The sequence below is a fragment of the Rhipicephalus sanguineus genome, chromosome 4, assembly GCF_013339695.2.
Source record: "Rhipicephalus sanguineus isolate Rsan-2018 chromosome 4, BIME_Rsan_1.4, whole genome shotgun sequence".
Lineage (NCBI taxonomy): Eukaryota > Metazoa > Arthropoda > Arachnida > Ixodida > Ixodidae > Rhipicephalus > Rhipicephalus sanguineus.
Window position 1 is genome coordinate 136,577,664 of NC_051179.1, and position 144,179 is coordinate 136,721,842.

At 48.3% G+C, this 144,179-nt stretch overlaps 3 protein-coding genes across 3 annotated transcripts in view; all 3 read right to left on the bottom strand.

Annotated features, from left to right (window-relative positions):
* Positions 1 to 28,215: 28,215 nt before the first annotated feature.
* LOC119389016 (monocarboxylate transporter 12-like) lies at positions 28,216 to 39,450 on the bottom strand. The gene is made up of 2 exons (XM_037656311.2): positions 38,735 to 39,450; positions 28,216 to 28,353 (listed from the first exon to the last, which is right to left on the bottom strand). Exons 1-2 carry the CDS (start codon positions 39,312 to 39,314, stop codon positions 28,223 to 28,225), a joined length of 711 nt encoding a protein of 236 aa, XP_037512239.1. The 5' UTR covers positions 39,315 to 39,450; the 3' UTR covers positions 28,216 to 28,222.
* Positions 39,451 to 54,434: 14,984 nt separating this feature from the next.
* LOC119389017 (monocarboxylate transporter 2-like) lies at positions 54,435 to 72,923 on the bottom strand. The gene is made up of 2 exons (XM_037656312.2): positions 72,458 to 72,923; positions 54,435 to 54,620 (listed from the first exon to the last, which is right to left on the bottom strand). Exons 1-2 carry the CDS (start codon positions 72,918 to 72,920, stop codon positions 54,487 to 54,489), a joined length of 597 nt encoding a protein of 198 aa, XP_037512240.1. The 5' UTR covers positions 72,921 to 72,923; the 3' UTR covers positions 54,435 to 54,486.
* Positions 72,924 to 136,600: 63,677 nt separating this feature from the next.
* Positions 136,601 to 144,179, bottom strand: part of LOC119390733 (chymotrypsinogen A) — a 19,203-nt gene continuing 11,624 nt past the window's right edge. Inside the window, exons 5-6 of the mRNA XM_037658422.2 lie at positions 143,962 to 144,101; positions 136,601 to 136,993 (exon numbers count right to left, since the gene is read on the bottom strand). Coding sequence (XP_037514350.1) covers positions 136,790 to 136,993; positions 143,962 to 144,101 — 344 coding nt within the window. The 3' untranslated portion in view covers positions 136,601 to 136,789. The remainder of the gene's footprint in view (positions 136,994 to 143,961; positions 144,102 to 144,179) is intronic.

Genomic DNA, 144,179 nt, shown 5'->3' on the forward strand with positions numbered 1-144,179 from the left:
CGCAGATGTGGTAGCCCCTACTCACGTGACCGAAAACGTCCCGGTGTGACAGGGCTTTAAGACAGATTAGCTGTAAAAAGAAAGCGGCTTTCCAAGTGGCGATCTTACAAATGAGTTTGATGATTTGTTAATGTCAAGTAAAGCTTTTCATGGTCGGTCAACACTCGAGAACAGCTCTTGGTTGCTGTCCAGGCTGGCTGGGACAAAAAAAAAAACAAAAACAGATGGCTGATGCCTCTGGCATAGGAATCGGTATAACACGAAAGTGAATCGGTGTAACACGAAAGTTAAGCGCTGTTGTGCATTCTTTCGCCTCAAGTGCGAAGGATTGAATGCTACAGCAACAAATTGTAATGTCATACGAAAAACGGCAAGCAGCTCGAAACTTTCAACGCGCTCCTCAAGCAGAAAGGGCGCACGGAACGAACATACACATGATGAGCGCGAACCAACTCTCACAGTTGTAACTTATTTCTGTGTGAGCAGCGCGCGCCTTTCGCAAAAGCAGCCGCTGCAGTGAGGGAAGTGACATTTCTGCTCTCACGCAAACTTGCGATGAGCGCAAGGCGTACAAACCACCGCGGTCACGAGATAAGCGCGCGCACGAGCGACAACGCCCTGCGGAGGCGCGCGCTCCTCCGCGTGGGGCGACGACATTTAAAGCGCGCTCTTCGAGCCCTTCGCGCCATCTCGCTAGTGGTAACGAAAACACGCTGATGTACCACCGATTTCCGAGTACCGCCACCGGCAAATGGTGTACGTAAATAGCTCGCCGTTAGCATGGCAAAGAACGTGCCGTCTGTGGCGGAGCCGCGCGCTGCGGAGTGAGGGGTCGTAAGTTCGACTCCCGGTTACGGAAGCATCTCTTCTAGTTGTTTTCTTTGCCATATGTTAGTCTTTATATCTTACGTCATATCTGTGACGGAAATACGTCAGTGGTGCCGTGGTGGACCCCGGCATAAAACACTTTCGTCTTAAAAATGAAGCTGACCCTGCCGCCCTGATCGGCTTTGGCGCCGTGCCCTTCTTTGCAGCCCTGGCAAGCGCCTTGAAGAGAAAGCCAGGATGCAGCATAGTCACGTGACAGGCGAGCGGCAGTATTTTGCACATCACGCGGTTGCTTGTGCGCCCTGCTCTGCACGATGTGCTGCGTGCACGCGTCTGTTCAAAGCCGTGGAACGTACACAGAAGGAACGTCGTTCCCTCTGCCGTTCCTTAGTAAACGTAACGGGTTATCGTTACAGTTCCACCTATCTCTAACGGAACGGTCCCGTTCTTGCGTTCCTCCCACAAAGAACTAGTTCTTAGAACGTTGTTCCTTGAAACGCCATTCGGTATAACACTGCTGCCGTGGCGTGGCTGTCGCACAGGACTATAGATTGAGGAACTAGCTCCCGTCGCCCGCTGCACGTATCCGGCATGTCCAACCTCGCCGCGCGGCCTGGTGCGCCGAACACGACGGACTATACCTCGGTTTTATTGCGATAGCAATTATATGGACTGTCTCGGCTGGATTTTGCCGTCGCCGTCGCCGTCATGCACCGTATATGTATAAGTATGTATATATATATAAAAGCCCCAAAGAAAAATAATTCAGAAAAATGCTTCCGAAGCGCGGAATCGAACCAGGGACCTCTAATTCCGCAGCGAGTGCCGCTATCCACTACGCCACGAAACGCAGATCCTACACGTAGCTAACGGCGAGCGTTATATACATACCCTTTACCGCTGGACGGACTCACAGACGGCAGGCGATAATAAGCTTTCTTCATTACCAGCGAGATGGCACTAGCAGCGCGACGGGCGCATTTAAAAGTCGTCGTCGAGCTCGCTCGCTTGTTATATTTGCGCAGCGAGAACATTGCCCTTCCGTTGTCTGCTCGCGCGGTTTTCTCGTGGTGAGGGGAAGAGGAATGTTTCACGCTTTCACCGTGACGTCCGCGCTCATGTTACCGAGCGTACGAAAGTCACTCGAGCTGAAGGGACGCCGCTAAACGAACAAACAGAAGATGAGCGCGAACTATCAAGTGTCACAGCTCGACAGTTGAAGCACGCTAGTTTCCTTCGCTGCTTCGGCCGCCTTTGCAACAGGAACGCTGTTCAAACTGAGAGTATCCATTGGCGAGCCTCACTTCGTATAGCATTAATTTCTTGCTATCGCATTCATTGCTTCGCCCTTGCGGCGAAACTGTGACTTTTTTTAAGTATGTGATGGTTGCGCTCTACGAGATACTGTTTGAGTGAGGGAAAGTTATTATTGGCCACGCATATTTATACCTTTATGTTGATGTATTCATGTTTCACACACAAAAAAAATTTGCAGTGGCTTAGCTCGGCTATGTAGAAGGCCAGTCAGAGGCGGCGGCTCTAGCGCACTTTCAGATGGCGACTGCACAGCGAAGGCGAATAGCTGCGCGCGTGCCGGCGCCAGTTTGTCTGCTATGGCTACGACGTCACTCCCCTCGAATGCGCAGACCAGCAGCGGCGAGTCGCGCGCGTCGGTGGCAGAGTCTGCGCACACGCCGGCGCCAATGTGTCTGCCGCCGCTACAACGCCACTCTTCCCGAACGCGCAGACCAGCAGCGGCGAGTCGCGCACGGCGGCGGCGGAGAGCGCGTGAGATGCCGGCTCCGGTGAGCCAGCTGTGTCACATCACTGATCCTCACGCAAGCGCAGCACGGTTCATGAGGATCCACGCGAAAGCGGCTCCGGCTAGGCCAGTGTAGCTAACGCTACAAAATTTTCAGCACTGTTTGGCGTAGACCACGTCGCAATGTTCTGGAAGCTTCGCAATTGCTTGAGATCACTCTGTTAAGATTGCTCGAAGTACGCGAATAGTCAAGTATATCAGAGCAACGAAGTTGTTGGCAATCAACCACGACAACGCGTGCTACCTGATACTATTGATGCACAAACTCTAGATAACTTTAATCAGTATTTCACTAAAATTGGTCCGACCTTAGCAATGCAGTTTTCTTCCTACACTGCTCAATGTTTTTCGCCGTCATTGCCGAATACGTTTGCGGTACACAACATTAGCCTCGAAGAAATTCAAAGCACTACTACTAATTTAGCCACCAATAAAGCCAGCGGGACAGATGGGATTACAGCGCGGTTAGTAAAAGACAATATTGACGTCTTGGGCCCTATCTTATGCCATATATATAACCACTCCTTGCGTACGTCAACATACCCATCCTGTCTGAAAAATGCTAAAGTAGTACCGGTGTACAAGGATGGTGATCGCTCTGACCCTTCCAGTTATAGGCCTATATCTGTTTTAAGCATAATAAATAACATCTTTGAAAGAATTCTAGCAAAACGGATGCGCGTCTTTCTAGAAAAATATCATGCAATATGCGCCGAGCAACATGGATTCAGGTCGCACCACTCCACCTCCACTGCTGTACTATCTTTATCACAAAAGATTAACGAAGCACTAAATAATAATCTCCTTGTAGCAGTAGTTTTTCTTGATTTAAAGAAAGCATTTGATACGGTTGACCATGATATATTACTAATGAAATTACAACACTACGGTTTCCGCGGCAAAATTTTTGACTTGTTTTCTAGTTACATGAGCGGACGTCAACAAATGGTCATTATGCGTGATCTCACCTCCACCCTGTTAAATATACACACAGGGGTACCGCAAGGCTCCGTTCTGGGACCCTTACTCTTTTCACTCTACGTAAACGATCTACCAAGCATATTGACATCGGCGGAGATGCTAATGTACGCTGATGATACAGCCGTTATTGTTACTGCCGACAATATGAGGGATCTAGAGCATAAAAGTAATTCAGAACTAAAAAATATTTGTCAGTGGTTTTCAGCGAACAAACTGACACTTAATGCTAAAAAAAACTAAATACACTATTTTCCACTCCCGTTATCGGGATATAAGCAATGAGTCTATTTACATTACAATAAACAACTGCGTGCTTGAGCAAACGAAAGATTTCAAATATCTGGGTGTAATTTTCGATAGCCATTTAAACTGGCAAAGCCATATTAACTCTTTATGCGCTAAACTAGGATCTGGATGCAGTACGTTATTAACCGCTAGAAATTATTTTAAAACTAGTATCCTCCGAATTCTCTATTTCGCTTTTTTTCATTGTCACCTATCATATTGCATAGATTCATGGGGATGGACTTTTAAAACGTACCTAGAACCCTTACGTATACTACAAAAGCGAGCACTTCGAATAATAAACAATGCTAGATATGATGAACACACCGCGCCATTGTTTTATAACATGGAAATCATACCATTTGATAATTTACGACAGCAAAAAATTGCGCTTACCGTCCATAATGTCATTTCTTATAATCTGCCCTTTCATATATCAGTATTTTCATCCCCTTCCCGCCTTACCAGACGTGCCACACTACATAATTTCAATCTTCCGCCTACTAATAATGTTTATGGAAAACGATTGCTACAATTTTCTGGGGTTAAGATCTGGAATGATATACCGTGTGAAATAAAAGAAAGCAAAAGATTTTCCTGTGCGCTTAAAAAATACTTTCTGCAGAAAAATGAACAGGAACACTAACACACACTTTGTTGTAATCTGTGCTGCGTTATATATTGGTTATATGTAAACCAAAATCATACTTGACATGCTTTACATACTTCTCTGTATTTATATTTGTTGTTTTGCACATACAATCTCTTACACGCATGCAACTTATTGCACGATACTGCAATCTACCTATCACAAATATGTTCCCGTTTTATATTTTGCTCCATTTTTTCTTTTTTTTTCTTATGATTGAAGTGTACCTATAAAATATCTGCTTTGTAACACAATCTGTTCCTTTAAATACATATTTATTTAGACCCCCTACTAGCCAGTGGCTATGGGTCTAATCAGTGTTGTGTACTTTCATGTAATAAGAACTTGAAATAAAAAACGATTGATTGATTGAATTACGCGAGCACCAGCGATAACGCTGGAAGGTTGGATGCCTGATGTATAACAGACGACGCGTTCCACCGATGACCAGATTACCGACGGCCGACGCTCTGTTCGCCGCTATGAGTGGACAGCAGGTATGACTTGAAGTTTAGCTTTTCATTTGCAAATAAAATATTTGTGGCGCAACTGAGATAACCAAGAAAACAAGAGAGGACAGGATAGGGCACCCTGTCGTCTCTTGTTTTCTTGCTTGTCTCAGTTAAGCCACGAATATTTTATTAAGCTAGGCAAACAATTTGCCCACCGTCACACTCTCCTATAGCTTTTCATTCGCTGGGCACAAGTTCGGCCGAATAAAAAGTTTCGCCTTGAAAATGCTGACTGCTGCCTTCTTCAACGTCACGACCACGTGAACATATCAACAAAAGCGGCCGATATACCAACGGCTGTTTAGCAAATGGTCCTCAAAAACGAACAGAACAGGGTACATTGGTCGTTAAAATCGGAGTTTATCGGATAAATTCGAATTGTCAAAAATTGTCAAAAAAAGGAGGAGGAAAGAGTACAAGGAAGAGCATAGCCCTGTATAGTATTGCGTAGCAAGAGGTGGAAAAGGGAAGTGAGGGTGAGAAAGAGTGGTTAGAGGGTGAGGAGGAGGGAACTGAGGAGCAAAGAGGGCAAGGCATGCCATAGCCATGTATAGTGTTGTGTAGCAAGGTGTGAAAAAGGGAAGTGAAGGTGGGTAAGAGTCATGTGAGGGTCAGTAGGAGGGAAGATGACAAGGCATAGCATAACCGTTGTAAGGAAGACAGCGGCGTTCGGGCACGGGCGCGAGATCGGCTGGGGGAAAGAGGAGAACGACGAAGAACAGATTAGAACAGCCGGCCTAGTGAACAGGCGTTGTGTCTATTTCTCTCGTCACTACAATGGCGCAGTCGTCGAAAACGAAGTCTTAAGCCAGACATCACTTGTGCTCGTGCGTCATGGAACCTGCCTACCTGCCGCCGCAACAAGTGCCGTTCCGGGACGGCGTCCATGCCTTCCCGTTACCTGTCAACCTGCCGGCGCTGAAAGCACCGTCTGGGGACGGCGTCCAGGCCTCCTCGGCGGCTTTACTTCAGTTTACAGACGCCTCGCTACCGGTTCACGACCTCTTGGCGCACGCGCTGTGTTCTGGGAAAGTAGTTCACGCTTCCAAAGGCGTGGATGGAGTACCAAAGACTCTACCAACATCTGAGCCGCCAAGAGACGCCGTTCATGCTCCCTTGGCCGTGGATCTCGCCGGCGTGAGTACTGCGACAGCCGCATACTCCGCGGACGTGATTTCCTGCACATCAGGCGCCTCACCCGACAGAGTCGCGGAGGTCTTCCATGCCCTCACGCAACTGTCGAAGCAGCTCGACGTCTTGGCATCGACCAACTCCGTATCTCATCCACCGCTCTATCATCGGCTGTTTCGGCAGTGTCGGAGTTCCGAGGCTTCCAGGATGACGCTGCCCTGTGGATTGAGGCCATCAATTCTTTCGGCTCTCGCCATGCCTGGCACGACAACCAAAAATGGCTGCTGGCTATAGACCGCCTTCGTGGTGGTGCCGAGGCATGGCATAAATATGAAGGCGTCAAGCAGCACTCCTGGCTGCAATGGAGTGCGAGGCTCATTGCTGTTTTCGGACGGATTTCCCATGAAAACTGTGACGATCTGGCACCACCACCACATGCACTACGTCGCGCCACCCAATACCGAACACAGCCGCTTCCAACGGTACAGGTTCGCGTCGACGGAATCGGTGAGCGTACTGCTGTTGTTCAAACGGGAGCTCCACGTACTGCGCTGCATCGACGCCACGCGCCAGTCGCCCTCCAGCCTTGGTCCGAGGCACCCCTGCGCGGCCTCGGCGGGAGCGCATTGCCAGTCGGTGCGCTGGATTTGAAGATACAAACCGAAGCCGGGAGCAAGTTCCTTGCCGCTGTTCCCGTCTTCGAGGACTTGCACGCTGACATGGTTTTGGGAGCTGACTACCTCTTGTCTGGTGAAGTTCAGCTCATTATAGATGGCGGCCGAGTAAAGCTCCGCTGTTTCACTCCGAACACTTTCTCGGCCCCAAATTTCCAAGTTAAAAGACCGCAGCCACAGATGTCCAGCAGCGAGAGCATCCTCATTGACCAGCCGCAGGCACATCTGCCGACTTCACGGCAGTCATTGGCCGAGTGTGTCACGAGTGCTTCGCGCAAGAAATCTATGGCTGCCGAGTACACATTTATCGAGGTTTTGCCTGTTTTGTCGGGATCTGCAAGCCGGGGCTTGGCCGAGGTTATCGATGCGCCGCCGGAAGTTGGAGCCACCATCGGCCCTTCCGGTCGCCTGGCGTGCGATTCTGCAGACGACGACGGGCAGTTCATTCTGACCGCCAGCGTACAGCATGAATGCCGTACGGGTCACCACAAGGCGGTCTCTGTCTACGGGGAACCTGACGCTCATCGGTCGGATGGCCGCGCGCGGAGTGGCCCACCAAAGATCTCGAGTTCCGCGACGTTACCAGAGACAATGACCACCCTTACGCAGGTGCCAGTACCTGTCGTGTATGACCCGCCTTTCGCGAAGGTACCGGAAGAGCCCATGGCGCACATCACTGTGCTTCCAGAGCCACTGGAGCCGCTTCTGCTACTTCAAGGGCATTCGGTGACCGAATGCGCACCCGATCAACTCACGCTGAGCGACAAGGTTCTCGGGGACAAGCGCAAGAAACTTGCCCTGTCGTTCATCAGAGAGCCCGTTGACGTACCATCTTCTTTCTCGAAGAAGCGTCAACCTTGTTCGAGCGTGCTGCGTCCGCCGCTTACTCCACGACACAGCCGAAGTCGGCTGCCGGATGTATGGTTGGCAGCGGCCGACAAAAAGTGGCTTCGTGGCCGAGACCAGCCTCCGCGATGCAGCCAGTCTCGCCCTCCAGATACCCTTCTGGCAGATCCCAAAACCGAATCGCAGCGTGGCCGAGAACTGCGGCCACAACGAGACAGCCAAAGTCGACCGCCTGAGTATTCGGCATTTCTGCAAGACACGTCGTGGTGTGCAAAAGAACGCCCACCCAGGCACAGCCAGTACCGCCCGCCAGAGACGTTTTCACTTCAGCGTCTAGGGCCTGTGGGCCTGCGGCTACCAGCGCCGCACAGCCAATCTCGTCCACCCGAAAACATTTCTGCAGCTCGCCATGTAATTTCGCAGCGTGGCCGAGTGTGAGGAAGACAGCGACGTTCGGGCACGGGCGCGAGATCGGCAGAGAGAAAGAGGAGAACGACGAAGAACAGAATAGAGCAGCCGGCCTAGCGAACAGGCGTTGTGTCTATTTCTCTCGTCACTACACCGTGTATAGTATAGTAATTGCAAGAGGGTTGGAAAGAGAAGTGAGCTTGAAGAAGAGTGATGTGACGGTGATGAGGAGAGTAAAGAGAGGGGGATGCCACCAGCTCCTCCGTTTTCACAGTTTTTGCACTCATAGGTTGTACTACTTGATAATACTCACTCATGGTCATACCCCCTAATGTTTTCAGGCTCCGCAGTCACGCTCATACTCGGGTGTATTCACACTCATACACACTTACGTTCATACTCACATATACTCACACTACTCCACACATCCCAAGAGACGGCAAACGCGCGAGGGGGACACAAAGTTAGGTGGGCAGATGATACTAAAGGGGTCGTGAAGCACCCCTCGGGCCTCTTGAAAAACAGATCCTCCGGAAAGCAGAGACGGCTATGAACTGCTGTCAACTATTGCAGTCGCGCACACCACTTAAAGGTTACAAGCGGACCGCGAAGTTTCTGCTTTCTCAGGCGCCTATCTTTAAACACTCTCGTAGGGGGGCGGGCGCCTCTCAGCTGACGTCACGTATCTGTTTCTCCGCGTCGCAAAAGACACAGCATATTAATTGGCCAATAGCCGAGAGTGGTGTTTGAATCAGATGCGCTTGTTCTCGTTAACAGGGTGTATAGTAATTGTTGTTAGGTAAACAGGCCTAAATATAAACAGGAGACAGGCTGAAGCACAATCTGTGGCAAGTTTTCAAGAAGATGACTCACTTCCGGTAGAGGCCAACTGTCGTCTGCTGAACTCAGCGTGCCCGCGCACGTTCGAGCGTAACCTTAATTTGGGCACACTGCCATTTGGGTACCGCAGCCTCTTTCGCCTTGCTTGTTTCGATTAGTTTTGAATGTCATAACTGGACTCACATCTTACAAAACGTGTGTTTGGCGCTGTGTTCTAAGGCCACAGAGCTGGTGCTGACTTTATAAGCGTGTGCACAGATCGAGTTGCAAGCTGGTTCCTAAATAACAGGCCGGAGAGTGGCCCCTCGTGAACCTTTGAACCATGAGGGTTGGATTATAGCTGAGGGTATTAACATTTTTATTCTTTTAATAGAGAATGCACACGATAACTTAACCTTGGATAATACACTTTACGTCGAAGACATCCCGAATATATGCGGCTACCTAATTGCAGATTCAGCGGTAAGGTCAAAATAATACAACCTCAATTCCACTGTCAGCTCACTGAGAGTACGTTTGCGTCCATTCGTCTCCAAAGAACAACCACTGGCCTGTGTTTACGCTAACGTAAACACAGGCCGATGGGCGAACCGCGAGCGTGCCTGTGTCCATCGTTCGCTTCTACGGTCGGTGCGCTCGCCACTCCCGCTCCTATAGCATATAAAAGTTACACACGTAGACGCCAGAGTTACAAGGACATTGTAACGCCCCTACATTAAGTGGATTTAAAGCTCGCGTACTATCGCTAGTTGCACGCAGGGGTAGCAGCGGAGCAGCAGAGCGATCATCTACTTCCGCAATTAGCACTTATTTGCAAGTCGCTCTTTAGCATGGCATAGTGGTTCTCCATAACTGATATTCAGTATTTAGTTGCTTTCGTATTCAGAGACCATCTACTATCTTACTAATTAACCGTTTTGTTATGCATCACTCCACCGCGTAAAAGCGAGTCCCAAAGGCGTGCCCCGATATCAAGCTAATCTAGTAACGTTGGTCAAGCACAACATTCAGAAGTTCACGTGGGCATGTCTCCCGCAAAATAGAAAAAAATTATTACACTTGCACTTCTACCTCGTGAACGTCCATGTGTACTTGGCACTCCTCTTGCACAGATGACAAAGTACGAATTAAAAAAAAAAGCAAGCAGATCCCACGCATTGTGGGAATCGATGTAATGCGAAGCAGCCAGCAAAGAGCTGCATACATCGCCTTGTATGTCATTGAGGAAAATGTGTGTCATGGTTTTCATGTTAACTCCTATTATTTATGTTCGTCACACAGTAACGTCGCGTAATACCAACTTGGGGGTAGATCAACCTAGAGAAACGGCCGCCAGGGCACCATGAGCGTGGCACGTAAGTCATGCTGTACATGACATGCGTGCCATGACTTTCATGTTAACTCGTGTTATTTATGTTCGTCACACAGTCACGTCGCAAGATACCACTTTTGGTGTATATCAAGCTAGCGAAACGGCCGCCAGCGCACCATGAGCGTGGCACGTAAGTCATGCTGTACATGACATGCGTGTCATGATTTTCATGTTAACTCGTGTTATTTATGTTCCTCACACGGTCACGTCGCAAGATACCAATTTTGGTGTATATCAATCTAGCGAAACGGCCGCCAGCGCACCATGAGCGTGGCACGTAAGTCATGCTGTACATAACATGCGTGCCATGATTTTCATGATAACGCGTGTAATTTATGTTCGTCACACGGTCACGTCGCAAGATACCAATTCCGGTGCATATCAATCTAGCGAAACGGCCGCCAGCGCCCCACGAGCGTGGCACGTAAGTCATGCTGTACATGACATGCGTGTCATGATTTTCATGATAACTCGTGTTATTTATGTTCGTCACACGGTCACGTCGGAAGAGACCAATATTGGTGTATATCAAGCTAACGAAACGGCTGCCAGCGCACCATGAGCGTGGCACGTAAGTCATGCTGTACATGACATGCGTGTCATGATTTTCATGATAACTCGTGTTATTTATGTTACTCACACGGTCACGTCGCAAGATACCAATTTTGGTGCATATCAATCTAGCGAAACGGCCGCCAGCGCCCCATGAGTGTGGCACGTAAGTCATGCTGTACATGACATGCCTGTCATGATTTTCATGATAATTCGTGTTACGTTCGTCACACGGTCACGTCGGAAGAGACCAATATTGGTGTATATCAAGCTAGCGAAACGGCTGCCAGCGCACGATGAGCGTGGCACGTAAGTCATGCTGTACATGACATGCGTGTCATGATTTTCATAATAACTCGTGTTATTTATGTTCGTCACACGGTCACGTCGCAAGATACCAATTTCGGTGCATATCAATATAGCGAAACGGCCGCCAGCGCCCCATGAGCGTGGCACGTAAGTCATGCTGTACATGACATGCGTGTCATGATTTTCATGATAACTTGTCTTATGTTCGCCACACGGTCACGTCGCAAGATACCAATTTCGGTGCATATCAATCTAGCGAAACGGCCGCCAGCGCCCCATGAGCGTGGCACGTAAGTCATGCTGTACATGACATGCGTGTCATGATTTTCATGTTAACTCGTGTTATTTATGTTCGTCACACAGTCACGTCACAAGATACCAATTTTGGAGTATATCAAGCTAGCGAAACGGCCGCCAGCGCACCATGAGCGTAGCATGTAAATCATGCTGTACATGACATTCGTGTCATGATTTTCATGTTATGACTTGTCATTTATGTTCTTGATACAGTCATGTTACGCCATACCAATTTTGGTGCACATTCGATTAACCAAGCGACCAGGAGAGCACGAAGTCGTAGGCGGCTAGATAGATAGATAGATAGATAGATAGATAGATAGATAGATACGGTCAAAGTCGTAGAAGTTCGCTAAGAAATGCTTCGCATTTAAAAAAATGTATTACAGTCTTCCTCAATGAAGCAGCTGCTTATCAGAAAATAATGGTTCTCGTGAATTGCTTGTATGCTCTATGTACAGAAGTAATAATAATATGTGGGGTTTAACGTCCCAAAACCAAGATATGATTATGAGAGACGCCGTAGTGGAGGGCTCCGGAAATTTCGACCACCTGGGGTTCTTTAACGTGCACCTAAATCTAAGTACACGGGCCTCAAACATTTTCGCCTCCATCGAAAATGCAGCCGCCGCGGCCGGGATTCGATCCCGCGACCTTCGGGTCAGCAGTCGAGCGCCATAACCACTAGACCACCGTGGCGGGGCTATGTACAGAAGTAGAAAGGTTGACTTGTTCGCAATTCAGAATTTCACACACATAACACATAAACACGAGGACTGTAGCAAATAGGCACAGAACTGGAAAAACTCGGTCATATATGCACTGCCTCGTCCACCTGCACATTATGTTGAAGTTCATTTATACAACAGCCACCTTCAGGGTGCAACGATTGATGAAATATCGCCCAATCTATGTTAGAAAACAGGGATGACTTGCATGCCTAATTGCCTGTCGCCGATTTCTCTCCCACGATGTGCTCTAATGTGTAAATAACCTGTTTCACTTGTTTGGAAACAAAACGCAAGCCGTTATATGGAGAAACATGGATTCACCAGTTTGTATTCCATGCAGAAGAGAATTTCTTCCAGTTGCATGCACGACAAATAGTCATAGCTCAATTGATACACAAAACAGTGTTTGCACTACGTTATTGGAATCAAAAGGGTCGCAGTTCTCATGTCAGTGTAAGCATATGTATATTAACACGAAAATGTTTTATGCCGGGGTCAACTACGGCTCCACTGACGTATTTCCGCCACGAAAACCAGAAGAAAAGTTCCGTCACTGGGAGTCGCACTTACGACCCCTCGCTCCGCAGTGCGGGGCGAAACGATTTGGCCACAGACGGCACGTTCTTATTCGTGCTAACGGCGAGCTATTTATACACACCATTTGCCGGTGGCGGTACTCGGAGATCAGTGGTACACCAGCGTGCTTTTGTTATCACTAGAGAGAGGGCACGAAGGGCTCAAACAGCGCGCTTTAAGGGTCGTGGCCCCACGCGGATGAGCGCGCGCCTCTACAGGGTGTGGTCGCTCGTGCGCGGGCTTATCTCATGATGGCGGTGGTTTGTACGTCTTGTGCTCTCACCGCAAGTTTGCGTCGAGAGCGCGAAGGTCACTTCTCTCACTGCGACCGATCTTGCGAAAGCGACCGATCTTGCGAAAGGAGCGCGCTGCTCACACAGAAATAAGTTACAACTGTGAGAGATAGTTCGCGCTCATCCTGTGTATGTTCGTTTCGTGCGCCCTTTCTGCTTCAGCAGCGCGTTGCAACTTTCGAGCTGCTTGCCGTTCTTCCCGTCACATTACAATTTGTTGCTGTAGCATTCATTCCTTCGCGCTTGGGACAAAAGAATGCACAACAAACACTCAACTACGCCTGTGAAGACACGTTTTACTATCCTGTTATACTGATTCCTATGACAGAGGGATCAGCCATGCTTTTTTTCATCTTTGCGCACAGGACCTACACCCAGTACTGAACACGTCGAACAACATAGGCAATACAGCCCAAGCACTATATATAATTCACAGCAATAAAGGAGCATGAAAGTAGTGCGCACAATCTCATCATAATGCACATTAACATGTGCACTTCACAGTGCCAGTATCTAAGCAAAATCCAAAGAAATAGGATGCACAAAAAACTTGGTGTGAGCCTACACATGAAGGCATCTAAATTAGTACAATCAGGCTAGCATTACTTTTCATGAATATGCAACAATGCATATAGGCATGTTATATTTTTTATTGATTTAGTTTGCACTATGGTTTTAAAACATATCGCACATGATGATACAGTTGACTTTCCTGCAGAAAAGTCTAAAATTGACTGTAGATCCACTTACCAAGGTTTATAAAAACATTCAACAATGTCGAAAAAATGGAAACGCTGCCTTCATACTGTATAATGTGGCACATATTTACTCACAGATATCTGAAAACTAATGTAAATTTCTGGAATTATGCTTGGGAACTTGTCGGCGTTATCACATGACTGCAATGTACCAATCCTTCTATTATGCACAATTAGTACATCTATGTTTACACTATTGCTACCCCAGCCAGTGCCACAACCAACTTAAAGTTGTTCGTCTTCAATTCCTCACTTCACGGCCTATGCATAGTTACCATATTCAAAATTAAGCCTAGCATTATGGCTGCAAAGTCAACTTGAAATTAGGCAATGCCACGCTTAAAATTAGTATTTTCCTCTATATACTGGCTCATGGCTTGGCACATTGGATCGTAGGTCTTGATATGCCATGAGGTTAAATAAAGTTTGACCACGGACGTATAGAGTCTGTAAAGCAGTCAGGTATTAAGTTCATAGTTAAAGAAAGCGGGAAACCACAACACACACAAAAATGAAGGGGACAGGACGACGCGGTACTAGCAGATGAAGTTTAACACGTGTTTGGCTTTATTAAACATGGTTGTACTTTTTGTAGCTTTTTCATTCTGTGTGTGTATATCTTTCTGCGGTTTGCATTAAATTTCAGTTACTAGAAGCGCATCGTCCTGTGCCTTTCAGCCTCATTTCTCTGAGTGTGGGTTTTTTCCCCGCACTTTGTTTAACTATGAATAAACATCAACTCGCCCAACTGTCTATTTTAGGATTAAGTTTGCTAAATAAACGCGAGTCCACTTTGTGTCGTTATGAACAATGCGGCATTTTCAAATGCACACGCTACTGGAAAGGTCGCACGCAGTATCGCGCATACCACTCAGTGTCAATCCCAGTGTTTGCCCAAATGCAGCAAGATGTACAAAGTGTTCGAGATAGTGTATAGTGAGGCACAGTGGAGTGTTCCCACAATACACTGTTTCTTACACAAGCAGTGGGAGAGTAAATCTTGCTGCTTTGCCAGAAATGTCGTCCTGAAGATAACAAAAAAAAGTTCATTAAGCTTTCTGTGTCCATAAAAATGAATTTCTTGCCAACGACTTACACATGACTACTTATTGCAGAAGTTTTAACAAAACATGTAAAAAATGCAAAAAATTTAGAGGCTGCTAAGTAGTTTCTTGTGAACTTTTCGCTTGAAGTACACAGGGCAAAAAATACACGAATGTAAACAAATGCAAAACAACACCAGAGCTGTTACTCTTGTCCTGTGTACCGCCATTCGTGTAGATTTCGATGTCAGTCAAGTTAGCATTATAATGTAAAGGGTTGTGAATGTTAGTGAGGTTTACTTTGTATTTAAACACGTTGGACACTAGCTTCTTGATCAACCACAGCTGCTATGTTTAGGACTGAAGGTTGGACGACTTGGTATTGATTTATAGTAAAAATTAACAACGTACTTGCAATGAGGACAAACGAAGACTTGGACACAATACCGGCGCTTTTACTTTGTTAGAAATTGTGTGAACAGTGAGAATACTGTGTAGAGATCATAAACACTATGGCAACATAATGCAAAACAAAATAACGAGTGCGAAGATACAAGGTGATTCAACGACCTGGTTGAACTGGTTCAACTGACATATCAATGTGATTAAAATAGCCTTGCACAACTAACACATCTCCTAAAGGCGATAGATATGCACATGCAAACCTCGCAAGTTTCAGTGATGATATGGGGCTAATGAATATGCAATACCATAAAATGCATGTTCTTCAAAACACGTCACTTCGCGGATGTCTCTAACATAATATGGCCATAATTACGCTTCATATTATTGCCATAAATATGCGACGATTATGCCACATGTCAACGCGCACAAATTGACATCGAGACGGAGGCACCAAAAGAAGCAAATCAAGCATGAAAACAGAGATGTAACTTAGCAACGTTGCTTGTTGGGCGAGTTGGAACGAGTCAGTCATAACGTAGTTCAGCGCGAAAAACAGGCAACAGACGAGTAAGAGGACAAGGACACAGCGCATGCGCATGCGCTGTGTCCTTGTCCTCTTACTCGTCTGTTGCCTGTTTTTTGCGCTGAACTACGTTATGAATGAAAACAGAATAAACGGAAAACGAATTTGGCATCAATGCACATTTCATCAAATAACAGCGTGAAAACAGCGGCCTTTCCTTTCTTGCTTTAGTGTATATTCCTGGAAAGCACTCTGCATCATTTATGCTTTATCGCAAGGCAGGCAATTTTGTCGTAAAAACGTCTTTTGCAAGCCGAACTCGCCCATTGGTTGGCTGACCGGGCGAAGCATATGTGCTATATTCACAGGAGTTTCTAAACGGTCATCCCACATCGACGCTATGTGAGTTTAATGAATTTTATTAAATGCCAAGCATTTCTTAGCAAACTTCTGCGAGTTTGAGCGTATCTATCTATCTAGCCGCCTACGACTTAGTGCTCTCCTGGCCGTTTCGTTAATCGGATGTATACCAAAATTGTTATGGAATAACCTGACCGTATTACGAACATAAATGACAGGTCATGACATGAAAATCATGACAAGCATGTCATGAACAGCATGATTTACATTCCATAGCCTTGGGGCTCTTGCGGCCATTCCGTTAATTTCATATATACCAAAACTGGTATGACGTGGCAAGAATTCATGGCGAACATAATGACAGGTCCTAACGCGCAAATCATGACATGCATGTCATGTGCGGCGTGATTTACATGCCATGGTCTCGGGGCGCTCGCGGCCGTTTAAATGAATGGATATATACGAAAACTGGTATGACGAGACATTTCGACATGACAAGCATAACTGACACGTGGTAACATGAAAATCACAACATGCGTGTCATGCACGTCATGATTTACATGCCACGCACATGACGCACTCGCGGCCGTTTCGCTCGGTTGATATACACCAAAATTGGTATTGCGCGATGAGACTGTATGAAGAACATGAATAACAGGTGGTAACACGAAAATCATGACATGCATGTCATGTATGTCATGATTTACATGCCACGCTCTTGGTGCATTGGCGGCCCTTTCGCGGGCTTGATATACACCAAAATTGGTATTGCGCGACGTGACTGTACGACAAACGTAAATTAGAGGTGGTAACATGAAAATCATGATACGCGTGTCATGCACGACATAATTTACATGCCACGCTCATGACGCACTCGTGGCCGTTTCGCTAGGCTGATATACACCAAAATTGGTACTGCGCGATGTGACTGTATGGAGAACATGAATAACAGGTGGTAACATGAAAACCTTGACATGCATGTCATGTGTGTCATGATTTACATGCCACGCTCATGGTGCATTCGCGGCCGTTTCGCGGGCTTGATATACACCAAAATTGGTATTGCACGAGGCGACTGTATAACGAACGTAAATTAGAGGTGGTAACATGGAAATCATGACATGCGTGTCATGTAGAACATGATTTACATGGCACGCTCATGGTGCGCTCGCGGCCATTTCGCTAGATTGATATGCACCAAAATTGGTATTGCGCGATGTGACTGTATCAAGAACATGAATGACAGGTGGTAACATGAAAACCATGACATGCATGTCATGATTTACATGCCATGGTCATGGTGCATTCGCGGACGTTTCACTAGCTTGATGTACGCCAAAATTGGTACTGCGCGACGCGACTGTATGACGAACGTAAATGAGAGGTGGTAGCATGAAAATCGTGAGAGGCAAGTCATGTGCGATTTGATTTACATGCCACGCTCATGATGCGCTCGCGGCCGTTTCGCTCGCTTCATATACACCAAAATCGGTATTGCGCAACGTGACTGTATGACAAACATATATGACAGGTGGTAACTTGAAAATTATGATATGCATATCATTTACGGCATGATTTACATGCCACGCTCATTGTCCGATCGTGGCCGTTTCGCTAGCCTTATATACACAAAAATCGGCATTGCGTGACGCGAATGTATGCCGAACATAAATGACAGGTGGTAGCATGAAAACCATGGCATGCATGTCATGTATGGCATGATTTACATGCCACGCTCATGGTGGACTCACGGCCATTTCGCTCGTTTGATATACCCCAAAATTGGTATTGTGCGATATGACTGTATGACGAACATAAATGACAGGTCCTTACATGCGAATTATGTTACACGTGTCATGCACGGTATGATTTATATGACACTGTTATGGTGCGCTTCCGGCCGTTTAGATAACTGGATATATACCAAAATTGGTATGGCATGAGAGGAGTGCGTGATGAACATAAATGATCGGTCATGCAGTGTATACACCAGAATATACGTTTCATTGGCATGGTATATACCACGTTGTGCATGCACGCGTGCATGGCAAACATGCGATATATGGTGAACTATATGCCATGGCATGAATGGTTTCATTTGCTCAAAAATAAACAAAGCGATGTATGCAGCTCTTTGCTGGCTGCTTCGCATTACATTGATTCCCACAGTGCGTGGGATCTGCCGGATTTTTTTTTCGATTGTCATTGCACTTTTCATGTGACGGAATGAGCAGAACGACACCTACAGCTGCCCGAGCGACGATAAGGACGCGCAAACGGAGGAAACATAAGTATTACTTACCATTTGTGTTCCTGATGGTGCCGCGAACGCAGCGTGCCCATCATCTGCTTGGTAATTTAAACAGCGGCAGGCTCGCTTCAGTCGCCGGGCCATTGTCATAACTCGCAGTGCGGCATCTTGCACTGTCGTCAAAGCATGCAATTCACGTACAGCTGCCAGAGTAGGCACAAAACGCGCGCACTCAGCCGACACAGCTGGGCAGTTAGGCGGTGTTCTCAAGGCCAAGGTAATCCCATGGGGGCTTCGCTTCGGGATCTGGCACGGTACTGGGGCCAGCCTACGGTAGTCTCTACTCACGTTTCTTTCTTTCTTTTTTTGCTTTTTTTTCTTCGCGCGCGTGCGTCGCGACGACGCTTTCTCCCATCTCGCTTGTATTCTGACGCCTCGGTCAGATGTCCGAGTTTCTGCCGACGAGCAGGCGGGTCGCAGCCACCCGAAGGTCGAAGGGCATTTTTCATCGCTTCCTCCCGTTCACAGAGGCTGCTAGACAAGAATCGCGTTTTTTTTTTTTTTTGCGTCAGGTTTTCTTCGCACGAGATTTCATTCCGTGCGCTGACGCACGCCACTTCTGGCCAGTTCGTTATCTAAAAGCGTATACTGAGTATGCATACCGTGCCAATCAGTCACATCGAGGGCCTGAAGGCTGTTCTTTTAAGTTTAATTTTGAAATGATGCAAAAACGGCATAAGCGAAATCATTCTGCGGTTGCATGAACCCCAGGCCAACGGTCCAAAGTGTGCCCCCTGCAGTATTCCATACGGCAATGTATATCAGTCGAGGAGACGAAGAAACCATTGATTGGCGCGTTCATGTATTCATTAGGCATTCTGAAAAAATATGTTTTCTTATGACAACACACTTCTTCTCCCTGCACAGCTGCATGCATGCCCGTCAGCACTGAAGGCATTGTAGAAAGCAGGGCTGGGCAAAGATACTTTGAAATTGTATCGCGATACGATACAAGGTACTCAGGCAAGAAGTATTTGAGATACAGATACAAGATACGGGTGCAATAATTGTATCCGATACGATACTTGGCAATTGTATCTTAAGATACTTCGATACATTCTGAAATTTGTTATTATAGATTCACATGATGTAGCACCAAACGCCTATGCACGAAAGTGTCTGCTTGAAAACTTCTTAACTGCGACCTATTTTGCCTCATTTAAATGAAATGTCTGTTAGTATCTCAAAAGTTTTGTCCTTCTTGCTCAAAGTACATTAGTTTCATTCCAAAACAACCTATTTGGTTTGTTTTAGCGTCTTCACAAGACAACACTTTGTACACTTCGCTGACAGCAGTTCTTGCTTGTCATTTTCGCAATTGATGAGAGTCGCCGCTCAGCTTGCCGACCAGCTAGCGGGTTGCCATATAATCACAATACCATCAATCAGAACCCTTCGCACGACGGCGCAACCACCAGTTTTGACGTTTGTCCGTAAATGACCATTTGCGCAATACCGGGCGTCCGGACCGGTGTACAGCAGTAACAACGCTGGTAGTCACATCTGTTTTTGTTGGAGGGGGGGGGGGTTTGGGGGCGACGCATGGTGTATACAAGGGGTTTGATGCATTTCGCTATCGGCCCGGCCCACTCATAAGGCAGTCTTCGTCCCATTTGTTTTTATTTTCTTAATAAGTGTGTGTACCAGCTACATAGACATAACTTATCTCAAGCATTCCTTTCGTGAGGACATGTGGTCACCATGTGCTGAAACATAACCGTGGAACAAAAACTATATTTCAGAATCCGCATCCAGGTTTCACTCGTTGTGTATATCGGTATTGATGTTCCTCGAATGCTGACTCAAAATCCCCTTCAGGAATGACCAATACGCGTATGAGACATGGGAAAGGCGTCCTTTCAAATGGCAACGTCATTTTGTTCATACTCTCTCCGACCCCTTCTCCCACCATCTTCACTGTCTCGGCCCTTGGAACTAAATTTCGTGACTGCGGCTCCCTGGCTATAACATGAGCTTGTGACCCCTGGTGTATACGTAGAGGACGTAAAACTGCAATGAGTTTTCATATTCTACTTATCTGCTGGCGTAAATGATTCTTTGTTGATATACTCAGTAGCGTGCAATCTTTTAGCAATTTTTCTTCAACAAGAGATCATGTGCGACACAGAAACGTCTCAGATGTATAGTTGCTCAAAGCACTGCAGGACAACGCCGCTATTCGCGCTGTTGTCCCCTATAGGTCCGATTACGCGGCGATTGGTAATAGAACAAAAATTTAGAAAGGCCTAAAACAGGAAAACAAATATAAGTAAAATAGAGAGGTGGTTCTGTACCAAACATTAAAATTGAATCAGTACAGAAACACAATACAGACGGCGCCCTTAATAGCTATGACAATTAAGCATCAAGTATCGTCAACTTACCTGTTGAGACCAGAGAAAATTCAGTGCCTATGGACATTTGCCTGAAACGGCTCGTTCGGACGCTCATGAGTAAAACGGAGCATTCGGTATAATAACGTTTCTCAAGTCCCCTTCCTAACATCTTTAGGGTGGCTCCTCATAATTTCCACTATTATAACTCAAACTCTATTTCCCTATTTTCTTAAGCGGTAAACAGAATGTTTTGTATTTTATACTCAAGACACGCCCACATAATTATATTTTTCTTTTCAATATTGCCTTGGCAACGTTTAAATGTGTGAACAAAAGTAGAAATGAAGCGGACAGTTAAAAGAATAAAGCAGAGATCTTATTTGGGGAGTGCGTTACAAAATATATACTGCAGTGACCAGACCGAAAAACCTGTACAGAGACCTAGGTAATGTATGGGATGCAAAATGACAGCTGAGGAAGCACTTGTGCTAATAATCAAATTATGATTTCATACATTTTCTGAATAAATGTAGCAGGAACTGAAAAACATGGTACGCCAAGATATCTCCCGTTAGGTAAACGCTCGCTCTATTAGATCTAGCATCAGTAACAGTGGTGCTAAAGTTCTTAGAATCTTATTTGCATATAAGCTACTCAATTGCATGCCAGTCAAACTTACGTCCACGAGATATTTGAAAGTGGTGGTATGTAAAATCTATAAGACGCAAAGCAACCCCATTCTTGCACGCACCACATTTCGTTACGAAGCAAAACGCAAGAGGACCTTCAATAACGGCACTATAGTAAGATGAGAATTTGCGCGATAGACGCCGCACGCGGCGGAGTACGCGGCGCAGGACCGTGGCTAAGAGCAAGTGTCACGGCATTGGCGCAACTAAAAAGAAAAAAAATCTGGAAAACAAGAGGTTCGTGGGCTGGGTGTAGACGTCCGCGCGCTTGTCTTCCTGATCTTCTGCCCTCACTGGAGGACTCTGGCGGAAAAATGAAATTACGTCACTACCCTTAGACTAATTCAGATGGCTTAGTGGCACCAGTGCCAGCTTGAGAAGCGGACCTTGGCCAGCGGTTATTGTTTCGCGCGGTTGTGTTGCGATACAAGTATCTTGTATCTTAAGATACACGATACGTTATCGAATGTGTCGGAAATACAGATACAGATACTCGTTTTTCCAGACGTATCGCGATACAGATACAAGATACCCATAGATTATCTAAGATAGTATCTAAGATACAGGTATCTTCGATACTGCCCAGCACTGGTAGAAAGCTTCGGAAACAAATAAAACGAAAACATGACAGATGATATGAAATGGGAGGTTTTATTATCCTCGTTCGTTATGAATGACGTTAGATCGCGATATAACCTCATTTCTACATAATTATCCACATTTAATCTGCATAATTGCTTCCAGAAGTAAAATTGAAAGGGAGTACAGTCCAGATACACGTAGTGTTAAAGATTGCAGCCCTTAAAACGTCCAATTAGGCCAGTTTGCTATTGCAGTGTACCAAACACAAACTCTGTTTCCCACGGTCAGTGGCAGCCGCCTGTTCCCGAGTAATAGACCTCGGTGGTGTGGCACTATAAGGATCGAGATCCATTTCCCGTGTCGTACGTTCACTCCGTGCTGGGAGCGCGGGATCCGTCGGCTTGCTGTTACGCCTGCTGCTAACGTACGCGCACAATCGAAACCAAGCCGCACACAGAGGATGTAAGCATGCGCGCTTCCGAGCCAGTATGCGTGCGACAAAGGGAAACACAGCGGATAAGACTACAGTATCAATGCAAATAGATCGCGTCAGCGCCTAGACACCAGACGCGATACACCGCGTGAGACCGCACAGCGAGAAGCAGCCGAACAGCCGACCGGAACTGTGAGTTGCCAGCAGCAGCCGTCAACACCGCCAAGTTACGCGGAAAGGAAACCACACAACATTGAAGCGAGGTGACGCAATGCACTGGGCGGGCTCCTCGAACGGCGCGGCCCTCTCCTTCAGAGTAAAGCGAGTTGAGAGGGAATGCGTGAGGTACATATAGCGAATGCTATATCTCCGGTCCTACTTGAGCTTTCGAAAACTTCTTTCGGCTATATATTCCTGGAAGACGTCCGATTCATTCCAAGGTGTTTTCATGCCAGCGCGAGGTGTGATTTATGACGCCTTTAAGAAGTTAGTGGGCATAACGTAGCAGCAGCAAGCATACGACCGGGTTGATTGGCAGCACATGGGAGTGGCATTTCCCTGCAGTGCGCGCAATCAAGCTGATGACGATAATGATGATCACAAGCTACTTAACAGCATTCGTAGTCACGTGTACTCAACGCTTACGCATTCATTTACTTTCGTACATATGCAGTCACACTCGAAGCTACTCATAGACGCTCATATTCGCGTGTACTAACATCCTTACGTACTCGCGTTCATACGCACATGTACTCACGCCCGCAAGTACTCACTCGCGTTCATACTCAAGTATACTTGCATTCCAAGCTACTCACTCACTTTCATACTCGCCAGGCCCGTAGCCAGGGGGGGGGTCTAGCCTCTGCCCTGAAATTTTGATGAAGGGGGGTTTTCACCGAAAATAAAGTATAAAAATATGTTTTCTAAAATTGCCAAGGCTTTCAGCAAGGGCCCCGCACCTCCGCAAAATAAGAAATCCTGGCTACGGACCTGATACTCACGCTCCAATGAACTCTCATGTGCATGCTAAGGCGTACTTAAACCCTTACGTGTTCACTCACGTTCACTCACACTTACATGTACTTACTTTCATTCTAATGTCTACTCAAGCTCACGATCAGTCACGCACGCTCACACATCAACTTGCACTCATAAGGCCATAATGACGTTCATACTAACGTCTACTCACTTTCATGCGTGCTCACTCACGCTCATTCTCACTTCCACAAACTCACTCGCTATCATTCTCTCGTTCATTCACACTCACAGGCACTGGCTCACCTTCGCACTCGCTAACTGTACTTACGCTCGCTGTACTTATCCTTGTTCTCATAGTACTGATCACGATGAGCACATGTTTTCTAGAACTTGCTTGTTCCGTTCACTCACGTCACTCGCACTGACCATCGGATGGAACCCACTCATGCTCATAGCACGCCAACTCGCACTCATTGGTACTTACACTCACGCTGAGCGTTCAGTCAGTCGTCCGCGGTTATACTGACGTCCACTCACCTCATCGCGTAAACACTCTCGTCTACTCACCTCATTCACGTTCATAATCACTTACATGCTCACTCGCAGGCATTCAATCACGTTTATACTCCCTTCTTACAGTCACAGGTATTCACGTTCATTCTAATACTCGCACTCGTGGCTACACACCCTCGCTCATACTCATGTTCACTCCAACACGTCGGTACTAACACATGTTCATACTCACGCCTACTGACAATAGACAGATTTAGTTGGGCGTCCGCAACAACGTACGGACGCAGCCTGCCAGCTATTTCCTATGGCAGGCTGCGTCCGTACGTTGTTGCGGACGCCCAACTAAATCGGTCTATTATTGATTACTTACTCACGTTCATACTCACGCTTACACTCACCCGTACTAACTGATGTTCGTACTCACATCTCCTTACATTCATAGGTGCTCATTCCCGTTCATAATCACGCATGATCAAATTCATGAGTTCTCACGTTCACACTCAGACTCATGAGTACTCACTCACGTTCATACTCACACTCGTTGGTACTCACCGGCGATCATACTCGCGTCTCTTACACCCATCGGCAATCACGCACGTTCATACTCAAGGCTACGCAAACTCATCATCACTCACTCACGTTCATAGTCACGGCTACTCTGATTCATCGGTATGCACTCCCGAGAACGTTATAAATACCGGTATAACTGATTTCAAGTCCTGGAAACGGAGACATTTCCTGGTTAATTTCAATGTCAGGGGTAGTAGAACTCTCATTTCAAAATCAAGATTTGAAATAGCCGTTAAAGGCTTAAGACATAATCGAGGAGTCGGAACAGAATACATCATTTATTACAAAAGATGACGGATAGGAAGTAATGAGATTGATGCTTTTCTAAAACTTGAGCAGATTGTTGTTATAAAAGAGGTTAATGTGGTATTAACCTAAACTTTGTAGCTTCACTCATCTTGGCTTTCGGTTCAGATTTAAGTAAGTTAAATAGGGCTCCTCTTCCTTGCGTGCATTCCGCCGTTTCCGCAGGCGCTATAAAGCGAAGTTTGAGCTGTATGATGGGCCTGGTATACCATGGGTGTGTATGCCATTATGGCAAAAAAAAATGACGACTTCGAACGAGTGGCGCCAAGACTGAAGGAAGAGCGATGCTAATGGCCCTCTTTGATTGTCTTTATTTTTCCTTCTATCTTTTTCTTTGTCTTTCTCCCTGTTGTATCTCTTTTTTGTACTTGTTTCTTTCTTTTTTTTCTCTCTCCCTCTATCTGTTTTTTTTTTCTCTTCAAGGGAAAGAATCGATAGAGATAGAAATAAGTATTGAAAGAGCCAGTCTCGTTATTCCTGTTTCTTCCATTTATTTCCCTCTCGCTTTCTTGTTTTCCTTTATGTATGTCTATCTTTCTCTTTCTGTCTTGCTTCCTGGTTTTGGTATCTCTTCATCGTTTCTGTTTTTCTCTCTCTTCGTCTTTCAATTTCTCTTTCTGTCTAGCTCTCCGTTTTTTTCTATCTCTTTTGCGTGCCTTTTTCTTTCTATCTTTCTCCTTCTTTTTAAGTTTTATTGCGATAACAATTATATGGACAGTCTCGGCTGGCTTCTGCCGTCGCCGTCGCCGCCGTCATGCTGCGTATATGTATAAGTATGTATATATACATAAAAGTCCCAAAGCAAAATACCGAAAAAATCACAGCATATCCACGTGGTGAATGATGATGAGTGGGCGAAGCGAACTCGCGCTGCAGCACGGCGATGGCATTGGCGCGAGCGTGGTCCTTCTTGATGGAATATATTGTGATTACATTGTTTGAGAACCACAATCTGTGGCACACACCGCAACTATGGCCGAAACTGTTATCAAGGAAGTCCCGCTGGAAGCGCGCGTCGGCGCCTTCAGGCAGAGGCCGAAGGCGCCGACGCGCGTTTGCAGCCACTCCACGACGCGTCTTTGCAGCCACTTCAGCCACTACGTTTTGCAGCCACGTCACGTCCTCGCACAGCCTCGGGCTCTGCCTGCGGGTACGCGCGCTTTCTGGCCGCTTCATGGTCCTTCACATTTTGAAGATCCGATTCGCGCCGCAGCCGTGCAGTTTCGGCCTCGCGGGCTCGAACGGCGGGGTCTTCGCGCCGCAGCCGTGCAGCTTGTCGAGCAGCTTCGGCCTCGCGGGCTCGAACGGCGGTGTCTTCTCGCCGCAGCCCTGCAGCTTGTCGAGCAGCTTCACCATCGCGGGCTCGAACGGCGGGGTCTTCTCGCCGCAGCCGTGCAGCTTGTCGAGCAGCTTCGGCTTCGCGGGCTCCAACGGCGGAATCTGCTTCGCGGCGTCGACGTGCAGCTTCGGCCTCGCGGGCTCTCACCGCAGGATTCTGTCTGCGAGTGCGCGCTGCCGCCGCCTTCCGTTCCCTCCTTTCCGCAGCCTTGTCTTCCATCTGGCGACTCCGAGCTAAAGTGAAAGCGTGCCAAGAGGGAGCCTCATGGCGCGTTACTTCTGAAATGTTGCTTTCGGATGTCGTTGAAAACACGAGACGTAGTAACGAAGAAAGAACGCCACACAGGCGAACACGCAAAAAAAAAAAAAAAACGAGAGTGTCACTCGTCAACGGCGTACTCTTCTTCTTTACTGCACACCAGAACGCGCGCTTCTCACGAGCTAGCTACTACAACACTACAAACAAACGGAGGATGGACACACCGACGGCATAAGGAGCTTCGCCGCTAAGAAACTTCCGAAGCGCGGAATCGAACCAGCGACTTCTCGATCCGCAGCGCGTGGCTCTAACCACTCTGCCACGAAGCGCAGATCGTCCAGGTGGCTAACGGCGAGCGTTATATACACACCCTCTACCGCAGTATTCAGAGACGGGAGGCGCTGATAAGCGTTTCTTCATTACCAGCGAGATGGCGCTAGGAGCGCAACGGGCGCACTTAAAGCCGTCGGCCACCTTGCCCCGCTCCTGCGAACGCCGTTTCTCTTCGTCCTACAGAAGCGTGGTCGCATTCGTGCGCTTATCCGAGGAAAGAAGGGAGCGGGAGGGGGGGGGGGTGGAGCGGGGGGCTGTCTGTCATGTGCTTTCCCCGCGATGTCCGCGCTGAAGTCACAGAGCATACGAAGGTCCCTTCGCTCGCTGCAGCGGCCGCTGTTTGCGAAAGGAGCTCGCAGTTCAAACAGAAATATGTAACAACTGTGACAATTCGCGCTCGTCCTGTGTGTACCTCTTCGTTCGTTTCGTGCGTCCTGCTTTCTGTTTGAGCAGTGCGCTTCAAGTGTCATGCTGTGACGCTTGATAGATCGCGCTCGTCCTGTGTGTATTCTTTTCGTGCGTCCTTGTCGCTTGAGCGACGCGCTGGATATTTCGAGCTGGTTTCCGTTCTTCGTGTTACATTCCAATTTGTTGCTATCGCATTCATTGCTTCGCCGTTGCGGCGAAACTGCCTTTTTTCTCTGTCTCTCAATCTTTTTATGTCTTTATTCCCGTTATTTCTTTCTATTTATCTCTTCGTCTTTCTTTCTATCGCTTTTTTGTCTCCCTCTCGTTCACGTGTTCGTTTTCATTTGAAACTCGCAACTGCTGTACATGGTTGTGGGGCTTGCCCGATTCCTGTGGCGCACACCAACTTGACGAGTTTTCTGGTGGCACCGCACAAACTACGGCAAGCTACGAGAGCTTCGCTGTTAAAACCGGCCAATGGCGGCCGGTCTTAGGTGTGGATCGGCAACCGGCCCTCTGTCTAAGAGACTGGCCGGGCCCGTCTAAAACTGCACGGGTGGCAACCCTATTTGCAGTCCGTCGTGACGCCTCACGCACAGGTTCGTGTTGGGCTCGCACGAGCGTTTACAACGACGAAAGTCAGGCGTGAGACGCGAGGACGTGCACGTTTCGCTTACAGAACTTCTTGCATAGCTTCCCCAGCGTTGCACCTTTGCACCTGATGCTTGAAACGGAGTGTAGAGGCTGACGAATTCTCGAAAGAACATTAAAGACGACATGCCAATAGTCACACTGATCCTGCGGCAATACGCAAATAACTTGCAGTATGACCGCAGAATCAGTGTGACTATCACTGCATGCGGCAGCTACTACATATAAAAGACGTAGATAATATTCAAAAGCACTTATGGATGGACACCGAGCAGGTTGAGATGTCCAACGCGCTGTCTGTATTGGGTGATTTATTCAGGTCAGCGTTTATTTCTTCTCTTTCTTGAGTCCAGAAACACTTGCAGGCCAAGCAAAATCGCCGCAACCAAGTCCACTGCCCCATACATCCTGTAGAGGCTGTCGTACGAGCCCTGCGTGTCACGGAACGCACCTGCAATGAAAGTGGCAGGATGCAGGGCAACATAAAAAATTTTATTCATAAATGCTCATCTCTTATGTTTTAGCGCATGGAAAGACGAGGACGTAAGAAATTGGCCGCGTATCTGCGTGCATCGCTGCAAATGTCGTCTAAAGACGATAGAAGAGGCGCTGCATGAGATATGGACGCCATCTGGCAATACATCGGGAAACATGAGTGCTGTGTTGCGGGCTGGTAGTCCCGGTGCAGCAGCAGGCGAAGACCGGTGGTGACCAACGCGACCGGCGGGGACGCCGGCCAGCCCGAACACGCGGATTGGCGCGAAGCGCTGAAGCAGAAGAAACGTCCGCACTCAACGAGTACTCTCCACACACTCTTTTATTTACACGTCGCCTGGGTAAAACAGCAATGCCAGAGCGGCGACCCATGGCATTCGTACATTGCAATACAGAACCGAAACCGAAACACAACAATGAGCTCGTACAGAGGGCACGGAGGAAGGCAAGTTTCAGCGCAGTCGCATTTTCAGCGCAGCTTAAGAAACTAGGGTCTTTAGGGGGGGGGGGGGGGGGGGGGATAGGAGATCTCCGTTCGTTCCGCGTTCGTTCTGGCGGTGTTACGTCACAAAAGTGGGCGGTCCGAAGCTCTCTTCCGCCGAGAGGAAGAGGACAGCCAATCGTCAAGCGCTGAGCGGCGAGCTTTCCGGAAGTAGACGCGCATCGCTTGTCCTCGGCAAGGGGACCGTATATTTCGCCTTCTAATGAATACAGTTGTTATACGAAAAGATATTGTTTTTCTTTTCAAGCTCAAATAGTTTCTGAAACAGAAATAGGTCTGAGCGCTGATATTTGTTGGTGTTAGTTTTTCTAACGGTGCTGGCTATGTGAAGCCGCGCACGCGGAAAAAAAAAGAGAAAAGTAGCGGTTGGCGCAGTTTTTCAAGATGTCGTCCCACCGGATTGTCTGGCTTGGCTCCCGGGTGTCGAATCGTCAAAAGGAGCTTCCGCTGGCGTTTATAAAAGAGCACTCAGAGATACCTACGCCGTCGTGCCCACTGGGGCCGTCGTTTACGTGTGAGGACCGGGACGACACGTGGCAGTAGCTGGTAGCGCTTTTGAACTAAGAAGTCCGTGCGCGTAAGACCAGAGCCCAGTGGCAGGCCCGTTCATTTTGTTCGCACTGTTCGTTTCGAGAACAGAAAGCGACGCCGCACTCGCTCATGTCTTCAAGCGCATCTCGCACCTCCAACCGCAAGAGAAGCACACGTCGCAAGCGCCATTTTCTCAAAATCAGCTGTTGCGGCAGCCGCAACCGCCGCATCATGCCGCGCGAAGCCGTTTGTTCGCTCGAGAGAACGTGTGCGATCGGTCTCGCGCTCCGTTCGTTTGTAGCAGACGACATGTTCGTTATGACGGGGTATGACGTCACCAAAAAAATAAAAGAACAAGCAAAAAGAAAAATGGCTACGCCCCTCAGAGAAGTGGTGTTTTCCGGCTTCGGCCAATCGCGTGCGCCGCCAGAATGGGTACAGAACGAAGGGCGCAGAACAGAGATCTCCGATCATCCCAATCGTTATGCCGCGATATGACGTCACCAAAAAAGAAAAGATCAAGCAAAAAAATAAAGAAATGGCGATACCCCTCGGCCTTGAGTGGCATCTCCCGCTTCAGCCAATCAGCGCGCTTGTTCTTCCAAAGGAAAATGAACAAGCGGAACGAACAGATCTCCGATCGCCGCCTAGAATTACGTACGTATGCATTTTCTATTAAAGGAACACACCACCTAATACTTACCTAGTGATGTTGAGCCTCAGATATGCGTATAATTTGCTTTTTGATCGACAATGTACACAAGTATGAACCTAGTCAGCCGTTCAAGATGGCTGGCCTTTGGGCAAGTGGTTCAACTTTGGCCGAGTGGCTGAATCGAGTCACGTGCCGACAAACAGAAAGACAGACCAAACTTTCTCCGTTTAAGTATCCCAAGAAAGACTATCGTCTTTAAAAGAACGCACGAGGACAGAGCGGGTTTTATAGATGCCTCCGTGAAAGCTTTGCTATGGTAGAAGGAAATTTTCCATTAAGATAACGACTGAAGTGTCGCTAGCGCTTAATATCAAGTGGTTGCGACTGCTTGCAACGCCCGAGCTGCATTATGACACGATCGCTTTAGTCTCGCTTTGTGTTATTTAGATCATTTCGTGCCCAATGACTGAAACGATTATTTGCTTTCCTCTCCTTAATTACCCAATTATGCGTACTGAATGCGATGTTATCGCGTTGGTCCCGAAAGTGATCGTCGGCGAATACGGCGCTACACTCGCGGACAAATTTTCTGGGCAATGACGAGAAATCTTCGGTAGTGGAGATTATGGCATTTGCTTCTAGGCGAAGTGGTCAGACGTGGCATATGTTTCGTAACACCGTATAAAGTTATGAGTGCGCTGTGTGAGTACTGTATAGCATTTGCTTTGTTTGCTTTGACAGCCATTTGTTGCTAAAGTTCGGCTCAAGTTTAGGAGGCGACTACACGGAAGATTAAAAAAAAACTGAAAAATGGACACTCGCCTGAAGACGCTGAAGCCATTTAGCTTTTGGGCACGCGCAAAAAGCGCAACACTCTCATGCGTACAAAAACGCGAAAGGACAACAAATAGAGTCAGAAAAAAAAGATACGCAAATATATCGCTGGTCTGTGCCGCGTCCTCTCTCAAACAGGTGCCTGTAGGAAATGAAGGTTTTTTTTTTTTTGCATTTCTTGTGTAGGAGACACGGACGCGAATTTCGGACGACATTAATCAGCGGTAGTTCGCCGTGAAGCGGTTACGGTACTCGGCAGCTGACCTGATCGTCGCACCTTCAATCGCGGCCGCGGCGGTTGCATTTCGATGGAGGCGAAATACCCCCAGTTTTTATTATTATTATTATTATTATTATTATTATTACTATTAATATTATTATTATTATTATTATTATTATTATTATTATTATTATTATTATTATTATTATTATTATTATTATTCATTGCCAAAAAAAAGCTGTCCGCTAGTGTGACAGTCAAACTGGTAAAAACTGAGCCCTTTATGGGCTAACCCGTGCCCGTAATACCAGACAACCACAAGTCATCGTACGTTCGGGCGTTTCCGTTGGGGATCGCGTAATTTTCAGAACGGACTCGACTGTACGCTTAGTGCGCGCATTCTTGGTAGAGCATACGCCCAGGTAGCACAAAACGGATAATTGACGTTTTATAAACGTTTATCCGAGACGTTAAAAACGTTTAGAAAACGTCACGGAATAGAAGCTAAAGGTCTAGAAAACGTTTTATATCTTGTCTAATGTCCGGCTAGAATCCGTTTTTAAGACCATCTAGAAAGCGTTTTTAATACGATCTAAAAACGTTTTTAAGACGATATAGAAAACGTTTTAAAACGGTCGCAAAAAATCCCATTTTTAAAACAGATAGAAATATTCCATTGCATCATCTTTGAAAAGGCGTTTTCTAAACGTTTTTAAGACGATCTTGAAAACGTTTTAAAAACGTCGCAAAAAAATCTTATTTTTAAAATAAAAATATCGCATTGCATCGTCTTTGAAAAGACGTTTTCTAAACGTTTTTAAGACGTCATACGGGATCTCTTTTCTTTTAGCTGTTTTGTTTTTGCGCATGCAATTATAATAGTGCACGTTTTTAGGAAGCCCTCTCTGTTACAGTAATTACAGTTACTTTATCCTGTAATTACTATTACAGAGTGAGAGCTAAGTAGATTCACAGACAAAAGTGGTCATGTCATAATTTATTATGTAAAACAGCAACGATTCCAGTACAGCATAGAAACGTAAAAACCACAAAATGAGATATAGCATGCGACTATATAACATTATTCAGAAGCGGCAAAAGAACGCAAAATATCGCGCTAATTAAAATGCAGCTATATAGCATCCAACCTTCAAGAACACTTTGTGTTGCACGATTGATCATTCGCAGAATTCTTGTCAAACAACTAACAGTGCAATATGACAAAATTTAGGATCTGGTACAGCCATTCTGCAATATGTAAGCGTCGTCCCATTGGCTTTATTTAATCAAACGCAAGGATGAAGTGAAGAGAAATCGCCGAAAAGGCAATGCCGCTGAAGCCAACGACTCGACAAGGGGACTAGTTTCCGTCAGGCAGGGGCGTAGCCAGAAATTGTTTTCGGGGGGGGGGGGGGGGTTCAACCATACTTCATGTATGTTCGTGCGTGCGTTTGTATGTGTGCGTGTATAGAAACGCGAGTAAAATTGAAAATTTTCAGAGGGTGTGAACACCCCCCTGCCCCCCCCCCCCCTCTGGCCACGCCCCTGCCCTCAGGGCCCTGATGAAGGCAAGCATTCATGATGCCACGTTTCCTCAACGCTTCATCTTCCGCTGAACTTTTTTCCTATTGGAAGAAGAGAGAGAAAAGACGGGCTAGTTGGTTAGGTTGCATAATGATAATACTGCGCACGCAACACTAAGACACAGACGAAAAGTTCACAAGGACCAGCGCTGACTATCAACTGACATTTATTCAATAAGAAACAACATTATATACTCGCTACAGGCACCTAATGAACACTGCGCATGCGTAGAATGGCATAGCGTATTCTTTTACACGAAGAACATTAAAGCATCTAACATACACGTTGCACTATCACATCTTGTTTAGCAAGTCAATTTCGCTATCATTCAACGCTACGGATGGATGACTGACACACATGTCTTGAAGTCTAGAGATGTGCCAAGCTTCTACAATCTCCCTTGTTGTCTGATTAGGATGAGTATACAGAACATCAGTTTGGTTAAACAAAGGACTACGCAAACCCGCAGAACAACTTGCACAGTGCATTGCTAAATGTGTTTCCGGCCTTCCTTTCAAATTGGCCAGGTGCTCCCTTAACCTAACATTCAAGCATCGGCCTGTCTGACCGACATAACACCGGCCACAATTGAACGGAATCTTGTAAACTACATTTCGTTTACACTAACCACCCGGTGATCAGCTCGATTGGAACATTTATTCTTGATATCTCTAGGTCTGTCATCGTACAGATTATTTACAGCAGGATACACGCCCCCTACTTTGTTCTTTGCCGAGAAAACTACCTTGACACCATACTTAGCTGCCACCTTCTTAATTTTATGGGAAAAACCATGCATGTAGGGAATCACCGAAATTTTCTTAGCATCCTGGCATCTTTGCACCTCTCTTCCCGCGGATTTCATTTTCTTCAATAGCCTTTCACTTGCAGTTAGCAAAATCTGGGTAGGGTATCCAGCCTTTTCCAGCCGTAACTTCTGCTCTAGGAAAGATTCATTTAACTTGTGCTCGCACGTTTTTGTTAGAGGTGAATGAAAACATCCCATCGCGATCCCGTTTTTTATTATTCTTGAATGGCAGGAAGCATACTGTAATAAAGGCTTTTCCGTTCTCGTGGAATACTTCCAGCACAAATGGTCTTTTTCAAAAATGAGCTTAACGTCCAGGAACTGTAAGCAGTTATCAGTGGGTTCTTCGTATGTGAAATTTAGGCCTTTGCCTCTTTTTCTGAACGTTTCCATCACAGATGATGTGTACACATCCCATTCCGTGTTAACGCCCAAAATCAGATAATCATGAACATACCTGCATATTTTTAAAACTTTGTTGTCCAAATCGGTATACACCAGTCTGTTAATGTTGCTCAAAAAAATTGTGCTTAGTACAGGGGGCTACTTTTGATCCTATGCACACCCCATTTTTCTGACGGAACATTCTATCTTTAAACTGTACAACCGTGCTTTGGAGGTACATGCAAAGTATTTCAAGAAACGTTTCCAGCGACATTCCACTGCTATTGCGAAAAGAAACTTCATCGTTATGTCGTTGAAAACACTCTTTTACAGACTGTAGTAGAGCATCCTGCGGCAAAGAATAGTATAAGTCTTGGATGTCAACACTGAAACCTTTGTAGCTGCCTTCTTTAAGGCCAGATACATAACGTACCACCTCCTCAGAATTCTTGATGAAAAATGGGTCGTTAGGTGACAAGGACGCTAGTATTTTTTGGAGCCTCCTATCGATGACCTCAGTAACATAAACATCGAACTCGAAGAGGCAAACGACGAAATGACCAAAGCCACAATTACGGAAGCGGATGATCTCCTATGTGGGCCAGAAGTGCGTTGCACGGAAGTGGTGTACATTCTTAGAGACGTAAGAAAGAAACTTGGCCTGATTTCGCAAGTTGTAGCCGTCCTGCGGACTCCGACATTCTATGTAATATTAGTGCCCGTAGTCGCTGCTGATATCACGCTTCTTCTGCTCGCTTTTACAGTTGTGGACTACGCCGAAGACAAAGGAATACCGCTGAACTTAGCCGCAGTGCTCGTAAGCTGTCAGTGCGCGGGGGGCTTTGCTGGCCGCCTCGTGATTCCCTTGATGTCGGACAGGACGCCGAGTGGACGATGCGTCATCGGCTCCAGTAGCGTTGTTCTTATTTCCATGTGTTTTCTGGTCATGCCACATGTGGTGAGTTTTGCGGCCGTCGCAGTGCTTACGTTCGTCGCTGGTGCCCAGCAAGGTTACCTGGCGACAATCAAGACAGTACTTATCGCCGACTACATTGGTGTGCACCTGGTGGCAGTGTGTTGGGGCATCACTGGCTTGCTCTCAATGCCGTTGTTATTTTGCGAGCCTGCAATAATTGGTCAGTCCACTAGTATTTATTATTGATTAGTGTGACTGTAGAAGTGTAGGCTGTGGGAATTAGGAGGGGGACATGCCGATTTACAAAACTGCCTACTTCTCAAACATTTTCTATTTGAACTTGGTCCGCGTTATGTTTAGAGCGAATGCTCTACTCCTCCCGGTAAAGACACAAAAACACGTCGTTGCGTGAATCTAACCTTGAAACCCAACCAAGGTCAATAACAGCGGCGAGAAAGCCTTAGCGAAACACAAGTGCGGCTTGTTCGCGAAAACGAACAGCGGCTCAAGGGCAGCCTTTCGTGCCGCCACCACCAAAGGCGCTGGCTGCATCCATGTTGGCTGCGTGCTCGCCCCTAGAGCGCCGACGGCGTTGAGCAGCATCTATGTGCTGCCTTGTATTGCAACACGCTGGCTCCCTTGTCGCGAAGCGTAGCTGGAACGTGTAGACTTCTCGTCGGCATTTCCTAGCCCAAAACATGCAATAAAGTTAAATATCTGCAAACCAATGGTGGCACCCTCTCCCAATACAAGGAAGGCCGAGCTGTCGCTCGACAAACTTTGTTTCGCCACCCTGAACGACGATAATTTTACAGCGAAAGCTGTTATGAGATCATTTCACCGGCCGTTTTTGGCGCCGTAGTTGTCCGCCGCCGCCGCCGCCGCCGCCGCCGCTGCCGCCGCCGCTGCCGCTGCCGCTGCCGCCGCCGCCGCCGCCGCCGCCGCCGCCGGTGTCCGTAACCAGTATCGCTCGAAATAAGAAAAAAAACTAAATAAGGAAAAAATTCCAGGATGGAACGAGGTTCTCTGCTGGGTCCTCTGCGTGGGAGCCCAGTATTCAACCTCTGAGCCATGCCGGTGCTTGAAACTGCTTTGCTAAAAGGTCCTATACAGGCTTCATGTCGGGAAGGAACCACATTAGCATATGCAATATAGCGTGGTAGAAGAATAAAATAAGCACCAAGCGTAGCACAACGCGATTTCTGTAAGCTGGCGTCACACAATGCGAATTGCGCAACGGTCAGGTTGTTGAATGCTTCCAACCCATTATAAAGGACCCTGCCATAATTCTTCATCATCAGGCACAGCATCAACAAAGTGCGCATAATGCCTTACATGGGTTTAGCAGGTACCAACGCTCTCCGTAGAATGAAAATATGGCAGAGTGCCTGCTGGCCTACTTCTCAAAAATTACAATTATTTATAGCGTAGTGGGTTCCTCGCAAGTGCACTTGGATTGGTTGCCTAGGAAGCCCATAAGCGCATGTTACACTTCCTCTGGGTCTCAGTAAAATTACAATGATTTATCGCGTAGTGGGTTCCTCGCAAGGGCACTTGTATTGGTTGCCAAGGAAGCCCATAAGCGTATCATCCATTTCCTCGGGGTCTCAGTAAAGTTCTTCGCTCCCCCCCCCCCCGTCTCTTTTCCACGTCAACGTATGTTATACAGCATGACGGGAGAGGGAAATAGCGACCGGGCGTCACCCAATGCAAATTACATACCTGGTGGGCCGTTTAAAGATTCCAACCCATTACAAAGGGCTGAGCCACAATTCTTCATCGTCATCAGTCGTCGCGTGAACAAAGTGCACATAATGCCTTACAGACGTGTAGCTGGTGCCTCGCTTCTCCGCAGAATGAAGAATAATGGCTTAGTAGGTGCTTCCAAACTTCACAAAAATTGTGATTTATGGCGTAGTGGGTACCTTTCTAGTGTACTTGTATTGTAGCCCCAAGAGAGCTTAACGGGCTCTAGAAACGCCGCTCTTCCAGCTTTCGCTGTGACTGTGCTGCGGTTTTAGCGCAGGCCTGGCGTTTTTTTGGTCAGCGAGCGTGCTATATAATTTAGTCAGGTACAACAGCAGCAGCAAAGCCGTGGAGCAGGGGTCGGCAACCTTTTGAGGCGGAGGGCCGAGTTGCATGAAGACGACACGGCGGGGGCAGCACGCAAAGCGGGGGAAAGGGAGTGCTTTGTTGTTGTGTTTCCGTCTTATGTTCTTCTGCGACGTGTATATATGCGCATTTCGCGAGAAAATGAACTAGTTGTAATTCAGCGCCTTGTGTGTACTTGGTATAGTCGTCTTCGTAGTTGCGCTGTGGTTCACCATGCATCACTAACTCGCCCAATTTTTCATTTTACGAACAGAAAAAATTGCCCGAATGGACAATACCCTACAAAACAGGAATATAAATTATATTTATGTTCAGCACGCATGTCAAAAGGTTGCAATTTAAAAACTTAGGTTACAAGCAAAAAAAAAAACCTTTCAATGCGACTTTTGGTGCTGGCCATTCTTAGGCCATTCACAAATATCTACATCAAGGTTGCTCACCTACAGACGCAGATATTTGGGGGGGGGGGGTTCATCGGTTAGACGGAAACGCAAGTTTAAATTGGTGAACTTCGTTCTCGAGAGAGTCTGTTTCTAGACGCATTAACTGCCGAATGGTCCTGTTATCATGTATGTACTGTTGTCATGGCTGGTGCTAGTTTTTTCAAAGCCGAAAACTTTGAGTCTGTGAGGCCAGAACTCCGCAGTGTCTTTCGCGTCAAATGCTCTTTGCGCTCATCGTCTGTCTGCAGATCAGCCATTGCCAACTGGTACATATTCCCACTTTAAAAAGACTTTGAAAGAATGGGATATTCTTGAAAACCAGAAAATCTAACGTGGAATTCCCTCTTTAAACCACGTAATATTGGACAGAGCTTTTTTCTGCGGGAAGCGGTGTGCTCGTATCTCCCTCAAATTTTTTTGCAGCAAGGGAGGTGACAAAGATTAGACTCACTAGTCTGCTGTGTGAACAGGTTGAAATTCATCTCAAGAGCCTTAACGTCTCTGAGCTTGCCGGACCCGAGTTTCCCTTTTCCTTCGATTAAGGTCCTTCCCTGACATAGCATTTCTACCAAGAATATTTCTTTCCCCTTTTTTGTACCTGTGCAAAGAGACGAACTGAAAACGTTATCTGGCTAAGTGTGAAGATGGTGCAGAATGCCAACTGTAACAGAGCTTTATTATTCCTATTTAGCCCCATTTGCGGTCAAAACTGCCATGTCGGCATTTAGATAGAAAGTGACAAGGGGATGGGTGGTTGTTCTGACATCGTGCCGGGGCCGCATGCAGCCCGCAGGCCGCAGGTTACCGACCCCTGTGGTAGAGCATACGCCTCTATGCAGGAGCTGTTCATATCGACTTCTGCAACGCGCGGAAACTCACCGCTATTCTGAATACACCGCTATGTCACCTGCTTCTGCTAGGGAATGCGAAAGCTTTGTCTAATCTCAACTGTGAACCATATAGGAACTGCTAGGTCTCTGGGTGCCGCTTACCTCTATCATTGGCCCCGTCACTTACCCGAGATCAATGGACAGTTAACGCAACCGTGGGATGTTAGCGGGCAGGTAATGTACCCGTGCTTCGTGTGATGCTAATCTAATGTACCCGTGCTTTCTCGCCGCTGTTATTGACCTTGGTTGGGTTTCAAGGTTAGATTCACGCAACGACGTGTTTTTGTGTCTTTACCGGGAGGAGTAGAGCATTCGCTCTAAACATAACGCGGACCAAGTTCAAATAGAAAATGTTTGAGAAGTAGGCAGTTTTGTAAATCGGCATGTCCCCCTCCTACATTCCCACAGCCTACACTTCTACAGTCACACTAATCAATAATAAATACTAGTGGACTGACCAATTATTGCAGGCTCGCAAAATAACAACGGCATTGAGAGCAAGCCAGTGATGCCCCAACACACTGCCACCAGGTGCACACCAATGTAGTCGGCGATAAGTACTGTCTTGATTGTCGCCAGGTAACCTTGCTGGGCACCAGCGACGAACGTAAGCACTGCGACGGCCGCAAAACTCACCACATGTGGCATGACCAGAAAACACATGGAAATAAGAACAACGCTACTGGAGCCGATGACGCATCGTCCACTCGGCGTCCTGTCCGACATCAAGGGAATCACGAGGCGGCCAGCAAAGCCCCCCGCGCACTGACAGCTTACGAGCACTGCGGCTAAGTTCAGCGGTATTCCTTTGTCTTCGGCGTAGTCCACAACTGTAAAAGCGAGCAGAAGAAGCGTGATATCAGCAGCGACTACGGGCACTAATATTACATAGAATGTCGGAGTCCGCAGGACGGCTACAACTTGCGAAATCAGGCCAAGTTTCTTTCTTACGTCTCTAAGAATGTACACCACTTCCGTGCAACGCACTTCTGGCCCACATAGGAGATCATCCGCTTCCGTAATTGTGGCTTTGGTCATTTCGTCGTTTGCCTCTTCAAGTTCGATGTTTATGTTACTGAGGTCATCGATAGGAGGCTCAATTGTAGGAATAGGAATTGTTTCGCTGACTTTTTCCACGCATGTCCCTCCTACAGGATGCTTGACCACACCGTTTCTCTTCCGACGACGGCAGCGATGCAGTGTAACTAGTCTCGGATGTCGGAGTAAAAGCGTTAGAGGAACAAGATTCAATGCAACGCCACCAGCCAAAAGCAAGGTGCCTCCTAACCCGTACTTTGCGGCTATGCTGGACAGAATAGATGGAGCGATGATGCCTGAGAGCGATATTCCTAAATACTGAATTCCTATGGCCACACTTCTGTACTTCTCAAAGTATGACACAGTGTAGACGGATGTGGCGATTGAAATGAATCCGGACCCACCTCCTGAAACAGAAAAGGGAGCGAGATTGAGAGATTTTTTAAGAAATATGGTATCGAATTAATCGACACGTCAGCGTTTGGTCATGCTTGTCTACTATTTTTAATTTTCGATAGTGCACTGTAGACAAAGAATGAGAAAGAGGATGAACACGGAGGTGATCTCCAACGTCCTCACTTACATGAAGTCCTTGGGAAGACTTGCACAATGTCTCGCGCAAACTCAAAATGTGTCACCACGTATCGGGAAGCGTCGCATACAGTTTGCGTAAACGGGAAAGGACTATGTTGTAAAGAGAACGTTGGTATTAGCAAGGGCCCGAAGCAGCGCTGCTCGCTGTCCCGTTCTTATTCATGCTGTACATAGTGAAAATGGCAAATGTGCTACGACGTAGTTATATTGGTTTTAATCTCTCACACAGACAGACCTGATGATATGATGATGATATGATGGCATGATGATAAAGCAGGAGCTTCCAGGTTTATCTTATGCTGACAATATTGTCTTATTCGCGGGCAGCCGATATTATATGGAGCAGCTCGCGGATGTATGCGGAGAGGCGGGTGAAGCTCTAGGTCTGTGATTTAGTGTAACAAAATGTCGATTGATGGTATTCAATGATCCCAATGATCAGGTGGTGCTATACAGGGTCAGGAAATACCGAACGTAAGATAATGTGTGTGCCTCAGTGTATGGGTAAATAAGGGTAATAGATACATGGAGGTACAGGATAAAACCACGGAAGCAAAGGGGAGGAGGGATGCTGAAATAAGTTGGGCTTTCAATTGATGATCTTCTGTTGTATAGTAACATCGATTTAAGTAAAGTAAACAAGGAATTAGGCCGAATAAAAACAAAACAAAAATTGTTTCTTTTCGAGCTTGGTGACACTCGGGTCACCGCCCTGCTTTACATTTATTTTTTTTATTTGTTTATATCACCCTCAAGGTTTCTACTTTAGAGAGGGGAGGAGCATGCTACAGAGTAAAATGAGAAAGAACATTCTATGCATTAAGAATAATGAAACTTGAACAATCCACAGAATTATACAAAACAGATGAACTAATAAATATGTCAACAGGAAATAATATAATGGTAAGCGTAATGCATGTAATTGATGGTCAAAAATTAAAACAAGAAAGAAGGCAGAGACGAAGAAAACATGGCATATAAATTTAAAAGCAGAATTTCACAGTATCAAACATGTTTAAAAAAACAAACTTAAAGCGTGAAGTATCGGTGACAGCAGTAGTTCATTCTGGCAGCAGATTCCATTCGGAGGTGGTTCTTGGTGTGAATGCATGTTGGTAAGTTAGGATTCTGCAACATGGAATATGAACAATTGGCAGGTGGTCAATTCTAGAGCATATGAATGGAGGGAGTTTAACGACCTGCTCGCAAATGATATTATTGTGACAATCGAATTTACGAAAAAGTGTGAGTCGGGCTATTTTACGCCGAATATTAAATTCAAGAAGGTGAAGTCGGGACTTTATCGTGGTACTAACACTAAATTTGCGGTTATAATTAGATAAGGTGAAGTCAATATAGCGGTTATGTGCTGCTTCGAGTTTGTGTGTTAGTGTAGTACTAACCAGCATATTGCATTGATGGACGAATGTACGTAGTGTAAAACAGTTTTTTAGGGGAGGGGGGTTCTATAAACTGATAGCATCCATCCGTCGCTATATTTTGCGATGTCTCTCCCGCTTTTGGCACTCCGTAAAAATGTAGTTAAGGTAATACGCGCAGTGGCATGTCTCCAACCTTTGTGTACTAGCTTCAGATCATTGACCTTGTCCTCTGCAAGACTATGCGGCAGGAAAAGACATCCTACCCGAATGCTGTCGTTGCAGCAACTACATGTGATAAAAAGATTTCCTTATGAAATCAAACCTCTAATTGCCAGATTTTTTACCTAAATTCCGACAGCATTTCTGGAAATTGTTTAGTGTACAAGGTGCCCCAGCTAAATTTAGCCAGAGTTTCAAACTATGCCGATGCACTCAGTGACGACGCGATCAAGGCCACGTTGCTGACTATTGCATGGAGTGAGTCACACTATTTTTGTGTTTTGCTTGATTGCTTAAATAGGCTTATTTGTTAACTAGCATTTGAAGCAACGAAGCTGGGCAAAATATTTCACTGAGAAAGTTATAGACCGGTGCGCAAAACGACCGATTAGAATGTTCTACCTTTCTATCTATTATGTAGCAGTGTTTTTCTGCTTAGTAAAGATGCCCACGAAAAAAAAGAATACCACGTGACACGGCCGCTTGCGCGCTTAGCGCAACGCAATTGCAGGGCTCCCTAACGTTCTGCAAGCAAACGACCATAGCATTTCGCCGGGTGTGCTGCTTCGACAGGGCAGCGATAATGGTGGTGGCTATTCGATGACGCTCGTTTTGCTAGCGGCAGCGTAAGCAATGAACCGTTCTCACAAATCACCGCGAGAAAAGGAAATTGTATATACGCAGAACATTGGGGACCTCTGCAATCGCGGCGCGCAAGCGGGCATCTCACGTGGTATGCTGTATTTTCTATCATTTCTAACAGTGTTCTCAATCATGCGGTTTCCTGAATTACCTAAAGGTAACTCTGGCACTGCGATCATTCAGCCAACATGGGAATGATGGGTAGTGTTAGGTTTTGGCCGCTCATAAGTCGATAGTGCAGACGGGACGGGACGGCGCGGCACGGTACGTCGTACAAAGCTTCTTTCTCGGCTCTCCCCCTGCCTGGTCTTTCGCTGTGCAATTATCAAGAGAAAGCAAACGGCTTCCTTTGAGCAAGCTTGTCTACCCCGATGGCCGGCATGGGTTGCGGTCAAGCGACCGTTCTCAGAGGTCGGCGGCCCGAATGTGTGGGAAAATGAGGAGGACATCCCCGGCTCTATGCCGTCGCTCGAGGCGGCAGTATGCGTGACCCCACCAACTACCGACATGTGCTTTCGCAACAATGCAAGGTCGAATGCGTGGGAGGTAGGGTCACGCAAACGCCTTTTCTTTCCTGGAACCATTTAACGACTGGCTTCGCGAGTTCAACTCGATGAGTACGGGAAAATGGCGTGAATGCACCTGGGCTAAGATACCGATGTATTTCGACCGTGAGAATCCCTGAGAGCGTGGGAAGGAGAGAGAGAGCCATGATGGGAAAGAGTGCCAAAACGCCTGTCTGCGCTGTAAAGACACTGCTGTCGAGATTAAGGACAGCCCAGTAGGGAGTGGCTTAATCTGAGGATAAACAATTTGGATAACAGAAGGTTGAGGCGGACCAGCAGTGGCCACCTCCCCTTTTGTTTGTTACCGCAAGGTACTTAAGACTGGACGGAATTCGTTTCCTTTCAGTCTAGGCTGTAATCACCTAACTGATCGATCAGTAAGACTCCGTACGATGCAACTTCTGTCTGGGCCGTAACCACTTGGTGGTCGAACAGTGAGACTCGGTTCTTCGTATGTAGTAACAGTGTTCTAGGCTCTAACTTACGAAAAGTTAAGTAGAAGAGTAAGACTCTGTTGATGTCAATGTTATCATCAGTGAGCTTCGGCAAGATGTACATATGACGGTAAATATTTCGCTGCAATATACCTTCAAGTTTTTATTACCTCCAACCTGCCTCCTGCTTCATCGACGTCGATCATCTCCTTGACGGGACTTCAACCCACATCAAGGAGAAAACGAACAACAAGAAAAAACATAACTGGCGCAGTCTGACAGGGATCGGCGAGCTCTACAGCACCATACACTGGACCAGCACTGAGAAGACCCGAGGGGCAAGGCATCAAACAGCCACCAGCGGCAACGTCGTGACGATCCCACAGCAGTCAACTCTGGCGCCGTGGAGGAGATCCAGGAACGACAGAGCATTCAGCAAAGGGTGAGCAGGATTTCTTACGTCTTTCTCAGGTTGGCATGGCAGTTTATGTGTAGAGCACATGGTGAGAACACGCGGGGGTGCTGAAACAATGGAGTCTAATGGAGATGAAAGTGCGAGTGTAGCGGATATGGATCGGAATCGAGAGCCATCAAATAATGATAGTCTAAATTCTGACAAATCAGCTGAGGCGAGAGTGCCTACTGAGAGGCAAGAATCGATGCAGCAGGCATCTCAGGTTTTGCCGTTTTCAAATGAAACGAGAACGGTCGAACTTGAAATCCAAAGGCTCAATCTCCAGATTGAATAGGAAAAGCTATTGCAAACTAGAATGAACGCGGAACGTCTCAATGGCACGTTGTCCAACTCTGGGTCGGAGACGGGTGATCAGAGGCGACGTTGTTTCGATTCTGTCCAGCAATGTGCAAAAGTGCTGAAAGGGTTCCGCCTGCCGAGTGACGCGGATGTGCCATTATGGTTTGAGGAAGTAGAAAGACTGTTTGCTACTTATCAAGTACCGTATGAGACTCGCGTGCATTTGGTTATGCCAGCACTAACCGAACGAGTCCGTTACCTACTGCCTAACCTCAACCCTGAAGAGAGTGCAGACTACGAGTCAGTTAAAGCAGCAGTACTGACGGAACTGAAGCTTTCTCCGGCAGAGTATCTGCTGAGGTTTGAACGAGCGGTAAAGCGGAAGGAAGAGACGTGGGCGCAGTTCGCGTCGCGTGTGAGAACTTATTTCTCATACTACCTTCAAGTGAGAGAGGCCGACACGGTAGAAGTGATGGCCGAACTCATGGTTGCTGACCGTATAAAATCGGGACTCATTACGGAGGGTCTTGAGTATGTGAGATTAAGGGAAGGCGAGGGATGGCTTAGGCCAACCGAGATCGCTAAAGTGCTCCAAACTTTCGAGCAAGCGAAAGGGAAAGGTTGTGCTTCAAAGCAACCAACTGTAGAAATGGGGCAGAAGCCGGCGACACGAGTAGAGAAAGGGGCTCTGAAGTGCCACTTATGTCACGGCTCAGGCCATTTCGCTAGAGAATGCCCGAAGTCTAGTGATCAGGAGAGCAACCCCAAGAAAGCTATCGAACCAAAGCGGAAGGTACAAAAGGTAACGTTATCCCATGAGACGGAAACTGAAATACCTGATGGAGTACTTAGCGCAAAGGTGAAGTCTCTGAAACACGAGGGTCAAGGCACAAATAAACTGCAGTTAATTGCTGTATCATGTGCAGGTATAGCCGCAGATGCGATTTTGGATACGGGGAGTGAGATAACCGTCATTCGGGAGAGTCTGCTTCCGCGTAGTCTAATAGAGTCGTGTGGCAAGGCGAGATTGGTGTCTGCTTTTGGTAAAACGATCGAGGCAAGGCTAGCTACGTTGCCAGTCAAATTAAATTCGCAATGCCCACGAACTATAGGTGGCGCGCCGTGCTTTTCAAGATGGCGCCAGGAGGAGGGTCAACCCGTTTGTTAGCATAGGGACAGATAGGACGTGCGGAGGTACGGCCCGTGACACTTTCACCTGATGAAGTCATGAGCTGCGCTGAAATGAATATGAGACCAAAATATTTTCCCAAACCATGGAAAGTGCTAAGTAGTTGCCACCTAATTATTTGCTGCGGTGTGAAAGGTTATACTTCAGCTCTGTTACCGTGCATAACGATGCTTTGCGAAATCCTGTGCGTGCTACATAAAATTGCATGAACTAGAATTGACGTATGAGCTGAATGGCACTCCGAGGTAGCACGTACCGAGCCTGCGTGACGGATTTGCGGCAGTAGTAGGCCGCCAGCGAGTAGAGTCATCGCTGCTGCACGGGACCACATGTTTAACGTCGTGATGGTTTGCAAATATAATACGCCGTCGTCATTACTTGCGCAGTCGGGAACGCGGAGTTACGTCTTCAACGGAACACAAGCATTTAACATCCCATCCAGTAGCGCTTGTGTCACAGCCATGCTGAGTCTCTAGCCGTGTGCAATTCACTTCACTCGCATGTTGCAGGCTCGATCAGCACGATCGAAACATGAATATCGAAAAGAATGCACACGTATGCTTTTCGCAACGTCGAAGAAGTTAGCCGAGAGGCGTGGATTGTGGCCGTGACGGCACGTTCCATGCATCGCTCTAACCATTTCGCTTCGCTGGTCGAGCTCGAGGGTGTTGGCGGCATGCATGCGGCGCTCCATAATATCCACAATAATTGCGATACATGCAGTGCACAAGAGGAACTATGCTTTTATTTCGATCTCGCTCAAGGATACTATACAATAAATACAATTAAACTGACTTACGAGCGTGAAAGAACATTAACGCAGGAGGGGACGTGAAGTGCAACTCGCTCCTCGTGAGTTAGCAGCTGATCGCTCATCGTCGCTGTCACTCTCGGTGCTTTCACAGTCTTTTACGTCCAGTGAAGAATCCTCGTCGTCAAGATGATTTCTTTCAACATCACTGCTGAAAGCAATCTGAAGGATTTCCTCCGCCGAACGACTTCGACCACTCCGCGTCACCACGTTTACAATTAGAGAGACGTCTGGGTGCTGAGAACATCTTGCTCACAGACCGGTAAACAAGCAAATCGCTTGCAGTGTGCTGCCGCCTGTCAACAAACGTACAAAAACAAGCGGCGCAGCGGTGGCTATGAAACTCAACACACTGGCGAAAGGACGGCGTGGAAAGCGTTCGCTCCATGAAAGGCGTCGAACAGACGCGTCCTCGAATGATTGAAACGTCGGTCGCACGATTCGTAACAGCGCTTTGCTGACAAATGATAGAGGCCCTATGTTAATGTATCGCCAACTTGAGATCGCTCAGTTATACAAGAGCACATCGCGAGCCCGCGCGACCTCCCGCGTACAGTGTTATGGGACTCATGCACTGCAAGAAACACTGACTAATGCTATATGCAAGTAAAACAGGCTGAGCTTCAACTGAATATGCCAGATGATAACATTTAAGTAACCTACGTGGCTACAGAAAGCCTCGCGAAACTGATAGTATATGTACGCTGTGGGCGAGCATTGAAAGCGCGAGTTGTCACGTATTATCACGAAAACTTTGCGTCTCGTAAGAACGAATCAGATTTTTCGTGTCACGGAGGGCCCGGTTTGTTCACTGATGCAGGGAACATGCAAAGTCGTAGTGTTCCATTTTTTGCCAACGCGTTAACACTGAGGCTAGCACAGCCGAACAAGGGAGCGACTGCGCAGTGCTGCCATTTTGTCGTCTACTAACCCTCCTCGAGAGGACGCTCCTGAATTCCGCTTGGCGGCGCGACAGTCTATGGGCATTGCGAATAGCCCGCGAGAGGTTACGGAGCCTCAGAGCGTCGACCTACTCTGCGCGTTAACTGATGAGCTCGTCGAGGGCACAGATTGTTTGTTGACCGAGGAAGATTGGAAACTTTTGGTGAAGGCCAGCAGCCTTCTGGCACCCTGTCGAGCACCGGCCGAGCCTGCTCATGAGGCAGAACAAGTAGTAGAGAAACCAAAAGTAGTGGTCTGCAATCTTACCTTGGAGGAGAAAGACGTTTCCGGGGAAGATGCGCAAATTGATGAAGGGGGAAAGTCTCCCGTGTGAATACCCCTTAAAGGGCTGTTTATGGTTCGATGTCGCGCCGCGCTCACGTAAGACCATACACGTCAACTTCATCGACGAGAGGTGCATGCTACAGCTCGCTGGGGAGTATAGTGTCATAGCATGTTCACAGTCATTCCTCCCTAAGACCTCAATCGATTAGAATAATCTACCTGCATCATTAGTAACCATCACCGATCCTATTCGTTTTAAGAATGCACTAATAGTAAACTTGCAATCGCGAATTGTACCAACGTGTATAGCTATTATTGGTGTAGATTGGCTCTTTAGTGTATTCTTTGTGTATTGATTTCCATTGTCTGTTAATAAAGTATACTCTTTGTGTGTAATATTTACTATTATGTAGTATTGTTATCTCCACTTTAATATGTTTAAGTAATCCTGTATTTATTTTGCTGTTAACCTGCATTTCCGCCCCTCCCCTCTATAATGTACAAATGTACCCTGAGCGTTTCATAAATAAATAAATAAGTAGGCGCGAGGGTGAAGAAGGAAGCGGTCGGGCTGTGAAAGACGAAGCAGTTCATTGCGTGAACTTGCTCACAGAAAATGAAAAGTTACAGTACAATCAATACACTTTGTACACTGATAGCGGCAATCACAGTCGTCGGTAATCTGACGAGCGGTAAAGAGCGTCGGCGTTTATACATGTGGCACCGAAGATTCCAGCGTTATCGTTATCGAAGCCAATGGACGCTGAACTGCAGAGATCCATCCTTTTTCTTCACTACTATCGTGAGTGGCGTCAACGGACTCTCCGATGGTAGTGTGGCTTGATCACGCACTATTCCGTCTACTTGTAGTTTTATAGTCTCGCGTTCCGGTGCAGAAACTCGGTATGAGCTCGGACTGAGTGGACGGGCATATTGTCCGGTTATAATGCGTTATATTGCGCTGTTTAGCAAGAAGGCTCTGTCGAATTCTTGACGACGACGGCGAGAAGCAGACCCCGTATTGCTGGAGCAGTTGTTCGAGCTGTTCTTGCTTATGCCTTGAAAGACTCGGATTGACCTCGAGAGCTCGTTGAGGAGCCTGGTTCGTCGAAGAAGGTTTTGTAGAATCTGCGAAGGCAAAGTATTGCTGGCGTCCACAATTTCTTCGATGTAGGCGACAGTCCTGCCTTTGTTGACATGCTTGTACTCGTTGCTGAAATGAGTGAGCATTACCGTTGCTTTCTCTCCACGCAGCTCAGCTGCTGCTCTTGCGGCTCAAATCTCGTGGTTGATCAACAAGTGGTGGTCGCCTTCAACGATGCCTTCCAGGTCTGTTGATTTCTGAGTGCCGACGCAAATCATGACGCTGGAGTGAGGGAGAATGGTGCCTTGTTCTTCCAGCTCAGAAGAGGCATGCTTTCCTGGCCGCTTGTGAGGCGGTGGTGCTTTTTCTATGGATAGTATTAACGACTCGGATCTAAGGTCGATCACTGCACCATGAGGGCTTAAGAAGTCCATACAAAGGATGACATCTCTCGAGCGACGCTCTAGGACTACCAAACTCGAGGGATAAATTCTGTTGTTTAAGGTAACTCTTTCTGTGCAGATTCCACGCGGCGTTACTAGGTGACCTCCAGCAGTCCGGATGCATGGGCCTTCGCAGACGGTCTTGATATCTTCATCTTCGTGGAGAACGGTCCACTGGCGACAGAGTAATTTGCTCAGGTGCCGACTAGAGCGACGACATTGTGGCCGTCAGTAAGGACGTTGATGTTAATAGTGCGTCGTCTTGCATGACGGCTAGGCCTCTGATCACGGCTGCGTCGGTTGATTCCGCTGGTACTATGCGACGTGGTCAGGTATTCCAGCGGTGAAGGTTCATTCTCAGGGTACCGCTTGGTTGGCGCATTGTTCTTATGATTTCGTCGCAGCTTCGTCAAGGGCTGCGGAGGATCGCCGTTGTTGCGACGAACAGCAACTGCACCACCATCGGTTGCGGCCTTTAGTTCTCGGAGTACGGGCTAGATGACAGGACCCGGGTGGGGTCAGTGTGTGATGGGCATTGAGGAGAGGCGTAGCGGCCTGGCGACGGCTTCAACAAGGTCGTCAATGGGCGGGGGGGGTGGCTTCACTTTCGAGATGTAATCGACGATTCACGGGGCCGTTCACCCCGTATGGACGCGGCGCATAGGTGGAGATACCGCGTAGTCTCATCTCGCGGCGTTGGCAACGACGGCAGGTATGGCCAGCTTCCCAGCAGTGGTAGCAGTGTACGGTGGTGAGGGCCGCGCCGCATGTCGGTCTTACTAGGTGCGTCGCGCTGGCTGACAGGCCTGCGCAACGCACCAGGGGCGTCGGAGTTGGCTGCGGTGTCTGGCGAGGGAACTGCAGCGGTGCGGCGTCTTTCGTCAGGCTTCTCCTGCGCGTGGGCGCGGCGAACTGCAGCAGCGTAGCTCATAGCTTGATGCTGCGGCTCTGCTGGCTGGGGAATGTCCAGCGATTGCTGGATCTCCTGCCGCACGACGTCAGCAATGGAATCCACATGATGCTGCACTAAAGGTAAGAAAATTCGCAGCTTCTCCTGCACAGGGCGTTGGTTCCCAGCGCTTGAAAATCCCCGCAACGCGTCATGGGAATGCGACTGTTGTATTGCCTGATGCCCATTTCTAGCGCCTTTTACAGCGAAAGCTGTTATGAGATCATTTCACCGGCCGTTTTTGGCGCCGTAGTTGTCCGCCGCCGCCGCCGCCGCTGCCGCCGCCGCCGCCGCCGCCGCCGCCGGTGTCCGTAACCAGTATCGCTCGAAATAAGAAAAAAACTCCAGGATGGAACGAGGTTCGAACCTGAGCCCTCTGCGTGGGAGCCCAGTATTCAACCTCTGAGCCATTCCGGTGCTTGGAACTGCTATGCAAAAAGGTCCTATACAGACTTCATGTCGGGAAGGAACCACCTTAGCATATGCAATATAGCGTGGTAGAGAGTAAAATAAGCACCAAGCGTCGCGCAACGCGTCGCACAACGCGAATTCTGTAACCAGGCGTCACACAATGCTAATTGCGCAATGAGTAGGTTGTTGAATGCTTCCAACCCATTACAAAGGACTCTGCCATAATTCTTCATCGTCGTCAGGCACAGCATCAACAAAGTGCGCATAATGCCTTACATGCGTTTAGCAGGTACCACGGCTCTTCGTAGAATGACGAAAAATGGCCCAGTGCCAGCTGCCCTACTTGTCAAACATTACAATGATTTATAGCGTAGTGGGTTTCTCGCAAGTGCACTTGTAGTGGTTGCCAAGGAAGCACATAAGCACATGATCCATTTCCTCGGGGTCTCAGATAAATTAGAGTGATTTAGAGCGTAGTGGGTTCCTCGCAAGTGCACTTGTATTGGTTGCCAATGAAGCACATGATCCATTTCCTCGGGGTCTCAGATAAATTAGAGTGATTTAGAGCGTAGTGGGTTCCTCGCAAGTGCACTTGTATTGGTTGCCAATGAAGCACATGATCCATTTCCTCGGGGTCTCAGATAAATTAGAGTGATTTAGAGCGTAGTGGGTTTCTCGCAAGTGCACTTGTATTGGTTGCCAAGGAAGCGAGGCTGGTGCCTCGCTTCTCCGCAGAATGGCGAATAATGGCTTAGTAGGTGCTTCGCAACTTCACAAAAATTGTGATTTATTGCGTAGTGGGTACCTTTTTAGTGTACTTGTATTGTAGTCCCAAGTGAGCTAGCTTACAACGTGCTCTAGAAACGCCGCTCTTCCAGCTTTCGCTGTGACTGTGCTGCGGTTTCAGCGCAGGCCTGGCGTTTTTTCAGAGGGGGGCCATACTCCGCGCCCTTCTTTCTGTTATTTTTATGTAACTAGTCTGTTGCACGCGTAGCCGCTGCCTTGCGCAAGCCGCGCCCTAATGTCTGGGAACCTTCGAGATAATTATAGAATCTTCTTGTAGGCCGGAGTGCGCAAACGCGGACAGTTGAGATTATCCTGGAACTAACGCGGCCACCAGCGATAAGGCCTAGAATGTTCGATGCCGCATGCATAAATGCGACGTGCCTTACTTAAGGATCAGATTATCGGCGGCCGATGCTCTGTTCGCCGCTATGAGTATACAGCATGCCTTGCTTCCAGTCTGACTTCCCGTTTCCCGGTCACAAGTTTGGCCGAATAGAGAGTTACGTATTTCCGAGTTCTGCTGGAGTCTTCTTCGCCGTCATGACCAGATGACAATAGGAATAAAATGTAATTTTTATTAGACTGCTATAAAAGGGGAGCCAACACTGGATCCGCAATGCACGTTAACCCGACATGATGCATGTACCATAGGAGTACGTACGCAGTGTTTATTGGTTTGTTTTAAAATTCGATAGCCAACACTACAACCACTATTGAGGCGGCACCGACATTACGCCTGCGCAGGGTCTTTCTTTTCCAAAGCAATTTCTACATATAGCGTTGCTCTGTGGTACAATACCTGACCACCCCACAGAATGCTAGGGTCCGATTCCTGCTGGGATTCTAATATTTATTCTTTGCCTTCGTCGGTCAACGCTGCTGGTGTCGCTTTTTCTTACCGCTCTCGCACATAAATTACCAATGTTTGTTCTCGCCGTTCCTGGGTGGTTGTAAAATGTCTATCAGCTGTGACGCATACCCGTATACCACGGCCCGTGATATACGGGGTCTTGCTACACGTGTCTGGAGGAAAGGTTTGACGACGTACGGGGCAGGATTTTCACGTTATTCATGTCATGAGCCCACAGTCATATTCCTCAAACCCTCTTAGCATCCCATGCCAATTATAAACTATGCCACATAAACTTAGAATGTATATAATAGCAGTGGCGTGATATAATAAAAGAATTATGACAAATAGTTTCTTTTTTTCCATTCGGCTTCTCATACGTGTTTCCAAAATGCGCGTGGTGCCTGCAGTTCGTTATAATGTTTATCTAGGTTAGTCTATTTACAACACATCTAATAAATTTGCCTTTTTTCCTCTACTTCTTTTGACGTGGCAAGGTGCTACTATGATGAAGATATATATGATTCATATCCAGTACGCTTATGTTGTTTCAGTACGCTTTAAGGAACACTAAAGAAAAAAAAACTATTTTTGTCGTATTTGTAAGTTGCTCTTTCACAATACCAAAATCACCACGCCTGCCGCGAGAGTGAGAAAACGCTCAAAAAGTAATTAGGGCTGGTGATGCCACCTTCCAATTCCCGCATCAAACGCGTCATAGATCTTGACGGCGTCTGCTATGTCCTACGCACTTCATAATCGGTAAAAATGAAGTACATTGTCTTCCCAGGGGCCATAGATTTAACATAAGAAGCATAAGGAACTTTCGACAAGCCAACGTCACCAAAATACGAAAAATAAAAATGAAACCTTCACCTTGGTTCTCTCCTTTATTAATGCATCTGTGTTGGTGAAGCTAACGACATAATATTTGTCAGAGTAGAATTTATTAACATAAGCCGATTCAGTAATGCACTTTAGTGTCCATTTAAACTTCAATAGAGAGCGCAATAAAAGCAAAGTGAAGAGAGCGTTCTGTTCTCTCTCCCCTCTGTTTTTATTGCGCTCCTTATTAAAAACGGACTCACGCTGCAAATCACTTTTCTTCCCACAATATCTGCTACAAAACGCTCTTGATGATCCCGGTTGTATTCCTAGAAAATTCGGTACAGTATACCACTGCCTAACAAACGTCCATTGTACTCAGCCCCTTTTTACAAGAAAGTACCGTAGGTTAAAGTATACTTGCTATTGAAGCATGCGCCAAGCATGCGTACATAGTTGCCACTTAAAACGCCTTGCGGTCGATTATATGATCGGGCAACACCACCTAATTGCTCGGGCCCCTGTCGGGCCTGATCTGTGGTGGGGCCGGGCCCGGCTGGGCTGGGTAGGCGGAATTTGTTTCTCGGTTTCGGGCCAGGCCCGGGTCTCGCTTTGAGTCGCCGGGCCGGGCTCGGGCGGGTAAATGTGAAAGAGTCTCGGGCCCGGGCCAGGCCTGGGACAAGAATCACGGCCCATGCAGTGCTCTAATCCTAGGTTCGACTCCCGGCAACGGACCTTTTCATCCTAGTTTTTATCCCTTGCCATCGGTTAGTGCATATTTTAAAAGGTCACATCCGTCACGGAAATACGCCAGAGGGCCATGGTGGACCCCGGCATGAAGCACTTTTGTGTTAATATCGTTGCCGTTCAGGAGCAACGAGGTGAACGTCGACAGCTGCACAGCTGTCACCAGTAAAATTTCGTTTCCTTGCCTTGAATTCACAATATATATGTATGTTTCCACAAATTAAGGACTAATAACATATTCAATAGGTGAAAGTACAGGACTAAAGCTTTTCCGCAAATTGTCGAGTAAGGAGGGTATACTATGCACTCGATATCGTTCGTCTCAAATGATCGACAAGTTCAGTAAATGAAAATGTATCGGATCAAGCTGATTGGGTACGCGCTACACTATATCTAGAAACACTGTCAGCATACAATATCACATACCACTCGCTACAGTTTTTTTAAGTGACCGAGTAACGAGTCCTGTGTTGAAAAATACCAAGCACTGAGGATCAATAGCCAAAGAAAGCCTATTTTAGCGCGAGTGCTGGGAATAAGAGGCAAACGGTTCAGAGCACTACGAATACATACTCCACCGTGCAGCTGGTCATAGTTGGTACTTGCGACGAACATAGCAGCCAACTTGAAAGCACTTCTACGCTAACTACCACGCTCTCCCGAATGTCTTGAAAGGGCACGGACTTCGGATGGGCTCAGTGGTGGAACTGGTTATGGCTGATGCTCTGCCCAGATGCCTGCCCGCTATTTGGCAGATGTACATGTTTGCTTCGGCCACACGGGCATCATCGAGCTTCTAACGGCGCTTCACCTCGTCTGAGACTCTGGAGTGTGCTTTCACACAGTACTACGTACTTTGCTTGGCAGACCCAAACCATCGTCATAAAAGCAGTTTTTCTTAAATTTCTTAAAATAAGTTTTCGAAAACCAGCGTAAAGTGAGAGCCGCAACCCATGACACGTGAAAGTAGGTACGGTGGGAGATATGCAGGCACTCAATGTACAAACACAACCATGCTGCCAAATGAAGACACGCCACTCAACGAAGTGATGTGCAAATGCCATAAGAGATCAATATGTGTAAAACACATTAGGTCAAAAGTTGTGTTAGGACTCGCCTAACCGAGTTTTCTTGCTGGTTTAGAATCCTGCGTGCCATTGTAACTGAAATGGAGAACAGTATATCATAACAATTTATTAACGGTAGAGTTCAATGAATGGTGCACGATAAATATTCGAGCTCAGCTTAGGCAGTGCCTTTTACGAGCAACGCCTTTCTTTTTTGCTAGCGTGCACCCATGCCTGCGTCAGTAGCAGAAGGGCAGCAAAGAGGTCGAGGCCTCCACACAGGCGGTAGAGGTTGTCGTACGATCCTCCATTGTCGCGAAACGCACCTGCGTGAAAGTGATTTCCACAACCATAAAATACGTCTCCAAATAGGAAAGTATAGAATTGAACACATGATCACTGCTGTGTACGACAAGAATGATGATGACAAAGACCACAAAACGGTGTATAGCACAGCGCACGAGCAATGAAAACAATCGAGGTAGCTCCGCTTCGCGAACACTGCCGAAACAGCGAAGCTTATGCTCGCCCTTCATCAGGCTATATCGTACTTCTATGTTTTTCAAGTGTTCCCTTCGCTGGCGCTTAGCTTCGGCCTCCCTTGCGCGAACATCGCGGTTGGATGGGCGACGAAATGTCCGTTCTCGCGACAGCTCTCGCTGACGCTCACGTCGGGTGGCTTCTTCATCAGGAGAACGAGAAATGTTTGCCATTCTGAAAGCGCAAACTCCTCAACGATGACACTGATACGCTATTTTGAACTAGACTGCGCCTCACCGTAACCCAACCTTGGCGCGTTTCTCGGAGGTTCACCCCTCGACATCCTCTGCCCTCGCCTTCGTATCTCGCAGCACGCCCTTAGGTATCGCAGCACGCCCTCGCCTCTTGCAGCACGGCGCATCCCTCTCCTTCCTAGCGAGCCTGACTCTCGCCACACTGCAAAGCCAAAGGTCACGTGATGAGTTCTACACTGACCGCGGACATAAAAGCCTTGAATGAGAACAGCTTCGCTGTTAAATTGGCCGCGTATATGCTTGCTTTGCTGCAAATGTCGTCGAAGGACGATATTCTTCTGCCGGCCGTACTACATGAGTCCTGCTCTCATCCGCGGCCACCCGTGATGCTGTTCCCAGGGCCGCTGCCAGGTGACAGCACCATATCATCGGCAGAGGGTTTTTTCGTGCGTAGCGTCGCATTTTCAGAGCAGCCTAACAAACACTACAGTCCTTAGAATTACGTATCTATGTATTTTCTAGTAAAGGAGCACACCACAACATACTGACTTATTGATGTTGCGCCCCAGATATGCGTAATATTTGCTTTTTGATCGACAGTGTTCACAAGTATGAACGCAGCTACCAGTTCAAGATGGTGGGCGTTCAGCAAGTGCTTAAACTTTGGCCGCGTGGCTGAATCGTGTCACAGAGAGACAGACAGACAGACAGACAGACAGACAGACAGACAGACAGACAGACAGATCAAAACTACTGCATTCAAGTATCCTAAGAAAGACTATCATCTTTAAGAAAGACAGAGCAGAAAAAGACAGCCCTAACCAGTGTACTCATGTGCGAGAAAGGGGGAACGATGAAAGCACAAGACAGTTGAAATATTGTTACAGCTGTGCAGCGCAATCGATGAAATTCGTAAAAATGCTGCCTCTCAAAGAAGATGGCATTTTCATTGTATGTTGTAGCTGCGGGTTGCCGGGAAAGGTTTTCCAAGAAAAGCGCATGTGTTCGGAGGGTGGGGGAAGGGAGTAATTTTGGGCGGCTCGCGTCTATTTTTCACTCCTTATCTCGACGAAAAATGAAAGCCTCACTCATAATTGAAAGTAAATGCAAGTATATAATGGCTACCGGCTATGCAAATTGGTTGGAGATGCTTAAAGAACAGGCATTGCAAAATAGAAAAAAAATGTCCCGCGCTCAATCCTGCGCCAATGTCGTTCTTGTGTAGGACTTGGTGTAGCTCTATATCCTGCACTTAATTCAGCTCCATTACTGCGAAACCTGAGGAAGTGCGCACTACGGGCAACCGAGCGATTTCCTTAGGAATCGCGCGCTTGCCGAGACAGTTGCACCCTCTCTTGCACGGTGCGGGTACCATCCGGATGCTTCAGCGTTGTTTGCGATTTTAGGCAAATTATTGCCATGAATTATTGGTTATTTCTGCAGGTTATATTATTTTCGACTTTACTAGTGTATTTGCGATGCTTTTGAACATTGCTAGCCTTCTTTTAGGCCTGTATTGTGACTGCATGTACCACTGCGCTACCGTGCTACATGAGACAGTGCATGGACGACAGGCCGAGCCCCTAAACCGCTACCCACTTTAAAAGTTAATACAGAAACTTGGAGGACCTGTGAGCGTAATCGGGCCGTGTTCGTATCGCATTCTCACTCGCTAGCCAGGCTTAGTTTGTCTGCAGGAAAATACTTGATGAAACTTGGAAGATGTACCACAAAGAGCACACATGAACGTATCAAAGTGCTAACGCACCTTATCTGCACAAAAAAGACATTTATGCACCGGAAGGCGATATCGAGGCACCACCGACCGAGCTATTGCCTTTCGTTTTGATCATAAAAGCTTTCAGAACTTTCCGTGCACACTTGTTCTTGCTACGCCCCAGTGTCTTGACCAGATGAAATCGTGCCTCACATCCACAGCCTACGCAGTGAGCGGGAAAACTAGCCATTTCATTCATTTTGGCAGACAGCTGGTGTTTGCGTGCGCGGTCGTTTATGCAGCGGCCTGTCTGTTCCACATAAGATTTCCGGCATTAAAGCGCAATCTCGTAAATCCATCCCACATCGCGTTGCACCACCGACTAGGCATGCTTCTTGCCACAAAGGCTATCGTGCTCCTTGAGGATTATGTCAGGTTAAAATACTGGGGTCTAGGAAGAACACGGATGCTAGGGAAGTTTCGGAAGCGTTTATCGTCAAAACGAAAGGTAATAGCTGTGCAAGTGATGCATAAATGACGCTTTACCATGCAGAAATGCCTTTTTTGACGAATAAGGTGCGTTAGCACTTGTCTCCGGACCATTGTCCGGAGACAAGTGCTAACGCCATTGTCTCTGGACACTGCATTGGATTAATGTTGGGCCTTCCCTCGCGCGTACGGCCAAGATGCGACGCAGGCATGAAAACCTTCTGATGCAGATTTGACCTGTTTTGAAGTAAACCCTGCTGCAAGTCTAGTCACGGCCAAACACCATCCGCGCGACCTCACCACGCAGCGTGGCGCCATCTCTCGGAGGCGACGCAAAACCCATGTCGGAAAACTCACGTACCGCTGTTGTCGAAAAGAGCAAACGCAACCCAGCCTCAACGCCACAAGATGAGGGCCACTCGTACGGTGCCCTGCAGCTGCCCTTAGACCGTCGCTGTTAAAGATGGCAACTAAAACTTCTGCGTACATTAGCTCAAGACTTAATGATTTTCTGAATAAACATAAAGAGAACAGAAGTGGTATTTTTGTAACTTGCTTGGGCAAGAACTATCTTATGTATGCGTGTGTTCACAAAGGATTGGTCGTCAAAGGCTGCACATTTAAAACTTTTGGCTGGCTGCGCGCATGTGCTCGCTTTGTCTTCGCGATGATACCCGGATATTCTTGACTGAGTGCCCGGATAACAGATCTGGCTTTCGGATTAAGGTGACATGAAACTCGCCGCGCTGACAACGGGAAATAGGAGATGTTCCTGCTTAAAATAACGTACACAAGACTGAGAAGGCGCCACCGCGCGAGCACAGTGATGCGGTGGTGCTTGCCTTCGCGTACTGTGGTGGAGCTGCTGTAGGGTGTTTCAACGTCGGATGGAACATGCATGTCAGCTCGACATCTTCATTTTGTCCGTTTTTTTAGGTTTTGTAGGCATATTCAAAGCGCATGGAACCGAAAATTCATTCCCAGAAAATATTCGCAGCGCACCAAAAATATATTCGAAATTGGCGGCGAGGGCATCCCGATAATGCTGAATGCAATACTTTCCGGTTTCATGAGTGAATTTAATGCAAACTGTAAGCGTTGTGTCGAACATTTCTTTTGATATTGATACGTATGCACGCTGTCTTAGCTGTCCACATGAAAAAAATGAGGAAATTTTCAAACGCAGCCCAAATAAAAAAAATGGTTGCTAACATGGATGCGCCTTGTCGCCTTATCTATTTCACAAGGGAACGTCAGAGAAATGTCAAATATAGAACACAGTCTTTGCAACATTACTGAGCAAGACTGTCTTCTTCCTGAACGTGAAAGAATAAAAAAACATAGTAAAGATGCAAGGTTTGCTAAAAAAGCTCATTTAGGATATATATATATATATATATATATATATATATATATATATATATATATATATATATATATATATATATATATATATATATATTGTGAGCGCTGACTGTGTCGGTCATCATCTTCACTTGTGCATACACATCATCGTGATCATCATCATTGTGTTGGATCGCCGGTGTTCGGTTTTTGGTTCGCGCGCCTTTGCTGTAAATACAACAATCGTTCCGTCGTACCTGACGTCGTCTCACAAGTGGTGGAGCGTGCTGTGATTCCCACGTCCGCTTGCTCTACCGGTCACCCCTGGAGCTCCGGTCTGGTCGACGACTGTGCTTGCCAACAACATCCATGGCACAAAACGACGCACCTCCTACCGTCCCTGCCGCGCCCGCTCAGCCTGCTGGGCCACGGTACACCGTGAGTACATCCCAGCGAGACCCTCCAGTATTTTCCGGCCTTCGCGGTGAGGACGTAGAAGAATGGCTGGACAACTACGACAGAACGAGTGCTTGTAATTATTGGGACGAGGCACACAAGCTGCGCTATGTTCCCTTTTACCTCAAGGAGGTCGCGAAGACGTGGTACCATAACCACAAAGCGACTTTCCCGATTGGTCACCATTCACGGTGCAGCTGCGTCAGATCTTCGGCACGTCTGCAGGACGCTCTGAGGTAGCGAAACAGAAGCTCGCTACTCGCATCCAGGGACCCGACGAATCGTACACGTCGTACATTTAAGACGTTCAGGCTCTCTGCCGCCGTGCCCAAAGTGACATGCCCGAGGCCGATCGCATTCGTCATGTACTGAAAAGCATCAACTCTATCGCCTTCAATGCTCTTGTCATCCAGAACCCAACTTCGGTTCAGGACATCATTACTACGTGCCAACGCCTGGACGCACTCCACTCAATGCGCCTTCCACACGCCTCCTGTGACTCTCGCCTTACTGGAGAACATGAACTACGCGCCCTCATCCGCACCATCGTGAGAGAGGAACTTCACGGCATTGTTCCTGGCAGCCCAGCTACTTCATCCGTCCGCTCTCCTCCTTCTAATATGCGGGACATCATCAAGGATAAACTGGCGTTAATGACGAGCGTCACACGTGCCCCGTCTCCTGCGCCTTTCATGCGCCTTCATATGCCGAAGTCCTATCACGGCCTCCGGTACCAACTCCACCTGCGCCTGCGGACGTCGTATACGACCATTTGGCCGCGATGGCAGCCAAGGCACCAGCACAACAGCACTCCGCTCCTTGGCGCCCTGCACGCCCGATCTGTTTCTACTGTGGCGTACGAGGCCATATCTCCCGCTTTTGCCGCCGGCGCCAGCAAGATGAACGACGAGGATATTCTTCCTACGAGAGAGATTTTACTCCGAGGTCCGATCCCTACGTTCCGGGACCCTACGTTCCCTCGTCACAACGCTCGCCTTCTCCTCTTCTGTCCCACGGCGACCCTCGTCCTTCCTGCTCACCCCGCCGTCGTTCACCGTCGCCCTTCCGCCGTACTTCTTCGCCCTTACGTTCTGCCCCGACACCTCTCGACAGCCACTCGGAAAACTAGAAGCTGCAGTTTTTGGAGGGGAAACTGCTCGTCTTCTAAACGCAATAATTCCTCCTGCGCGCCCTGAAAATTTACTGACTGTATGTGTGGAAGGTATTTTGGTGGACGCCCTTGTAGACACTGGAGCCGCTATCTCGGTCATTCATCGCAAATTATGCCGTCGCCTACGAAAAGTGCAAACTCCGTATGTTGGTCAGGTGTTATGTGGCGCCAATGACAATCCCATTTACCCTATTGGACAGTGCACTGTTCGTGTACTGATCGACGGAATTCGCCATCATATTCAGCTTGCTGTACTTTCTTCGTGTGCTCACCAGATTATATTAGGCTGGGACTTCCTGTCAGCTGCTTCTGCTGTAATTTCGTGTGGCCCGCCCGTTATTCACATTACGGACACCGAGCATTCTAGTGCTTACGATTTCTCGTCGCCTCACCTTGTCGCAGCTGCGGATTTTGTACTGCCTCCAGCCCAAGAACATATTCTCACAATCAAGTCAAGAGATACTATAGACGGTGACGCAGTGGTTGTCCCTGATCAGCGGTGTATTTTTCGAGGAATCGCATTCGCCTGTTGTCTAGTGCGGTTTTCACGTGGTCATGCCAGTCTCACCGCCTACAACACGACATCAGAGACGCAACTCCTGTCTGAGGGGTCCACTGTTGCCAGCCTTATCGACACAGCACCGGTATGTGTCGTCACTGTATCGCCTTCCTCGTCAATCGCAAAGTGTACGCCCGCGGGAGGTTCATCTAATGCTCTCAAGGCCACTTTGAGCACCGATCTGACTCCAACCCAAACCCATGACTTATTGGCCATTTTAACGAAACACCAAGCTTGTTTTGACGTTTGTTCGGATGGCTTGGGTCAAACTACGGCGGCCTCTCATCGTATCGACACAGATGGGTCTCCTATCATTCGCCGTCGCCCTTACCGTGTCTCGTCTGCAGAACGCAAGGTTATCGAGGAACAAGTCAATGACATGCTCGCGCGCAACGTTATCAGACCTTCAGCAAGCCCTTGGTCTTCTCCTGTTGTCCTAGTTAAGAAAAAGGACGGGTCCGTACGATTTTGCGTTGATTACAGGGCACTAAACAAAATTACCCGGAAGGATGTATATCCTATGCCTCGGATTGACGATGCCCTTGACACCTTACAGGGCGCTGAATACTTTTCAAGCCTCCACTTGCGATCTGGCTATTGGCAGATCCCGATGCACGAGTCTGATAAAGAGAAGACCGCATTTGCTACACCTGATGGCCTCTTCGAATTTAATGTGATGCCTTTTGGGCTCTGCAATGCCCCAGCCACATTTGAGCGAATGATCGACACGGTACTGCGGGTCTTAAAATGGAAGACCTGTCTTTGTTACCTGGACTACATCGTCATCTTTTCGTCCAGCTTCTCACAACACCTAGAACGTCTAGACGAGGTACTAACGTGTCTAGCCAAAGCCGGTCTCCAGCTAAATACCAAGAAGTGTCGGTTTGCGAGCCGCAGCATCAAAGTGTTGGGTCACGTCGTCAGCAAGCTTGGTATTGAACCTGATCCTGACAAGGTGGCCGCTGTCTTGCACTTTCCTAAACCCACTATGCTAAAGGACCTTCGCAGCTTCCTCGGCTTAGCGTCGTACTTCCGCCGGTTTGTCCGTGATTTCGCCACTATCGCAGCACCTCTTCACAAACTTCTGACCACAAGTGCATCCTTCGTTTGGACGGATGACTGTGAAGCTGCTTTCCAGACCCTCAAGCGATGCCTCATGTCCGGGCCAGTTCTTCGCCATTTCGATCCCACAGCACCTACTATCTTACACACTGACGCAAGTGGGCATGGAATCGGCGCTGTCCTGCTGCAGCTTGACCAGACTTCGCAAGAGCAAGTAGTGGCTTACGCGAGTCGCACTCTCTCTTCAGCAGAACGGAATTACACAATCACTGAACAAGAATGTCTGGCCATCGTGTGGTCTGTGCAAAAGTTTCGCCCTTATTTGTACGGCCGCCGTTTTACGATCGTAACAGACCATCATGCGCTCTGTTGGTTGTCCTCTCTGAAGAACTTGTCAGGACGCCTCGGCCGTTGGGTGCTCCGACTCCAGGAGTATGACTACATTGTCACATACAGGTCGCGTAAGAAACACCAAGATGCCGACGCTTTGTCGCGTTGTCCGCTGTCGCAAAATAACCATGAAGCACCTACCTCCTGTGTGGCACCTCTCAGCGAAGCGACCACGCCGATGACCAGCCTTAGTCCGATTAAGTCCACTGCGCCGGCTGACTTGCTTCAGTCCGCAGACATCGCCGCGCTCCAACGTGCAGACACATACTGCCGTACAATCATCGATCGGCTCACTGGCTCATCCCGTGCTCCCAACAGCCGCTTACGACGACAGCTCGCGCGTTTCAAACTTCACGATGGAGCGCTCCTTCGTTACATTTACCATCCTCTCGGTAACCGATGGTTCCTAGTCATCCCTCGCTCACTTCGACTCCAAGCTTTAGAAGCCTTTCACGACGACCCGACGGCTGGCCACTTAGGTTTTCACAAAACCTACGATCGCATCAAGACTCACTGCTTCTGGCCTGGCCTTTCCACTAGTGTTTCTAAGTACGTCGAGTCCTGTTCGTCATGCCAGCACCGAAAACGTTCGACATCTCTTCCCGCCGGCCCTTTACAACCTCTACCGTGCCCGTCCGCTCCCTTCGAGTTCGTGGGCATAGATTTATACGGACCTCTTCCGCTTACACCCGCCGGTCATCGCTGGATCGTTACTGCCGTAGATCACTTAACTCGCTACGCTGAGACGGCAGCTCTTCCTTCTGGTGCTGCCTCCGAAGTCGCCGACTTTGTCCTGCGTGCCATTATCTTACGCCACAGCGCCCCTCGAGTTCTCCTTAGTGACCGTGGCAAGTTGTTTCTTTCTCATGTCCTCGCTGAAGTCCTACAGGCCTCTGACACCATCCAGAAGACCACCTCGGCATATCACCCGCAGACAAATGGTCTGATCGAGCGTTTTCACCGAACTTTGTCCGACATGATCTCTATGTATGTTCAGCCCGATCACAAGAACTGGGACACAATACTGCCTTTCGTCACGTTTGCCTACAATACGGCAATACAGCGCACTACAAGCTACAGCCCGTTTTTCCTCGTGTATGGCCGTGCACCGTCTTTTGTTCTGGACACCACCTTCTTCTCCGCGCCCTCTGTCCCATCAGCGTCCCTTCCAGAAGAGTTCGCTGCCCGCGTCGCCCGCTGCCGTGAAATTGCCCGCGCCAACACCTCTGCCATTCAGGCCAAGAGGAAAGTTCGCTGTGATGAGACACGTAGAGTTGTGTCTTTCCACCCAGGCGACGAAGTGCTCCTCTGGACACCTGTTCGCACACCGGGGCTCTGTGAAAAATTCGTTCACAGATACCTGGGCCCTTACACCGTGCTTGAACGAACGTCTGCGGTGAATTACCGCGTCGTTCCTGTTAGTTTGGCTTCGGACCGCCGTCGTCGCGGTACCGAGATCACCCATGTGTCTCGCCTGAAGCCCTATCCGGCGTTCTTACCCTTACTAAAGGGACGTCTTGCTGACCGCTTTCGTGAAGGGGGAAAATAGTGTGAGCACTGACTGTGTCGGTCATCATCTTCACTACACATCATCGTGATCATCATCATTGTGTTGGATCGCCGGTGTTCGGTTTTTAGTTCGCGCGCCTTTGCTGTAAATACAACAATCGTTCCGTCGTACCTGACGTCGTCTCACAATATATGTATATATATGAAGGAAAGAAGTGTTAATTTCAAGGGCTCGTTTTCTTTGTTATACACAATATTAATGAGCACTAACAGACAATAACGCCAACGAAAGTATAGGGGAAGGTTTTACCAGTAAATGTAAGGTAAATGTGAAGAAAGAAAAGTGGACGAAAAGATAGCTTGCCGCGGGCGGGGGCCGAACTTGCGACCTTCGAATAACGCGTCCGATGCTCTACCAACTGAGCTACCGCGGCGGCCATCCCCCCGTTCACTTTATAGGGTATATATGTACATTTAAACGTGGAAGCGTCAGTCAGCGCCGCCAGTAGCTATGACGGCGCGTGTGGAACACCTTTTTTTTCCTGTTGGCGTCACGTAGCATGTGAACTTATTACGAGCTGGCAGCTGACCAATAATCCCTTGTATACTACCTAAAAGCATCAAGTCTGCCAGAACGAGACCCTCGCTAAGAATGAAGGAAAGAAGTGTTAATTTCAAGCGTTCGTTTCCTTGTTATACACAATATTAATGAGCACTAACAGACAATAACGCCAAGGAAAGTATAGTAAATGTGAAAAAAGAAAAGTGGACGAAAAGATAGCTTGCCGCGGGCAGGGACCGAACCTGCGACCTTCGTCCACTTTTCTTTCTTCACATTTACCTTAAATTTACTAGTAAAACCTTCCCCTATACTTTCCTTGGCGTTATTGTCTGTTAGTGCTAATTAATATTCTGTATATATATATATATATATATATATATATAAAAGGGTGTTCCACACTCGCCGTCATCGCTACTGGCGGCGCTGACTGACGCTCTCACGTTTAAATGTATATATATACCCTATAAAGTGGACGGGGGGATGGCCGCCGCGGTAGCTCAGTTTGTAGAGCATCGGACGCGTTATTCGAAGGTCGCAGGTTCGGTCCCTGCCCGCGGCAAGCTATCTTTCTGTCCACTTTTCTTTCTTCATATTTACCTTACATTTACTAGTAAAAAACATCCCCTATACCTTCCTTAGCGTTATTGTCTGTTAGTGCTCATTATTATTGTGTATAACAAAGAAAACGAGCCCTTGAAATCAACACTTCTTTCCTTTATATATATTTATATATATATATATATATATATATATATATATATATATATATATATATATATATATACACAGTTATGCCGAAGCCGCCCCTAGACATGAGTCCTTCGAAGCGGCTGTGCCGGCTACCTACGCCGACGTCATGCAGAGGCCACGACTGCAGCCAACGATGCAGTCATATCAGTCGCCACCCCGTCAATCACGTTCTGCGCCATGGGCGGGTCCTGCTCCAGTAAACCGATGGCGCACACCTGACAACCGCCCCATATGCTTCTCATGCGGTTACGCCGGCCACGTGGCGCGTTACTGCAATCGCGTCCAACCGCCTCAAGTCGTGTCGCCCACCACCAGCCAGTCAAACCGCACATTTTACGCCCCACCTACGCCTCTGTCGCCGACGTCACGCCAAGCTCCATCTACTCGGCGCTCTCCGTCTCCACGACGTCGCTCACTGTCGCCGATGCGCTCACGTCCGGTCGCTCGCGACCAGGAAAACTAGTCGTCGCAGTCCAGGAGGCAAGGGCTGCGACGCTATCGAACTGCGAAAGCCCTCAGCGAAGCCCATCGAACGTGATAGACGTGTTTGTCGACGGTGTTCCCGCATCTGCCCTTGTCGACACTGGAGCCGCCGTATCCGTTATGGACCAAAAATTGAGCCGATTACTGCGAATAGTGAGGACGCCACTTTCTGGGATGTCTCTCCGTACAGCGAGCTCCCAGAGTATTCATCCTACAGCAATATGCACAGCTCGCGTCGTCATTCAGGACGTTTTGTACGACGTCGAGTTCATTATAATTGCTGCATGCTCTCACGACGTCATCCTGGGATGGGATTTTCTATCCCGCCACGACGCCGTAATTCATTGCGCACAAGCCGAAATCGAACTCTCCCCGTTCTCAGATCTGACGCCGGCAGACACTTCATCGGTATCGAGCAAGATCCTCGTCAAAGACGATAACAAAGTGCCTCCAAACTCGTCGACGGCTGTGTCAGTCGACTGCGCCGGTCTCTCCGACACCATTGCGCACATTTCGCCATCTGACCACGTTTGCACAAGGAGAGGCTTGCTGGTACCTTTCGCGACCGTCCAAGTCACTCAGGGCAGCACCGCTATTTTTGTTAACAACCCATCTCCATACATTGTTACGTTGGTGCGAGGGGAATGTCTTGGCAGAGTGGAACCCCTCGAAGACGCACAAGTTATGGACGCACCCGATGACATGCACTGTCCCAGTTCCGGTACGCTCAGTGCTGTTTCCGCGTCCGATTCGTCACCTGCTGATGTGTTTAGGTCCTCCATTGCTGACGACCTCACATCGGTCCAGCGTTCCCAACTTCTGTGCCTGCTGGAAGAATTTCGTTCTTCTTTCGATGTCGGGCAATCTTCTCTCGGCCGCACTTCCGCTGTTACGCATCGCATCGACACCGGCGCCCAACTACCACTGCGGCAACGTCCATATCGCGTGTCTCCCGCAGAACGCCGGGTCATTAACGAGCAAGTGGACGATATACTTCGACGCGACGTTATTCGACCCTCGGACAGCCCATGGGTCTCTCCCGTTGTTCTCGTTGCGAAGAAAGACGGTTTCGTGCGGTTCTGTGTGGACTACCGACGGCTCAACAAGATCACTCGCAAGGATGTTTATCCGCTGGCACGAATCGACGACGCGATTGACAGCCTACAAGGAGCCAAATTCTTTTCGTCTCTTGATTTGCGCTCGGGGTACTGGCAAGTACCCATGGCGGATGACGCTCGACCGAAGACAGCCTTTGTCACGCCCGACGGCTTGTACGAGTTCAACGTCATGCCGTTTGGTCTGTGTAATGCGCCCGCGACCTTCGAGCGCATGATGGACACCGTTCTGCGCAACTTGAAATGGCACACGTGCTTGTGTTACCTCGACGACGTCGTGGTTTTCGCTCCGGACTTCTCCACGCATCTCCAACGTCTGCGGCATGTTTTGACCCGTTTGCGCAACGCCGGCCTCCAACTGAATCTGAAGAAGTGCCGATTTGCAGCACGGCAGCTGACAATCCTCGGCTACGTCGTCTCCAAGGACGGAATCCTTCCTGTCCGGCCAAGCTTCGGGCCGTGGCCGAATTTCCCAAACCTACGACCGTAAAAGAACTGCGCAGTTTCGTAGGACTGTGTTCGTACTTTCGACGCTTCATACGAAACTTTGCCACCATCATATCGCCGCTGACGAAGCTCCTTGGAAGTGACGGACCCCTAAATTCGTGGTCGTCCGAGTGTGACGACGCGTTCGCAAAGCTCCGTCGTTTGTTGACGTCTCCTCCCATCCTACGCCACTACGATCCTACGGCCCCAACGGAGGTACACACGGATGCCAGCGGTGTAGGCCTCGGCGCTGTCCTTGCGCAGCGCAAACCAGGGTTCCCCGAATATGTCGTGGCATTCGCAAGCCGTACGCTTACCAGAGCCGAGACCAATTACTCAGTCACGGAAAAGGAGTGCCTGGCGATCATATGGGCCCTTGCAAAGTTTCGACCTTATTTGTATGCTCGCCCATTTGATGTCGTCACCGACCATCATGCACGATGCTGGCTGTCGTCACTGAAGGATCCCTCAGGCCGTCTCGCCCGCTGGGCACTTCGCCTGCAGGACTACGACATCCGCGTGCTGTACCGCAACGGACGCCAGCATGCTGACGCCGACGCCCTCTCGCGCTCTCCCTTGCCTGACGACAATGCCCCCTGCTCAGTATCTCACATGACTGTTGCTTCAATCAACGTCCACACCATCGCTACCGAACAGCGCAAGGATAAATGGATCACCTCGCTGATCGACTTGCTCACTGATCCGTCGGCAACACCATCCACTCGCGCGTTGCGTCGTCAAGCCCACCATTTCGCCGTTCGTGACGACCTCCTGCACCGACGCAATTACAACGCCGTCGGCCGCCAGTGGCTACTAGTAATACCCCGCAGTCTGCGTTCTGAAATATGCGAAGCCTTCCACTCTGACCCGCAATGCGCGCACTCTGGGGTATCCAAAACTTACCACCGCATACGACAACGATACTTCTGGCGTGGGATCTACCGCTACGTGCAGAAGTTCGTTCGCTCCTGCCTCGATTGCCAACGCCGAAAACCTGCAACGCACGTGTCGCCAGCAGGACTACAACCATTACCTTGCCCTAACCGTCCGTTTGGGCGCGTGGGCATCGATTTGTATGGACCACTTCCTCTGACTTCGGCTGGTAACCGCTGGGCCATCGTCGCTGTTGACCATCTAACGCGATACGCCGAAACCGCCGCCCTCCCAGCGGCTACAGCGCGCGATGTTGCCTCCTTTCTACTACACAGATTCATACTGCGTCACGGTCCACCCCAAAAGCTTCTCAGCGATCGAGGCCGTGTCTTCTTATCGGAAGTCGTGGAAGCCATTCTGAAAGAGTGCCATGCTGTTCACCGCAAAACTACTGCTTACCACCCGCAGACGAATGGCCTAACTGAACGCTTTAACCGCACGCTCGGCGACATGCTGTCAATGTACGTCGCCGCTGATCACACCAATTGGGATGCCATTCTGCCCTTCGTCACCTACGCCTATAACACCGCCCCTCAGAGCACTACTGGTTTTTCACCCTTTTTCTTACTGTACGGAAGGCACCCGTCGCACACCATCGACACGATACTTCCATACAAGCCGGATCCATCTGAGTGTGCGCCTATTTCTGACACAGCCAGGCTTGCTGAAGAGTGTCGCGAGCTTGCCAAGACATTTACGACGCAGGAACAAGAGCTGCAGAAGAGCATTCGCGACGGCACCACCACTTATGAGCCCACGTTCCTCCCTGGAGCGCTCGTATGGCTCTCGGTCCCTACCACTGCAAGTTTCCTCTCTTCAAAACTGCTGCCGAAATACGAAGGCCCGTACCGGGTCGTCGAGCGCACATCCCCGGTCAACTACTTGGTCGAACCCATTGAAGCAGCTTCGGACATGCGTCGTCGAGGGCGCGACATAGTCAACGTGGAGCGCCTCAAGGCCTACTATGACCCACTCATAGTGACGACTGTTAGGTCGCCGGGCGGCTCCCTTTTCGTACCCGGGGTAATTGTGGCGAAGCAATTGGTACTGTTAAACGGTTGCGTTCTCCAGCGGCTCCTAGTGGGTCGTCCTCTTGTAAACGCCGCTCGCTCTCGGAGCCCGTGCTTTGGCCTGGACTGTCGTAATAGCGAATTGTCGCCGAGTCCCGTCCAATAAACCGCTTAACAATATATATATATATATATATATATATATATATATATATATATATATATATATATATATATATATATATATATATATATATTAAGGCGAAGCAATTCGTACTGCTTAACGGTTGCGCTCGTAAATTGCCAGCCAGTCCTCCACGTCGGTGCCATCGGCGCCAGTGAAGATAGGTGGATCGCGGATGCGTGGGACACCGGGACATGTGGTCGGTGTGGGAGGTCAAATGGTCGCCCATTTGATGTCGTCACCGATCACCACGCACTATGCTGGCTGTCGTCATTGAAGGATCCTTCGGGCCGTCTCGCCCGTTGGGCACTTCGCCTGCGAGACTACGACATCCGCGTGCTGTACCGCAACGGACGTCAGCATGCTGACGCCGACGCCCTCTCGCGCTCCCCCTTGCCTGACGACAATGCCTCCTGCTCAGTGTCTCACACTGCTGTTTCTTCTATCGATGTTCACACCATCGCTACCGAGCAGCGCAAGGATAAATGGATCGCTTCGCTAATAGACTTGCTCACTGATCCGTCGACAACACCAACCACTCGCGCGTTGCGTCGTCAAGCCCACCATTTCGCCATTCGTGACGACCTACTTACTGCACCGGCGCAATTACAACGCCGACGGCCGCCAGTGGCTACTTGTGATACCCCGAAGTCTGCGTGCTGAAATATGCGAGTCTTTCCACTCTGATCCGCAATGCGCGCACTGTGGGGTATCCAAAACTTACCACCGCATTCGACAACGATACTTCTGGCGAGGGATGTACCGCTACGTGCAGAAGTTCGTCCGCTCCTGCCTCGATTGCCAACGCCGAAAACCTTCAACGCACGTGTCACCAGTCGGTCTACAACCATTACCTTGCCCTAACCGTCCGTTTGGGCGCGTGGACATCGATTTGTATGGACCACTTCCTCTGACGTCGGCTGGTAACCGTTGGGCCATCGTCGCCGTTGACCATCTAACGCGATACGCCGAAACCGCTGCCCTCCCATCGGCTACAGCGCGTGATGTTGCCTCCTTCCTGCTACACCGATTCATGGAGCGTCACGGTCCACCCCAGGAGCTTCTCAGCGATCGAGGCCGTGTCTTCTTGTCGGAAGTCGTCAAAGCCATTCTCAAAGAGTGCCATGCTGTTCATCGCAAAACTACTGCTTACCACCCGCAGACGAATGGCCTAACCGAACGCTTCAACCGCACGCTCGGCGACATGCTCTCAATGTACGTCGCCGCCGATCACACGAATTGGGATGCCATTCTGCCCTTCTTCACCTACGCCTATAACACCGCCCCTCAGAGCACTACTGGTTTTTCACCCTTCTTCCTGTTGTACGGAAGGCACCCGTTGCACACCATTGACACGCTACTACCCTACAAGCCGGATACATCTGATTGTGCGCCTATTTCTGACACAGCCAGGCTTGCTGAAGAGTGTCGCGAGCTTGCAAAGGCCTTTACAACGCACGAACAAGAGCGGCAGAAGAGCCTTCGCGGTGGCACCACCACTTCTGAGTCCGCGTTCCTCCCCGGAGCGCTCGTATGGCTCTCGGTCCCTACCACTGCAACCGGCCTCTCTTCAAAACTACTGCCGAAATACGAAGGCCCTTACCGGGTCGTGGAGCGCACGTCCCCGGTCAACTACCTGATCGAAACCATCGAACCAGCTTCGGACATGCGCCGTCGAGGGCGCGACATAGTCAACGTGGAGCGCCTCAAGGCCTACTATGACCCACTCATAGTAACGAGCTGTTAGGTGGCCGGACGGCTCCCTTTTCGTACCCGTGGTAATTGTGGCGAAGCAGTTGGTACTGCTTAACGGTTGCGCTCTCCAGCGGCTCCTAATGGGTCGTCCTCTTCTAAACGCCGCTCGCGCTCTCGGAGCCCGTGCTTTTGCCTTGACTGTCGCCATAGTGCATTGTCGCCGAGTGCTGTCCAATAAACAGCTTAACAATATATATTTATATATATATAATATTATGCCTCCTCGTCTGCTCTGTTCACAGAAGTACATCGCGCCAGATTGGTCTGTGGTGTGCGCGCCGAAATGCTTCGAATAATGTATTAGCTGGTAATGAGTTTCCTCCCTCCTAGGGTGACCCCAAGCTTAAGAACTCGGGGACACTGTTTTTGCAGATTAAAAATTCAATTCATCATCATCATTTCCGTTGTGCGTTCATTCGCAGTTTATTTATTTCGCTGCAGCAGAACATCCGTCTGGCAGCTAGTCCTAAATACAAATCTATTCTCAGATGTTGTATGTGTTTAGCGTGTGGGGGGGTGGCGGGTGGCCGCCGTTTTAAGTACCAAGCCGTACACAGTTTGCAGCCTACAACCTCAACCGCTCCATTTTTCGCTAGTCAAGAGCATACGAGGCACCAGGAGCACATGGTTCACCTCACTTTGGCTACAGAGCTCTATCAAATAAAGGGTTGGACAGACTATCTTTGTGAAGTCGCCGCTTACCCAAACAGCAAACTTAACCTGTCCTCATCAACCATTCCCAGACTAGTTAAAGTGATGTTTTCACTCTAAGGGCAGTGCTCTCCTTGATCTAACGCACAATATCTGGTTGGAAATAGTCAAAGGTGCAAAGCTTTTGTGTGTTCGACCAATAAGATTTTCATGCCGGTTACGTTCTCCAGCGCGGAGACGTAAAGGCTGGCATTAGTGCACTATACTAGTTAAGGTGCAAGCAGTGGGCATTTTGGACCCAGGCTGTAAAACATTGACAGGGCCATGGTAGCAGTGGGGTGAGCTGGTGTGAACACCTACGACGTCTCGTGGAAAGGAGGAGAGGTTGAAGAAAGTAAAAGAAACAGAGAGAACGTGTTATAAGCCATTTTCAGACGTACACTCTCTGGCCATTCGTGGTGGCTGACAAAACGTCCTGCTTCAAGCTCCGCTGAGAGCACCCAAACTCGTCCTTGCAGGAGTAGTCGAGCCCAGCTTGTACATCTCATGCGTTTAATCTTGATCTTGAGTGCGTTTCATAATCTGGCCATATTCTAAAAATCTCCCACCAAACTCGAGCGTTCCTGCGTATGTACGTTGTGAAAGGTCGAAAGGCCTTTTCAACGCTTTGTATTTAACTTATGGTAGAACGAGACGGAGACGCTCTCGATAGGACTTTGAAGCTTCGTACGCCTGCTTGACACTATTTACCGTTATCCATTGATTTTACGCTTACATATGAAATGAGCATAAAAATGTCTCACCTACAATTGAAGGCTCGAAAAACGTGAGCGGTAGCGAGGCGATCCCGACGACACCCCAGCAGAGAGCTACCTTCTGCACTCCCAAGAAGTCGGCGCTCAAGACAGTTTTGATTGTCGCTAGGTAGCCCTGCTGAAGACCGGTGATAAATGCGACCGCGACGACAGCTGGGAAAACGTCCACATGCGGCAAAAGCAGGAAGCAACCACCCAGCAGGAGTAAGCTGATAGCTGCGATGATGCATCGACGGTTAGCGATCTTGTCGGACAAAACGGGAATACCTATGCGTCCACAGAATCCACCGACACAGAGGCACGTCAAGAGCAATGCGGCCTTGTCAAGCAGAATTCCTTTGTCCCTACCGTAGTCCACTATTGTAGACGCAAATAGCGGTAACGTGAAGTCGGCAAACACTATGGGCACTAGAATTAGGTATAAAATTGGGGTACGTAGCACTTCCGACATTTGTGTGAATATACCGCTTTTTGTATGAAATCCATGTTTGTTTGCCTCGGGTATTTCGGGTACTTGCAGTACTGCTCCGGATGTTGGGAAGGCTTGCATACTACAATCTTTTGCTGCAGAGAAGGAGATCTCATGGTTATAGTGCGTATTTCTCACCCCAGCCAAGTGCTCCCATTCCCTCCCATTTTCTTTTCGAGTTGTGGTTGAGGGTGACGCTTCACATTTAAACGATTTTGAGCTGTTTGACATTTCACTCGGTCTTTTAAAGCAGCACGGAAAGAACTGTGTGGGCTGCGGCTTCCTCAGAAGCAAGATCAGAGGTATTACATTTAATGTAATGCCACCCACCACAAGAAAAAATCCTGCCAATGCGTAGGTATCCATCACTGCGGAAAGTAGAATCGGACCAACGACCCCCGAAACAGACACTCCGAGGTATTTGACTCCCGTAGCAACACCCCTGTACTCGTCAAAATAAGATACAACGTAGACGGACGTGCCAATGAGAAGTGTTCCCAAGGAGAGCCCTGAAAAAAAAGGAGAGGTGAAATATCTTGAGCACATTTCTTTTTAATATCATTGCACAGAATGAATCTAGTAGTAGCTTGAGTACGGACGTCCCCCCTGTCACAACGTAGATTATTTCGCGCATTTGCTCCTATAATGATTTGAGCGCTTTCGTGCAACCATTGTATAAGTGTGTAACGCTGGCTGTGTAATACAACATGCCAAGCTTTTGCTAACAACTCTTCTTCCGAATCGGTCTCGTTCGAGCCACCCATCACATTCCACAGTCGCATCGTTTAAACAAACTTGTGTTCTATATGAGCTGCTCAATGTGTGGCAACATTCGAAATTGTTCCTGGCTGTATACGTGGGATCCACACGTGCTCTTCATGCAATGATGCTCCATGTCACCGAAAATTGAGAAACTATACCGTCATACTTACGTGAGAATTATATCCGTGTGTACATGCGGTCGGCGTCACGCTATATTGTGTTCTGCCCCCTTACTTCTTTTTATTCTTCTATTTATTCCATCTTCGTGGAAAGCTCACTGGACACGCGTTTTTTTTTTACCTCACTCGCTGTTTCTTTCTGCTAACTCGCGCCCTTACTTCTGTATGACGCTTTTACTCGAATACCTGCGCTGATACGTATTCAACGAAAGGTGACACTTTTTAAATCGCTTATATATGACTTTGGCGAATTCCTCACTTTGCATGTGCTTGACAATTCCCGATGCTGCTTCACAATTCGAGATGCCTATATTATTTCTTTTTTTGTAACTTTTCCTCTCTAGGAATTACCACCCAATCACTCCTTTTTTCCCCTTTCCCTTTTTTCCTGTGCAGAGTAGCAGACTACAGCGCACTAGCTCAGACCGACCTCTTTGCCTTCCAATAAACTATCTCCCTCTCTTTGTTCCTCTCAGATTTCAAGACTGTCAGACTGCAGCAACGTCTACGCGTTAACGAACCTACCTTAGCATCACAAGTTTTTGAAGCTGTAGTTGCAAATTAACCGGCGAAAACTACAGTGTACGCATACATGGCAGGGTAAGTCTTTTATTTTCTATTTGACCGCCTTCACAATCATTATATTGAGGGAAATGCTACAGAACTGCAATGTGGGTAAAGGCTATCTATGTATTGCTTGTGGCGCGTCAAACTGCGCCAAACATTTTACCACTTATTGCTGTTATCGAGCTTTATTTGTGGATACTTACCGTAGAGAAACCCCATGGTGACCATCATCCAAGTCATGCTTGGAGCGAATGCAGAAGCGACAACAGCTGCCGGACAGAGCACTGAGCCAAACAAGAGCATGGCGTAGACCGAAATTTTGCTCTGAATGGCAAACATAGCAAAACCTGCAAAGATGTTCAGGGTTCAGTTGGTAACAAAAAATTACAGCATATCCAGGGGTGAATGATGAAGAGCTTGGGCGAAGCTCCTGAAGCAATCATGGTTACACCGTGAAATGTTCAGTGGTTTCGCCCAGCAGTAATGAAAGCGATACGCCGCTTTGATTATTTTAGGGGCGAAGCTCCTTAAGCCGTGGGTCGTGCGTCCCCGATGTATGAGTAGCCACCTCTCGTTTAGTTCGTGGAGTGTCCGCTAGATGGCGGTACTTGTATATGATTAGTTCGTGGAGTGTCCGCTAGATGGCATTACTTGTATATGGTGAAAACACGGCTCAAGGCCGGCTAGATAACTGAGGACGACGAAGTGGCAAGCTCGAGCAGCAACCACGATTTCTCTAAGGAACACGACGCTCGGGTCTTCGGGTCTTCGGACGTGTTGAAGGCCAGCTGGATAACTGAGGACGACTAAGTGGGGAGCTCGACCAGCAACCCCGATTTCTCTGAGGAATACGGCGCTCGGGTCTTCGGTTCTTCGGACTTCAACGCCTGATGCTACCACCATTTCACGAAGCGGTTCTGCCAATCCGATCCCGCAACCCGTTCATGCAGTGGATACTCCTGTCCACCGCTACAGTCGCCGACTGCGAGGCCTTTGTCCCGAGACCATTCCTCTGGAATTTCTCCAGCCAAGCCCTACATCAGGAGAAATGGCCACCGCCGGCGCTTCACAGGTGACCGTTGAGCAGGCGATGCGAGGAAGTTTGATGTTTAACATTTCTCACGTGTTTACTTCAGTGGGGCGAATTACTCGTATTCACGGTTTACCGATGATGCCCTCCGGAGGTTCGCCCCACTCATCATCATTCACCCCATGGATATGCTGTAATTTTTTTTCCTTTTTCTCTTTTTCTTCTTCTTTTTTATATATTTTATTTGTTTTATTTTCTTTTGAATTTTTTAATTTTATTCTTATTTTTTATTTTTCATTTTTTATTATTTTTTATTTCATTTTAAAAATTTTTTTTCTATCTCTATGGGACAGCGACGTCTAGTATAGGTCAACCAACTGCAGCTTTCATGCATCTCTATGAGACAGCGCCATCTATTGAATGTCACGGGAGACGCGACGGTGGGGACACGCCGGATGGAGCGACGACCGACCAGGTGGTGCTATAAGGAGCTCCGCTCCTAATACAAACAGTAGTGTAAGGTCTGGCGTGGCGACAAGGGGGTTGACGGTGTCCTTTCCCCAAAAAGCGCGTCAGTACATTGCCCTGTGCGCGGTCAGCGCATCAGCAGTAGGCATCTGACACCTGCGTGGCGCGTTCAAAACACGTCATCTAGAAAAATTCGGCAGATCCCACGTACCGTGGGAGTCGATGTTATGCGAAGCATGCGGCGGGTAGGTGACTGTGGCGTAACTTCTTTTACTGAGCGACACGTTACAAAATGACGCTGAAGATTTGTATAAATTTTATACGCACACGTATATATGTTGAAGAGCCGCATATGTGTTACATAACCAGTTGTTTACGGTTGGCTAACGCTGCCAATGGCAACGTGGGTATTACCAACACCAGAAGCGGTAAGCTGATATGTAGTGCTTATACGTGTCCCGACAACGCACGCACGTTTCACGAACACGTGTGCATGCGTGCAAGAAGTTCTTGACTGTTCTTGAACAAGGACATCATCACCGTGATCAGTGAGCACCAGCAGCTGGTCATGACTTGTTATAGGATCCGGTCGTGGTCGTGGTGACGAGGGGTCCATGTGTAGTGAAATATGTGGTATAGTAGAGCTGTTGGAATTCGTGGATGCCTCGGTCATTTCGTCGAAAAATTGTCTGTCGACAGAGCCGGCGACATGCCGGAACCTGAAGCCACCCCTCGCGTTGGTGAGGTATAGGCCGTCGAGGCTGGTAGACCTGGATAGTGCTACGTAGAGCAACATTAGTGGATGGTTTTTGTCTTATTTGTAGACTACCTGGGCGTATGTGGCCTACGTAGCCTAGTCTACAAAGCGGCTGTCAATCAATCTGGCATCATCCTCGGTCAGCATGAGGCCATCGCCCAGCCTCGTAAGAAATGAAGAGGACACTGCGTCGTTCTGGCGGACTAAGCGCCCTTTACGGTGTGGTGATGTGGATATCATATGTAACTTTCGTTAATGTATTCCTCCGGGGTCGAGCAATGCTTCAATATAGCTTGCTGAATCATAGGAATACAAACGTAACGTTTATTAGACTGCTATAAAAGCGGAGCCAACACTGGAACTACAGACGTTAATCTGATATTACGCCTGTATCGTAGGAGTAGACATCGTAGGAGTATCATGTAGTGTTCATTACTTTCTTGTAAAATTAGATAGCCAGCACCACAACCACAATTGACGTTGCACCGCTATTACGCCTGCGTAGGCTTTTTTCCAAACCAATTTATAGACCTGGCGTGGCTCAGTGGTAGAATACCTGATTGCCACGCAGAATGCTTGGGTTCGATTCTTGCTGGGGTGCTAATTTTCATTCTTTCCATTCGTTGAGTCAACGCTGCCGATGTTGGGCTTCCTTAACGCTCTACCGTTTAAGTTAACAATGTCTGTTCTCGCCGTTCCTGGGGAGATATAAACTGTCAATCACCTGTGGCGCATACCCGTACACCGCGGGCCGTGGTAAACGGGTATGTGCCACACGTGTCTAGTGGAAAGGGTTTGACGACGTACGCGACAGGATTTCCACGTTATACATGGCATGACCAGACAGTCATATTCGTCAAGTCCTCTTACCCTCCCATGCCAATTTTGGTCTACACCAAGTTGAGGAGGCGATCGTGAGAGCACCCAGACGTAGGCGGCTAGATAGATAGATAGAAACGCCCAAAGTGCCAGAGGTTCGCTAAGAAATGCTTCGCATTTAAAAAAAATCACAGCATATCCACGGAGTGAATGATGATGAGTGGGCGAAGCTGCGGAGGTTCATCGGTAAACCGTGAATCTTCCGTGAATTCTGCCCAGTACATCATCACCGACGTGAGATCAGGCGCGTTTATACTAAAGGTTCGATGAGTTATGACGACTTGCAGCGCACTTTAATTTTACATGTACGCTGTGAATTTTCATTGTTTAGAAAACCATTGCTTAGAAAACATCTGGCGTCTTTCGTTAAGCAGCTGGCGTCTTTTCGTTTTGCTTTAGAAATATCTGGCGTTCTTTCGTTTGGCTTTTACAAAACTTCTGGCGTCTTTTGTTGGTTTATTTCATCAATCAACGGCGTTTTGAACAAAATTTTTATTGTTTAATCACGCACAGGAGAAATCTCACCAGGCACTACCTTGGAGTTAAAGAATGGCTGCTAATGGGAATGAGAGACAGAAGAAGTCGGCTTTTAGCTAACGCTGCGAATTTTTCATTGTTCAACAACGCACAGGAAAAATCTCCCACCGGCACCACCTTGCAGGTCAAAGCGTAAGACTGGTTACATACTACGCTACGAGGGACGAACGGGTGCCGCTATAAGGAGCTTCGCCCCTAAAAGTGATGGAGTGCCTGTATGGAGAGAACCAGGTAGCTGTGAGCAGACAAGCAGGTGCAGCTGCCCATAGATCGCTATGAGGCACTATATCGCCATGGGATGGTTGCGATGGGTCTGCTAGTTGGCCGGGCACACAGGGAACGCGACCATGGGAGCTGGACGGCACCAGCAATGGGTGTGATAGTGTACTTTGGGGAATGCCGTTCGGCGGTAGTTCACCTCTTATCTCTCTCGCAGGTGGTTGCAAGACTGCAGAAAGATTGAGAGATGGGGAGACCATCGGCAGGGGAAATCACAGTCGGCGCATTCAGGTGACTTGGTGACGGGAAGAACGGGGAGGAGGAACCAAGGTGTTAAAACCTGGCTCCCGGCTCCCCTCTGGCATTCTTGTCGCGGGAGCTGTGCTCTGCACTTTTCCGCTATGCCGAGTTATCTCGGAAGAGTTCCTAGGTAAATAACTGCCTGAGTAATTGTGCATCTGTACGTGTGTATAATTACAAGTGTTTGTTACTAAATGCTACTCTCCATCGTTGGGAAGTGGCAACAACCGCAACGAGGCAGTGCAAAGACCTTCCACTCCCTTCTGCAGTGACAGCGGCCACGCCAGCTGAGAGAGCTCCGCTCTGTAATGATATGCGCGGTAGTTTAATCTGGCGCGCTGTTTGTGGTTTTGTGCTGTGCCGTGTGGTGCGCCGACGAAGGAGACGAGACAAGAAAAAACCCGCATTTCCCCGAAGGGAAGTATGAGGAAGTGCGAAGCACGGGCTGATGCTATGAGGCGGCGCGCACGACTAAACTGCAGAGCCGAGCGAAGGAGACGGCAGCGAGAGAGCACGCGCCAGCCGACCCACGGAGGTCTGGCCGTTTTTAAGTGCAAAGCACTTTCACTGATGATGATGATCTGTCTTCCGAACTCGTTCCAAAGAACCCGCAACGCGTTCAACTTGTTGGCGGCGTTGCGCACGCCCGAGATGGGGCTCAGGTTGTTGTCGAACCACAGTCGATCGCACACCGCGCAGCTATATCCGAAGCTGCGGTCCAGGAAGTCTCGCTTGAAGCGCGCGTCCGGCCAATCGAATTCGAGGGCCCGTGCTCGCTCGCGCATCGCGCGTCCCCGCGCCAGATCGGCTTCGGGGTGCTCGGCTCGCTTCGCACGCTTTCGTTCGGCGTCTCGCCGCCGGCCTGCATCACCACAGGCAATGCGCGGGCGCGCGCAGCCACGGAGCGGAGGGCGGAGCGCGCGCAGTCACGTGGGGCGTGACGTCGCTGCGCCGTTGCTACAGACGCTCCTCTCCTCTGCTCGCGCCGTTGCTATGGGACGGCGGACACAGGGTCGCTTATAAAGTGCATTCGCACTTAAAAAGGCGGAATTGTGTCGTCGGAGTCAAGCCAAGCCGTGGGGAGAAGAGAGATTAGGAAAACGCGTGGGTGTTCCAGAATAGAACGGAACGAAGCAGTCGCATGGTGAAGCGCTCGTCACGTCCTGGTCCCGAAGCCTACCGCTGCCTGTTGACTGCAAGGGCTTCGCTGCCTTCTGTCGGGCGCTCCAGCAGCCGGCACCGGTCCGTTGTGCTCAGATCCAGGCGCATTCCAGACCTGGGCATATCACTGGCTGTACGGGACGTGTTTGCCACACATCTACTCTGCTGCCCGCTCCGCTCCGACCGTGCCTGAGTCATCGCTGCTCAACAACTCATCCACTCATCGGCCTTCGACGGTAACACGGTGAAGTGTTACAAACCTTGTGTAGTGCAGTGGGGGACTACGTTGAGTGTCAGAACATAAGCCCTTCAAGAGCGTGTGTCGTACTCGTAGCTACGGTTCTTCGCTGTTGCCATATAACTCGCTAAACTTCACCGTCATTCTTTGCGGCATTAAAGTCCTATAACTCCAGTTGCAAATGTCTTCGTCAGTCACGGCAACGATTATTTAGGTTGCCGTGATTACCCGAACCTATTCCCCACACGCTCTGAACGAAAAGAGGGAGTGGGGATGAGGTTGTATTAACCCTTCCGGCCCTGGCGTCGTCAACTGTTGTTTTCGTGGAACAAAATGTCGACGTTTTATGTTGCTAGTGGTGACACGCTGTGCCGGATCGGTGTTTGTACTGTAGATAAATGTCTGTGCGGCATTGTACATACGTCTTAAATCGCTGTAATTCATCAATATACGCACGATGTTATCTTAGGCATAGATTTCTTGCGGGAGTGTGGCGCTACTGTTGAATGTCGAAGTGCGGAGCTTTCGGTACATCACGAGGTAATGACCGGACTTGTGGAGTACTCGCCGCGTTGAGAAAGTTCAATTTGTATTGCCGAGGATGTCGTTCCAGCGCGGTACAGCGTGCGTGTTCCGGTAGTTTACTCCGGTACAGCTCCTTCTACATTTGAAGCCGCAACTGAACCTCTCCGCTCAGCCTGTGTAAAGAACGTATTGGTGCCACATTCTAGTTGAAGGACAATCTGGATTATGGACGATGACTTACACGGCCCATCCCATACTTTTACCTTCTGCTATGAAGCTCGCACTCTTCAAGGAAGAAACACCGGCTTTACTGGCTGTACTCGAGGCTGCTGCATACGGGTTACCATTCGGGCCCTTCAGACTCGGAACTACTACAGACGGTGAGCAAGTCGTTCAGCACGAGTGGGCGCAATATGTTACTGGTCCTTTTATCTAAGCACTCCCAAGTGTGAGTTTTCGTAAAATGAGAAGACATCCCTGATTCCAACCTCTCGAATCGGCCACCGTATAAACACCGGAGCAGCATATCCTATACGACAAATGCCGAACCGAGTGTCGCTGACTGAACGTAAGATAATGAGCGAGAAAGTGCAAGACATGCTGCAAAATGGAGTAACTCAGGAGTCAGCGAGTCCTTGTGCTGCATTTGTCATTCTTGTAAAGAGGAAGGACGGCAGGTGGTGTTTTTCTGTCGGTTACGGTCAATTCAGCAACATTGCTCGAAAAAATGTATAGCCGCTTCCGCGTATAGACGATGCATTGGACGGTCTTCATTCGGCTTCTTACTTTTGTTCCATCGACCTGAGCTCCGGGTATTGGCAAATGCCGATGCATGCGAGGATGAATAAAAACGGTGTTCGCAACACCCGTCGGAGTTCTTAAATTCAGTGTTATGCCATTCGGCTTGTATAACCCTTGCGCCACCTTCGAACGATTCATGGATACTATTCTGCGGGGTTCAGAATGGGAGATATGTGTGCTATCTTAATTATGTTATCTTAGGGTGCACATTTCACGCGCACAGCGAGCGTCTCTCCATTGTGCTCAGCTACATACAGACGGCTTGTCTTGTGCTCAACTCCAAGAAGTGCCATTTTGGTGAGCGCCAGGCACTGGCACAGCGTGAAGCCATACCCTGCAGAGACAGAGGCTGTTCAACCATTGGAGCCGCCTCAGGGTGAGAAATCACTCCGCAGTTTCTTGGGGCTATGCTCCTACTTTAGGCTATTCATCCCTGGATTTCCTGATGTCGCTTATCCCTTGACAAGCCTACAGCACAAGAACGGCCCATGCGAGTGGACTCCAGAGCGTTCAGCTTTCCTTCGACAGCTGAAGTTCTTGCAGACGTCACAGCCGATACTACGACACTTAAACCCTTCAGCGCCAACCTAGGTCCACACAAATGAGAATGGCGTTGGTCTTGATGCTGTGCTGGTTCAACGCTCGGATATCAGAGAACACGCCAACGCCTACGCAAGTCTCTCATTAAGCGAGCTTAACTACACGGTAAGCGAACAAGAATGTATCGCTGTCATCTTTGGTGGTGTGCAACGGTTTCAGTCGTATCTGTGCGGGCGTCAGCTTACGGTCGTCACCGACCATTACTTTCTCTGCTAGCTCGTCAATCTTCGGGATCTGTCAGAACGCCTTGCACGATGACCTCTGCGTCTGCAAGAGTACAACTTCACTATCTAGTGCAAGAGCGGGCGGCGACATGCTGACGTCTATTGTCATTCAAGAATGCCTCTTCGTGCAACGGAATGTGACGCTGATAGCTTCGACCACGCAATGACGAACGTACAGCGACATTTCACAGTTGTCACCTTCGCGAGACAGCAGAGTGAGGATCCGAATTTAGAGCCAATTGTCTCTGTGACGAAAGACTTATAAGCATGTCGTTTCTGTGTCCGCGATGGGCAGCTATATGAGAATTTCTCCGCGACAGGTGCACGCTATGTTCTGCTGGTGCCAGCAGCCCTTCGCTCTTTTGTTTTACGCGTCGTAAACGATTATCCAACTGCTGATCACCTAGGATCCATGCGGACACATCGTGCCAAAGAAAGATTTTACTGGCCTCAAATGCACAAGACAACAAAGACTTAGTAGCCAATTGCACTGAGTCTCAAATTCACAAAAGACCTACCAACGCTCCCTCCGGTTGTCTAAAGCTTCTAGACCTTCCCAGCTCACCTTTTGATCAAGCAGGCATTGACCTGATAGGACCGTTTCCACGTTCATCCGAAGGCAACCGCTTGATCATAGCATGAGCCGACTACAAGACTCGGTTCTGCGAGACCAGAGGGGAAGTGTCACAGCTCATGCTGCATTACGTAATACTACGTAATGGTCCACATCGTGTGATATTTAGTGACCGTGGCTATCGGTTCACGGCCGATATGGTTAGAGCACTTCTGCGCCTGTGTGCCTCCAACCAACGACATTCAACGCCTTATCACCATCAGACCGATGGCTTGACTGAGCACTAGAATAGAACACCTTTGAACATGATATCCATGTACGTTAGCTCTGACTACAAGAGCTGGGATGAAGTGCTTCTGCGCGTCGCATACGTATATAACGCCCCGCAACATGAGACCACTGGGTACAGCCCGTTTTTTCTTCGTTACGCTCTTCCAGCGAGGTACACTTGGGATACTATACTTTCTTTCGTTTTGCAGTCAACGCGACACTTGTATCACGACGGCCTTGTCGTGATACAAGATCACGAAGACTTTGTCGAGTGGAGGAGGCTCGGCGGTGGATCCTAGCTTCGTGCGTGTTGTGCTTTCATCGCGGAATTTCGGTTGAACACATAGATCGCACGAAGGTTACTTCGCTTGCTTCAGCAGCCGTATTTGCTAAAGGAGTGAGCTGCTGCCTCTCTTCGTATTACCATCAGTGTCGTAGCCCAGCCCGAGGGGGCACACCGGGCCCGTGCGACCTCCCCCCCTCCGATTTTTTTTTGCCATGGCGCACAGACCACAAAGTGACACTCAACCACATCTGCCTGCGCGGCTCCCACTTTCGACCAAGGAAGTGCCCCCCGCCACCCCTCCCCTCCAAAAAACAAATTTCTACCTGCGACCCTGATTACCATGCATTTTCGTTAAAATTGCTAATTCGTTGACACCTTCTTAGTCAGCTTTGTACGTATCCTGGTAAGTTTGTTAAGTCGTCGCTCTTCGAAACTCGTATTTGTATGTCTCTTATTTTGTTTCTCTTGCACGTTGTCATGTCATGTGTTTCTTCTCTTCACCGCTCGTTTAAGACGAGGAAACGCTTAATTTGTGGCCCTAAGCTATTCATTAGTCATAAGCTTATCCCATTATCCCAAGCTTTAGTCACAGCTAGAAGGAACCATTACACTGCACTGGCCTTGATCTCGATTAACTTCTTTGGCTGGCAACTACGGTTTCAGCAGCACTCTTTTAGATCATCGAAAGATTCCAACGGCGTCTTACCCACAAACGTTGTCATCAGGGTAGAAATGGTATGAGGCCAAGAAGCAATCTCCCTGCTGACGCCAAACTTTTCCATGAAGAGTACGTACAGCAAACCAGCATTGGCTTGGGGCAGCGTGAAAAGCAGGCTCGCGCCGGCAGAAAGCGACGGAACAGACCAGCAGCGGTCCATAGGGATACCTGGTGCACACTTTTTGGACGGCGAACCTTCCGGTGAAGCCATTCTCTCACGTAGCCTAAGTGAATGCACTAGTCTTGTCTCGTACGCTGCAAGAAAAGTAGCGGCTCTTGAGCGCCCACCCGCACTATCTCGACAATATACGCTGAATACGAGAAAATACTGGACAAGATGGCATAGTTTCTGAGGACTGATAAGCTAGAGGTTATTTAGCACGCTTTTTCAATGCTCCATTGCAGACAATCATACCAGGGTGTCATCTACCATCTGTGTCCCTAAAAGTATGGTAGAGTCATGCACATATAGAAATTTTACTGCTGCACTTATACCAGCTGCGGCAAAGGATGTTCTGCCAACCATCTGCTATGCGAGGGTAGCATATACTGCACGCCACCTTTCAGGCGACATGATAAACCGCTTTACGTCGTCAGCTGTCGCAGTGAACCTCCAACGTGGTCCTATATAGAGAAAGTACGCGCTGGCAAAACATGGTAGTAATATAAGAAAAAGGGTTTTTCACTCTATAGTCACAAAAGGATAATTTTATGCTAAAAACATAGGCTTGCGCACAGCAGCGCTCCCCACCGCAACTGGTCCAGTCCGGAAAAACAGCCTCGCAATGACTAAAAAAATGAAAATGAAGCGATGCGTGCTTCTCATAAGTACCTTCCTGAGGTCCCCGGCTATACGGAGGTAAAAGAGGGAAGCAAACAACTCTTGGAATGCAACATGTGCTCGTAGGCCACCATTACTGTACAAGAATTACATGGGTCGAGTCTTAAACAATGACAGAAAGCGTCCGACTGATTAAGAATGTGGGACAGACTAGGCTCACCGCTGTATAAATAGGGGGGTGGCCGCCTGCCACCCCTCGCTGTGCGTACGCCTATAGCAACAAAACAAAAACACTGAGTGCTGCTTTCAGCTGACTGTATGGTAAACGCTTCAACTAAGATAACATATGTTCATTCCATGGCTTCCATCGTCCACAATACTGCGCATCATTCACATAATTCTCATGCACAAATGCGGTCTTCGATCTATTTTTGATCATAAGGTGAACACGGGTTGTTTGTACAGCAACTCGCTTGCAATGCCTGTCTCTCTCCTGTTCTTTTCGCGACCAAATTCAACCTGCTGCAGTGTAGAGCAAAAACCATGTGCAACATGATCACCTTCTCATCATTTCATTTTTTCTCTCCTCGCTTCGTTCAAATCCTTGGCTGACTGACTGACTGACTGACTGACTGACTGACTGACTGACTGACTGACTGACTGACTGACTGACTGACTGACTGACTGACTGACTGACTGACTGACTGACTGACTGACTGACTGAAGTGACAAAACAGAAACGAAACAAAACAGACTGACTAAGGCGACAGCTTTTTTGCGCTTGTCGGTATCGGTGTAGTCGGAAAATGCAAACCTAACGTGAGTTAGGTTTTCATTGATACCGGTGGCAAGAGAACTTTTGTTCTCAGGCCACCGGTACCTGGGTCCCGGGAATCCACAGCGCAACGGAGATCCGGTGGACGAGGACGATGGCATAGCCAAGTGTTACGACGAAGCCTACGAGCGGGCCAGGAGCCACGAGGACGTCTTTGCTGCTGATCAAGCATCTGCGGCTCTCTTCTTGAATGACTTTAGACGTACGAATAACTGGCACTCCGCATTAGGTGCAGTTAGTCTGGGCACGAAGAATATTGCGGAACAATATGTCTTGGGCCGTAGTCTCTATGCAATGCCAGGAGATAGACGGAAACGTGCACATAACGGGGAAACAGATACAGCAGACGGAAAGCGATACCAGCCTGACTCAACTACCAGCTACGCCGAAGGTACGCAGATGTCGCAGCAGATGCCCTCAGAAGCCCCCATCCGTCCAGGCGGAGCAGGAATTGGAGGTGACGGTTAAAATTCGACAGAGCTCGTTCAGCAGATTTTGTGCTACCCCGCGACCACGGCGTGGTCACAGTCTTCCGTGACAGCAAAATACTCACCACATGCGCCTACGGAATGCTGAAGACCAATTTAGTTTATGACACCGAGAAAACGCTTCCAGGAGTTCTGACTAGCCTGTCACGCTTGCCGGTGAACCAGCCGTATCTCTACATTACTCACGGCACCTGCCTTAACCTACCAGCTCACACAAGAGCTGTGAGTTGCTCTGTCAAGTTAACCCCTCATGGTTTACGCACGCCATGGAAGACTGACTCTTCGGTTGTCCAACCCGTCAACTCTGATATGAGTGGGTACTGTGCTTGCTGCATCCCGTCCGGAGTTATAGCAAGAATGACAGAGGTCTCAAAGAACAACGGAAAACATTTATTTTCGTGGCTTACGCATAGACTTCGGCGGCTCCGGAATCACTCTCGCCGGCAGCGTGCAGGCTGCTCCTTTTATGCGCACCGGTGAGCCATGCGCATCGCCTCTGCGCAGCCTTGCCTATCATGCAAGCTGAGCACGTGGCTCGCACACATGCTAGTTTATGGCCTTACCTCCGTCGGATTGAACCACTACTTGGTTACAAGCATGTGTCGTGTGAAGAAAGGCGAGGCAAATAACCCGATGAAGCCATAGTCTTACCATTTGAGGAGAAGGACCACTCGGATCAGGCTAAAAGGTACTGGGGTCTTAAAATCACAGCCGGAAACGACAATCACGATGGCGATGACAAAAAGAGTATACCTACGTGCATGGGAGTACCCCGTGATGTCGTAGGCAACTTTGCCTACGACTTCATTTGCATTGAGAAGGCTAGTCCCCGCTTGACCAAGTTCGAAAACCAGTTTCCGTTCAAAGATCACGTGGGCATACCTACAGTCCACTATGAGTACTAGTTTGGAAGTGACGCATGGCTAAAGATGGGTCCCACTTATAACGCGGGCAACGAGTTGCTAAGTCGTACACACCGTGGCATGCCTGCTGACGTTGTATCCTACACCACTAGCAACATGTCAAACTCCGAATCGTACGAGCAAACGCCAGATACCAACACCATCATGCGACTTCGACCCGACGATATGCGCACGCGCCACGTGAAGTATTTGGGCCCTATAGAAAATAGTTACTTCACCCAAGGTTTAAAAACGATGGCACACTCAACCACTCAACCTAGTCTGAGTTTTGAGGTATTGACAGTAAGCAAGTCTAGTAAGGGACGACCCAGGCAATACTGAATTTTTTCAAGACATTGCCGCCATTTTTTAAATTGAAACAGATAAGTTATACAATCTGACATAGACAGCATAGTTGCCGACAGCGTTACCTTACCTTCGAACGTGGGGCCTTACTTGTGTCACTCCAACGAGAACATCAAAGCAAGTTACAACGGCCTCACACGTCACCGACGTCCAGTCAACCTTGTTCGCACGGAGTCCGAAGTACGAACACAAGGTAGAACGTTAGAAGCCTGTGCAAGCGCAAACTAATGAATCAAAAGAAGCTGCTTCAAAACCCAACGCACGGTGCCATTTTTCGCACAATAGATCGTTCTGTTTATGTAAAGCGATATCAAAAAACACAACTTTTGTTTCGTTTCTTATTTACTTCATAATGCTGCGCCGTTGTCGTTGTCGTCGAAGCCTAAGAAGGGATATATTTAAATATATATATATATATATATATATATACATATATATACTTTGTCTGAGTGGAACTACAACGACGACGACACACATGGTAAAATACGTTTTTAAAAAGCGCCTTTGTTGTAGAATAGAAGTAAAACATACTCATTTATATTCTACTCTGTGGCATGCAGGAGATGCAGAATAACTAGCTAGTTGTCGCGCAATCGTAACCAGTTCTTGACGGGTTTTTGCACTAATTATAAAGGGCTTCCAAGGCCGCCGCGAGGGCTATATAAAAAGGTCTGCAGCAGCTCAGAACTCACAGTCTTCATAAGGGTTGTCCACTCAGGAAGACCTCAATCGGACACTCAAGCCGTCTTCGGTAAGGCTGCACTTTTTTAGATCCGAAGCATCTCGTGCTCTGGGGTATATCCCGGGGCCTGGTATTCCGCACTCACACAACATATGCGCAACTCTCATCCTTCCAGCGCAGGCTCCAGCGCACTGTCAGACGGTGACTACACAGCGAATGCGAATAGCTGCGCGCGCGCCGGCACAAGTGCGTCTGCCATGGCTACGACGTCACTCCTCTAGAATTCGCAGACCAGCAGCGGCGAGGCGCGCGCGGCGGTGGCAGAGTCAGCGCGCGCGCCAGCGCCAGTGTGTCTGGCGCGGCTACGACGCCACTCTTCCCGAACGCGCAGACCAGCAGCGGCGAGCTGCGCGCGGCGGCGCGGAGAGCGCGGGATATGCCGGCTCCGGTGAGCCAACTGTGTGACATCACTGATACTCGCGCATGCGCAGCACGGCTCATGAGGATCCACGCGTAATCGGCTCCAGCTACGCAAGTGTAGCTAACGCTACAAGTTTCCAATCCCCTCCACGCTGGGCACTGCAGATACAGTCAGTTCCAAAACGAAGAAATGTTGTGCACGACGTGTTTCCCGCTCGGGACGACGGAGAGGCTGAGACAATTTGTCACGACATTAGCAGAGGATTTGAGCAAGGGCCCACCAAGTACGGAATCGCTGCCGTCGCACTTCACACACGAGGAACTACACTCCCACACGTCCACGTCTTACACGACTGGAGCTGGAGAAACGGCACATGCCGATGTGTTATCTTCGCTGGCGTCTTTAGACGACCAAATCGCTCGTCAATTTGGTCTACAAACGCCAGTGCATGGGACCTCTACCATCTCGTCAAGTATTTGAATAGTGAGCCCCGAGTATTGGATTACATTAAAATGGGAAGGAATGATTGGGGTGGGGACGTTAGAGATGAAGCTTCGGGACAACTCCAAGGTTCTGGACACGAGCCCGGGCGAGTTTTGGAAATACTGCACCCGAAACTTCCGCATTCAGTTGCATGTGATGACGCCCACGTAGTTCAGGCGAGCGGGCGAGACACTGACGAGGTACGCGCAAGAACGGGTGCAAAGTGCCGAAAACGTCCAAAAGGAGCGTCGGAAGAATCCATCTATGAGTGCCTACGCGAAAACCCCGTATCGCCGTTGACAAACATTGTGCGCACTCCCAAGTGGCTGGCAGACCCGGTGTTTCGGTTCATTCGCCTGGACGACAAGCGCCCCCAACCAGCTACCCCGGTGTTTAACGACGAAATGTATTCATGCGCCACCGTGGACTTTATTGAAATGTACCAGAACACCCAGCCTCTCTTTGATGCCCCGCACGGTTACCTCGCTACCTTTTACATAGATGTGCCCGCGTCCTTTGGTGCCATGATGGAACTATTAAATTTTCAGTTTAATGGCATCCACGAGGAAGTGTCCGAATTTGTAAACAACCTATATGCCCTGGTCGAGAAGGCGGTCCCCAAAAAAACTGTATGGAGATTGCGTCCCCTCCGAGTGCAAGAAAAAACTTTTTTTACCCCATTCTTTCCTTTTCATTACCCGCGGTATGATCCGTAACTTTAACCGCTACACTAGCTTTTCACTACAGGACACCGTGGGCCGTCGCATCTTGGTACGGAACGAGCCAACCTGTGAGCCGTCTCCTTTTGATACTGTTGTGGTGAGTGATTCTTTATTTCTTGAAACAGGAAAGAACGAGGAAGACGGAATGAAAGAGGGGAGGAGTGCACAATAACTGTCTCTCAATGAGGACGCCTTAACTGAAACACTCGCAGGGGAAGGGATTGAAAGAGAGAGTGAGAGGGAACAGAATAGGGTAGGATAAAGGAAGAAAAAAAAGTAGAAAAGGAAACAGAAAAAAGTCACAGTTTCACCGCAAGGGCGAAGCAATGAATGCGATAGCAACAAATTGTATTGTTACAAGAAGTGAAGCTGGCAGCTAACAGTATTGTGTCCGATCTCGCGTAACTACAAAACGCTGATGTAAGAGAATACGGCCGCTCAAGGGTAGAGATGCTCTCCTCATAGTCACTTTGCGTTGAGAGCTCAGCACTTAGAAGGGTTACGAGCCGCCCGCTGAGATGGCTTTCGAAACAGCACGCGCGCCAGCGGTCGCGACTACGCCCTTAGATCCAAAGTTCAATGTAGTGGCAGCTCGCGCGACAACGACAACCCCCCCTTCCCCCCGTTCCTGACATCGCGCCTTGTTTAATGGTCGTACAGGCAGGCGGGGCGTTTCCTGTCTGCTGCGATGGCAGGCCTCCTGGGCGGGGTGATGTTGTCGCATGCACCCTCCGAGCGACGGAAACGGGCCGGCTCGTTTGATCTCTACTTCGGCCGCGTTCGTCGTACCCGCTTGCGCGCTTTTACCAGCGATAGAACAACAATGCGCGGGGGTTCTTATCAATTTGGACTTTCTACCGTAAGGACATGACGGCGACGGCAACGGCGACGGCAAAATGCCGTCGAGACTGTTCAAATATTTGCAATAAAAATATAGAAAGGTTGTAGCTAGCGGCTTCCCTCTTCATTTGCCTGCACCATCTACGAGGCAATGGCACTTTCAGCAGTGCACTACACCCTTCCACCGTGCAATGTTCGTGAGGTTCAGCGGCGCGCGCTGGAACGGGATTACCTCCGAGTGATCCGCAAGGGCCACGGATTTCCTCGCAGTTCCCGTGTGGCAGAAACACTTGCGGAAGCTTGCGCGTGCCTTGTTTCATTGACATCTGACCTGCGCGCCCTATGCCACATGGAGCGTCTTCACCAGGCCCGAGACGCCGGCCCGCTCCTCACCCGACTTCGTGCAGTGCCCAACTCGCGCGTAGGCCGAACTCTCGACTTTTACAATACGTTGGTTGACGAACAGACGCCCCCTGCACGCTGGCCCGCCCCTCATTACCGCGAGCCCCTGCGAGTTTCCTTCAAGCTCCCTGGTGTCCGATCCGAGCGCAACACCCCGCAGCGCGAATGCACAAAGACCTCGCCGGCAGGATCCACGTCTTCTCCGACTGCTCTGTCCTAAAGGACCGCTCCGCTGCTGCAGCCTGCGTAGCCCCCGAGCTCGGCACTAAAATCCTGCGACGCCTGAGCTACTGTGCTTCTTCCACCACAGCGGCGCTGGTGCGTCTCCAGCTGGTTGCCGACCTCCTTCGCGACTCGCCGGCTGTCACGAGCACAGGTATTTTCTGCGACTCTAAACCAGCCCTTCGCCAGCTCGCGAGGGAGGACTCCGGTGCACCACTCGCACAGCACGTCGCTCAGTCTCCTGGCACTTCGGGAGAGTCGTTGCGACGTTGTATGGCAGTGGCTGCGATCCCACGTCGGCATCACAGGCAACGAGGCAGCGGACGAGCTCGCAAAGTGAGTACACACAGCCGCGACCCCGCTGGCGGATTACGCCACATCGTTTGACTCTGCGCGCATGAACTTTCGTCGAGAGTTAGCGCGCGAGCATCCTGACTGCGGATCGCCGCTGCATGCCCCCCCCCCCTCCTGTTCCTGAAACTGGTTTCTTCAGCCGCGATGACGCGCCGGTTTTGTGTGGCCCGCGGAGCGTAAATATTGTCTCCGCGGCGCGGCTGCACCGAACTGCGTTGACTGTGGAAACAGTCTACCATGTGTTCTGTGAGTGCACTGCACTTGATGACGCACAGAAGCGACTCGTCTTGGAGTGCCGCCTTGTCGGACTGCCCTGTGGGACCCTGCAGGACTTCCTCTATTCCAACGGCTACAGAGGATCGCCGCCGTGCTGCCCTTACAGCCCTAGTTTCCTTCCTTGAGGACGCGAACCTGATCGTGCGTGTTTTCTAGCCGCTCGACACGGTGAACTAGCGCTTCTCCTCAGCGTCATCGTAAACTACAGAGTGAACGAGGACGAAATAGAGGGAACATGGAGTGCAGCTGAGGGTGAAAGACGGCGATAGGGAGGAGACCGCGAGGAGAAGGGAACGACAGGATCAGTGGCGGCCAACCACGGCGCCACAGTAGTGCGCGGCGTGATGTGGTCGCCGATGACGTCATCGCTAAGGTATGCCTCGACTGAGTCCACCGATACATATATGGAAATACAGCGGTGCATGAACAGATATCTGTCTGCGGCGGCTGTTGTAGAGTGCGACCACGCACTGCCTTCCGCGTTCGCACGGTTAGCGAGGCAGTCGCGCAACGCTCCGCCTATGGCGGTTGATGTGAAATGGGTTGCACGAAATGTCCGCGCTCGTCACGCTACTCACGGCGTTCTCTTCTTAACGTAAACCGTGTGCACATATACAAAATAGACTCGGTAAGTTCTTTCTGAAGACCAATGTTAGTTCTGGGTGAATTAATATCGAGATAAAAACAAACACGAGCTTCCTACCACCTAAGCGCGAGAACATTCTGTTCCTCTCCGTCATAACTCATCCCGCTTCTGTGACGACCTCGCGGAACACTTGCATAGACCTCGCTATTGAGAACCAGACAATGATGCAGCAAGTCGAACATATCTCCATTCACTTCTCCGACCACACAGGTTCCTTCAATACAATCAAAGACTATCAGAGGAGCGCTTCTTACAGAAAATCGTGGAAAATAAAGAATGGTAAGCCACTTCACATACACACATGTCTCTCTCAAATTATTTTTCTCGAGTTATCGCAAAATGAAAACGCCTAAACAGCTGCGCTCAGAATGCGCGATAAGCAGTATTGTAATCGTCGGTGAATATTTTTTTTTCTTTATTACACCGAGGCAACACATAGAAACAAAAACAGCCCGCGGTGCGCGCACAAGATCACACAATCAACTCAATACAAAGATGTATAAAGCACTTGTAGTCGTGATTAAAACCCTCTCGAGTCCCTAGACACGTTAAGAAGCGTTTTCGAGGTACTTGGTTTCCATTCTGGTTAAAGATATTGAAGACATTCTGACACATAAAGAACCATTTTTGTGAAGTGCGTATGTCTCCTCTATCAAGAGCATGCTTTCTTGACGACGCCTACCCAAAGCACTACATTCGAGAATGTGTGGTGACCTTGTTTTCCCCACTATTCGTTTTTGTCCTTTCTCTCCACTTTTTTGCCACTAATACTCTACCAGGCTCTTGTTTCTATCGCCGACGTGTTCAGCTTTTCATTGTTGTCCCTAAAACCAAAAGCTTCATGCGGGCTTGTGTCCAAACATAGAGTGCATACAGTGCGACCAGCGCTCCGCGGAGCGCCTCTCGCGGGCGGTTGGGGAACTAGCGCGCAAGTGCAGTGACGGCGGTAGGTGGGGCCTTCGCCGCGTCGTCTGCTAAAGCGCGGCGGCTCCGCCGAATCGCACTTGCGTTGCGGTGAAGCTGAATTTAATCTTGATATACACACTTAAATCGGGAATTCAGCACAAGGAGCAAGAGCTAGACAGAAGGAGGCGAAGCCGCTTCGCTCCTCTAGACCCGTCGATGCCAGGTTCTCGATTTGCGTGCGCATAGCAAGAGCGAAGTCAGCTTCACTGCAAAGCAAGTGCGATTCGGCGAATCAGCAGACGACGCTGCGAAGGCCCTACTTACAGGTGACCCTGCGCTTGCGCGCTATTTGCCCAAGCGTCCGCGAGAGGCGCTTCGCGGAGCCCGGGCCTAAAATCACTGGAACGGGAAAAGTACCGCGAGCGTCCTGCCCGCCGCCATATTTGGTCCAGCGCGGCCGAAGCTGCGGCGGCGTGGTGTTGATTTCACGCGGAGTAAGGCATGTTTTGCGCGTTGCGTGCGCTTTTGCAGCCCCAAATGAAGCATACCGTTGTTCTCTACCCTATTAGGAAAGAAAGAACAGCACATTTCACTTGCCTACACACGCACGAACGTGTACTAAGGTGATAAAGATATGGGAACTGCGCGGCATTTACGCCCTCGGCTGTCGGCATTTATGAAATGCGAAGCATTTCTTTGCAAACTTCTGCGATTTTGAACATAGTATCTATCTATCTATCTATCTATCTATCTATCTATCTATCTATCTATCTATCTATCTATCTATCTATCTATCTATCTATCTATCTATCTATCTATCTATCTATCTAGCCGCCCACGACTATGTGCTCTCCTGGCGGGTTCGTTAATATGATGTATACCAAATTTGGTATGGCATAACATGACTGTAGGATTAATATAAACTACAGGTGGTAACATGAAAATAATGACATGCACGCCATGTACGACATGACTTACATTCCACGCTCATGGTGCGCTCGCGGCCGCTTCGCTAGCTTGATACACACCAAAATTTATATGGCGTGACAAGAGTGTATGACGAACATAAGTTACTGGTCATAACATGCAATTCATGGCAGGCATGCCATGGAAAACATGATTTACATGACATAGTCTCAGGGCGCTCGCGGTCGTACCAAAATTGATATGACGAGATATTTCTGTAAGACGAACGTTAGTGACAGGTGGTAACATGAAAATCATGACTTGCATGTCATGTACAGCATCACTTACTTGGCACGCTAATGGTGCGCTCGTGGACGGTTCGGTAGCTTGATATACACCAAAATTAGTATAGCGCGAGGTCACTGTATGACGAACGTGAATGACAGATGATAACGTGAAATTCACCACAAGCATAACATAACAATACACTGTCTTTGTGCGCTTTCGGCCGTTTTGTTAACTGGATGTATGCCAAATTTGGCATGGCATGATGTGTGTGACGAACATAAATTACAGGTCATGCGTTGTGTATACCAGATTCTACATGCATGCATGCGGGACAAACATGCAATATATAGTGAACTAGATGTCATGACATGAACGACTTCATCCGCCTCAAAGACGAACAAGGCGATGTATGCAACTGTGGTGCAACTCTACCACATAAAGTCACGTCACGCGCTACTAACCTTGGTGCATATCAAGCATGCGAACCGGCCGGGAGTGCACCATGAGCATGGCATGTAAATAATGCCTTACATGACATGCACGCCATTATTTTCATGTTACCACCTGGTATTTGTGTTCTTTATACAGTCACGTCACACAATACAGATTTTGGTCCATACCAATGCACCGTGAGCATGGCATGTAAATGATATGCCTTACATGACATGCGTGCCCTTATTTTCATGGCACACACTGTTACTTATGTTCGTCATACAGACACGTCAACGAATACCAATCTGTGGCAGTCAATTTTCATGGCGCACTGATCGTTTTATGTGAGCCCGAAGGCGTCAGTTTTAAGCCAAACATAATTAAGAGCTGCCCGGCAATCATTATTGTGCATGAACCTTCCGCGGCAACCACGTGAAAGAAGCTGCACTCGTGCAGCGGAGACGCACACATTCCCCGAAACAATATTTGCGAACTCTCAACGAAACGCTTACGTCACGAATTCGGGTATCAGTCGCGGGAACAAATTTTTCGCGCCGCATTCTGTGCACGCAGCCAAACAGCCTGTCGCTTGGCATCATTTTTCCTGCTGGGAATAGCGAAGAGGGCTTTGCCCGTTTCCCGCCGGTTGCTGGACCCAAAAGCGCAGCATCCAGGCCTTCTTCGATGCCTCGACAGGCTTGCGATGAAGAGTCAAAACGATACGGGATGTCGTGATGTTCCTGCACGCTTTTCTGAGGCTATAAAAACAATCCGTGCGTCGGCGGCCGGGAGACACTGGCGAGGCGAGCGAGCTGGACCATTTATGTGGTGGAGCCACCGAAAGGGCGCGGCGGTGAAGAGAACGCGAACGCGGTACTTTTCCCTTTCAAGTGACTTTACCCGGGCCTCAAGCCCCTTGATGGTAGGGCTTTACGCGGGCCTAAAGTCACCATATTTGGCCCATATTTGGCCCAGCGTGGCTGATGCTCTGGTGGCGCGGTGTTGATATTACGTGGGAAAACGCGTGTTTTGCGAATCTAGTGCGCTTTTGCAGCCACGAATGAAGCACAACGTTAACAAATAAACAGTGTCATGGAAGCAAGCAGCGCGAAAAGGAAGACGATGCACACAGGGAGGAATCACAAGAACAAGCGCTGACTTTGAACTAAGCTTTTTTTTAATCAGAAGTAAAACATATAAACATCACACCGCCGAATGGTGCATGCGCAAAGAAAATTTTCAGACCCTTTCTTTGCCTTCCCTCGCTCAAAAAAGCAAAGCACACACATGGCACATGTCTGATGTTATTCCAAGAAATGAAATTTCCTTGTCATGTAGTGTCACCGACGCTTGACTGACACATGCGTACGACTGGTTGAAGATGTGTACGGCCTCAACAAGTTCACGTGCTTTCTGGTTTGTACAATATGGATGTAGAACCAAAAACAGGTGTACACCCGGCAATGCAGTGATGGATATTTATATGTTTTACTTCTGATTAAAAAAACATAGTTGAAAGTCAGCGCTTGTTCTTTACATTCATTAATGTGTGCATTGTATTGCTTTACGCGCTGCTTACTTTCATGTTGGTAGGAAGAGCACAACTCTTACAAGACACGAAATACGAGCGAGTACACGAAAGACACGAGTGTCCTCGCTCGTCTTTCGTGTCTTGTAAGAGTTGTGCGTTTCCTACAAAGATGGATCCATACCAACTTGCTCGATATAATTGTTTATTAACGCGATACCGTTAGCTAGCTCGTGTCGCAGAAATTCCGCCATCGGCACCGTTGGTTGTGAGCGAAAAATCGAGAATGAAGCAAATAAAGTAAAGAATACAATGTTCGGTCCCATTGAGGATCGAACCAGGGCCGTTCGCGTGCCAAGCAGGTGTCCTACCACAACGCCACGATGTTACTTGCAGCTGCTGCGGAAAAAAACACTACATAAATGCCATGTAGTGAAAGGATTTGAATGGCACAGGCTCTCTCCTTAACGCGTTTTGTTGTACAGGTGTCACGACGAAAACGAGCCCATTTGGCGATTTGTAGGCGCATTGGGAGGCCATCAAACTACGTCGAAAAAGGCCGGGATAGTGCAGTACTCGCCGCTAAAAACACACACGGACATTCAAACAGCTCTAAAAAAGGACAACTATGTCCATCTAGTGGAAAACATATCAAGCCACCACCGGCTTTCCAGAGGAGGCGTTGATCAAGCAAACAGCAAACGCTAGATGATGTGCTGCCGTCTGTGAGGCATTGTGAGACTCTTCATGGCCTCCGAGATGGCAAGAGCGCGGCGTCTATCTTGGAGGCCATGCGACTCTTGTTTTAGATCAAAAACCTGTATGTACCATTCGCGCGCGCGCGCGTGTGTGTGTCTGTGTGCGTGTGTGTGTAACAATACACATTAATGAGTATGCACTTAGTGGTTGAAGTGCGCACGAGGCGCACGAGGGGCTTAGTGGTTGAAGTGCGCACGAGGGGATCCATGGATCCGTACCAACTGGCCCAGCTGTCTACACTTCTTAAACAGTGGCAGTTTTCACTTCCTACGCACGCACGCATGCGTAGAAACGCTATGAATTATTGCGAACCGCGCGGCACTTACGCGCTCCGCTGTAGGCATTTATGTTTAGGCGCTTTTAGCCTGTACCATAACAAAGCACACTAGAGACGCGCATGATGTAATTAATGTTTGCACCCTCTCCTGATCGTCTCCATTGGTTGCAATATACCAAAATTGGCACCGCAGAGGATCAGTGCATGACGGACATTATTCACTGGTCATGACTTGAATAACGCAAAATATATGTCGAGAACGCCACGAAATCCTTTCTCTCAGTCACGTGTTCATACCAGAGTTCATGTTATATGCGGATATGTGCCACAGGTGATACAGAGTCTCAATCAACACAGTAACCGCAAACATACACAATGACAAGCAAGTTATAATAATAATAATAATAATAATAATAATAATAATAATAATAATAATAATAATAATAATAATAATAATAATAATAATAATAATAATAATATTATTATTATTATTATTATTATTAATAATGATAATAATAATAATAATAATAATGTGACGGAGACGAGATGTGGATTTAATAGATATTTACGCCAGTGAATCGGCAGCCAATACAATGTGGCTGATGAGCACCACGAGCAAGCGCTTCACGTTTTCTCGTCTTCTTTATCTTCGGAGAGCCCATGTCGCACCGTAACATCACTCTCCCGCGGCGGAAGCGCCGTCGCGGCGCTTGTTATGGCGACGAAGAGCTAGCAGAGCAATACGGTTTCAGTCGGGAAACGTGCACAACATCCGTCTGGAGTGAGGAGGTCGAAGAGGCTGTGCCCAGGGGTGCGATCTCATAGTTCACGTCGCTGAGTTGGCGGAGTACTTTATAGGGACCATTGTAACGGCAGAGAAGCTTCTCTGATAAGCCGACCTGGCGGCATGGTGACCAGAGGAGTACCAGAGATCCTGGTGTGAAGTGAACGCTTCGATGTCGGCTATTATAACGATCTTTTTGGTGTTCTTGCGACAAAGACAGTCGGTCACGGGCGAGCTGACGAGCTGCATGGGCTCGAACAAGGACGTCGCCGGCGTATGCAGTAAACAAGGGTCTGGACGGAGGAAGCAGAGTGTCGAATGGTAACGCTGGATGTCGGCCAAATAGCAAATAGAACGGGGAATAACCAGCTGTGTCATGTCGTGAAGAGTTATAAGCAAAGGTGACAAATGGAAGTGCGTTGTCCCAGTCGCGGTGATCTGACGAAACGTACATGGAGAGCATCTAAGTAAGCGTGCGGTTGAAACGCTCGGTCAATCCGTTCGTCTGGGGATGATAAGCTGTCGTGAGCTTGTGCTGTGTGGAGCAGGCACGGAGGATGTCATCCACGACACGTGACAGGAAGTACCGCCCTCGATCAGTAAGTAGCTGCCGAGGGGCGCCATGATGTAGAATGACGTCGTACAACAGAAAATCAGCGACGTCGGTGGCGCAACTTGTAGGTAGTGCTCGAGTGATGGCAAAGCGTGTGGCGTAATCGGTGGCGACAGCAACCCATTTATTGCCCGAGGTAGACGTGGGAAAAGGGCCTAGTAGGTCAAGACCAACACGGAAGAATGGCTCCGTAGGTATGTCAATGGGGTGTAGGTGGACAGAAGGCAGCACAGAGGGGCGCTTTCGGCGTTGGCAGTGGTCACAAGAAGCGACGTAGCGAACCACAGTGCGGTAGATGCCGGGCCAGAAAAAGCGACGTCGCACGCGGTCGTATGTACGAGAGACACCAAGGTGGCCGGCTGTCGGTACATCGTGGAGCTGTTGCAGAACACTGTCGCGTAGATGGCGAGGTAGCACAAGTAGTTCCGGGCCATCGGCGCTGAAGCTACGACGGTACAAAATGTTGTCGTGCAGTTCGAACAAGCGAACAGAAGGGTCTGGTGATGGGGACGTTAGACGGTCGATGATGGTCAGTAACGATGGGTCCCGTCGCTGTTCGTTGGCGATGTCAAACAAAGCGCGGATGGAGAGCACGCAGGGGTCCGAGTCAAGGTCAGTTAGGTCGGGCGCTTCAACCGGATGACGGGACAAACAGTCTGCGTCTGTGTGCAGTCGCCCCGAGTTGTAATGAACCACAAACGAATATTCCTGGAGATGGAGTGCCCAGCGACCGAGACGTCCCGACGGGTCCTTCAGTGATGAGAGCCAGCAGAGAGCGTGATGGTCCGTGACCACGGAAAAAGTTCGGCCATACAGGTAGGGCCTGAATTTGGTCACGGCCCACACTAAAGCCAGGCATTCACGCTCAGTGATGGAAAACTTCCGTTCGGCGGGCGAAAGAAGACGGCTGGCGTAAGCAATTACTCTATCCTTGCCGTGCTGTCGTCGGCCGAGGACCGCCCGATTCCATGGCCACTGGCATCGGCCCGAAGCTCTGTATGCGACGCAGGGTCGAAATGGGCCAGTATTGGCGGTGTAGTCAGCAGATGGATAAGGGCAGAAAAAGAGTTTGCTTGCTCGGCGCCCCATGTGAAGGGAACGTCCTTTTTTAAAAGATCAGTAAGTGGGTGAGCGATGTCAGCGAAGTTGCTGACAAAGCGACGAAAATAGGAACATAATCCGACGAAACTGCGGACGTCCTTGGTTGAGCATGGCATAGGGAATTCTTGCACTGCTCGCACTTTGTCGGGGTCCGGTTGGACACCAGCAGCACTCACAAGGTGACCGAGTATGGTGATTTCGCGCCGTCCGAAACGGCACTTTGCCGAATTCAGCTGGAGAGCGGCTCGTCGGAAAACATCCAGAACGGCAGACAGGCGTGTGAGGTGGCTGCCAAACGTAGGCGAATAGACGATCACATCGTCTAAGTAACATAAACAGATGGACCACTTATATCCTCGGAGCAGAGAGTCCATCATGCGTTCGAAAGTTGCCGGGGCATTGCAAAGTCCAAACGGCATGACCTTGAACTGGTAGAGACCATCGGACGTAACGAAGGCGGTTTTTTCGCGGTCCATGGGGTCGAAGTAAATTTGCCAATAGCCGGACCGAAGGTCGATGGATGAAAAGTATTGGGCGCCATGGAGGCAGTCGAGGGCGTCATCGATCCGAGGCAAAGGGTAGGCGTCTTTATGAGTGACCTTGTTTAAATTGCGATAATCAACACAAAAGCGCCAGCGCCCATCCTTCTTTTTGACGAGCACGACTGGGGAGGCCCACGGGCTGGACGACGGCTCATGACGTCTTTAGTAATCATTTTGTCGACTTCGCGCTGAATTACTTGACGTTCCTGTTGAGATACGCGGTATGGACGCCGGCGTATAGGAATGGCGTCACCAGTGTTGATCCGGTGAGTAACGACAGATGTTTGGCCCAGAGGGCGGTCGTCGAAGTCAAAAATGTCACGATAGGACGCAAGCAGATGATGGATATCTGTAGCTTGCGCTGGGGTTAGATCGGGAGCGATCATCTTGTCAATGTCGTCAACAGGCAGCGTGGAATTAGCATCACGAGAAGATGACACAACATGGACGTCCAGAGCGGCAATCTGGCAATTGTCAAGCGGCGAGATGGTGGCCAAAGACAAGCCTTGTGGAATAACTTGAGTCATCAGGCTGACGTTGAGAAGAGGGATGACCACTGTATCATCAACCACAGAAACAACAGTGTGAGCAAGAGCGACGTCTCGGGCCATCAGTACGTCAAGAATAGGAGACACGAGGTAGTCACCATCGGGCACATCGCGTGAAGATGAAAAGGCGACGTACGTAGCAGCTTGTGGTGGCAAGCGGGCGTGATGGCGAGAGCGAAGAGCGGAGGGAGGTCGGCTGGGAAATCGGCAAGCTGTGGCAACTCGAGTTGAACAGAACCTGTCGCACGATCAATGAGTGCAGAATGACTTGACAGAAAATCCAAGCCAAGGATGAGGTCGTGGGGGCACTGCTCAATCACGGCAAACTGAACTGATGTAGGATGACCGGCTATACAAATACGGGCGGTGCACATCCCTTGAACGGCAGGAGTGCCTCCATCGGCGACGCGGAGTGTGCTGGAAGCGGCAGGCGTGAGTACTTTATGCAGGCGGCGGCGAAGGTTTGCGCTCATTACGGAAATGTGAGCTCCAGTGTCGATAAGGGCTGAAATAGGCACACCATCAACGTCAACGTCTAGTAAACTTCGTCTCGTCAAAAGCGTCAAGAGAGGATTTGTGGAGGAAGTCGACAATGCAGCGTCACCTCCGGGCGCTGCACTGTTTAGTTTTCCGGATAGGCAGGAGCAGGATTAAACGGGGATGATGGCCGGCGATTCTGCGGCGAGCGAGACGACTGGCGACGGTGTGGAGGCGAGCGCGACTGATGACCATGCGGCGACGGTGAGCGGCTGCCGAACCGTCGGTAGACGTAGGGGGAACAATAATAATAATAATAATTGTTGAGATTTTACGTACCACAAGCTCGATATGATTATGAGAGACGCCGTAGTGAAGGTCTCCGGAAATTTTGAGCATCTGGAATTCCTTGACGTGCACTGACATCGCACAGTACACGAGCCTCTAGTGTTTCGCCTCCATCGAAATGTGACCACCGCGGCCGGGATAGAACCCGTGCCCTTCGGGTCAACAGCCGAGCACCATGACAGCTAAACCACCGTGGCGGACGCAAGAAAAGTGAGGGAGCTGAAGACAGAACAGCCCTGGAAGACGCTCGAATACCATCCAATCGCTCACGTGGTCCGCAACGTGGACCGCGTGGATTACGCGTAAACCATGGTCTATGCTTCCTACAATAACTGCGCCGAGAGGGCCAGGCCCCTCATCATTGCCAGTAACTTCAACATTGATTTATCAAAACCGAACAACGTCTTGTTCCTCCACTGCATGAAAGACGGCTTGGATGTGGACAGGGCCTCACAAGACCTCGTTGCCACGTCCAGGACAGGAGGCATCACAGATGCTTTCTTCGTACGAGGCATCCACGATTTCCACCAGCTGTACTATACCTCGCATTTCACTAGACTTAGCCCCCTCGTAGCCGTGATCAAACAGTTCCGATGACAAGTCCAGTCCAGCTGCTGGTGCTCACTGATCACGGTGGTGATGAGCTTGTTCAGGAACTGCCAAGAACCCCTTGCACACATGCACACGGGTTCGTGAAACGTGCGTGCGTTATCCGTTATAACGGACAAGTATAAGCAGAACAGCTGTAACGCAACTATAACAACTGAGCTGCGTTCCTTCTTTCTCCTGTTTGGATTCGCGCTATCGAGTATTGAACAATATAAACACTACATGATAGCTTACCGCGCGTGGTGTTGGTAATCCCCGTGTTGCTGTTGGCATCGTTACGCAACTGTAAACAACTGGTTATATAACACATATGTGACTCTTCAACATATGTGTGTGTGTATATCATTTGCACATTTCTGTAGAGTCATTCGGTAACGTGTCGATCAATGTGAAAAATTACGCCACCGTCCCGTGCACGCTTCGCATAACGTCGATTCCCATGGTACGTGAGATCTGCGAAATTTTTTCCGTTTTTGGTTTTCGTTCCGTTCCGACACACTGCACACTACGCGCATTCAATCCGGAAACAACGGCATCTCGGCGGCCTTTTTTTTTTGGGGGGGGGGGGGTTCTTTACCGCGTCCCTATAACTTCGCACAAGGGAGTTGCATTTTGGCCGCAAAGAAATGCTGCCGCTAGAGCCAAAAATGGAACCCACGTCCTCGGGATTACGAACGCGACAATACGAAACTTTGATAACAGCGGAGCCCCTTAAAGAGGACCTCCGTTGCATTTTCGACCATCTTGTCACAATGCCGTTTTTAAGTAGTAATAACTGTCCTGTAACAGCTAGGGTGGTTCATTTTGCTCAGAGACTCGTCAATAATTTTAAATAAGCAATAAAAGATGACCCAGAACCGAAACCTAAACTGGGAACTGCTCCGCGCCGGGTATGCATTGACGCCACGAGGTACGCTACACGCCGCCACGGCTGGCCAGGGTGTAAACACAGCACACGTGCTTCTTCTGTCGCGCGAAAAGCAAGCTGGCGATGTCATCCGACGCGGAATCAAGCTGCGCTAGCCCGTCTGAACTTACCAGTGACATGTACAGCGATGATTGCAGCTACTACCTGAGGGCGGGAGCATCGTCTTTGATTTCGAGTCGCCGGCACGTGATGTAACTGACGTGCCCCGCCTCGATCTCCTCGTTGCTGAATATTGTGCGTGCTTACTGTAAGACCCGATGTCAACGAAGACTAACACGCTATGCGGCTAACAAAGCCAACTATGCTCGTTTCGTCGTCGCATCGCAGCAGACTGCATTCGTCTGCTGGGGGAGGCGGGGTTGGAAAAGAGTGGGCACGTTACGTCACATACGCAGGGTAGCCCGCGTTTACAGGCGTGATTCCGGAAATCGCTGCCAATTTCAAAATTTGTTTTCTGAAAAACTAAATTACTTTCGGTCGTATAATTTGGCTCATATCATCACTGTACGGAAAAAAACACTTCTTGGAAGTTTTATTGCAACGGGTGATTATCGCTTTAGGGCAGCCGTAATATGGCTGTCGCGAAGAGCAAGCTATTCTCGTCATGAACCAACACGCGCTCTCTTCGTCTTATTCTTCATCGTCGTCGTATTAATCTTCTGCTCTGCTCCCAGAACACGTGCGCTGATTTCTCCTGCATGGAATTGCATAACTTTGATGGCGAGACAACGTGTACAGAGAGAAAGAGGAAAAAAAGGAAAGAAACATAGAGAAAGAGAGAAATCATAGGGGGCAAATTGCTTCTCGAGGCGACAGTCGAACCCGCTTTCCCACGATCCGATGCCGAGCGTCATAACCACTCGGCTATCCAAGCACGCTAGCATAGTATACCATACGGAGCCTTGTATAATATATTTAGCAACAGGGTGGGAAAAGGAAGTGAGGGTGAGGGGGGCAGATGCGAGGGTGAGAAGGAGGGAAAGGAAGAGGGAAGAGAGCTAAGCACGGCACACAAAGGAGATAGAGAGAGAAGAGATAACGAAATGCAGAAAGAAAAAAAGGAGAAAAGAGATAATGAAAGATAAAGAGAGATAAATATATAGCGCGCGAGATAACAAAGAGAGACAGAAAAAGAAAGGATGGCACGAAAGTGAAACGTGTCACCGAAGTAGTTGATTGTTTACAGTGCACTGGCATATGAGAGCTTCTACAATGTCCACTGTTGTTTGCAGATGTAACACCGCTTGATGTGGACGCACTCATGTTGACGCCCAGTGGCTCGCCTTCGTAGAGACGACTAACGCCCATCATCATGATATCATCATCATCATCATCATCATCAGCCTGTCTACGCGCACTGAAGGGCAAAGGCCTCTCCCATGTTCCGCCAATCAACCCGGTCCTGTGCTTTCTGCTGCCACGTTATACCTACAAACTTCTTAATCTCATCTACCCACCTAATTTTCTGTCTCCCCATCACGCGTTTGCCACCTCTTGGAATCCAGTCAGTTACCCTTAATGACCACAGGTTATCCTGCCGACGTGCTACGTGCCCGGCCCATATCCATTTCTTCTTCTTGATTTCAACTATGATGTCCTTAACCCCCGTTTCTATCACCTATCATGATACACCTTTCATTTTCCTTTCCATCGCTCGCTGCGTCGTCCTCAATTTAAGTTGAACCCTTTTTGTAAGTCTCCATGTTTCTGCTCCGTAGGTAAGTACCGGTAAGGTGCAGCTGTTATAGATTATCATTCATGATTTGATAATGCTTGCCGAATGAGCCGCATCCCATGCTTATTCTTCTAGTTATTTCACTCGCATGATTCGCCTCCGCGGTTACTACCTGTCCTAAGTAGACGTACTCTTTTACAACTTCCAGTGTCTCGCCACCTATCGCAAAGCGCTGTTCTCTGCCAAGATTGTTCCAGATTACCTTAGTTTTATGCATATTAATTTCCAGACCTACTCTTCTGTGTTCCGTATCCAGTTCAGTAATCATGACCTGTAATTGGTCTCCCGCGTAACTCATCAATGCAATGTTATCAGCGAATGGCAGGTTACTGAGATACTCTCCATTAACTCTTATCCCTAATTCTTCCCAATCTAGGGCCCTGAAAACCTCCTGTAAACACGCGGTGAATAACATTGGAGATATCGTGTCTCCCTGCCGTACGCCCTTGTTTATTGGGATTCTGTCGCTTTCTTTATGGAGGACTATAGTGGCTGTGGATCCGCCGTAGATTTCTTCCATTATGTTTATATAGGCTTCGTCGATGCCCTGATTCCGCAGTGCCTGCATGACTGCTGATGTCTCCACCGAATCAAATGCCTTCTCGTAATCTATGAAGGTTATGTATATGGGTTGGTTGTATTCCGCGCATTTCTCTATCACTTGATTGCTAGTATGAATATGGTCTATTGTTGAGAAGCCTGTACGAAATCCTGCCTGGTCCCTTGGTTGATTTAAGTCTAATGTCGTATTATTTATGTTAGCAATTACTTTTGTAAATAGCTTGTAGACAACGGACAGTAAGCTTATGGGCCTGTAATTTTTCAGGTCCTTGACGTGCCCTTTCTTATGAATCAAGATGATGTTGGCATTCTTCCAAGATTCTGGTATCCTCCCCGTCGAGAGACACTTCGTATACAGGGTGGCCAGTTTTTCTAACATAATCTCTCCAACGTCTTTCAACAGGTCTGATGTTACCTGATCCTCACCAGCTGCTTTGCCTCTTTGCATTCCCTTTAGGGCTTTCTTTACTTCTCCTCTCAATACTGGTGGGATGTCAGATTCCTCTGCGCTATTACTGCTTCTTACGTTATCATCCTGACTGTCTCGGCTGCTGTAAAGATCTCTGTAGAACTCTTCCGCTACCTCAACTATTCTATCCATATTGTTTGTTACCTTGCCTTCCTTGTCCCTTAATGCATACATCTGATTTTTGCCTATGCACAGTTTTGTCTTTGTAGCTTTGAGGCTTCTTCCGTTCTTTAGAGCATGCTCAATTCTCTCCATATTATACTTTATGATGTCGGCTACATTACGCCTATTGATTAACTTCGAAAGCTCCGCCAGCTCTATTTTGTCTGTTGCATTTGGGGATTTCATAGCTTGACGTTTCTTAATGAGGTTTTTCGTCTCTTGGGATAGCTTACCAGTGTCCTGTCTAACGACTGTACCCCCGACTTCCACTGCACACTCCTTAATGATACTAGTCAGATTATCATGATCATGATATAACCCTTCCTGTAGCTGAGGTGCTTAACATATACGTTGACACCCCATATGGTGAATCCCGCGCAAAGATGGCATCAACAAGCGCATAATAAACACTGATACTCGATATTCCCTCCTTCAAGGCGTCGTGAAACCCGAGAAGCGTCGTTTCTTTCCTCTAGCCTGGCCGTTAATTCCCACAGGGCGAGCGGTGCACGCGGTGCAACAGCCAGGCGAGCGTCGAAGAGCGACAAGAACAAAGTAAACACTGATACTCCATATGCACTCCTTCAAAGCGTCCTGAAACGCGACGAGCGTCGTGTCTTCCCTGTAGCCTGGCCGTTAATTTTCACAGGGCCCGTGGGGAACGCGGCGCGACAGCCAGCCGAGCGTCGGAGAGCTATTTTGTAGCGTTAGCTACAGTATCCGAGCTCGAGCTGTTTCGCGTGGCAGTCCGAGAGCCGTGCTGCGCATGCGCGAGGATATGTGGCGTCACACGGCGCACAGCTGGCGCCTCGCCGACCTGCGCATTCCAGAGGAGTGACGTCATAGCCGTGGCAGACATACTGGCGCCGCCGGTGCGCCGGGCGTTGGGACCGGGCACGAGACGCTGCCATAGAGACGGCAGCGTGTTACTACACTGACAATAAAGGCGAAGAGTTGGGGGTGGTTCAAAGCCACCCCCCAATTTTTCAATGTTGCATGTGTGTATCTACACGCACACATTCCAACGCATGCACGAATATACAGCAAGTATGGTTGAACCCCCTGCCCCCCCCCCCCCCAAATTAATTTCTGGCTGCGCTACTAACTTCACCATTGGGAAAGTGTGAAGCCTTGGCGATGAAGCAGCGCCAGGAGGTGCTTAAGAAACAGATGAATTTATTAAGGATTGATCGGTGAACTTGCATATGTGTATGAATGGGCCGCAACATTTGCCACATTCGTCTCTATAACACAAGTGGTTATGCCAAAAAGACTTTCAAAACAATTCAAACAAATGCACTGTAATAGACGCGTTAAAATTTCGCCTTATGGTCATCTTAGCATTAGGTATGGGACCCCACAGATTTTTTGTTAGATGGTAAGGTCTTCTGATTATATCTATTTTTTATATTTTCCAAGGATTCTAACATGTAGACAACTGTGCGTCTGCTTGCATAATTACGATTTTCATTAGTTTAGTGAGCAAAAATACAAATCTCGCCCTCAATTCTTAGTTCATGAAGCATCAAACCAGGGGTCTCAAATACGCGCTCCGCGAACCATACGCTTGCCGCTCGGGCCGCATATGGCTGTCTTCGCATCGTATATATATATATATATATATATATATATATATATATATATATATATATATATATATATATATATATATATATATATATATATATATATATATATTATTTTCTTGAAAGTATGATCATGAGCTACACAGAAGTGACTGGACTGAAGCATTTTTTTTCCTGATGTATCCCATGAAGTCGCCATATGTTGAAAGGTAACCGTGGGCCAAAAGCTCTATAAGAATCGGGGTCTAGATTTCAGTGTTTCTCGAGATCGATATACGTGATATCCTGACACCAATTCTCCTTCAGAAATTATCCATACATCAGATCTTGAAAAGGCCTTTTTTTAATTGGAAACGTTTGCTCACATCTCTTCTACCCCCCTCCCCTCCCCTCAACATCCTTTATTGTCCCAGCCTTTGTGGAAGACAAGTGCGTGACTGTGGCCCGCCAGCTATGGTCAGTTTGAGACTCCTGCGCTGAATGATATGCCATTCCAATAATTATAAGGACTGTAGTGTTTGTAAGTAAACTGAAACCGTGCTCGCCTGCAAAATCGCCGAGGCCTTCACCGCGTAATCAAAGGGACCTCGCATGACACGGCCTTTAGTATCAGCACGGTTTCGTATATAATATTCCCCAGTGTCGCCATGCTGACTAATGTGTTCCAACCATGGAAGCAGACATGCTGTGAAGTTCCGACAACGTCACACGCAACACTTCCTAACAAAAACGATTAGAACCAGATGGACGCTGAAGAGCTTAGACAACGAGCCGAGGAAGATAGGCAGCTTGCCCGGTTGCGGATCGGCGAGCAACAAGACTATGACGCAAGACACAAAAATCTCCGGCGCAGAACCGTCACATGCAACGCGGGCTAGAAAGCGTCTGGACGCCTATTCATCGGCGTGGGCTCTCCGAAAAGCTGTTCTACTCCCGTAACAGAGCTGTTGTGCCTATAAGAACGGGTTCGCATCCGCGTGGTCGGCAGTGCACAGCAAGATGCTCTCTAAGCCCAATGTCTTGGCGACGGCCTAACCAGTGTACTTTAGTCAATATCAAAAATAAAATGAGCGTAGCTCGCATTTGAGGTGCAACGCTAGAGTGACAGCGGAGCTTATGGGCACGTAGGTAGTCCTGGCTGTTGCTGTTTTTGAAGTTCTGCAATTTTTTTCTTTCTTTTTTCCGGTGTTTCTTTCTTTTTCTCTGTTATCTCTGTTTTTGGGAATGTCGCTTTCGTCTCTGTTTATTTTTTTCTTTCTCTTTCTATCTATTTCTTTCTTTTTCTCTGTCTTTTATCTTTATTTCTCTTTATCTTCCTTAATTTTTCGCTCCCTCTTTCTTCCTGTTTCTGTCTATCGCTCTCTATTTCTTCCTCTCTTTCTCTCTATTTCTCTCTGTATCTTTCTTTCCATGCTATGCTATATTATCTCCCCGCCTCTTTCCCTCCTCTTCACCCTCACATCTGTCCTACTGACCCTCACTTCCACTTTCCACATCCTTGCTATATGTACTATGCAAGGTTATGCTATGCCCTGCTAGCGTGCCTGTATAGCCGAGTGGTTAAAACGATCGTCTTCAAATCGTGGGTATGCTTGTTCGAATATCACCTCGCGAAGAATTTTTGTTACGCTAGGATTTCTGTCTCTCTATATGTTTATTCACTTTGTTTCTTGCGGCCACCGTTGCGCACCTGAAAAATCAGAATTACTTGTACTCAAGGCCCGCACAAGAGGATGACCTCCAACCTGCGAAGCACCAGACCCGCGCGTCACCGTCCACGGGGTGCAAATACCGAAGGTTGCCTCGCTTCGAGTACTAGGCTTGTATCTGCACCATGACGGATGAGGGGCCGCCACGCTTCTTCGACTTCAACACACGATTTTCCAACTCACGCACCTCGTAAGGAGAGTCGCCAATCGGCGCAGTGGTCTGAAGGAACAAGATACCCTAATAGTCGTGCAAGCTCTTCTAACCAGCAGAATCACTTACGGAACGCCGTACCTCGCTCTCAAAACATCTGAAGTCGAAAAGCTGAATGTGCTCATCCGCAAAGCTACGAAGCTCGTCTTGGGGCTACCTCCGATGGCGTCGACCACCAGACTCCTTAGAATGGGGGTACACAACACCTGGCAAGAGCTGGTAGAAGCACAACGGACCAGTCAACTCGAGAGACTGAGGCTCACGTCGACGGGCACATCGGTCCTTGCGCGCCTGTGCTATGGGGAGCGCTACATCTGCGAGGCGGACCGCAAAGTGAAGGTACCGCCATACCTCCGAGACTCACTGAGCATCGCCCATGTGCCGCGTAATATGCATCCGGAGTATCATCGGAAACGACGGATCGCTCGAGTCGACACGGTCTGAAGACGACACCAGCACGATTCAGACGCTCGCTACGTCGACGCGGCTAAATACCCGGGCAAAAGCGCCTACGCTTTAAGCGTAGTCAACGCAGGAGGAAAGGAGCTGGCATCTGCCACCGTCAGGGGGCGGAGCTCCGAGGCGGCAGAAGAAGCGGCGATCACCCTCACCACAACGACAAGCACGGACGCGCTGGTAGTCTTCACAGACTCCTAATCTGCTGTGCGCAATTACACGCGAAGTCGAATCTCAATCGAGGCATTCAAAATTCTGAGTAAGAGCACCACTCCGCTTCCTTACACCTGCGTAGTGTGGGTGCCGGGGCACGAGGGGCTCTAGGGAAACGAAGCGGCTCACACCGCGGCCCGCGGTCACGTCAACCGAGCCTCCCTCACCGCCTCGCTCGACCAGCGGTTAGCCAGCAATGCAGCAGAAGTGGAGACCGTACCACCGACGTATAACGCCATACTGCAACACCATCGCCTAGCTCGCATGGTGTACCCGCCACCTCACCCCAAGCTGACTAAAGAAGAAACCACAGCATTTCGAAGACTGCAAAGCAACACGTACACGCACGGTATCCTGCTACATCGCATCTACCCGACGCTGCATGCATACCACTGCCCGATATGCGACGTTCCCGACACACTGGCACACCTCATACTCGAGTGCCCATGGCGCCACCAAGATGCCGATAACAAGCCCGCAACGACCGCACGTATCAACCTCCTCGCCGAGACGCGGGAGGCCACGATCTCCGCACGGGACCTAGACGACCAACGAGGACTCGTCGCCAGGGCCCAGGAGGCGATTGCGGCCAGAGGATTCCTGGACTTAGGGACCCTCCCACCTAGGGTGACCCCGAGCTTACGAGCTCGGGAACACCGTTTCGGAAAATTAAAAGTTTATTTCACCATCATCATCTCTCTCTTCGTCTCATTCTTTATTTCTGTGCTCGTTGTCTTGCACATCAGAGTCATTGCGTCCCACGCCGAGCAACCGGCCCTCTTGTTTTAGGAGCGAAGCAAAAGATGAAGACCGAGACGATGAGGAAGCGGACGTTCTCCGATCCACACTGACCATTTCGCCGACTGTGGGGCTCATTGCCGTTGTCGATAATCGAAGCCGGCTATGCCGCAGGCTCGTAAGCACGTTGCGCACCAGCAGTTTGCTAGTCTCTTTCGAAATCTACAATTCGCGAACTTCAAGGAGAACGTATTTGGTGACTGAAAACACGTATTTTTTAAGCCACACGTTTTAATGCTAACGGTCAACGACATATTCGGTGAATTGGAGTACATAAAGGCGTGTTTTAAAAGTACTACCGTATTCCCAAATTGATGGCTCTGTCTGACTTGCTCTATGGAAATGGGCTGGTTTTGACAAAAACGACAAAACGGAACACCTAGACGAACGCGCGTTGCGTTATCGGAGATTCCCATTCCAATCCGGACAAAAGGCATTTAATTCCATACACATTCCATTCTTACAAGCGTTGTCGCCATTTCATTCCCGTTCAGTTCCGCGGTCGCGGAAATGTTCAGTTATTCCGTTGTCATTTCAATTCTGGAGTAGTAACTCCGCTGTTGTGTATGCGAAATTCTGCCATTGTGTAGAAACTGCCGCTATGTGCTATCCGCGTCAAATGAAACCCGAACACCGGCAAGCCTTCGCATCGTATAGTGCGCGCCTTCCAGTTATCACCATGGACAGACGCGCATATGCGCAGTGCGGTCAAACCGGATGCGCGCGCCTGTCAATGGCGATGACAGGACGGCGCGCACTATACCATGCGAAGGCTTGCCGGTGTTCGGGTTTCCTTTGACGCGGATAGTACATCGGCCGAGTAAACAGATCGCCGTCATCACTATTACGCGGGCACTATACCTCACGAGGACGTTCTGGAATCGGTACTTAAGGTCAGATAGCTTGTATCTCACGCGATTTCGTTTGCGTTGTTTAATAGTGCAGCAGGTCCACCATGTAACACTTTCATATTCACATGCCTCTGCCGGCAGAGTGTGCTGTTATCGCAATAAAAAGCCTCAGTCAGAACCTTCTTAACCGTCGTGGTGATGTACGAATTACTCCGAAGAGAATAAGCTTAATTGAAAATGACCAATAAGCGTTCGGGCGACGCGCTCTAATTTTCTGTAAAAGTGAGTCGTAGAAGTGAACTCCTTTCGGCCCTTTGTTGCTCACACACCTCGACGCAATGCTCACGGCTAGCAAGAAGGGCGCGGTTGGGAGTATCAACCGTTGCAGCGAAATCTTCGTTGGGAATGTTTTACTTGGCCCTTCCTCGCTTACCTTTACGTTAACTATGCACTTTGTTAGGAAACTGTTGTACCTAGCGTATATATTTTTGACCTGATTTATTAGCCTAGCAGGCATTCAGGCGGCGTTTCTAGGAATACATTATAAAATGTTCCTTTGTTCGAGCTCAACAACGGCTCTGAATGGGCTACTTCTGTGTGCTTTACGTATTACATGCTTGTGAAACTTGGTACCTTACGCGCAAAGTGCTTTCGGAGTAATATGATTCGGTGTTCGATTCGATTCAAAATTCTATGCTCTAGATGAAGAGTGCGAGTGCCTTTCTTTCGATGACATTGAGCCGACATGACATTGAAGAAATTAGCCACAAGTGCGGTCATATCACGGTTTTTCTTACATGGATCACCAAAACCTTCCTTCAGTTCCTCAATTGCGCACCACTTTTGTAGGATCGTTTAATTCTACATGACTGTTATTTCTCTACTTTCCTAACATGCTCTGTAGCGTCTTGTCATTGATGCCCGCTAGAACGCGTTCAGTGCGTAATTTGCTTGAAACTGCAATTTTCTTGACACTGCAATGACTGCTTCAAGTCCTCCCCTTGTGAAATGCCTGCTGATATTCGCGGTGATGCTTGAGGTCACGCAGAGCACGTGCTGTAGGCAACGCATTTGAAACTATCGCGCTTCCTTGGGACATTTATATTTGTGAACCGCTGTGTATACATCACTTTTATTATTTCAAAATACCAGTGGCAAATATGGTGATCGCAATATATGAAATAAATTTTATTTGGCCTTCGCGCAACTGAGGGCAAAATTCAGCACCTCGGAACATTGACATCAAATTTGCTTGTACAACGTAAACAAACAACAACCACTTAAGCAAGGAGACTCTGGGGCTCTGGTGTGGTGACATAGTGTTCGTCGTCTATGGATCACGAGGACAGCGGCGATAGCCGCGATATTGAAGAGCACGTGAAGGTGCAGCAGACTCATTGTTAACGCAAGAATCAAGTGCTCGTGTTGGCGCGAGCTGAAGACACGTGTCCCAATTTTTAGTGGTCATGCGGCTGACTTTGTAGATTCAAATTTCTTGGAAACCGCCTTTCTCGTTGCTCTGTCAAAACGCGAACAGCCTGTGGGTGCTAATGAAAAAAAAAAGCCTTACTAAAGTGGACCATGAGGCGATGCGAAGCAGCGTTTCGACATGTCGACCCCGCGTTTCAGAGGGGGAGTGGAGAGGAGGTGTGTGGAGAGGGTTCGCGCATACGCAGTATGGTTGGTCACGCCGCACACCACCACCGGATTGAACTCCACCATAAGCTGCTTCGCATCTAAAACCGAGTCCGAGTTAAGGATGCCTTGTTTTGTTCCGGTTTACTTCGGGTTTGGAGAAATAAAGTTTCTAACGATTGGTGGACCTGTTCGCAACACTCTAGTTCTAGAACGGGTACGGCATGTTAAACTTTGTCCTGCCCCACGGCAGTACAGCGTCGTCGAATCGTATGCGTTCACACGCGCGCTAGTTTTGTCCACAAAATTAAGAAACGGGCCCCTTCGACTAGGGGAGACAAACATTCATACTTTTAAATGGATATAAATGACGTTTATTGTTATATAGCTATAGCAGGCTTGTTTAGAAACATCTTAGGCGTGGGCGCAGAAGGAGTTGGCCGCCCTTCAACGCGCCCCTTTTTGCCCTTTCTTTTTCCTATGTTTCCTAATATTTATACTAAGTACCGACGAAACCCCAAACACTTTTTTCAACAAAAGTGTTCTAGCTTGGCGTAACATGTCTGTCTTGACCAAAAACGTCGCCTCGCGTTGCCCAGAAATCAGCCGCGCCGCAGCTCTGCAACACCTAACATAGCCGCGCATGCGCAGAGCCAAGCCACGCCTACCGACGCAGACACCACTTGCGATCGACATAGAGGTATATACTGACTGGTTTGTAGGCTGGTTTACTAGATGGCGCTACCATGTCAGCATCAACACTCGAGAGTTTGCTCGCGGCCATTCGCGCCGGTTTGCACGTCGTGTTAAAGCCATTAACGCCCATGAAGCTTTATTTACGTCGTGTACCTCTTAGCTGTGATAGGATCCAGTTGTGTGCGTTTTCTGTCGCCACGTACCAACAACTCGACTTCATGTGACAGCCTTTCTTCTTTCAAGCTCAAAATTTCAGTGCAAGCCAGGATGGACGGCAAAGAAGCGGTGAGACAAGTACTCAAGGGTCAGTACTAGCTAGGCGCAAGCGAAGTTCATTTTAGTATTTTTAATGGCAATAAAACTTTGTGTGCCATGCAACTTTAGTTTTGATTGAAGCTTTCGGGTGACGTCTCACTCGCATTCGCCGCTGCATTCTGCAATCGACATTTTTTTTTCTGATTTATGGCTCTCTACGCTGAAGTGCGGCAGCTATGAGCTAGAAGAGAATGTGGATACAGGTGCCTCGTCATTGCAAATCGAAGCGTCGCGCGACCACGGCCTACGCTCTTTGCTTCGAGCTGCGAATCCGTCGAGTGACCCTTGTGCCAGCGAACGGCTAAACTTTCTTTGTTATGCGTAATTTGTAGGGCGTGCCTGGTAAAAACCAGGTACAAAAATATTGAAATTTTAACTGCTATCATTCGGGCCAGCTGCACAGACAACGCTACACTAACACACGACTTCACGCGTCAAAACACAGCAGATGTTCCCTGACATAGCGCCAAAGCGCGGAGCTGGCTTAGGTTGGTCGGTAAAACTGATTACTACCGTCAAATATAGCGACGGTCTCAGGATCTGGCAACCTTCCTTTTGTTCCATCATGGCGGAAACCATGCGGGTATAGGTTTCAATGCATGGGCCCTATGGTGAGCTTTTTCTCTAGAGTCAGTGTATTAACCCTATGGCGATCGAGTTCCGCCGCGCCGCAGTTGGTCTGACGCAGGTCGCGCATGCGCAGAGCCAGGTTTCGCCGAGGCGAGCCTTGCCTAGCAAGCAGTAACGCCGCAGATGGCCTCGCATAACCGCGGATGCGCAGAGCTAAGAGAGGAGAGAGGCCCCGCCATGGTGGTCTAGTAGTTATGGCGCTCGAATGCAGACCCGAAGGTCGTGGGATGGAGTCGCGGCCGCGGCGGCTGCATTTTCGGTGGAGGCGAAAATGTTTGAGTCCCGTGTATAGATATAGGTGCAGGTTAAGGAACACCGGGTGGTCGAAATTTCCGGACCCTTCCACTACGGCGTCACTCATAATCATATCCTGGTTTTGGGACATTAAACCCCAGATATCACTATTTATTAGGAGAGGGAGAGAAGGACGGTGGGGTCAGGCACAGCGATTTGAAAACATTGAGAGCGGCAAGCTTTGTGCGTATTCTGGATCCGTCCACCACCATCTCCTAGTTGCCGCTCCTTCAGCCAAGCACGCTGGATTCAACCACCGCCGGCGTTTCGATTCCGGTGCTGCAGCACGAGCGGAGGACCGACCAGCTTGGCTGTGCCAAGCCTTGCGCGACTTAGTGCAATATTCCCGCGTTCTTTTCAGTGGCGTTTCAAAGGCAGTGCCTTGAAGTGAATTCGGTTAGGAGCATTCGGTAAATCAACTCAACCGGTCAGTAAGTTACACATGGTCATTTAGCGATATCACATTGCAAACATGAAAAAAATAGTTTGATTAAAAAAACACATGCACAGAGATGACAATCGGCATTAGTGAATGAAAATAACGTCATTTAGTCTCAGAATGAATGTTAGGTGCAATATATTCTATGCATACAATGTCCACAAATAAACATTAGTGAGAAAACACATTGATGCCCCAGGGCAATTCGTGCTCGTACACCCTTGAAGATACCTAGAAGAATAAACGTTAAACATTAAAAAAGAAAAGAAACACTATAAATAGCTGTGTCCACTCAATTTCTGCGCAATCTTTCCGGACGCTGAGCGGTATATACTGGCCAATATTGTCTCTTTAAGTAGATTCAGATACGACCTGAAATATGCCTGAAAATTCCAACAGAACATGGCGCCAAACATAACAACAATCGTCGGACTTGTTTGGGGCAGCGCTAAAGAACACACGGACAAAGACACATAATAGACGCCACGGGCGCTGACAATAGCTGGATCCGAGCGGAAGAGACTTGATAGGACAGGGCCCATTGTATAAGAAATATGTTCTAGCAAAACTTTGGTCTGGGCGAGCTGGTTCATCGTCGGACTTGTTTGGGGCAGCGCTAAAGAACACACGGACAAAGACACATAATAGACGCCACGGGCGCTGACAATAGCTGGATCCGAGCGGAAGAGACTTGATAGGACAGGGCCCATTGTATAAGAAATATGTTCTAGCAAAACTTTGGTCTGGGCGAGCTGGTTCATCGTCAGACTTGTTTGGGGCAGCGCTAAAGAACACACGGACAAAGACACATAATAGACGCCACGGGCGCTGACAATAGCTGGATCCGAGCGGAAGAGATCCGAGCGGAAGAGATCCGAGCGGAAGAGATGAACCAGCTCGCCCAGACCAAAGTTTTGCTAGAACATAACAACAATACACGAAAGCACTACTGAAGCTCGCGCTTGGAAGATAATGCTGGGCCCAATATTTTCAAAGGTGGAAAGCTTCGTAGGTGAATACAGAGAACCACGGACAATCTAAATTTTCCATAATTTAGGTATGCACTGCGGCCAGGCATTGCCGCGATTTGCAAATGAAAGAAGAAGAAACTCCCAGCGCTTAACAATGCCAAGCGCTCAAAAGCGACAACTTACCGAACGGAAATCAGCGCGTTATTTGGCGACGATATCCGCCGCCTCTCGTCGAGAAATTGCTCACCACACATCATATTTTCCCCCCTCTGTGGTCTTTCCTTTCAACTCCGCCTGCCGAAGCAAGGATGTAAACTAAAGAAAACTGGGAGCATCGGGCGGACGCGACCTGCCGGGCCAGGCTTAAGGCTGCCGTGTGCGCATTTTTTGCGCTCACATTTGCATGCAGGTAAGAGTTGCATTGGCCTGGATGATGAATAGTGGCTCGGCACGTGAAGAATTACATAACGCAAACAGTCGCTGTACGAGGTTTTGTTAGTTCAATGACGGCTCGTCTTTATTTTTTTTTTTGCCCATTCTTCCTAACACGATGCCCACCGCTTGAAATAACTCTTCGTGTATGCCATGGCCTCATTAACAGACATCCCTTTTTTTAAAATTGCATAGCACAACGGAGCCAGACTATTATAGTAATGTTTCGTGTTTTTTTTTTTCCAGCTCTGGGGCTAGTGAATGACTGGCAGATACGGACAGGTGGCAATGCACATATCGAAAGCAGAATTAGTGTGAATGATTCTGAATGCGGGGAACTCAGCTTGCATATCGCTTTTGCGGCAACGTAATCAGTTTAGTCGGCAATTTGCAGTTGAAACTTTCCATTCGATTGTTGTAATTACTACCCGAGTGATGGCGAGTTAAACTAAACGGGAGATGTGTCGAAAAAGCACAGATATACATCTCTTTTGACATGAACGATACAACTGCACAGTTCTAATCAACAGAAAAAAAACCCACGGCGACTGCGCTGCTTTCAGCCATTTTAAACATTAGTTAGCGATGTCGCTGACGCTCCTAAACGCTAAATACCGCGACGAGACAATATTTTTTTGCAGTTTCAGATGGAGAACCATTTTTCTCTCTCAAAAAATTAAAAACAAAATCAGGATATCATGCATCCCCAGTGCATCTGGGAATTATTTGTACGAGAGGCTTTTGCTCTAACTGGAAGGCCTCAGACCCATGGCGCGCAAGATATGCAGATGTAATGTACCTTTACCAGGCGTTATAACCATGTCATGAAAATGGGGTCGTAATGTCATCGTGTCACAAAGAAAAAAGAACAATGTTAGTCAACTGACTGCCACTCTTATTTTTATATATCGAGGACATCGTCTTTGCTGATCTGCGGGCGTATGGTGTGCTGATATCACGGTTTTGCTAGTAATAGTCCTCAGAATACCGAGTGGCCGAAGCGGGGACATTCTGCGGAGCACCTGGAACCAGCTTTTTAGCTTCGGAACATAAGTAACAAGACCGAGTTCACATGTTCAATCGTCTAGGCGTAGATATCTGCGTAGCTTCGAGCACATAAATGAGCTTGTCAACATTTTCCAGCACGACGCTACTTGTAAGCCACAGTGGCAGTTACAGACAAAGCAACACATGCGTTCGCTGTACTCGCCCTATATGCTTGAGCCGTTTTGTATTGAACAAGTAGTGGGATTTTTGAAAAATGTTTTTTTTTCGGTTCGGGCACGTTTTGAAAATACCGGTTGGGGTAAGCTTCGCGGTTCGGGTTCCGTTGGAGGTCTTGTAAAATGGTTTCAAATAAGTCACCGTCACGCTGGAGAAAACGAGTTTGAGGGTGGTGATGAGTGGGTTATTATCTGCTCATTTCGACAGAAAGAGAGTTCTCAAGACCGAACTTGCTTTGTCTTTATCTCTTTAAAGAGATCATAACAGGCATTAAAAGTGCACTCTAGGTTACTCATTCTTTTTTTAAAGGCGGATAACATTCTCGCAGCCCGTACATCGTCGTAGCGCCTACGATTTCCACGCTTTCTGTTGTACTTCCGCCATAATCTTTATAGTTTCTTGGCAAGCCATGACGGACAGGGGTACAATTTAGCGATTTCATATATTTCTTCTGTTCTAGACGCAGTCGCAAGGAAAGCTGCAGAAATCATGTGTTCGGGGCGTACTTAGACGCGAACCAAGTATGAACAGCATAGTCTTAAGGACTACGTCCGCGCGCTGCCTGTACTGATCATTGAAGCAATGTCAAAAGCAAGAAATTACACCTCAAGGAAAATGATACATACACGTTGATCACAGAAGACGAGCAGCATAATCCCGCGTGTATGGGGTACAGTCGCAGTACAACTTAGCCGAAGCCCACTTGATAACTGGGTTTGTTCTTTCTGTACAGCCACAGCTCGCTGTTGGCGCGGTTCAGCTGCTGCTGGCGATGCGAAACAAGCGCACGCCCCACATGCACAACTTTCGTTTGACGCAAGTTATGTCCTCAATTATCGCAAGTTACGACCGTAGCAGTTTTCGCTTTCTTTCGTTATTCGCACTGCCAAGAGGGGCGCGGTGCCGCCCGGGTGAATAAATAAAGGACTTTTTAGTCCTTTGCGTGTGTGGGTGCAGCGGGAAACTCGGCACACCGGCGAGCTTCGAAGCAACAAGAACGAGCGCATATTGCACGCCCGAATGTCTCCTCTAGCAACCATTTCATCGGGCGAGGAGAAGAGGTCTGGCAACTAGGGCTTTCCTCCTCACTGGAATGTGTGGGACAGCTTGGAGTACGATAGCCGGTGCTTGAATGTGTTATCGAAGAGTTCGTGCGTGTTTTAGGTGGGCACGCGGATTTTTTATAGCATATGGCAGCGCACACCGGGTGAACGGACGGCGCGAAACAAGAAAGACATACACAAGCGCCGAATGTCAGCCTCTGGGTATGTCTTTCCTGTTTGCTGTCGTCCTTTCACCCGGTGTGCGCTTTTATATATGCTATAAAGATCAGCCAACTTCCCCCAATAAATTTCAGGCATTTTTATTGTTATGTCAACTAGCAAGATATTTATGGGAAACCACTGATATTTTCGGTCATACTAAGAACTACAGGCAAAGGTAATTGCTGGCTGAGGTAGTATGCGACATGCAACCAGACACGCAGAGTTTGCAGCTGCGGACTCCAAGTTACATCCTTTGTGTTACGTTGCGGCAAGTGCCGGTAAATTTCCAGACTGGCCATCAATCTGTGCGGTCAAATGCTAGTCGGATGTGGCCAGATTGACGTACAAGCTTATGTAAGCGGTCAAGTACGACGCTACGCGGTAAAGTACAAGTTATCAAGCGCAACTATGAACTAACATACCTGCGGAAGGCAGCGATATGGTTTTCGGTTCCGTTTATTGTTTAGATTTTGTCAATATGTTGTCCTTGGTCTAATGATAAGCCTCGTAGCTCGGCTGAACACGGCGATTGTCGCAGTTCATTATAGCGGTATTCACATGGGTGAGAAATCCATTGCTTCGCAGCGGGGATGACCGCCATGATACCTATATTTGCGCGTCGCACCGGCCATGCACTTTCAGAATATTCAATGGGCACTGCATGAAAACGCGGTGGCATCCTTGTGGGGAGGTTACAATTTCCGTAGAACTGTGGTGCTTAGCGTATATAAGATGCGCGATAGTAAGGCCGAGCGCTAAAAAAAAGAAGAAAAAAATGTTTTTTATCGCATTGTGTGTGGCGAAACATTTCTTTTACTCCCTAAGCAAGATAATTTTCCGCGTGGTCACTGCTTGTGTCCGACCAGTTCCTCCCAGAATAGTCGATGCTCGTCGATGCGCAAACCGCGGTTTTACGAACGTCTAGTGCTTTTGAACTGCCAATTTACTGCTTGACCTTGCGAACTACAGAGATAATTTGGAGACCGCAGTACATTTCGTATATACATCAAGTTTTTAATAAAAAAACACAAGTTACCTCTAAGGACGATCATAGGCTACAGCATTGGCGCGCACTGCGTAACATCGGGTGCGCCGCCTGCTTCGCGGCAGCAGAAACTCTACCCGTTTTCATCTTACCGTCACCGAGGTCATCCAGAACCAATGAAATATCGCTATTGTGAAGCAAGCATAAAAAATACACAATAAAGAAAATGATCGAAATTCGTGGCAGCGCTGTTGATTAGAATCTATACGTTCGCGTACAGTTTTCTGTATTCATAAATATGGAGGACAAGGGCGAAAAAATTGAAATAGCACCTGGTGGAAGCCGCACACTCGAGGGTAGAGTAGTTGATTGCAGAGGCGGATGTTTCCCATGCGCCCGGATTGGGGGCGAACAGATGGGCCAGCGCCGACACGGGAACGGAATGAAGCCGTACTGATCTGTGCTTGAGAGCTAGGTACATAAAATAAACGTTTCATCGTTGCAATAAAAATTTTCAGCTGCTAAGGCAGGCTACACGGAGAGCGCGGGTGCAAGGGAGGGGGAAGGGATCTCTGGATCTCTGTAACTGATGCCTCTGGTAAGATTATAGTCATTAGTGTCGTTCACGTCACACACTTTTGAAATATTAACTTGCGGACTTAAGCGCTGTTGTTCTCATGCATCCGAAAAACTAAAATGCCCTACCTGCAAACATCGTGTTTCTAGTACTACCCTCCTAGTACTACCGTTATTGTAGGCTTAAATATACGTACAAATGGTACGTCACATTCGAAATTTAGGATCTTCTGGAGTCGAGGGTCTGAGAAAATTCCGTCTGGTCGGGACTAAACGTTGGTGAAAACTTTGAAAGACGCTGACCAAGGTGAAGATATCTTTACCTTGGTCGGTATTTCTGCCCTTCATAATGAACACGGCTCCCGTGTGGGAGCCGAAACTGATATATGTTCACCTTCGCCAGCGCCTTACAATGTTATCACCAAGATAGGATGTTCTGTAAGTTCGGCCTCGAATAAGTGAACTCTAGTCTCTCATATATATTATGGGGGCTCTGGCCAAGGACAGCAATAGAAAATTTTCACGAACGGCGTCCGCGGTCATGAACAGCGTGCGCGTTAGGGGCGTGGCATAGAGTTCTTGATAGGAAAGTAGCCAGCACCTAGTTTTGGAGAAAGGAAACTCAAGAATAACAGATGGCGATTATTGTTGCCTGGTGGGAAGGCATGTCAAATGTACCCTTTTTTATTATTGTGCACTTGGAGCGAAGCTACAAAAGGCGGCACGGCAGCTTTTTAAGGCAGCCGACAACCGCGTGGTTAGCATATATAGAATGCCAGCAGGTGGGGTACAGGTTATCTACAGTGTCGAAGCCCAATTATGCTGATACCACGATTACGTCGGTGATGAACGATCACAATCAACAGCGTATAAATCAATGAATGTTGAAGAAAATCGACCGACGTGAAGCAACTGCATGACCAGGCGATTCATTGGAATGCGCAGATGGGCAATGTTGTGTTCAGAGAGAGAGCGACCTACTGAAAAAAATAAACCCCTTTCCTCTAATGGTGTGTGACAAAGCAACTGAGCGTCCCAGCCTTGACAAAAAGTTTCTGTATAGTCGGCTACAACTTAATATGACACGAGATGGCCCATCCTTACGATCTAAGTGCGGCAGCTGATTGCCTGTGCGACGTAATAAATATCCCCGCTCATACACTGAGTGATTTCCTCCGACGGCGGAGTCAACGACAGTGCGTCTTATGAAGTCAATCTTGAGTGCGCACCCATTGGTGCGAGCTTGTGTGCATCCGGCTTTGAGGTGGACATGCCTCCGCCTTGGAAAGTTGTAGCCGTCTAGGTAACGTTGTTGTGACAAGATAACAGTAGCGCATGCAGCTGAGAGGAAGGGGTGTAGTCGCAGGAGAAGAGTAACTAGCTACAGCGATATGATACACGGCACAGCCAATCACAGTGCACCCCCCACGACCACTGCAGTCAATAGAAAGCCGCACTCAACCGCAACGGCTGCTGGTGGAGGTAAGCGCCGTGAGCGCCGTGAGCCTCGCAGGTAGTTTAGCAGCGTCTCACAACGAACGGTTTCAAAGTTGTTCGGAGACGGGCAATGAGCAAGAGGCTGAGTCTATATTGTTCGATGACGGGATGCGCCGAGTTCACGGGACGCAAAAGTATGGTTGTACAACATTGTGAGCGTGCGTCAACCGGTCCTGACAGTGTACTTGTATCTACAGGCTAGAAGTCATTGAAAACAAGCAAGTTCAGAAAAAAAGGTCGTCAACGTGCAAGAGAAACTAGCAAAGAGGGTACACCGCCTCGACGCTGATGCCGAATCCAAGAGAATGGCCCGGGTTTACCGAACTTCCTAACTGCTAGAGCGAGATAAGCAACTTTACTGAAGTAAAAAAAAATATATATCCAAGAGGGATGGCGGTCAGGTGGTGCCCTACCGGCACCTTTTCTGCTCGTTGTATAGCCCGGAGCGGTACTGCTAGTTGAAGTCAGCACTCTATCCCGTTTCTTCCTTGTGTTAATTGTCTGGCTTGTGCTGTTTTTTACCTATGAACGAAGGTACTGCAAGGCTGGTGTTATGGAGCACATCTTCCTACGCCTCGCGCGAGGTAGCGGTTAGGAGACCAGGCCGGGAGGGACCCTCGCTGCAGTACCGTAGCGTGTGTGAGAGAGACGCGATGGACTCCCACTGCAAAGCAGTGCGCGCTGGGGAGATCGGCGTAAGTGCGTATTTGTATTTCTAGGCACGGGAAGTATTGTCTTTGGAGGCAACGCCAGGCGCTCTCTTGTGGTTTGGTGAGCTTGGGTTGCCGCGGTGCTTTTCTTCGATACGGGAGACGATGGTACTGCGCTATTTCGAGGGAGGAGATCAGGGGCTCGCCGAGGTCATCGGGGTCCATAGCGCTGCCCGCCGCTTGATACACGAATTATCCTGCGTGCCCGTAGGCGACATTCTTCCCCTGGCTTCCGTCACAACGCCGAGTACACGCAAATATTTAAGCTCTGAGGGCAGGACGGCCGATTGAGACTGCTAAACAGTGCACCACGCGGCTGAAGGCGGTAGTATGACAAGCCATGTGAAGGTATGCAAAACAAGGGTTTACGGTACTAGCACACAATACTTCGCGCTTAGTCATACCTAAGCCATCAACGATGTTCGTTCACTTGGTCTATGGTGCGAACGCCGCCCTGGAATAGGCGCATTGCAGGTTCAAATTTGCACGGTAGCTAATTCTTCCTCACCGCGCTTGCCGTATTGAGGGAAGGCTGCCACGTTTCCTTGGTGCTACCGCTGGCACCAAGGAAACGCCACATAAGCGCTTCGGCGCACACCCGTTTAGTCGGGAAGAAACGCGGAATAAAAGGCGAGGACGCCGACAGCAAGTGAAAAACGATGTCTTGTCTTTAAAAACGAAGTCCGTCAAAACATCGCTCGCGTCTCGGGGGCTCGGGCTGGTTCGGGCACGTCATGCGCACGTGACATGGCGTGCGCATGACGTGTTCATGCGTATGTGTCACGTGATGCTCCCGCTCGCGTGCCGAAGAGGGCATGGAAAGGATTTTGCTTCCGAAGGCTACGTGAGGCGAGCGGCAGGGGTTTCAAGCCCGCCTACTCGCATCATGGTTTCGCGCGGCCTCAAAACATTGGATTTCTCAGCTTCTAATGGACCGATTAGAAAAATTCTTGTGGCCAAATGTTCTTTATTTGGGTCTTCAACAACTTCCATTGTCTAACTAAAATTCGGTATGTCACCTGGTGAGGGACCCTTTAAGTACACAAAGTACGTCAGATGCATGCAACCGCCTTCTTTTTCTTTAGCTGCCTTGTGCAGAGGAATATGCCAGGATCGTTACCTTAAGAAAATCGACGAAAAATAAGAATAAAAAAGCAAGTCAATGAAAGACATCTGAGGTGGCAGCATAATTTCTTGGAACAGAATTCAGATCTTTGGTAATGGTCTCGAAATGGCGGCAGTCAACGCATTATCGCCATGCGTACTTCTTATTTTTTTATTATTAGGGTTTTATGTCCGAAAACCACGACATGATTATGAGGGACACCGTAGTGGAGGGCTCCGGAAATTTAGACCACCAGGTGTTCCTTAACATGCTTGTAAATCCAAGTACACGGACCTCTAGCATTTCCGCCTCCATCGAAAATGCGGTCGCCACGGCCGGGATTCGATCCCGCGACCTTCGGTTCGGTTCTCGAGCACCATAACCACTAGACCACCACGGCGCCTCCATGCGCCCTTTGCTCTGTTAACCATAGATAGTGGAGACCATTATTTGTGGTCTTTCGCAAAATTACTCCTTGATCACTTTGTTTTCCGATGGTTACACATGGAATGAGCTATCTCGCTGAGGCTAGTTACAGCCTGTGTCCATACGATGCCAAACCCCCTGTGGTAGCTCAGTACGAAATTAACGCATCTATATCCTTGGGTCGAGGATGCAAGCTAGACCTTCTGCGAAACACAAAGGGCACCGGTGTGTCTACGTTTAGGTGGATGTTCAACAAGCCCAGCTGGTGCAAATTAATGCGGAGTCCACTCTACGGCGCACCTAATATTCGTATGGTTTCGGCAGGTAACACCCCAGTAATTCCTATTCTTATGCGATGCTGTATAACTAAACGGAGGAAACTGTTGTGACCAAGTTTGCAGAGAAATATCGAACACTTCAAAATATTTAGTCACCACCGCAAGACGGAGGTTAGTGCGAAAACATTGCTTCTCAAAAGGAGGGTGGAAGAATCCGTGGCGCAGGTGCTATAAAACTGCGGCCCTTCCGAAAAATCAGCCCTGGCCATATGAAAGCAGGGTGACTCAGTCCTTCTAGCTTTACGTGAGTTTCATTCCTCCCTGTGGTACTGGAACTTCTTTGAAGCAGCTTATCACGTGTGTAATGCAATGCGCCTGTGAACAAGATATAGCGTACAATAACCCGCTGTTTTTTTTCCTTATCCGGCGGGTATGAATGTGCTTCGCGGTAGTATCAAGTGATTTTTTTTAATTCAAATTATTTAGAATTAAAATGTCTGTGTCGAATGGACTCAACGCAGATTAACTGTGCCTCATTAAGGTCATACATAAGCTCAGTGATAGGGAAAGAGCCAACTAAAATGAACTGAGATGAAATGCGGATGATATCCTGTACTGTCACACCCCGCGCAGCAAGAAGCTAGCGTGCCGAGTTGGAAAAATCTAGCAATGGTAGGGCGTTATTTCTTTGCGAAGACATCAGCCGTTTCGCGCCCACCGCAGCTGTGGTCGTAAGTTGGCTCAAGCGGGAAGAGGAGGTGGGGGGGGGGGAGAGGAAAGAAAGGAATGAAAGGCATGGAGGTCAACCAGACGCGCGTCCGGTTTGCTACCCTACGCTGGGGGAAGAGATGAAGGGAATAAAAGAAAGAAAGAAGAGGCAAGAAAGCACTGCCAGGGTACATATGCGCCTGTCCATTGCACACCACCGGGGAATGTTATACATTTCCAAGGGGGTGCTTGCAGCAGTAATCTTCAAGGTTCGTTGTATTTCAAGAGAAGCGTGGGGAAAATACCAGATGTATAAAACGGGACCAGGAACCGAAACCTGCCTTAACGGAGAATAGTGGAAGGTAGCTGCAGTGGTGTCATGACGAGGTTTTTTGCGCCGCTGATGTTGCGGGGTGAACGAGCTTGTATGCAACATTACACATCAGCTATGCCTTTCATAATAGGTAGAGGCCCTCGCTACCATGATTCCGCAAAAAAATTGCAGAATTATCGTTCTTTTCGCGGAAATGTGGAAAAACTTGGTGTGTGGGAGTATTCAACACTCGAATATTATGGTATCCGGTCGTGGAAAGCTAGGACCTGCTGCCAGTCGTATTCACGAACTGCGATAACCAGGCCATGGGAGCTTTTAAGTGCATCCCAGGTGTTTCCGCTTTTTCGGCCAGCGAATACCTCAGCGCTTCGCGTCACATGTTAAAATTTCGCCACGCTGTAGACTCTATTGCCGAACCATTCGTTCAGCAACTGCGACGTTGTTTCCAGCTGCCAGTTACACCTGGCGACAACTTTCTGCGGCAGCACAGCCATGGCTATAGAACTGAGGCGCACACGTTTTACCCCGCTGCTGCACGACCGCGAACGCTAACTTTTGTAGAGTACGTAGCAGAAGGGAAAACACTGAAATAAAAGAAATATGTACTACGTTCTAGAGCTTTTGCATTGTAGGTATGAAAGCCTATCCCATGAAGGATTTTTTTTTGCTGCTAGTATTTTTCTGATCTTCTGGTGTTGATTTCATGTTTCCCAGCTCCTGTAAAGTAAGATGGCATCGCTCAGTTGCAGCAGGTGCACCTCGAAGCTCGTAAGCAAAGCATGAGCGCATGTTCCTGAGGTGATCTGTATTCGTCGAACAGAAAGAAACGAAGATAACGGTGCGTTGTCATATCAACAGGAAAGAAGTGGTGTGCGTGTGATGCTGCCGGCGCAATTGAACTTCTCAGCTCCACAGTCACCTTTGTGCCAGCGACATGGAAGTCTTGAGCGAGACCAGCTGCTTGATTGAAAAACTGCGATTGGAAGCAGCACGCTAAAGAATTCGCCCATTTCATGAACTGTGTTGCATATATGGTCGGTATTTCGGTTGCCTACTTTTGCCGATACAATCGCGTTGAAGAGATCATACTTTAACACCGGAACTGTCAGCGTTCACGGCGAGAGGTGCTTTCGGCCAGTCGCGTAACCAAGAGGGGGGGGGGGACACCGGGCCTGTGCCCTCCCCACCCCGACATTTCTATCTGCGATGGTATACAGAGCGCAAGATCGCACTCGACCATACTTACCTGCCTGGACCCCACGTTGGATCAAGGGCGTGCCTCTCCCGAAAGCGATTTCTGCCTACGCCACTGCTTTCTTTTGGCGCTTTGCCATAAAAACGATGAGAGAGCTTCACTATGATAAAATTACCAGTGTAAGGCTTAGTCCGCGCAAAAGACGCGGTGATGCCCATAACGCGGTTGACAGCTTGCTTTTCACTGTATAAAACAGCGTTCTCGACCACCATTGATAGTGAGTGCGGTGCCTCTGCTCGGAATAGCAAACGTGCGGGCGCGCTCCCTACCGGTCGTGGCCAACTATTATGCTGCCGTTCGACGTCGTCGCGTCCCTGACAAAATAAGATGTGCGCTTCCAGAAAGTTGTACAAGCGGAGAAACGACAATGCCGAAATTGCAGACATATTTCGTTGCCCTTGCGTATAGAATTTACAACTGTGCAGCGGCTGCTTGGTCGTGCCCTTTCTTGTTTCAAAATAATAACCGACGGCTTCAATCATAGAGTTCCATACAATAACCTAGAGAGGACACTCGCGCTGCGAACTTTCAACCACCATGGGAATGATGGGAAGTACAGGCTTCGGATTTGATAGCGTTAGCTAGCGAACTGTCTACGGATCTTTTTCTACAGTTTCAGTTTCGTTCTTTGCGAGGCGTGGCCAGCGGGGTGCGTTGAAAAGCACTCAAGCAGTGCCTTTGTTGCTCAAAGAGGCTGAAGACAGCTAGCTTTTTTGGTTTGCTGCCCCGTTGCAGCTTTACAGGTTGTATTTGATAGTTTTATCAAAGCGTCGTGCACTCACCGCTGCGCATAGATGTAGCGTCCCATGCCAGTGCAGGAAATTGCATAGAGTTCACGTTTTGTGATGAGCGCTACTTGTCAAAACTCTTTCAAATCGACTGCAAAACGACGGCGAAGCTAAGTAGACGCACCATCACTCTCCTCTGACTCGACTTCACAAAAAAACGAGAGACGCGTTGGGGGCAGGCCACTTGGACAGACGCATCTGACATCGCAGCAGATGATACGTTAAGTATTCCTCACTGAATACGGTACTGTTATTTCCATTAATAGATAATCCGTACTTTAGAGGGAAAGACAAGCGCGTTTGTTTTAGGCGTTGTAAAGAAAATAATTCAGTATTTTGTGACGCCAAATCTGGAACACAATGGCAGAGCAATGCTTACCCTGGTGGTTGAATTTGTCCAGGTTTCACTTACATCTCACGGTCACGAAAACTTTTTGCAATAAGTTTTACATACAAAGGAATGAAGCAAGTTTTATTTGGAAATAACTTCATATCGGTTTGTTTTACACTCGGCAAACAAGCCTCGCGAATCTCAAGAACCTAATCCATCCGAAGCAAATCCAAAGCTTGTACTTCCTATCCTTCCCATGGTGGTTGAAGCGCCGCCCAAGGAGTCCGCGTAGACACTAGCACCAGATTCCCATCTAGGTACTATTGTAAGAAACTCTATGGCTTCAGTAAAACTGCTTTCTACGTTCCCTCGCAATAGAGGGAATGCTCGAATGCTCAAGCAGACAAGAAACACCCCACCCGTCTTGAACAGACACGAAAAGACGCGGGGGGAGGGACGTTGCTAGAGCAGCAACTGTGAACTTTGCTTGAAAGGGCGCGGTCGCTGGCGCTCGCGGTATCTCGGCAAGCATCAGCGCACGGCTCGTATACCCGTCTACGTGCTGCCTGCGCTATCAGCGCTAAGATACTGTGCGAAAAGAACATTTCTCCTTGAAGCGGCCATATTCTCTTACATCAGCGTTTCGTTGAGGTAATAATATTATCAGGGGTTTAACGTCCCAAAACCACGATATGATTATGAGAGACGCCGTAGTGAAGGGCTCCGGAAATTTCGACGACCTGGGGTTCTTAACGTGCGCCGAAATATAAGTACACGGGCCTCAGACATTTTCGCCTCCATTGAAAATGCAGCCGCTGTGGCCGGGATTCGATCCCGCGACCTTCGGTTCAGCAGTCAAGCGCCATAACCACTAGACCACCGTGGTGGGGTGTTTTGTAGAGTTACACGATATCGGATCCAGAAGGATTAGCTGCCAGCGTTACTTCGTGTAGCATTACAATTTATTGCTATCGCTTTCATTGCTTCGGCATTGCGGTGAAACTGTGATGCTTTTTTTTTCCTTTACAGGAAATCCAGAGGCTACTGATATCAAGGGGTTAAACAACGTCATCATCATTTATTGAGGAAAGGAAACAAATGAGTCACGTCCTACTCATGAACAAACGTGTTTCATGAGCCGCGTCCTTTAAGTGTGAACATATAAATTATCAATAGAAGTGCTGCGAAAAGGGCATCGACCGCACAGGCGGTAGAGGTTGTCGTACGATCCCCCAAGGTCGCGAAACTGACTTGCGACAAAGTGAGGGGGTCAGCCACAAAGAAAATTTTATAAACTGAAAATGAACACTCGGCAGAACAATAATGTATTGATGCTACATCAATGCATTACGTATGAGGCCTGTATTGACAGCAAAAGAAAAAGTCATAATGATCGATATGCTTCTGCATCGCACAGCAAAAATGAGTTGAACAGGCCAGGATGGTTGAGATACTTTAGCAATTCTTCGTTGCGTACAGCGACTGATGAAATCTTATTCAAGCGGTTCTCCTCGTAATCTGTGACCTCTTTGTCGGACAGAAGTGCTCGTGGAAATAACATAGATTTCGTGCTGTAAAAATACCTCACTGCTTTGTTGTTCGAACTCATGAATGATGAATGTAGTACTCACATGTTCCAGTGAAACAAAAGTTCAAAATGCCCAAATATACATTGACTGCTTCCACGCTTTCAAAACAAAAGGAACGGCAGCCCTAAGTTAAGTGTTATAGTTTAGCAGAACACGTTGCTGGGCTGGTTTACTTTTCCTTGAATAAATTAATCACCGAATCAGAAGAAAGCAGAGACAGAAGAAACAGAAGGGTTCTGTTTGGTATGTATCTTCCTTCCTCTGGTGGTAGTTTCGCGTCTATTTGACTGACAATAACCCATATATGCCCAGTGTCCTACATATAGGACGCTTCTTTGGTGCACCCTAACATCGCAATTTTTTTAGCTGATGACTCGCGCCACCTACAGCTCATCAAGCAGGCTTCATTCTCACCGTGTGCAAGCCTAGACATTGCTTGCTTTTCATGCTGACACGTGCCGACACGTGACACGTAGTAATATTCTCCTGGGGCCGTGACGGTGAAGAGGCCTCCAGCAGAACTCGGAAATATGAAACTTTTCATTTGGGGGATCTTGTGCCCGGAGAAATGAAAACTCAGGTACAAGCAATACATGCTGTGCACTGATAGCGGCGAACAGAGTGTCGGCCGTCGGTAATCTGATCTCTGGTAAGGCGCGGCCACATTTATACATGCGGTATCAAAGGCTCTAACGTTACCGCTCGTGATCGCGAAAGCTCTCGAATAAACTTGACAGTTCGTGTCCTGTGCGTAATCTTAACAGAATGATCTCAAACAATCGCAAAGCTTCCCAAATATTGCAGGGCGGTCTGCGCCGCGCATTGATAAGTTTTGTGGGTGAAACTAGAATACATCAAAATAAGACAATAAACGCGCGTGCCAATACTAAGGGCCCATATACTTAATTGTATGATGCCGACATTGTCAGAGGAAAAAAATGTACAGGTTGACAGAACTATAGCCTATATAGTCGCCGTTCCACGCTCGTAACAGAAATATTTTGTTAACTCGACGCGAGTAGCTGTTTCGCGGAAGCTATTACTATTAAGTCGAAAGCCTTAGATGCCTCATCAAACGCAAAGAGTGACTGTCGGTGGCGTCAGCTTCCACACAAGTGGTGCGAATAGACATCACTCTATGGCGTCGGAGCCGCCAACTTTGGTGACGTCATCATGACTTCATTATGTTGTCACATAACGTGGCGATGCAAAAAAAGGCGAAATTACAGTGGAAGATGGAAACTTGAAGAGATTCAACGGGGTATGTCACAGGAGTCTACGTTTCGACAAGCAGTCTTGCGTTCTTCAAGGCCGCGATTGCTACCTTAGCGTATGTATGTGCTTCCTTCGCAACCTACCCTTCAACCCAAAGAGGAGAAAAGGGCAAATATGGAAACGGAGGTGGGGGAGGGGGAGAAGGAGCAACCAGCGTGCCTAATTGGGCGAGTTAAAAGTAAAAAAGAAACAATCAGTAAAAAAATAGGTGAGCGAGGGGTGGTGGGACATTCGAGTCGAAAGGGTAAAAGGGGAGGTAGGTGTTTCGCTGAGTTACGGTTCACAAAAGTCATCACCACATGACAATGACGATTTCACGCTGATAAGGACGGTTAGAAATTGCTATAAGAAAGTCTTTCTTCTCACTGCGTTGTGAATCTACCGTATCGGATGGATTCAAAAGCTCTCTTTGAAACGTGTATACCTATTAGCTAGAGTGTATTAAACTTGTGAATAAGATTTGGCTTCTTGCAAGTTCTCTCTCTCGGGGACCGGAAGCTTGGCTGAAGTATGTAAAGCTTGACATCGAAGTTGTGACTCACTAAAATGCTGTGCCACTGCTTTCGCTAAGTTCTTCGCTGTTTCCACGGGATTCCCGTTTAGTATGTTATTTACAAGCTCTCCTGCATCGCCATTGTACTGTTTGTGACAATATGAACATTCCATCATGTAGATAACGTTTGAACTAGTGAACACAAACTAGATTTTGCATGATGGACGTAATCACTCCCGGTGCATTTAAATATAACGTCATTTTGAAGGTGTTTACAAGTCTTACGTCTTAGACGAGAACAAGGTGTAATTTGGGCAGTAGAATCAGGGTTTACTTCTCGCGCACTAAAATGTCCTTAAATTTTCATTACGGCGTACGCGGCCATTGCTACTTTGGGAAACGTTTTTCTAAGGCACTCCTTGCTTGCTAACATTGTATAATACTAGCGAAAGACATTTGTTACGTTTTGCAGTACATTTGTGTATTTCGTCGTAAATGCCAGTGACTGGTTGGGCTGTACTGTAGGAACTCTTCTAGGTAGTACTGATTTTCTACCTAATTTACTGGCTTCTTTGTAGGCCTCGTTTAGAGCGTGGAGCATAGTGCCACGCGCGCTCCTTTTTCGTATTTCTGTCTAACCGGTCTGTCACACGTAGAGACCTTTCTTGCGTGGGTGCCGCCATATTGCCTAGCGGGCGGCGCCGTCTCTGATCTGGCAACCCACTGGCATGTGCGAAGCTCCGCGTATGTATGGAATGTATGCGTGCGGTTGCAGTTGCAGTCCGTTGTTTTCGGTGTGGCGCGCTGAATTTCGCATCAGATGATGCAGTTTAGGTAGGAAATTAGTCTCTAAGACATCCTTAGAAGGTTTTATCCATTGAGGGTCATTGATGTTAATGTACGGCGGCGCGAACGTGTCGCAAGGGGTCAATGTCATGTATTTTCGGCACTGTCTGTCGGAAGACCGCGCAAATATTTCGAATTGTTCTAGCTGGGCAACAAGGGCTAGCACTTTGGGGATATACAACGATATTTTTATTTTTTGGTCTTCAATCTTTTAGTTATTTTCGTTGACGGTTTGTTTACGCTACGCCGAACCGACTACTGCTCGTACATGCGGTCGTGCATGAGCGCGGTCTCGATTTCGTGGCGCAGACAACATGTTTTTTTTTTTTTTATTTGCGACATATACTTGGCCTTAAGGCATAATATTTGTTTTGTATGTAATAAATGTGTGCCGTTAGGCCGGTGTTGTGTATGAAGTGAAGAAGTGCCTTGAGGAACGTGTTGTCGTGTATCCATCGGTCATAAGTGTTTGTCTCACTGTAGCGAAGACAGCATCTGTTTGTTGCTCACAAACTGTTGTCTATCTTGTTTCTCAACTTTGAAGTGAGCTCTTATTACTCGCTCATTTATTGCCCACCGGTCAGGACGAAACGAGAGCTGTTTACAGGGAGGTGCTGGTACATCAAAACAATGCTGATGTTCACATGCCGACGCACTTCTTTTCCTTTTTTTTAGGGGGGTGGGGAGGAATTGTGATACTATTTGATTGGATTTAGGCGGTGATGAGATGAAGGTGGTTTGAGAGTTTCTTCTGTCGCTGAGGCACCAAGCGCGCCCGGGCTCGATGAATGATTCCTAATGAAGACACGGGGATCTTGCGCACCGGTCGCATTCTGAAAGAAGTCGCAGGATAACGAAACGTACGGCGCTTACGCTGTTCTTGTGCAAGATAAGTTGCAGCATTCACGTATTAAAAAGAGAAAGTGTGTTGATGCAAGATGCGTTTGTTTGTTGTTTTCTCGGTACTTTTCATATCTAGGAATTCGGGTAATTTGGACACTTTTCCGGTCCCGTAAAGCCAGAATTGATGAGCATTTACTGTATATCTATATATAGTGCAACACACTTCTTAGACTGCATTGATAAGCGGAATGATGGAAGTGCTAAAGTGACTAGAATAAAATATATGCTTAATGTTCATGGTGCATGAGATTAGATGGAAATGGCAAGCAGCAACTTAAAATCTAAAAAAGCAGAGAAAAAGAGAAAAATTTCTGGGTTCCTCGTAATCGAGAGCAGATGTCAGCAAGAAACGGCTACCGGCAAAGCAGACTGGTGAGATATATTAGACACGCTCTTAAAAAGGATAGATTCCATGTTTGCAAGGGCAGATTACACCACATTGAGCACTCATCCATCTACACGCCGTTGTTGCCTGTCCATGTGTGGCATAATCTTTTGGGCCTTGTCTAGCGTATGCGGCCACGACGCGACGCAGGCCTGAAAGCTTTCTGAGCCGAAATGAAGCTGTTTTGCACTAAATCTCATGCAAGTCTCGTCTCGCCTGAACACAACACGCGCGGCGTAGTGTTGCCATCTCATTTGTCAAGAATTCCAACAAAATGGGCAATGAAATCCGCTAGAATCTGCTAATTTTTTACCAGAACCACCAAGTTACCCGCTAAAGCACTAACAAGTATTTCTTGGGACCCTAAAAGAAGCATAAAAACAAAAACGACGAAGCAATGCGGAAAACTAACGTAATTTACAAACAGATTTTAGGAATACAAAACATCACTGTATTTTCAGTTTTGTGCACGGAACACTCACTCTGACCGCGGCGCTCAGGCTCCCAGCGCAGGCACAAATGCGTAAAAGTCTCAGACTGTGAATATGTCGTCATCATCATAATCTGGATTAGAGTCTCCCACTTGGCCGAGCAGACGTGATGTGGAGCACCTGTTGAAGGTGAGCGCTTACACTCACATCCCGAGTTCTGATGAGGCGGATAGTTTTCGCTGACAGCTCGCTGAAGCACCCCCTTTTGTGTCTTTTCAGCCCAGCTCTGATGACGGTAATGGTGTTAACTGTGGTGGGGGAGAGCCTGTTTCGGAGCTTTGTCTCCAACAAGTTCATCTGGCTGAACAATCGCTCAACTTCAGCATTCGAGTAAGGTACTAGCATGGAGTAAGTACTGGCATGTATATGACGAAATATTCGAGTTTGCCGAACGGGTTTTCGCCATTCAGCTAAATATTCCGCCGTGGCGCCATCTCTCGGAGGCAGCGCAACTTACTTAGCTGTGCCGTCCTACGAACATATATAACCAGGTCTCAGCGCGAACAGACGAAAATCAACTGTATAGGGCCAGGTAGTACCTGTCTCTGCAAGGTGGCTATTATCTGCCTTTGGAACGGCACTATTGGAAACTGAAGATAAAATGTCAGTGTACTAGACAATACAGGTTCAGTGATATTGTGCACAGACATGAAGAACTCGGAAGCATTTTTTTTTTACTCGCCGGGGCACTAAGTAGCCCAAGTACTTCAGTCCTATAGAAAGGTGGTGGGTGATAGTGCACTGTTTGAAGTTTTGATTAAGCGCCTGAATGCATATGGTGTCGTTTTTTTTTCTCGTGTGAGTGCGTGGTTATACGGCGCTAGAATGTGGCTGAAGGTCAGCCACTTGAAGCGCGCTCACGAAGAGATCTAAAATCATGCTTAAAATATGCAATCACGCATGAGATGCAATAAGGAAAATGATTGTGAACAAAAATGCTCTTATCTAACAAAGTTCTCAGGCGATTTCATCAGCGATAGGTCTGAGCTGCACGTGCTAGCTGAGGGTCACACTGAGGGTGCCTGAATGATTTCGTGAATCTTACGCTAAACATCTTTGATTTGTTCTGCAACATGCCATGAAATCCCGAGCAAGTGCCCTCCTCCCCCCTATGGTGACAGATAATTTGACAAGAATTGGAGGGGGGCCTTGCTTGGTCACGGATCGACAATGAAGATGACGGCGGAAGAGGCGCACATGCTTCCAATGAAATGCTTTATTGAGTACGCATGTATTCACTGTCGTTATACGCCCTCGTGGAGCGAATAAAAACAGTGAATGAAACAGTGAAAATGCTGGCAGAAGAGGGGGGAGGGGGGCGCTTGCTCGGTCATTGGCACATATTTCAAATCTCCCGAAAAAGGCGGGAGGCGCTTCCTGCGGTACGGGCGCTTGCTCGGAATTTTACGCTAGTGATGAGCTGGGCAAACTGATCAATGTCAGTGGGAAAGGACACTAAAAACTAAATTAGTGCCAAGCACAACTACAATATGGTGACGTCAACTCTTGCTCTCAAAATGTCGCATGGCGATGCTAATGCCACTCACCACCATAAACGTATAGCTTACCTGGAATACTGACCTTCAATGCCAATAACACATATAAGGAGAATACTTCTCCAAGCAATTGTTCGAGAGTATTTATTTGAGTTTGCTGCAGAGCTCTAAAGAATCTTGCAGACTCCAGCTTTTTCTGTGTAATTCTTGGCTTCAATGTAAGGCAAAATGAATGTGTCCAATTGACGTGGCACTTTCGTAAACAGCAGTGGGTCGTCCGGATTGGCGCACTTCACAGGTCCACCAGAAACCACACCTTCTAGAAGCCATGCACTTCCGGAATTCCACACGAGAGGGCCTCCGCTGTCACCCTGAATGAAACCGACGTGGAATGCTCCAGCTTATTAAATTAACTCATTCCCAACGGGCGCATCCATACTACAGATTGCAGTGAAATTACTTCGAGGATAGAACTGCAAAAAGGAGCGCCATATATGGCGAAACACTTCATCTCTTGTCGGTGTTCAAATCATATGGCAACTATATTGGTAACGCAAATGTAGTATGTGATAAGAGGGACAATGATGTCAACAGAGCAATAGAAAAATATTGTAGCTACAGCGGCACGAATTCAGGAGGGAAATCAAAGCGACAGGAAAAGAGAGCGATATGTAGTATGAAAGAACTCTCACAAACAAGCTCTTGTAAGAGCTATAGCAGTAGTCGCCCTTACAGACTTCACCTAGCTTGTGTCGATAATGATGTAACATGATCTCCGATGAATTCCTCAATACATTGGAAAATCTAAGGATACATCGAACAAAACAGCCGGAACACTTGATATATCGAACACAGGGCAGTGAGATACGCCTTCAGAAGTTGACTTTTTCTCACAAACTTTTGGTGTTTCGTCACGGAACAGACTTTTCCCGCAAGCATTTAGGATGCCGAGCGGTGTCATTAGCAGGACTGTGCCCGGAGAGATTAGAAACTGCCGCTTGCAATCAGGCGCTTTCCGTCTCCGTGATTTCTCGTCGTTGCGCCGCTGGCCCGCCTTGAGGGGTCGCCGTTGGCTTCTCTGTTCCTTTTGTACACGCGTTAGATACCGTAAAACAGAACAAGCTGCTCTTATGGCCAAATTTGACGATAATGAGTACATTCAAATTATAGTGTCTAGTAGCCGAACTTGGGCATCCCAAGAGGCATGTTGTGTAAGATATTGAAGAGCAAAGCCGACATTATAAGGCCAAGGGATACTACATATGGCCGATAAGTGAGCACACCTACTTATGAATCAATTGAAGCGCTATTTGTGTCGTTACTGCATTTTCTCGCGTATTACCCGCCCCTGCGTTCGACCCCGCATCCCCACGGATACCGCGCAAATATCCAAAATGTATAAAAAATTACACTATCTCCCACTAAAGCGAACCATGAGGGGATGCCAAGCAACGCATGGGTCGACTTCAAGTTCCGTTCATTACGGGCACCTTGCCCGATGTTAACGCGTCCTTGCAAGTGCAGCCCACCATGAATTAACTGTAGTTGCTGTTGCTGTTACTCGTCCGGAACACTTGCTGGAACACGCCACGCGGGTTCATCGCACGTCTGCAGAATCTCGTTCCCCGACGCCTTCACGTGATTGCTGAGAGGGTGTAAGGGGGAGAGGCCACAGCGTCTTACCCAGACCCTTAGACTGCCTGAACGCGCTAGCGCGTGCCAGCACACATGGTATTGTCTGCGTTACGCCAATCTAGGACAGCATAGGGCAACCCAGGCCCCTAAATTTTCTGCACGTATCCTCATCAAGGCAGTCGAAGAACAAGAGGAAGAACACTTCTCCTTAACGTGCGCGCCCGCTCAGATGGCTATGCTAGGCGGCAGAAAGCGGACGCAACGCCGGACACAGCTCCGAGCAAAAGCTGATTTGCATCGAAAAGTCGCGTATTGCCATGAAACCATATTGCGCACCAAAATTTCCTCCGCAAATACAATAATTCCATGAAAAGTTGTGCTGGGACGTTAAACCACAAATAATATTATTATGAAAAGTTGTACAACGAATTATCCGATATTTCGATGCATGCGGATTCGAGTGTATATAAATACATCGCAGCGAAGCCTTTGAACACCGTAACGGGTCGTCCTCTCCAGCGCCTTGTAGTGGGCCGACCTCTTCGGCTCCCTTCTAAAAGAACGGAGCTCGAGCTTGGAGTTCATGCTCTGTCATCACTTGTTCCATTGCGCATTAGCGCCGAGTCTCTGAAGTGGACACCTCCAGAATGGTACTTTTCTTGGACAAAGAAAGCAATGGGGACTCGTCTGCTAGCGTTATGCTTAGCCTAGTTTCCAGTATGCTTCAGAGGCCCCTAATTAAAGGGTGGATGTGGCAGTTCTGAGCATGACCTAGTGAATGTTGTGCTCGCGTATTTGCAACGCCTTGCGTCTAATAAGTTTATAGTCGTCCTTTGATTTAGTTTACCTCTTCTTGTAACCACATCTGCAGTGGAACGTCCGTATGCCCTCCTGTTTCTTTGTAGAAAAAACGTAAACAAAGAACGCCACTTTTTGTCATTATATGCGCTGCTCCAGGAGACCGACTTCTTCACTTGTGATAACACTTGAATGCTTAAAACAGTTCACCAGGCCTACAAAAAGACGATCGCCCAGCTCCGACGATTGCACAGTTGTTAGGACGTGTTTACTCCCCTTCGGCGTTGCAAGTCCTCAAAATCACCGCTGAGCGGCGGCGCTACCGTTTAGCTAGGGGTAGAAGAACTTTAATATCAAGCGTTCGATGACACCTCGTCGGGTTGCGAATGCTCATTGTCAAAGGTAAAAGCAAGACGCCGACCAAACACAAAAAGAATTTTGAAAAAAAATAAACAGATGTCTCGGCTCCCGTACGGACGCCGAAACGTCTCCTTCTTGGTGAACGAGGCCGTAACGTTTTTTTTTTTTCTTTTTTTCAAGGTTCTCTTCGTATTTTGTCGGCACCTTCCTTTTACCGCAGAACCTTGCCGACTTCAAGGCGTTCTGCTGACAGAACAGCAAAAAAAAAAAAAAAAAAAGAAGCGATTTGCGTAACATAAACGAAACAATGTGTTACACATTGGTTGCCAGGCGTGAGGTCAGACTTGGCGATGGTTGAAATCATCACTTACTTCTGTGATCAAAGCGGCAGAAAATGTCATGGTTGAATTAGTAATGTAATGAGCAGCATAGGTAGTGGCGTACTGAACAATGTTAAGCAATAAAGGTGTATATACTAGGCGCGCCGCTGTAAACTTCTCTGCCGCCCGGTAAACTCCGGGTGTGCGCAGTTTCTGGAGCCGGTATCGCTGACGGTAATTGTAAAATGTAGACGCTCTGCTTTTTACTGGTAATTTCCAAAACGCCAGGCCTGCGCTTAAACCACAGCACAGTCACAGCGAAAGCTGGAAGAGCGGCGTTTCTAGAGCCCTCTAAGCTCTCTTGGGGCTACAATACAAGTACACTAGAAAGGTACCCACTACGCCATAAATCACAATTTTTGTGAAGTGGGGAAGCACCTACTGAGCCATTATTCGTCATTCTGTGGAGAAGCGAGGCACCAGCTACACGTCTGTAAGGCATTATGTGCACTTTGTTGACGCGACGACTGATGACGATGAAGAATTATGGCTCAGCCCTTTGTAATGGGCTGGAAGCTTTATACGGCCCACCAGTTATGTAATTTGCATTGGGTAATGCCCGGTCGCTATTTCCCTCTCCCGTCATGCTGTATAACATACGTTGACGTGGGAGAGCGACGGGGGGGGGGGGGCGAAGAACTTTACTGAGACCCCAAGGAAATGGATCATGCGCTTATGGGCTTCCTTGGCAACCAATACAAGTGCGCTTGCGAGGAACCCACTACGCTATAAATCATTGTACTTTTTGGGAAGTAGGGCAGCAGGCACTGTGCCATTTTTCGTCATTCTACAGAGCCGTGGTACCTGCTAAACGCATGTAAGGCATTACGCGCACTTTGTTGATGCTGTGCCTGATGACGACGAAGAATTATGGCAGAGATCTTTGTAATGGGTTGGAAGCATTTCACAACCTGCTCGTTGCGCAATTCGCATGGTGTGACGCCTCGTTACAGAATTCGCGTTGTGCGACGCTTGGTACTTATTTTACTCTTCTACCACGCTATATTACATATGCTAATGTGGTTCCTTCCCGACATGAAACCTGTATAGGACCTTTTTGCAGAGCAGTTCCAAGCACCGGCATGGCTCAGAGGTTGAATACTGGGCTCCCACGCAGAGGGCCCAGGTTCGAACCTCGTTCCATCCTGGAATTTTTTTCTTATTTCGTTTTTTTTTTCTTATTTCGAGCGATACTGGTTACGGACACCGGCGGCGGCGGCGGCGGCGGACAACTACGGCGCCAAAAACGACCGGTGAAATGATCTCATAACAGCTTTCGCTGTAATAAAAGCAGTGCGGCAAAAACACTGGTCATGCCTGGAAATATTTTACAGCGAAAGCTGTTATGAGATCATTTCACCGGCCGTTTTTGGCGCCGTAGTTGTCCGCCGCCGCCGCCTCCGGTGTCCGTAACCAGTATCGCTCGAAATAAGAAAAAAAAAACGAGATAAGAAAAAAAATTCCAGGATGGAACGAGGTTCGAACCTGGGCCCTCTGCGTGGGAGCCCAGTATTCAACCTCTGAGCCATGCCGGTGCTTGGAACTGCTTTGCAAAAAGACCCCATACAGGCTTCTTGTCGGGAAGGAAACACATTAACATATGTAATGTGGCGTGGTAGAAAAGTAAAACAACCAAGTGTCACACAACGCGAATGCTGTAACCAGGCGTCACACAATGCGAATTGCGCAACGAGTGAGTTGTTGAATGCTTCCAACCCATTACAAAGGGCTCTGCCATAATTCTTCATCGTCATTAGCCACAGCATCAACAAAGTGCACATAATACCTTACAGGTGTCTAGCCGGTACCACGGTTCTGCACAGAATGACGAAAAACTTCGCAGTGGTTGCTTCCTTACTTCACAAAATTATGATAGCGTAGTGGGTTCCTCGCAAGTGCACCTCTATTGGTTGCCAAGTAAGCGCATAAGGCTCCCACGATCCATTTCCTCAAGGTCTCAATAAAGTTAATTCCCCTCTCTCTGTCTCTTTCTCACGTTAGCGTATGTTATAAACCGTGGTGGGAGAGTGAAATAACGACCGGGCGTCACACAATGCTAATTACGTAACTAGTGGGTTATTTAAAGCTTCCAACCTATTACAAAAGGTTCAGTCATAATTGTTCATCGTCATCAGCCGTCGCATCAAGAAACTGCACATAATGCCTTACAGATGGCACCTCGCTTCTCCGCAGAATGACGAGTAATGTCGTGGTGGGTGCTTCCCAACATCACAAAAATTATGATTTGTGGCGTAATGGGTGCGTTGCTGGTGTAGTTGTATTAGTAGCGACAAGAGAGTTTATAACGGGCTGTAGAAATGCCACTTTTCGAGCTTTCGCTGTGACTGTGCTGCGCTTTCCGCGCAGGCCTGGCATTTTTTCCTGCCAAATATGCTGCAAAATTTCAGTCAACTATGCCCTTGCGGTAGCGTGGACGCATTGAAGATGTGGGATAAATGTGACCCCTCTACACGTTGTATAAGAACGCATACAAGAAAACTGCTTGAAACAAACGCAAAGGCAAGCTTTCTTAGCAATACTTAGCATATTGCTCGGCTCAACTAGTCGTATGGCTTGCTGCTTTTTTGTTAAGAGATGCTAAACGCTCAAAACACAGTGATATACGGCATACTTTGAACAATGTATCCGAAACCACGGCTCTTTTATTTTTGGCCTTGAGGACGCCTTCACAGAGGCTTGACAGTAGAGGTGTGCACGGGCTCCGGGTAGCCCGAAGGCCCGACCCGGCCCGCGGGCCGGGCTCGGGCGGGCCGACGTATTTTCACCTCGGGCCCGGGCTGGGCTCGGGCTACTTGGAGTTTTATCGGGCCGGGCTCGGGCCCAGCGCAAAGCTCGACTCAAGCCCGAAACATAGAGAATGAGTGGGAATTATTTTCCAGCACGCATACAGCGCCTTTCCCGCGACCGCCCTTTACCGCTTTTCCTTTCCTTTCACTACTTTAAACAAAACGGGAGCAGGTAAAGCACTGCCTCTGTTGCACTCCGACAAACAGAGAAGTAACACCACCTGAGCTAGTGACGGCGCCACGCAACTGTTCGCGTTAGATTTAAGGCCAAATCCCATTTGAGTGAAAATGGACGAGACAGCGACCCGACGTAGATCGCCTTCGTGCAAGCTGACGCTTGCATGGGTATCCCCATACACGTGACGGCTTTGGGGAGCGAACACCATTGTTGCTGGCACGAGGCCGTCTACTTGTAATTTGTAATCCGCGCAATAGAGACTGCTCGTCGTGTGTCGTTTGATCATATTTCATATGCTCAATAAAATGCCAAATTACCGGAAAACGATGTTTTGTTTTCGCAGTGAACCTTCAAAAAACCGAGCCGGGCCGGGCCGGACCCGGGATTGTGTTTTCTTACGTCGGGCCGGGCCGGGCTGGCTCGCAGCCCTTTGCCGTCGGGCTCGGGCGGGCCTTCGACAAAGTCAGCGGGCCCGGGCCGGGCTCGGGCTCGGAAATAAGGCCCGTGCACAGCTCTACTTGACAGCTTCTTCCCGGGGCAGAACTCTCGTAAACAGAAGGTATTTATACTGTCTGAAATTACGCGCTGTCTACAGTCAGGACAGCACAAGACTACGGTACTAAACAGCTTATGTGATTCATCATTACTACGTTAAACCCCAGATATTATTATGTGATTCATCATTACTAAAAAAGAAAACTAATGGGGGATTTCATGGGGGTATTTGGTGGTTGCTAATTTACACATTGCACCGACTCGATTTTGCTTTTGGTCCGGCAAAAATAGGCTACAAAGGTTAAAACACGCACAGTTACATGGCATGTTTATGTGACTGTACGGAGGTTTTTTATACCATGTAGTGAACGACACAGTGAAAATGAACGACTAATTTTTCTGAGCTGTTTTACTTCAACTGTCACCTACACTTTAAAATAGAACTCAAACGCTTTGATCCTTTACTGTTCTAGTCAATTAAGGTTTTGTTCAAGCCCGAACAAAATTCATTCTCTGCTGATTTATAGCGATCAGTGCTTAAAAGAAACCGTTACATATTTTGTTCATCATTCAAAAAGAGCCAAGTATTTGTAGAGGAGCTTCAACAAAGTAGTGCTCCTTTTTTTCGCTCTTTTAAGGTAATATGTAAAGTTACGCCTTCATGTGCATATTTTTGCGGCTCTCACCTTGCAAGACGAACCAAAGTCGTGACTGGTACACAGGACACTGTCGGGCATGCCTGAATCGTAGTCCTCGACGCATGTCTTGTGCGACATGGTTCTTGTGCGCAGCTGTTTAAGCTTAGGCGATAATTCAATGCTGTCAGCTGAAATGTATATATATATATATATATATATATATATATATATATATATATATATATATATATATATATATATATATA

Excerpts from the sequence above, each read along its gene's own strand:
- LOC119389016 (XM_037656311.2), bottom strand. The coding sequence starts at position 39,314 with ATGACCAAAGCCACAATTACGGAAGCGGATGATCTCCTATGTGGGCCA. Across the intron at positions 28,354-38,734 it reads TTGCGAGCCTGCAATAATTG|GTGCGTTCCGTGACACGCAG; the intron begins GTCAGTCCACTA and ends CTTTCATTGCAG.
- LOC119389017 (XM_037656312.2), bottom strand. The coding sequence starts at position 72,920 with ATGTCGGAAGTGCTACGTACCCCAATTTTATACCTAATTCTAGTGCCC. Across the intron at positions 54,621-72,457 it reads TTTCGAGCCTTCAATTGTAG|GTGCGTTTCGCGACAATGGA; the intron begins GTGAGACATTTT and ends ACTTTCACGCAG.